This window comes from Chenopodium quinoa, unplaced genomic scaffold (assembly GCF_001683475.1).
Source record: "Chenopodium quinoa cultivar QQ74 unplaced genomic scaffold, ASM168347v1, whole genome shotgun sequence".
Lineage (NCBI taxonomy): Eukaryota > Viridiplantae > Streptophyta > Magnoliopsida > Caryophyllales > Amaranthaceae > Chenopodium > Chenopodium quinoa.
The window spans coordinates 669,070-810,273 of NW_018744100.1; the positions used below are offsets into that span (position 1 = coordinate 669,070).

At 36.0% G+C, this 141,204-nt stretch overlaps 15 protein-coding genes and 1 pseudogene across 19 annotated transcripts; 6 read left to right on the top strand and 10 right to left on the bottom strand.

Annotated features, from left to right (window-relative positions):
- Positions 1–2,899: 2,899 nt before the first annotated feature.
- Positions 2,900–4,403, top strand: LOC110692280 (RING-H2 finger protein ATL43-like). Its single transcript, XM_021869281.1, has one exon. The coding sequence runs from the start codon at positions 3,008–3,010 to the stop codon at positions 4,109–4,111; it is 1,104 nt and encodes a 367-aa protein (XP_021724973.1). The 5' UTR covers positions 2,900–3,007; the 3' UTR covers positions 4,112–4,403.
- Positions 4,404–6,477: 2,074 nt separating this feature from the next.
- On the top strand, positions 6,478–9,532 carry LOC110692282 (anaphase-promoting complex subunit 13-like). Its single transcript, XM_021869282.1, has 3 exons — positions 6,478–6,635; positions 6,737–6,790; positions 9,224–9,532. Exons 1-3 carry the CDS (start codon positions 6,557–6,559, stop codon positions 9,283–9,285), a joined length of 195 nt encoding a protein of 64 aa, XP_021724974.1. The 5' UTR covers positions 6,478–6,556; the 3' UTR covers positions 9,286–9,532.
- A 184-nt stretch (positions 9,533–9,716) lies between these two features.
- On the bottom strand, positions 9,717–15,730 carry LOC110692281 (annotated as a pseudogene).
- A 3,497-nt stretch (positions 15,731–19,227) lies between these two features.
- LOC110692284 (galacturonokinase-like) lies at positions 19,228–29,052 on the bottom strand. Of its 2 annotated transcripts, XM_021869284.1 has the most exons (15): positions 28,524–29,052; positions 28,355–28,414; positions 27,989–28,102; positions 27,644–27,715; positions 26,549–26,592; positions 26,124–26,277; positions 24,258–24,323; positions 23,532–23,611; positions 22,758–22,857; positions 21,746–21,912; positions 21,380–21,420; positions 21,254–21,282; positions 20,274–20,343; positions 20,072–20,161; positions 19,228–19,851 (listed from the first exon to the last, which is right to left on the bottom strand). In XM_021869284.1, the coding sequence occupies exons 3-15, from the start codon at positions 28,070–28,072 to the stop codon at positions 19,598–19,600; spliced, it is 1,251 nt and encodes a 416-aa protein (XP_021724976.1). In that variant the 5' UTR covers positions 28,073–28,102; positions 28,355–28,414; positions 28,524–29,052; the 3' UTR covers positions 19,228–19,597. The 2 variants fall into 2 exon arrangements, with proteins under 2 accessions (XP_021724976.1, XP_021724975.1); XM_021869283.1 differs by lacking the exon at positions 28,355–28,414.
- Positions 29,053–30,232: 1,180 nt separating this feature from the next.
- On the top strand, positions 30,233–34,545 carry LOC110692285. 2 transcript variants are annotated; one of them, XM_021869285.1, is made up of 5 exons: positions 30,233–30,357; positions 31,182–32,432; positions 32,805–33,019; positions 33,142–33,365; positions 33,674–34,545. In XM_021869285.1, exons 2-5 carry the CDS (start codon positions 31,295–31,297, stop codon positions 34,401–34,403), a joined length of 2,307 nt encoding a protein of 768 aa, XP_021724977.1. In that variant the 5' UTR covers positions 30,233–30,357; positions 31,182–31,294; the 3' UTR covers positions 34,404–34,545. The 2 variants fall into 2 exon arrangements, with proteins under 2 accessions (XP_021724977.1, XP_021724978.1); XM_021869286.1 differs by lacking the exon at positions 30,233–30,357 and having other exon boundaries at positions 30,978–32,432.
- A 744-nt stretch (positions 34,546–35,289) lies between these two features.
- Positions 35,290–42,029, bottom strand: LOC110692286 (mitochondrial outer membrane import complex protein METAXIN-like). Its single transcript, XM_021869287.1, has 6 exons — positions 41,451–42,029; positions 38,581–38,915; positions 38,223–38,299; positions 38,058–38,118; positions 36,826–37,009; positions 35,290–35,873 (listed from the first exon to the last, which is right to left on the bottom strand). Exons 1-6 carry the CDS (start codon positions 41,596–41,598, stop codon positions 35,689–35,691), a joined length of 990 nt encoding a protein of 329 aa, XP_021724979.1. The 5' UTR covers positions 41,599–42,029; the 3' UTR covers positions 35,290–35,688.
- A 3,502-nt stretch (positions 42,030–45,531) lies between these two features.
- LOC110692287 (pumilio homolog 6, chloroplastic-like) lies at positions 45,532–54,251 on the top strand. The gene is made up of 10 exons (XM_021869288.1): positions 45,532–45,696; positions 46,630–47,307; positions 47,870–49,212; positions 49,302–49,443; positions 49,546–49,653; positions 51,263–51,475; positions 51,561–51,671; positions 52,299–52,493; positions 52,913–53,081; positions 53,898–54,251. The coding sequence occupies exons 2-10, from the start codon at positions 46,687–46,689 to the stop codon at positions 53,918–53,920; spliced, it is 2,925 nt and encodes a 974-aa protein (XP_021724980.1). The 5' UTR covers positions 45,532–45,696; positions 46,630–46,686; the 3' UTR covers positions 53,921–54,251.
- A 699-nt stretch (positions 54,252–54,950) lies between these two features.
- Positions 54,951–60,700, bottom strand: LOC110692288 (probable 18S rRNA (guanine-N(7))-methyltransferase). Its single transcript, XM_021869289.1, has 9 exons — positions 60,540–60,700; positions 59,089–59,164; positions 58,482–58,565; positions 58,329–58,384; positions 57,402–57,458; positions 56,595–56,644; positions 56,208–56,360; positions 55,498–55,618; positions 54,951–55,383 (listed from the first exon to the last, which is right to left on the bottom strand). The coding sequence occupies exons 1-9, from the start codon at positions 60,636–60,638 to the stop codon at positions 55,219–55,221; spliced, it is 861 nt and encodes a 286-aa protein (XP_021724981.1). The 5' UTR covers positions 60,639–60,700; the 3' UTR covers positions 54,951–55,218.
- Positions 60,701–62,603: 1,903 nt separating this feature from the next.
- On the bottom strand, positions 62,604–64,775 carry LOC110692289 (phospholipase A2-alpha-like). Its single transcript, XM_021869290.1, has 4 exons — positions 64,478–64,775; positions 64,333–64,375; positions 64,022–64,147; positions 62,604–63,036 (listed from the first exon to the last, which is right to left on the bottom strand). The coding sequence occupies exons 1-4, from the start codon at positions 64,583–64,585 to the stop codon at positions 62,861–62,863; spliced, it is 453 nt and encodes a 150-aa protein (XP_021724982.1). The 5' UTR covers positions 64,586–64,775; the 3' UTR covers positions 62,604–62,860.
- Positions 64,776–68,070: 3,295 nt separating this feature from the next.
- LOC110692290 (phospholipase A2-alpha-like) lies at positions 68,071–81,902 on the bottom strand. Of its 2 annotated transcripts, XM_021869291.1 has the most exons (4): positions 81,591–81,895; positions 81,255–81,297; positions 68,794–68,919; positions 68,071–68,590 (listed from the first exon to the last, which is right to left on the bottom strand). In XM_021869291.1, exons 1-4 carry the CDS (start codon positions 81,741–81,743, stop codon positions 68,415–68,417), a joined length of 498 nt encoding a protein of 165 aa, XP_021724983.1. In that variant the 5' UTR covers positions 81,744–81,895; the 3' UTR covers positions 68,071–68,414. The 2 variants fall into 2 exon arrangements, with proteins under 2 accessions (XP_021724983.1, XP_021724984.1); XM_021869292.1 differs by lacking the exon at positions 68,794–68,919 and having other exon boundaries at positions 81,591–81,902.
- Positions 81,903–89,401: 7,499 nt separating this feature from the next.
- On the top strand, positions 89,402–99,373 carry LOC110692291 (isoamylase 1, chloroplastic-like). Its single transcript, XM_021869293.1, is given in 19 exon segments — positions 89,402–89,911; positions 91,015–91,197; positions 91,384–91,476; positions 91,741–91,893; positions 92,282–92,373; positions 92,889–92,919; positions 92,921–93,031; positions 93,109–93,216; positions 94,064–94,149; positions 94,485–94,556; positions 94,645–94,771; positions 95,880–95,966; positions 96,261–96,353; positions 96,635–96,793; positions 97,257–97,340; positions 97,891–97,971; positions 98,048–98,130; positions 98,216–98,333; positions 98,870–99,373. Coding segments are annotated over 19 exon segments (2,388 nt in total). The 5' UTR covers positions 89,402–89,554; the 3' UTR covers positions 99,140–99,373.
- Positions 99,374–99,486: 113 nt separating this feature from the next.
- On the bottom strand, positions 99,487–101,388 carry LOC110692293 (uncharacterized oxidoreductase At4g09670-like). The gene is made up of 2 exons (XM_021869294.1): positions 100,410–101,388; positions 99,487–100,285 (listed from the first exon to the last, which is right to left on the bottom strand). The coding sequence occupies exons 1-2, from the start codon at positions 100,890–100,892 to the stop codon at positions 99,665–99,667; spliced, it is 1,104 nt and encodes a 367-aa protein (XP_021724986.1). The 5' UTR covers positions 100,893–101,388; the 3' UTR covers positions 99,487–99,664.
- A 183-nt stretch (positions 101,389–101,571) lies between these two features.
- On the bottom strand, positions 101,572–105,412 carry LOC110692294 (uncharacterized oxidoreductase At4g09670-like). The gene is made up of 2 exons (XM_021869295.1): positions 104,188–105,412; positions 101,572–102,622 (listed from the first exon to the last, which is right to left on the bottom strand). Exon 2 carries the CDS (start codon positions 102,527–102,529, stop codon positions 101,786–101,788), a length of 744 nt encoding a protein of 247 aa, XP_021724987.1. The 5' UTR covers positions 102,530–102,622; positions 104,188–105,412; the 3' UTR covers positions 101,572–101,785.
- Positions 105,413–105,954: 542 nt separating this feature from the next.
- LOC110692295 lies at positions 105,955–108,838 on the top strand. The gene is made up of 3 exons (XM_021869296.1): positions 105,955–106,665; positions 107,285–107,534; positions 108,127–108,838. The coding sequence occupies exons 1-3, from the start codon at positions 106,558–106,560 to the stop codon at positions 108,489–108,491; spliced, it is 723 nt and encodes a 240-aa protein (XP_021724988.1). The 5' UTR covers positions 105,955–106,557; the 3' UTR covers positions 108,492–108,838.
- Positions 108,839–109,733: 895 nt separating this feature from the next.
- LOC110692296 (ethanolamine-phosphate cytidylyltransferase-like) lies at positions 109,734–115,892 on the bottom strand. Of its 2 annotated transcripts, none has more exons than XM_021869297.1 (10): positions 115,700–115,892; positions 114,303–114,713; positions 113,652–113,887; positions 113,137–113,312; positions 112,316–112,387; positions 111,717–111,784; positions 111,270–111,390; positions 110,542–110,607; positions 110,296–110,418; positions 109,734–110,197 (listed from the first exon to the last, which is right to left on the bottom strand). In XM_021869297.1, exons 2-10 carry the CDS (start codon positions 114,653–114,655, stop codon positions 110,126–110,128), a joined length of 1,287 nt encoding a protein of 428 aa, XP_021724989.1. In that variant the 5' UTR covers positions 114,656–114,713; positions 115,700–115,892; the 3' UTR covers positions 109,734–110,125. The 2 variants fall into 2 exon arrangements, with proteins under 2 accessions (XP_021724989.1, XP_021724990.1); XM_021869298.1 differs by lacking the exon at positions 115,700–115,892 and adding an exon at positions 115,493–115,658.
- Positions 115,893–123,577: 7,685 nt separating this feature from the next.
- On the bottom strand, positions 123,578–132,691 carry LOC110692297 (protein OSB2, chloroplastic-like). The gene is made up of 4 exons (XM_021869299.1): positions 132,308–132,691; positions 127,108–127,246; positions 125,105–125,244; positions 123,578–124,943 (listed from the first exon to the last, which is right to left on the bottom strand). Exons 1-3 carry the CDS (start codon positions 132,619–132,621, stop codon positions 125,134–125,136), a joined length of 564 nt encoding a protein of 187 aa, XP_021724991.1. The 5' UTR covers positions 132,622–132,691; the 3' UTR covers positions 123,578–124,943; positions 125,105–125,133.
- Between the last annotated feature and the right edge of the window lie 8,513 nt (positions 132,692–141,204).

Below are 141,204 nucleotides of genomic sequence, written 5' to 3' on the forward strand. Positions count from 1 at the left end.
TGCTCCACCTCATCCCCAGAGTTAGAATGAGTAGGAGTAATCTCAGGTTCAGGAGTACCCGGCACTGGAACATCAGCATCATCATCAATATATTGTACCCGAGGTAAATCAGCAATGGTAGACTGATGTACCTCAAGTACCCCATCTGTCTGTAATAAATTGTCTCCTTCCCTTCTCAAATCTGAAATCTCTGCATTTTTAATTGAATACATGGTGTTTTCATCGAAAGTAACATCCCTACTAAGAATGACCCGACCCTCCGAAGGTGAAAAAATTCTAAACCCCTTCACACCATCCCCGTACCCAACAAAACACCCCTTCTTGGCTCGTGGATCCAGCTTACCCTCAATAACATGATAATAAGCAACACAACCAAAAATCTTCAAATTCGAAAAATTAGGCAACTTACCACTCCAGATCTCAAACGGAATTTTGGAATCAATTCCAGAATGAGGACCCCTATTAATGACATAACAAGCTGTTAACACAGCTTCACTCCAGTACCTCCTCCCAAGCCCTGCATTAGAGAGCATGCATCGAACTCTCTCTAGCAGTGTCTGATTAACCCGTTCTGCTACACCGTTCTGCTGTGGTGTCTTCCTGACAGTATGATGCCGACCTATACCCTCATCTGCACAGAACTGATTAAACTCGTCTTTGCAAAACTCTAGCCCATTGTCCGTTCGTAGCTTCTTGATCTTCCTTCCTTGTCGATTTTCCACCAAAGCTTTCCATTGCTTGAAAACTTTGAAGGCCTCATCCTTTGACTTAAGCAACCTAAGCCATGTGTATCGGGACTTGTCATCAACAAATGACACAAAATAGTGGTAACCTCCCATACCTTCAACTCTAGATGGACCCCAGCAATCTGAATGGATGTAATCGAGCACTGCATCAGTAATGTGAGCACCCTTGCTGAACTTTGACCTGTGTTTCTTACCAAACACACAATGCTCACAAAATTCAAGGTTGGCAACCTTGACCCCGGATAGAAGACCCCTCTTGGACAATAGCTGCATCCCCTTCTCCCCCATATGACCAAGCCTCATGTGCCAAATCTTAGTCATCTCCTGGTGAGATACAGATGCGCAAACCGCAGAACTAGGCAGTGTAACACCCTCAAAAACATAGAGGGTGTTCCTTTTGATACCCTTAAGTACCAACTCAGAACCTCTGAAAATACACAACTCCCCATCTGAAAACACACCATTGTACCCCAAGTCATCCAGGGTACCCAATGAAATCAGATTCTTTCCTAAAGCAGGAACATGCCGTACATTAGTCAAAGTTAACCTCCGCCCATCAACAGTCCTCAACCTCATGGAACCAATACCTGTGACCTTACATGGAGCATTGTTACCGACTATAACCATACCCCCATTGCGAGGTTCATATGTATCAAACCAATCTCGACGTGGACACATATGGAACGAACACCCCGAATCTAGAACCCAGTTATCAGATAAATCATCAGACCTAGCAGAACTGACTAATGCTAAATCTTCCTCTGAATTATAGCTCTCATTCGGTTTCTCTTCAACTACAGCAGCCTGGGACTTGTTTTTCCTCACCGGACAATTATTCCTAAAGTGACCCGGTTCTTTACAGTAATAACATGTTTTAGTAGTAGTTTTACTAGATCCATCCTTGCCGTTTCCAGCACCCGACCCAGCATTGTTCCCCTTGTTAAACCCCTTATTCTTTTTAGACTTTCCGGACTTAACAAACAACCCACTACCATTATCCCCATTATCACTCGTAGCTTTCATTCTGAGTTCCCTAGTATGAAGTGCTGCCTTCACTTCTTCTAAGGTTATAGAATCCTTACCAACAACAAAAGACTCTACAAAATTCTCAAAGCTAGACGGTAGAGATACAAGTAAAATCAACGCAGCATCCTCATCATCAATTTTAACATCTAAATTACGTAAATCAAGCAAAATAGAGTTAAGTTTTTCTAGATGTTCCCGTAAGGAAGTACCTGACTGCATCCGGAGGCTAAACAACCGCTGTTTCAGTAATAATTTGTTGGTCAACGACTTAGTCATATACAATGACTCCAGCTTCAGCCACAATCCAGCCGCCGTTTCCTGATCAGCCACCTCCGTGATGATTTGATCATCAAGACTAAGTAATATGGTAGAGTGTGCCTTCTCTTCCATAACTTCTAACTGCGGGTCAGTCGGTCCATCTTCTGACTCCGAAGTAGTACTCTTTGGAGCCAACGGACGCCATATCTGCTGTTGTTTTAACAGAGCCTTCATCTTAATTTGCCATAGCCCGAAACTATTTTTCCCGGTAAACTTCTCAATTCTTATTGTTGAATCTCCTGCCATTGTTATCTTCAAGAAACTCTCCAAGGATTGAACCTGAGCTCTTGATACCAATTGTTGTGCGACAGCGGAAGCAAAGGTCGAAAACAAACAAGAAAACAATAAAGAAATTCAATGCAAACAATAAGAACAACACCAAGAATTTACGTGGTTCACTATCGATGTGATAGCTACGTCCACGGGCACCGAGATCGAATGATTTCACTATAAACTGGCAAAGATTACAAAGATGATTCTTGTATTTCTCAAGAACGGCTCTCACTCTCTCTCTCTTAACCCTTATACTAATATTAGGGAGGTTTTATATTAATCCCTAAAATAAAAGATACTTGGGCAAAAAGATAACATAAAAGATAACTTTAAATCGTAAAATCCGCGTCTCCGCATTTTTCCTTCTCCGCCCGGTCAGACCGGGCAAGGTCTGCCCGATCGGGCGCGAGAAGAAAACTCCATACGAATGCTTCAACGTATCCAACCCCCACCGCCCGGTCAGACCGGGCAATGTCCGCCCGATCGGGCGGACAAAGCTACGAAGTACGAGTCACCTAATACTTATCAACATACATCAACAATCCCTTCACCTCCATAACAAACCACTTTCACACTCTCTCTCCTCAATTTCTTCCACTTTCTCTCTCCTCTCCTTCAATGGCGTTCACACCTCCATAACCACCATGAAAACCCCTCTTCTCACTTTAATATTGCTATTAATACCACCCTTTTTCCCTCTCGTAAACTCCCGTCAAATCTCTCCGTCGCCGGAAAACCCACCTCTATCTCCATCTCCGGCGACGTTCTCCTCGTTTAAACCCAGTATCGCCGTCATCGTGGGCGTACTAACGACTTTATTCTCCATCACTTTCCTCCTCCTCATGTACGCCAAACACTGCAAACAGCGAGTCGACTCGTCGTCGGAACCCGGGTTTTATTACAACAATCGCGGTTTTCCGGTGACCGGAAGGAAGAATTCCGGTATTGACCCAGTGATAATCGAGAGTTTACCGGTTTTCCGGTTCGGTTCATTGCAAGGAGAAAAGGACGGGTTAGAATGCGCCGTTTGTTTAAACCGGTTTGAACCGGAAGAGATTCTCCGGCTATTACCAAAATGTAAGCATGCTTTTCACGTGGAGTGTGTTGACACGTGGCTCGACGCTCATTCCACGTGTCCTCTTTGCCGGTTTCGGGTTGACCCGGAAGATGTCCTCTTAGTGGACCGGGTCAACCCGGTTGAACCGGATGAGTTGGGTTTGCGTTTGCCCGAGTCAACTCATCGGGTTTCGGGTCGTCACTCGTCTGCTGGAGAAAAAGGGGGAGTTAGTGGTGGACCTAAAACGACATCGTCAAGAAGGTCGTTAGACGGGTCAATCACTGCCGTTGATCGGAGAAAAGACGGGATGTTATTAACCGTTGATAAAGACAGAAGAGTAGAACATAAAATAATAATAAATCCAAGTGGGGCCCATTACGAGAGATGGAGTGATGTACAGCCGTACGATCTGTTCTATCTACGGTCAGAGATGTTGATGAATGAGGGCCGTCGATCAAAGCGGGTGTATGGTAATTATCATGGGGTGAGGATGCAAGGGATAATTAATAATGGCAGAAGTGTAATTAATGAGAGAAGTGTGTCGGAAATCACGGGGTTAAGCAGGTTTTCGAGCAGAAATACAGGAAATGGTGGTAATGAGGAGAGAGAAAGAGAGAGACATAATGGGGCGATTGCCAGGTGGATGGCTTGGATTTCTCAATCTAGGCCAGCTGTACGGTCGGGAGCTTAACTTGTGTTCATAAATTTTAGGACCTTGGATAAATTTTATTTTATTTTATTTTATTTTTTTATTTTTCTCAAAATTTTGGAGGTAATAGATTTTTAGTTTGGGTCCCACGTATTAAATTATCTCTTTAACTGGTTTAGGGTGAAAAAAAAAAATATTCTGAGAGGAGAGTGTTAAATTTAGGTGGGAAATATAATTACTGTATTATGGATTTTTTTAAGAGGGAAATTTATTATGGAGTAGTTTGTACTGTAATAGAAAGGAAAGGAAAGGAAAGGAAAAATATTGGATAGAAGAGATTTTGATCAATTGTAATTCTTAAGAGGATATAATGAGACAAATTATTTATTATAAAAATTGGTTCAAGTAAAGTTTTTGAGGGTATAATTTTTAAATTTTTATAATTTGAATTGATTTTACACTTGTGATTTAGGCCCTGTTCACTTCACCTTACAAAAATAATATTTAGTAAAAGTAATTTTAGTTCAGTCAAAATAATTTCAGTTCAGCAAAAATAAGTTCAGTTCAGTAAAAATCAGTAACCTTAAAGAAGAAATATAACATAAAATCAGTAAAAATAATTTAAGTTCAGTAAAAATAATTTAAGTTCAGTAAAAATAATTTCAGTTCAGCAAAAATAAGGTGAAGTGAACTGAGCCTTAGTTGTGAATCTGGGAGAGTTGTAGGTGTTCTAATGAAAATGTTAAAATGAGATGAATGTGAATAATACTTTTAGCAATCACTCTAATTGAAGTTATAGTTCAGGTGATCTCAAACCAAAGTATTAGTAACAAATAATTAATTAAGGAATATAATTTGTATGTGTTGTTATTTGATACTCCGATATTGGTATAAATCTTTTTGCAATTTGTTGTGGAGTATAAATTTAGGTGGTTTACAGAGTATGGTAAAAATAAAAAGAATAAAAAAAAAACTACAAATAATGATGAATGAATCAATATAGCTTATAAAACCTCGACGCCTTCAATAATTTAAACAATCATATGGAAAAAATAAGGTTATCACATATTCGCATGTTATAGGTTTTTTTTTTTTTTTTTTTTTTTTTTTTTTTTTTGGGGTATAAGAATTGATGATTGTACAAATCAATCAAATTATTATTTATAACCATATACCACTAGATTTGATAAGTGAGCTAATTTAAGCCTTCATTATATCTATTTTGTCACTTCGATTATAAGACTACAATTTTCAATGCTTTAGTTACAAAGTGCAAAATCATTTCTCATTTTACACGACACATGACTATAAATAAAATTGAGTTGTACTTAACTTTGAGTTAGAAACTCAAAACCTTACATTGGCATAGACATGACTCGTTGGCCTTTTGCAATATCGTACAAAAGTGTCATTCAAAACCAAACATATCGTTTTGAATGTTAAAGAATCATTGCTTTATTCTTCGTATTTGGCTTTAGAAAATCAAGTCTCCAATTATGATCATCACAATTATAGGACAATACAAAAAAAATTAAATAATATTGAAACATGCAATTCAATTGTAGAAGTAGAGCTAATTACAGGATCAAGATAAATTTATGGGCTTTTTAGGTCAAAGGATCAAGTTGTTATGTCTTTTGGGTCGAAGGAAAAAAACCCAATATGTTTGATTTTTCGGACCATGTGTATCCGCCCAAAAATCGAATTGGTGCAAATGGTGCTAGGTCTAGGGTTTGTTTTTGTTTTGTTAGTACTTTTAATTAAATTAGAAGTCATTGCTAAATTAGTGATGGAGTGCATAATAACTATCATAGAACATGTATAAGTGATAATAAAATATTCACATGTTACTATCTTTTGTAAAGAGAAACAAACAACAATATGTTACTCCCTATTTTACACGGTTGCTAAATACAAATTGTTAGTAATCTCAATATACATCTACTGATAGATATATCGGAGTATATTAAGAGCTCACTATTGGACTATTACTACACACAAAGTAACTTTTTTTTTGGTTGGTAAGGAGAAGACCCTACTAGGTCGGAACCTCTCACAGATCCTCCTGCCTTGGGTTAACGGATTAGGCATTTTGAGAGTAGAGGGGGGGGGGGGGGAGGGAAGGGTAGGGAATCCCCACCCTAAAGTGCCTCTAGTGGGATTTGATCCCACAACCCCATGAGTTATGATATACAAACCTTACCATTAGATTAAGCTATAATTAGTCTACACACAAAGTACTCGGGTACATCATTCTCAACAGTCAACGCAAATCGAACCGGTGGACTAGTAGTCTACTACTCAGACTCAATACTCATAGTCTCATACTAAAAAAATAAGACCCGAATTAACCCGAATCAATTTAACCCAATAATTAAAGATCCGAACCTGAAATGCACCCAACCAGAAGTACTCCAAAAACTAACAAAAGATTTCCCGTTGTTATATTTTCCATCAACTGGAGCAAAGCAGAAAACAAAGTCAAAAATGGCGGAATTATTGAGCTTAGGCATTCTCATTGATATTGTTGATGAAGATTGGATGAGAGATACTCTTCCCGATGAAGGTAACTACCCCTGCTTCTCTTTCGACTATCTTTACTGATTTGTTTCTTCTTCTATCTTTCTAATCTTTCCCCAATTTTTTCTGGGCTGAATTTTGTTTCAGACATTGATTTACCACCAATTGCAGTTGCTCGAACTGAAGAAGCTGATGAACCCAGTTAGTTTCTCTTCTCTCTTCATCTTTTCGCAATTTGTTTGCGTAGTTATGAATTTGATTCATGATGATTTGATTTGATTACATCGTTAAATGTAGTTTGTTTGTACATTTGGGGTTCAAACTTTGAAAATCGTAATTCTGCAAAATTTTCTGGGTAGTTTTGTGTATTTTTATTTTCAAATACTTTTGAATTGTAATTGAATTTAGGGTTTTATTGGGGTTTTTCTTTGATTAGGTATCCGGCATGATTTTCATGTAATTTTTGTATCAATGGGTTTATGAAATATGATGGTTGATTTCTGTGCTCTTTAGTTTTGCTTTTGTAAGAACAATTTGAAATTTTGGACTGTATTGGAAATTTACTAATTTTTGGATTGAAGATTAGGAATTTGTATCTCACTTCTGGTGATACAATTCCTCGGTGGTTGTCTGCCCGTGTTTAATTTGAGAGCTTGGGGAGAATGAGGAACAATGTGGATACAGTACTTCTTTAGCTGTTGTCTTTTTCTAGGAGCATTACATCTATATGCAGGTTAAAATGTACTTCAAATTATCTAATCACTAGTATATCCTTAAGAAAGTTGATTGAAGCTCAACTAGTTATATTCAACTGGTTTGTTGATAGTTAAATGCTTGTTTAGAATGGACAAGATTAGACCACGATACTGGGAGAAAGCAGTTATATGCCTTGACATTTACGGGTAGAGTGCATGAAGGATAGTGCAAGGAAGATATAGCTACTTTGTTGATAGTTGTGTTCAGGGATTAGGGAAATCTATTAAGAGAGTGTCGCAAACTTGGTTGACAAGGATTAATATTGGAGTCTTTGGAGAATAATGGTTTCCCTCTATGTTCTGTGAGGTTGTGATATTGAAAGTTTGACAAGACATGATCAGATTGGCGGAGTTCTAAGGTTTCTACATACTTGAAGAGTGAGTTTAACAAACATGTTAAAGCTAATCATGCTCCTTAATCAAGATTAATGGCATTGATTAGTTTCTGAGTGCAAATATCTGATTTATATATAGAGTTCCACATGTGGCTGTGGCCTTTCCCCAGCAATATAGAGGTGAACCCAGTGCATGTGTTGTAAAATTAATGACAGTTGCATACCTTGATCTTTGTAAAGCCTTGCCAAAGAAAACCATGAATGACTGTTAAATCAGAGAATTTGTCTCCCATACACACTAAACTATCCTTTCACCTTTGGCAACAAGTTACAGAGGAGTGAGTTGCCTGCCAAGTGTCACCTTCTTCTTAGTTGAAGAGAAATATCACCACTAAAGATAAACAACTTGAGTAATGTGCTTCAATATAATGGGTATGGTCATGCTATTTAAACCAAACCAAGGCTTCTGATTTTCCTTTCATCTACTAATTACTAGGATAAAATTTCCATTTGTATCTAATATTTGCAAACCTTAAGTTATAGTTCAACTACATTTTTTAGTTTTTCTGCAATAAATGAACAGAATATCTGTGTCATTTAAAAGTAAATAAAAATCTTAGGCTATGCAAGGAAACATTACATATGGAAAATATTACTTTTAAGTGTCATTTGTCATCAAATAAATCATATTCTCTCTGAAGTTTGTATACTAATGTATTGATATGAGATTAGTTTCTCAGAAATAGGAAATTCCCTTCCCTCTAGTCACAGTGAACAACTGGTTAGTGCTTGGTCTCCATGTCAGATCATGTGTGCATTGCAAAGTATACGAATGACTTTATGGATCAAGTGAGTACTTAATCATCTCATGACCAATTGCAGCATGATGATGCTTGGTATTAGAGCTTAAATAACGTGCTTGTGGAAGGATCTTTGAAGAATATAAGCTTAATCTTATCCATCGTGTTCTGTAGTTCTTTACTAGAATTACCAGCAAGCACACGATATGTAGTACTCCGTAAGAAGATTTCACTTTGACCAAATTAGCTAATAACATTTTTTTTGTATAGATGTAAGCAGTAGGGATTATTACTGCTCTCTGAAGGGAATGACAGTCAGAATATTGATATCCCATGTTATGGTGATAGCAAAGGCTTGTAAATGTTGTTATGGAGTTCTAGGCTGAGTTTTATGCGTTTCTTAACTAAGAGTTCAGTCATTAGTGCTCAAATCTCACCATCACCAGGTCTGAGGAATGTGTTACATATTCCAAACAGAAATACTTATTTAACTTTTGAGGAATACATCGTCACTGGATGATTGGAGAAGAATGTAGCACCAACTCCCTATTTAGCTTAACTTTAAGATACAGAGTATAACTTAGATGTGCCTTCTTTTCTCCTCTTAATATACACTATTATGTCCAACAAGTCAGATTCCAGAAATGAGTTTCTTCTACCTCTATTTGATCATATTTTCTGTAAGAAACTCAAATCCCCCACTCACTAATGCTTTTTATTTATTTTTTGTGCATCGCTTTACAGATGAAGAAACTCCAGCAGCTGATGGAGATACTTGGCATGACCTTGCATTGGGTAGACAGTGATTGCAAATTACAGGCACTTATGACATGAGCATCGAAATCAGGATACCGTTTATTAAGAAGTTCATGCAGCAGGCAGTAGATTGATTATGTTAGTAGTACTGTTGTTTATAACCGTGGGAAGAGTCACAGGGCTCCCGAGTTTGTAAGTTAATCTACTACATACTCTATTGTCGTAAAGATTTCTTCTAACAAAATGTCCATTATCTTGCTTCTAAAAGAGAGGTGGTTAGTCGTTTTCCTTGTCACATTTTTTGGCTTTATTAGTTGTTTTTGCTCTGTACTCTTTATTCTGTTAGTTGATTGCATTACTCAGCTCACTATGATCATGTGCTGTTGAATTGAACCACCATAAAGCTGTATAACTTCAATGATTTAGGTTATTCATGAGGTTGGACCTACAATTCAAAGAATGGGTCTATTGTTCCCTACAAATTTTGGGATTTATTGAGTGTTTGGCTGTTTATAGCTCAAAATGAATCGGCTTAAAAAAAATAATTTGAAATATTGTTTTCCTTTGTTTGGATCCTTGCTAGAAAATTCGATAAAAAAGGAGTATGAAGGAGATTATATGGGGAGGGTAGGAGAATAGATAGATGAGAAGAGGAAAATGATTTTGTTGCTTCACACATCGAATAGAATAATGACGGATTTTTTTTTCTTCTAACATGCTTCCCTATGTATATATCATGAGAATTAATTTTTCTACTTTAGAAACTGATGATGGCTTCTTTTATGAAGTCGTAGTTATTAGTAATTTTTTTTTTTCTTTTTTTTGGTAAGAGAACGAGGAATGTTAAAATCAATACATCGAATAGAGTAAATGGCGGATTCCCCCCCCCCTAATTTGCTCCCTATGTATCATGAGAATTGATTTTTCTACTTCAGAAATTGATGATAGCTTCTTTTATGAAAGCGTAGTTATTATTAATGCAATTCTTTTATAGAGGACGAAGAATGTTGTTGAAATCAATTTGATAAGCGTGGAAATCATAACCCGTACGGTACTCCATGTTTTTTTTTTTGTGGTGTTCTTGCTAGGAGACTAGGAGTTAACACTTTATCAATCACAAATTGAGGACCCATTATAAAAGAAGTGAAAACTGTACAACTTAATTGATTGCTTCTATAGTACAACATGGTAGTGCCAAAATGCAACAGACTCTTACAACCCTCACATTCTCCCTTCAGTATCTCAATGCTTAAGACTAGGAAATCATGACACACCAGCTTTAGGCTGAATAAAAGGGGTGCTTGGACTTTTCGAGAATTTAGCATTCGCCTTCTCTGTGACTTTTATTTTGTGCACGCGCCTTTGCGCGCTAGGACTTCAGTTTATCTTACAGAAAACATTAGTAGGTTCATACTTATCATACACCAGGTTTCTTTATTTATGTATTTTTTTTTTTTTTGACGTATATTACAACAACAAAAAAAATTCGCAACTCCACCCGATATTGTACTCCAATACTCACATAGATTGATTCTAATACATTGTGGAGTATCTTTTTTATGAGTAAGTAGTAATATATCGGGAGGAATTAAGAATTGTTCGATAGGGTTAGAGAAGCTTCCATGCTTTGCCTCCTTTCAAGCTAAATTTCTTGAGTCTTCCAAAAAACATGACAATAATTAGAATCAATTTCCCTTCATCACTAAAACTCCCAGCAAATCCATACGTTTTGTTTACACAATTTGGATCAGCTTTCAATTGCTTACTACAGCTGTACCCTGTTGAGAATCCAACATTTCCATATGCACTGCCAATTATTGAAATAAAGAAACTTCATTTTTTACCTAGAATTTTATTTATCATAAGATAGTCTAAATGGTTTCAAAAAAATAAGATAGTCTAATTTGAAGTAATCAGAATTATCGAGAACAGATGTCAACTAGCATAGTAGTGTATAATTAGGTCAAAATAATCTCTAGAAAGTTATATCGGATTTAAAGGCTAACCAATTTTTAAGTGCTAATTTGAGAATATTTTCCTCTTGGATTTTACAAAGATTACAATAGTAGCATGTAGTATGAGGCCTTGTGAGGGCGCATGATGACCATGTAAAATCTTACAAAAATCAATTTTTGGGAGCATTAATTATTATCATCGCTATCCAGAATTAATAGTCACGCATATTATTTTTGTCTAATAAAAATATTTGTTAATTGTTCTAAAATAAAATCATTCGCAAATTTTCCAAAATAACGGAGTACTATAAAATGAATTGGAGAGTGTGAGAGTACGGGATGAAGCAATAATTCTAAGGGATTGAGACGATGTGTAGTTTTTATTTATTTTGGAGCAAAATTCCGTTACCTTCCTAAGATTGCTATACTTCGTGATAGAAGATGTTAAATTTGTGTTATATAGTCGAAATGATACGTTTTAATAAAAACGTACCTAATAACTTCAAATGTGATGTTAAAAACGTTGAAATTGAGGGGATCATCAATCATCTTTTGTTTCTCGGTAATACAAATGATGATGATGAATATGGCAAGGTAGCTGAGTTGAGAGAAAATGATGTTCTTCAAAATCTTTCTGTTCTTCTTTTCTTCTTTACATAGTATTTGCACAAAATTTCCTTCCTCATCTTTTATTGGCAGAAATGAAGTATAAGGGGGAAGATACCTGCATGGTATGTACATGCAAATGTTAATAAAAAAAACATAATACTAATAATAATCGATTCTAATTTATGGGTGAAAATGCGCATTAAATATTGTCGTCACTAATAAAAATAAACATAATCACCACAGTTTATACAAAGTCATTCGAAATAAAACTAGGTAGTACTGCACCAAGATATACACCGAAAAGATACAACTAGTTGTATAAGAATTTTTGCGATATGATAAAAAAATTGAGTATTATTATGTAGGACAATCATAATTTATTATCTTAATTGGAATGTTGGAAGAAATTTTAATTTTTGGTATACAATTAACTCAAAGAATAGGAATATCCGAATATGACTAGGGTAGATGTCCGCCATGATTTGTGATGAAATGTTGATCCTATGTTTAGGCTTTAAATAAGTCAGTCACAATTAAAATAATCAGCTGAAAGATTAGGAGGGGATCATGGATCATGTTCATGTCAGTTATTACTCCAAATTAGTTTTTAAAACAATTATCTAAGAAGCAATGCTATCTCGGTCATTTTCAGGGTTTAGAGTGAAAAAAAATGGGAATCCCTGAACATTTGAGACAAAATGAAAAAATTTATGAAAATTACATATTAATAAAATACACATTATTACAAATCTAACAAGATCCCACTTGATATATTTTTTCTTTATAGATTAATGTACACGTAAGGTTAAAGTTTAGTCAAATCAGATAATTAGATCAGATTAAATCAGACCACATCAAATCAAATTAGATAAGCAAAAATAAAATGAACTAAATAAGCCCTAATCTTCGCACAAGCTATACATGTCAGACTCTTAGAAGGAGGGTAGAGGGAGAATAAGGAATCGTCTACTCCCTAAGAACCACAACTAGCAGGGATCGAACCCATAATCTTAAGATTTTAAAGTAAAATCTTTATCGACTACATACACGGATACACCAAGTGCTTGATGGTTGTTTGTCTTAACTGGGATTAGACACTAATTGGCTTATAATCGGAGATTATTATATGATTTGGTTGACCATTACTTTTTAGAATAAAGAAGTGAAGACGTAACTTAGGCAGATAACATACGGTACAATGAGTCAACGACTATGTTTAGAGTACGATCGTTTATTACCTAGGACGAAGACAATCATTATTCACTAGAGAAAAAATTTGTGCTTAAATGATGTTTTATATTAAACATTGTTACATCATCTTATTAAATTAATCTTCCAAATCATGTCCCATCCGACTGATCCGAGATTGCTTCGTATGTATTATTGGATAATTTATCCCTTAATTAATCTATTGCACTTTCCTTCGTTAAAAAAAAAAAAAAAAAATAACAAAAATAAAGTCTTTCATTATAAAATATAAGGTAATATATATGTAAGCCTTTAGAAATACAAATAAGCATTTGATATGAAGTATCTTTTATATTTTGGTATAAATTTAAGAATGCATGGAAAAATCATACATTTTTAAAAGTATATACAACTAGTTTTTAGGCTCGGACGATGCCCCGAGTTACTGCATTATTCCGTGATTGAAATTCTTATTTATATTTAATTTTGGTAGAATGACATGTAATATGGTGATAGCTTAGTGGCTAACACTTTAGCTTACGGTTGTGGATTCAAAACTTGTACAATTCATATTTTTAAGCACGTGAAATGAAAACTTGATTAATTGAGGAGGGCGCCACGTGACATGTAGGCTTGTTTAGAAACGCCCTTTAATATATACTACCCACATGACATCTAGCACAATAAATATTCAATATCTTCGAAGGCCACTAAATATGTAACCTACCTCTTATTACTAGTTTTAATGTTGACTAAAAGTAATTTATTACTTAGTTTTCTATATTCCTTGACAAGGGACAAACAACTAGCCTTATGTCATGTTTTGGAATGAATTTTTGAAGTCCAATAATTATGGATGTAATGGGAGAAGTACATGCAATGGCTTGAACAGAGTAACTATATTACTACTTTGTTTAAGGTGCTACTCACTTAATAAGCTTTTTACCTCATATCCTTTAGATTTGGGGTTCGAATCTTGCCAACTGACAATATTGTTTGAGGTGAGAATTCCTTTAGTTTCTCCCTACTCTCAATGTTCCAACAAGTATTTGACCAATAAATAATGAACCAAAAAAACTAAGAATGTTGATCAAGATATGGTTATTCAAATAATACTCCTAGTGTATATATAGACTTAACGGGTTAGAGTGAGAAAAAGAGAAAGTTTGTTGCTAAGAAAGAAATTAAATAAAGAAAAATAATGTTTTTTTTAAAAAAAGAATACAACTAAACGAATGAACAATACAAAAGTAAAAAGGAACGAACAGATGTTCCTAGTTCCTAAATATTCAACTCACTTACGATAAACTCTTGAGATAAAATCTTCCTAATCATAGATAGTATTATACCATATCAATATCAACCCTAAGCTAAACAATAAACTAAACAAAATCCCACACAAAACCATTCACCTTAACGTACAACAATAATATACGTGCACATGCATCATAGAAAACAACATGTTGTCAATAATATACTTGGTATTGAATACTACGAACAATAATCAATAAAAAAAATATAAAGAATGTATAATAGGGAGGAAGAACACTAACATCATAACGACGAACAATACCAATATTGGTGGGGCAATTTTGGATAGATCAACAATGCTTTCACCGGTATGCCTTGAATTTATACACACGAATAATATTCCCACTAATTTTTGGTAAACATTAAGGCCATTTAATCCGTCAAAATTCCATTCCATAGCGCAAAATAATGTAAATTGCACGCATATAAACCCCAAAACTGTCACAACTAAAAGTTTACAGTGCCTGCTAGGAAGCAAGTGATGGAATCCGATATCTTTTGAATTTCTCATTAGATACCTGGCCTCGTCTTTTTTACCAATCTTGCTTAAAACCCATATCAGAAATCGAAGAAAAGATGGGAATAGTGTGTTTCCAAGGAGAATTTGAGGGATTAAGATCAATAAAAAGACCCGAATTTTGGCTAAAAACTTGCATGTTTTCGTTTGTAGGAATGAATCCACAACTCGCATAAGTTGAGACTATAGTAAAAATTGCAAAGGTGAATTTTTAAGGTCTTTTTTCTCAAGAACATTTTTGGCACTTGAAATAACATTAACGTAAATATATACCATAGAAATTCCTAGGACATGAACTAAGAGTAAATACGCCAAAACTATGAAACCTAGAACCCTAACTGACTTGGATTTTATGAGAAACTCTATTTCTGATTTTGTTTTCTCCATAGTTGAAGTTTCTTGAGATAATGATGGTTGTACAACGATTCCTAACTCAGAACTTTCGGGTGGGAGTGGAAGGCTAGCCACTGAATTGACTCTACTTCTTACATGAGAGGGTGTATATTTGAGCTTGGAGGCTGAAAAATGGAGACCGACCATGGAGGTAAATACTTCACCTCCTATGAACATTAAAATCGTAATAACAATTAGTTGTGAATTCGTAAATACCTCCATTTTCATGGTAGACATACTAGAAACTGTTATAGCTGACACTGAGGTGAAAAACAAATCTAGATTGTCTATCGTGTTATAGTTGGTTGTTTTGGAGGTAAGACTTTTTAAAATCAAGAACCCAAAACTTGATGCAATAATGAAGTAACTTACCTCAATCAAGAAATGGGTAACATGAGAAATAATAAAATCATAGATTCTCGAGGTTATCCAATATATGGATGTAACTAGATAGACAAAACCTAGATATAGAAAACTAAGAAAATGCTTATATTTTTCCACTAGAAAGGTAAATCTCAACATCTTTTAGATATTGATCTAGTAAGAGGATTTTGGTTTTGGAAGAAAATGTATGGTGGTTTTGGAAATCTTGGACATTTGCTGGCCTTTTTATAAAGGACAATTTCATAGGTACGAATATCTCATTATACAAGCATTATACCATTATTGTTATTATTTTTCTCGATCATGATGTATGAAGTCCTATCCTAGATTTGTATATAAATATTATATACTTTATCCGGTCTCCTAATATTTCAACATGTTGAGTTTTACACTTTCCAACACACAACTTTAACCATTAATAATTTCGGGATGCATAAATTATAAGAAATTGATATACATTAGACAATTAATAAGCCTTTTTTTTTCATTAAGTAACAAATTAAACTTAGCTTGCTTAGTGGAGATAGTGGATAACTCACTTTGTGACTCGGAGGACTCAACTTTGAGCTTCACATCTACATTTGCTTAGGAGTAGGGAGATTCCCTTAATTTCCACTTTACTCTCAATTGTTGACCAGTGTTACTAAATTTGTTTTCTCTTCAACCGACCAGACAAAAACCTTATTTATCAAAATAAAGAAAATTAAAAATTACCAGGATATTGACTCTTATAAGAACAACGTAACAATAATTAATCCTTTTTTTTACACAAATTAATTTAGTATTCCAAAAATGAAAATTATAAAATAGTCCCGAATTGGCTCTATGGGCAATGAGGTAATTTCGTAGATAATTTATTAAGTGGCTCCATAATGACAAGAGATCTCTGAATAAGCAACAAATATAGTTAAGATTATTATTTATGAGCATGGCGTAGAGGCAGTAGAGTATAGACTTGCACAACAATATCCAAGTTTCAATCAAAGAACTTTCGTAGGAAAATGGGCAGTTACTTTCACCCAAAAGAAAAAGGGAAATGGGCGGATATTTGGATATGAAAAAAAAAAAAGTTATTTACCCATTGCATAGATTATCCATTGATAATAAAATTATACGAAATATATGATACTTTCCTACCTTTTAAAAATTTGAGAAATTTTTTATAAATAGTGTTTGAACAATTATATTACTACCTTTTAAAAAATTGAAATATATCTTATTAATAGTGTTTGGACAATTATATCATGTGAAATGTTTATTAACTTATTTACCCTCATTAATGTTTAAAAATAGTGTGTGAACATTTATATCCCTTGATAATTATTTAATTATTGTTTTTAATCATATGTAATTAAAAATATTATTATTTAAATACGTGGTTTGAATTTTGTATATCCCTTGGTATAAAATGGAGGTTCTCAACAATTTCTCTCCTTGATGTTTTTTTTTTTTAGGCAACTCAATTTTACACTTCTCATATGGTTAAGATAATCCAGGTTACCATCTACGTAGGTCAATGCCTGAGAATAGAGGGAAGAAGTAAGTGAATCCCCCTACACCCAGTCAAATGTAATTGGTGGAGCTCAAATTTGGGTTCTCTAACAATTTGATAAGATTATATGGATTGAAATTCAAATTGAACATCTAGTTTTCATCATTTTATCAATAATTCCCTATTCCATCTCTTCTAGTATTTTATGGTTGATGATTATTATATTGCCCAAATGATAACCTAAAGATTTTTATATGTATATATGTTGCCTAATTTTTAGTGAATTAGCCAATGTTTTTTTTTTTCTATTTAATTTGTTAATTATTAGCCTAATTAAACAACCAAAAGGACAGAAAAAAATGTAAAAGATAAAAAGCGGCTAAATTAGTTCAAGGCAGGGCATATGCACATTCACATACCGTGTTCAATTCGTGTATGGAGGTGGATAGGAACATGGGATTTGAAGTCAAGCAATTATTAATTAATTTATTGTTCAATTATTTTCATTTTTATTGAATTTAGTATGGGATAATTTAACGTGGATAGGTTGATATATTTTGTCAAATATAATTTGTGGATTGATTGAGCAATCATAAATTTGATTTTAAGGCTAAGTTGAAGATTCTCCGGACATGCAAGTACAATTTTATTTTTTAGGTGGATTAGCATTTAGGGAAAAAATAAAAAAATAAAAAATAAAAAGAAAAGAGGGGTAGGGGTATTTTCGTAATAGTTATGTTAGTGTTTGAAAAATTATGACCGTATTTAGCGATTCACGTATTTTAGTGCTGGGTTGTTTTTTTTTTATATAAGAATGAGTCTCTATTAGTTTGTTTGTGGCTCTTTTGTTTGTAGGTTAATTATGATGTACTCCGTATCCGACTCACAAATTGAGGAATGTTTTTTTATTTATTTATTTAGTTATTTAGTTATTTTTTATTTTATTTATTTATTTATTTATTTATTTTATTTAATAATGGAAGAAGAAGAGATTGATGAAGTATTTGTCAAATTAATTGCCGAATATTGGTGATTTAGCCAATGAACTATTAGTTGTACGTGGTTGTTGTAGGTTACAATGTATTTGTTTGACAAATTAAGAAGAAATAATCATACTCAAACAATCAATTTCCCGTTAGAATTGTGATAAAGGAATTATGCAAAATAAATAAATAAATAAATAAATAAATAAATTATGTATTTATTTTTCTTAAAAATAAAAAACAGATCGATTTTGAGAACAAGCATCCAAACAAATGTTCACAAGATGTAGAAATATATAGATCTGGTAGCAAATCTTTCTAGACGTTCATAAATGAAATGAATATTTCTTTTCAAGGTATAATTAATATTGAAATAAATTTAATATACTTGTTCGGTTATTCCTTCCCAAATTAATTGTCCAATGGTTTATTGACAAGGGAAAATGACATTGAGGGAAAAAAAAAGTGATGATATATAAGCAGTCATACACATTAGTGTGCAAATTTTCTTACCTATTCTCTAATCCCACAGGATTTCACCTACTATGACAGAATTGACCCGTGACAATCATCCTTCTCCTCACACCTTACAAAAATAAAATACTACGTAAATCAAAACAACCCTCCCTAAGGCCTAACCTCCAGCCAAACATCTGTTCTCTTCACCTTATTTTTATTGAACCGAAATTATTTTTACTGAACTTAAAATATTATTGAATTTAAATTATGTTCACTAAACTGAAATTAATTTTACTGAACCGAAATTATTTTTGCTGAAGTGAAATTATTTTTAATGATTCTTTGTTATTTTTCTTATATAAAGCTATTGATTTTTACTGAATTAGAATTATTTTTACTTAACTGAAATTAATTTTGCTGATCTGAAATTATTTAACATAAAAATGTGCTACTTTCTCTGTTTCTTTTTATTTGCTACATTTCTATTGTTGTCAATTTTTTGTTAAATGATTACACTATTATCATAAACTATAAAACCATATCATGTGAGATATTGTTAAACTCGTATTAAAATGAATTTTCAAAATATCTTTTTTAATTTAATTTCAAATTAAACAAATTTGTGGTCATGTATTAGATATCATAAAAGTCAGAATATAACCAATAAAAAGAAATAGAGAGTATTTTATTAATCAGGGTACTGTAAGGTTTTTCCCAAGGAAAGGGAAGAAGATTGTGATTTGTTTTTTTTTACAAAAATGACATCATTCAGCTACATATGAATAGCATTTGGTCAAATAAACGATAGATATTATGTTATAAAAAGATATATTTTGTGAATATTGTGTAAATATGTTTTAAGATTTCCTAACATGATTAGGACTCATCTTTGTAACCCTATGTTGGCTATATATATGAATCAATGGAATAAACTCCAATTTGAGGAGTTTTACAAAATCTAATATGGTATCAGAGCTTAGGTTTTAGATCCAACCCTAGCTTCCGCCGATATGAAAAGAATGAAGCAAATTGACTCAACAAGACTGTAAAGAATGAAGTAGGATGATCAAGTTAAGGGGCAGCAATTACACGAGCACCATCCGCCGATTCACAAATCAATACTGCAGCTTCTTGGTCGATCTTACTGACTAATTCCGGTTGAAGCTTGTTGTACTCCCTTTTCACAAACGAAGCAGCTTCTGATGCGAGATCTGCATTGACTAAAGCAATGCAGCATCCTCGGAAACCAGCACCACTGAACCTGGCTCCATATACACCAGGAGCTCTCAGGAGGACTTCATAAAGGTCTATCAGAGGTTTGCACCCTGAGATTATGGGAGAATCATGACAAGAGTGAGTCAGATTTTACTTCAATGCATTATGACGGAATAAATTCAACAAATCATGATACGAGCAATCAAAATCTTAAGAAAGTTATATTTGGATTATAAACTAAAACACAGCAATTGATATGGGTAGGATAACAGCTTAGAAATTATCATCAATGACCTTGAAAGAGAGGGGAAATAATGATATGATGCATACCACATTCATAATTCTGTATTGAACTTCGACCAGAGGCGGTAATTAATTTTCCAAAATCATCCATCCTACCTGAAGCCCATGCTTCAATTCCTGAATCAAATCATGGTAAACACAGGCTAAATAAATTCTAATGCATGGAACAAAACTGGAAAGGAATGAAGCAGCTGTTGTAACATAAAGCAAGTTGAGATTGGAGGATTACCTTTCCTCACACGCATATTCTCTGAGAAATAATGCTCTGCTCTACGAGCAAGAAGAGGTTCTAGCTTGTCCTATAATCAATAAGAAAAAGATGATATAATAACATAAAATATTTTCTGTAATTCATGAAAGATTTGAAATTCTTTGTGGTAATCCAGAATGTCAAACACCTTAACTCAGTAAATGTTGCAGTGATATGAAAAGTTAGTAGGGAAAATAGATGACGAAGAAGGTTTTCATTTGCAGAGAGCATTGGTAATAAAAAGAAATAACAACTTGCAAGGGTTTACAGTTTACACTTCACAATTCCTATGGATATTTGTAAATGGAGCCTTGTTGAAGAAACTGCAAGCAGAGAGCCGAGTCAACAGCAGAACTTAGCAAGCTGTGACAGAGATTTTAGTGGAAAAATATGCTACCATTTCCTCAATCCAACTCACCAAAGGCATAGCTATCTTCCTTAATAGCTTCGCGCTGTTCCCACATCCTACTCTTCAGAGGATATTTATGCCAGTTATGCTATCCAATTTAGAAGCTGTCAATTAACTGTTACAAAGGTACTTCATTGTTCCCAAGAAATTTAGTTTCTTTAGGATACTCAAATCAGGCCATCATGATATTTCAGAATTTCCCTCTTATATGAAACCGTCCCTAGGGTACCAAATACATTGCCAATTATAAGTAAAGCAGAAACCAAAGAGAGATTGATCAGCCTATATGGCAAGGCCAAATGGAGGAAATATTTGCTTACTAATGGAGAAATACGACAACTATGAAAACATAAAATGACAACAATCGTGGCCACCATTTCCATCACTCAGTATTTTCAAAAGAAATGCTAAGCAGATATTACCTGTAGGCTGTATTAATAAAGTTCTTTTTTAATTAAAACTGGTCTTTTATGCCTTGTGCAAAGTACATGATATTTTACCGGGACTAGATAAACAGTATCATAGTAGATTGGTAGATAAGACTGACTACCTTGTGAGCTTCATAAACTTCCCGTTCAACTGTTCGAGCAAGAGAAACCAAGCATTAGAATTACTGATAAGGTCAAGAACAAAGGTAGTAGAATACTTTAAATCAGCAATATGAGCAGATCCTGACCATTGGATAGAACAGCCTCTACTTCATGCTTCCCAGCAGCACTGCAATGGTCAAACAAGTGAGGGTTACTAATGTATTTATGTATATACAGGCATAACTGACAGTAAGCTTTGTATGACAAAGTAAGCATCCAGTGACATTATAAACTCATCCACTCTCTTATTTTAATATTAACCTGTAAGTTTTTTTGTCCATCTAATGAAATATATGGGTCGATTAATTAACAAAATCTTCTCCAATAACTAACTAAAAAGCACAAAAAGACACTCTTATTAGAAGTACTCAAATAATAATGAAAAGGTGGTGACATGTAAAACAGTGAAGGGAAACAAAGAAGAATGACATCATAAAAGAATAAATCCTCACTCTAGGAGAATTCTTGCTGCCTCTTGACATTCAGCAACTCGGCGATTATACCCAACGCCACTAGTCAAAGCATGCTTCAAGCCAGAACATGCCAACAATATCTTGTATGATTTCTGCACTCCATCTATGTCATTCTCTTTCAAGTTTATGAGCTTGTATTCTTTGGTCTGTACAAATGAGTATTGAACCCAGGTAACAGTTTAGGAGAAAGATTGATGCATCGATAACAATCCAAAGAAGGATAAGAATCTTTCAGACTTCGGTGACAAAAGGAGGGCATGATAGTCTAGTTGCAACAATTTATCCAAAATCACCGTTTTCTTTCTTCTCCAGGTAAAAGTTATGTTCTAATCATGGGCTACAGCTCTATTTTTTTTTTTTTTGGGCATCTTCTTTATAGAATACAGCACAAATCTCTGTTCTTTTGGAGTTTTTCCAACACATCACCCGTTATCAATCATGTCACACACTTGTATTTCTATTGAAATTCCCTTGAATGAGTATTGCAGACCTCTACAAATTTCATACATGGAAAAACTGCACAAGGTACAACAGTGTTTCTTTGGCAACTTGACTAACAACATAATTGAGTGTGTGAATTTGAAAGGGAAAAAAAAAGGTATTTATATATTACTGCAGACCAAGTATACAGCAGAATATGACAATTACATGTAAATTATTTTAAAATTGGTGGCTATATGCTAAACTCACACCAGAGAAAAGAGCAAAGTTGTCAAAAAGGGAAAACCAGGGATTAAGCTTGTGCTCAAACTCAGCGTTTCAAGATCTTACAAAGCCTAAATGGATGCTCAAACCTATGACATGGGTATAGTAGTAAAGAACATCTCATTTTGGAACTTTTTCATATGATGGATGAGTCATTCGACATTTACTGACACAAGAATCAAAGTCTGAGTAACATAGGCTCCAAGCATGCAAATGAACTGCAGCTTATATGTTCTAACATTAGAGAGCAAGCAAATGATGAGAGTACTGAATAATATGAAAGTACCTTGCAGTCCATAAAGGTTAGACAACCCTGTCTTGAAAGTAAAATTGCAGATTGATCCAATATGCCATTGTTCAAGCCAAGATATTCATTTTCAATCAGCCTACAAGTGAAGAAATTTGATGTTCAAAGTTTGACATTAGGACAAAATGCATAACAATCCACGATATTTTTGTCAATGACTACACGGAATAATCACACACACACACACACACATCCTCCTATATAAGGTGCCAGAAAGATAACACCTCTCCCATAATGACTTAGGCTCTGTTTGGTTCATCTGATTTTGTCTGAAAGTATTTTATATGTATGAACCTATTTTATTTTATCTGAACTTATTTTATTTTGTCTGAACTTATTTTCTTTGCATTTTCAAAACTTATTTTGTCTGACTTACATTAACTGAACTTATTTTAAATGAAATTATCTGAACTAAGATAAAATATGTTAAAATAAGATGAAATAAACAAACCCTTAAGAAAGCGAATGATACAACACAAATTTGATAGATAGACCCTTGACTGCATATAGAGATTCTCTAGCTTGAGATGACCAATTTGACAATTAAATTGAGAGAAATAAGTAATAGAATCATATTTGTGACTATATCTGGTAAAAAGTTATTTTCTCATAACTTTTAATACTATAATCGAATTTGCAACTTATACAAAAAAACTACTCCGTATTAGTCATTGTCAACATCGACACTTTGAGACAATAAAAATCAATAATCTTGATCCTAATTACAGTAGCATTTTTAGTATGTGAGCTTACCGATCATACTCAATGTTTTCTGTTGGAGATACTGATATATTATTTGCATTTTCCAGAGCCAACAAGTAAGCAACACCAACCTGAATTCAGCAAGTTGTAATCAATCAATGTAGTAAACAGCCCAAAAGCTCATCTCATTCAAAAAAATTAAATCATTAAAACAAGTATCACTAATCAGTGACTGCTGTGCAGATCAAAGAAATGACATTTTACAGCTACTAGATAAGTGTCTGCATATACATGTCTGAGTATGCGTGAGTCAAAAGAATCCTTCAACAATGTCATTAAAACAACATTTTATCAATTTCCTTCCCACAAGATAATTTTTAGGGAACACTAACTGATGCCAATAACTCCTACAATAACCAAAAAGATCCTTGCTCAAAAGGTCTTAATTTTTCGAGTTTTTTATTATCTGTCTACAGCCAAATATCATCAGCCAAACAATTTTTTTCACAATTGTCAAAACAACAAGTTAACTGATATTATACCCATGGACATGGGAGAGAATTAACTGAAATGTCAAGGAATAACATAGACATTATGAGTTACTATGATTGAATCAGATATTTGCACAAGTTTCCGAACAATAGGTTGAATAAATTAATCCTCCTACATCTCTAGGGATACTACCAGCAACAGGAATTGATTACAGAGTAAAAATACCATAATCAACCATTTTGTCAATTAGTTTAGCACATAGAACTCAGTAAGCTTCAAACTTACCGCAGCAGAAGAGCTGAGGCCAGAGCTGTCAAGGCCCGAAGAACCGCTGATCAACCCAATAATACCCTGAAACATACACAAACAACCTGCACTAGTCAGTAAGAATTAGTTTCTTGAAAGTATTGTTGATTGACATATATGGATATATGTTGAAGCCTTAAGACATGGATGTGTATGTACATGACCAAAGTGGGAAGAAATGTATATAAAATAGTTTGATTGTGTAATACCCCAAAAGTCACATGGAACAAAAAGGTGCAAAAAATGGAATTCAGAATTCAGACACATAATAGTTAAGGTGAATCAATGGAGAACATAGCCTCTCCTTCCTATCTCTTGATAGTATAGCGTATAGATATTCATAGTCTACATAGTACCAGGAGTTGATGCTCCAACTCCAGATGGAAAAGAGTCAAATATATTGGTAAACAGAACTTGTTGGATTTATCACTTTCTTGCATATAGTAAAAAAGTTATTGTCATAAAATGCATGGTTTTGCCTTGGGCTGGTTTCTTTTATAAACATCCTTATAAAGTGCATATCCTTTGGAAATCCCGGATCCTCATTTTACACCTCATGACGGGAAGCACCTCAAGACCCAAACCAAGAAAGAAGACTTATTATGAGAGAGAAAGTAAATTACAGGAAATGGCTTAATGAAGATAGCTGCATACAGAACATGTCAACACGTCCAAAAAATGGCTATAAAATTAGAGCAAACACTTGCTAAAGTTAGCTGCTGGCTGCTTTTTTAGATCAACTTTAGAGAGATGGTCAAAATTTAAGATGATTATGGACATCAAGTGGTCTGAAAGACCAATTCACTTAAAGGTATGAAGTCAGCAATCAAGAAAGAACACCCTCAGGCCAGAGTTTAAAAAGCATGAGGCACATTGAGACCATCAGACATTCTAAAGCCAAGGTCCAGGGCAAGAGGCAAAGGGACACACCTTGGTGCAACAAAGCACTTTTAAAAAATAGATATAGAGACTTACAGTCACTTATTACGAAATAAGTTATATTTTTCATAGTAACGCATCATGTTACCAGATTATTTCTTAAAAAGTACTCCGTAAAAAAGAAAGCTGGTACTTGTGAATTGCATTATTATTAAGCATTATGAAGACACTAATTTCAATAGGCACATCTCTCATGCCAGGCATTCTTAGGCAATCATCTTCTGAACCTTGAGCCTCAGTGCCTTAAGGCCCCTCAGGTGCCATATTTCATACACTGCTCGGACCAGCATTGGTTGATAATTCCAGAAAAGGGAAATGTGACCTTTGTCTGGAACAAAGCTATGAAAATGAACTTTTAAGTTTGGTCTGAAGTTCAAGCATGAGGTGTAACTGAATTATAATCCACATACTCACAAAGTACATCATATGCCACGCCTCTAGCCCCCCCCCCCCCCCGGTCCAATATATTTGAGTGGTTTTGAACGGTCTATGCATAACTCAAAAATCTTTACCATGAAGAAAGGTAAGTATATATCCAAAGCTAATCAATCAGAAGCAAATCTTTGCCATTATACCAAGCATAGTGGAATGCAGAAAATGAAAATAGTCACCATGAACACATTAACATATTCTCCAAGTATATATCTATATTAACTCATAGTGAAAAACGGTTAATGAATAATGTTATGAACAAGGGCAAAGCCAGGAACGAAGGTTAAAAGAAATTAATATAACTAAATGAGTCGAAAAAACTTACATTAATAAGGGACAAAAAAAAGGAAATCTTAACTTCAAAACAAAAATAAGACAATGAAAATCTAAAAGGAGCACATGATAATTCAAATCAAAGACCTAAAACACATGAGACCTAAGCTTCATGCGGAGCGTTAGAGAAGCATCTCTAACCTGACTGAGAACATTCCCTTTACTATTTAATGCATAAACAGCCCCTTTTGCGTATCTTCCCCAACAACACTCTTCTTCCAATTTAGTTGAACCAATGGAATTGATACTTTCATTTGCCTTTGCAGCCTTTTTAGGATGGTGACTTTCATCAACTCTGCAAGAAAATTAGATCTTGGTGAATACTCAAGATTACAAGACAAGTTATGGGAATTAATGGGAAGCAAAGAAAGAAGATAGGGTTTCCAAGAATTAATATTATATGATAGAAGCAAGGGGAAATGGAAAATGAATTAATGGGAAGCAAAGAAAGAAGATAAGGTTTCCAAGAATTAATATTATATGATAGAAGCTAGGGGAAATAGAAATAACCATGCAGATGAACAAATACATGGGAATGGCATATGAATGCTTTCTGGGGTTCTTACCTGAACTTTACCTCTCCTCCAAACTGTGCAGAACGCAACACCATCTGCATGAAATGTATCCTCATCGATGAGACAGAGAGCAACATTGCTTATGTCTATACTACTAGATATCACATGTAGTATTGAAGACTAGCCCACAAACCAACACGAGTCTTCTTAACATCTTCATTCATGCACACCCGGGGAAAATTCACTGGAGGTCACCCATCTAATAACTATATAAGATTTTAGTTTATGGGAAAGATGCAGCTTCTTGCTATAAGCCTATAACTAATACCATTAACTTCTAAGCATTCTTTAACAAATAACAATCACATGGGTGTTATAAAGAGAGCAGAGAAATACAGAATTACAGGAAAAACAAGCAAAATTCTCATGCAACAGCAGAACCTAGAGTATAAAATAAACCACAAGGCCAAAGGTTGACAGGTACTTAATGTCTTCGAGGTCCAAAGTCTAATACACAATAGAATGAAGTAAGCAACAGAAGTCAAGGGTGAGAATAATTCTGGTAATTATAGGGCACACTAAAGGCACGCCAGATCCAGCGCATTTTTACTATGAATCCTCAAAAGTACAACATTTTAGCCTCCCCATATAACACACTAAAGGAGAAAAGTGCAAGGTGAACAAAAATAATTCTAAGCCTCTGCTTAACGTTGCAAAAACTCAAACACTCTAGGACTAGTACCATTAATGATGCTGCCATGATAGGGCATTTACCATTCTCCCTCAGACTTACACTGGAGTAGTGGGGGACCATAGATACATAAATCCTTTTTAGATTCCAACTGTTTCTGGATTCCACCAAAAGTTCCACTATTCTGAGCCCTTCCAATCACTCGTGACACTAAATTGCAAACTACCCAACTGCATTTCTTCAGCTCTTTTCTCTATCCTATTAGCACGTTTTACAAGCTCTTTTCTAATCAGATCAATTAAGATCTCTCGAATCTACTCTTCCTCTCCCCTCTGCCCACCGCCCCCACCCCCCCCCCCTCCCCAACCCAGTCAAACACAACAGAAGCTTAAATTTGTGAAAATGCAAGACACTCCAAATTCCCTCACTCAAAATTAAAGAAACGAGCAATATACCTCAAGGTTACCAGAAGGAACAAATGCAAGAACAACTCCCTTGTTTATTGTCATAGCCGAAACAGCTCCACCCTAATAACAATAGATCAGCAAAAATTCATTACATCAAAATAGCAGCAACCACTAACTAATAGTCAGTCATATCAAAGCAGCAAGAAACTACTTCAAATCATTTTGGGACTAAGGCTTTGTTGTTGTTGTATCAAAGCAACAAGAAATTAGTAATTAGATCAATGAGTTCTTCCAACATCATACACTCAAATATAGTAATATACAATAGTGTACTCTGATTAGTAAGAAGCATGTTAGCCATCATTACTAACAAAACGAAACCGAATTCATTACCTGATGATCAATGTGTGCTCCCAAAGGACAAATCCTGTATGGAGAGACAACCACCCTGACCTCCTCAGTAGTTCTTTTAGCCATCTCAGCTACTTCCTTCTTTAACTCATTCAACTACAGTAAAAACTTTTACGCTTCATTTACAGATTTACAATAATAGTATACACAATAAGAATTATAAATTATAAAAAAATATATATTTATATATTATATAATCATTTTCTTCAACTTATTCATCATTTTCTTCAGCTACATTGAACATTGAATGACATGACATGAAATGAAAATAAATGTAAAAACAAAAACCCAATTCCCAAAATGTTAATCTCAGTAATTGCATTATGAAAATTCTAAACAAACACTTACCACCCACTTGAAATCAGATCGTTATAGCTTGGAAAATGAGCAGACATAATTATCAAATTACTGGTTAATAAATGAAATTGTATGTTAAATTAGCAAGAAAAAAAACAATCCAGTTCTAACATTAATGGTAAGACATAATTTTGGAAATAATAAAACATGGGATTCTTACCTCTGCTTCGGAAGGCCATGAATATCCAACCATTTTCAGAATGCAAAAAGAATAAAATTATAATTGAAAAGAACGAAAAACCCAAAAAATTGTAATAATTTCAAACCAATTTCAATTCAGGAGGGTGTATATCAGTTTGGTGAAGCTAGGAAATCAGTTCAGAGGTCAATTTTTCAGTAATCTGTGATCCAACTACTAATTTTGGAGAGCCGTTTTTTTTTTTTAATTTTTTTTTTTTGGAGGGGAGTAATTAAATGGATTATCGAAAAGATTTTTTGTTTTCAGTTTATTGCTCCCTTAATCTTAATCCTAGTGTTATTATGAATAATAAAAATTTGATACGGAGTATTGTACATTTTATCAAGAAAAAAAAAATTAAAAGCAAATGTCCAAATGAATCTAATAAGAACATGTTTAATCACCAACAAAGTGTTGGCTCACTTGAAAAGGTTTTTACCTCATATCACAGAGGTTTGAGGTTCGAATCCTACCAAGTGAGGGTACTTGAGGCTAGAGATTCCCTTACCCTCCCTCCTTTCGCTATCATAATACCATGATATGTTTGTTCACAAAGCAGTGTGTTCAACAACTGCTGAAATATCGGTCATGCAACATCTCATTAAAATTTGAGATAATCGACGAAATCGACTCGTGCTCACCCTTGTAGGTGACTTTGCCCGATTAGATAGGGACAAAGCACAAATTAGTCAATTTTTGCCTTGTATTGTCACTTTTGACCATCTTGCTTTGCACTACACTAAGTATAGTCATTATATTAATCTTTCTCAATTCCTAGTATAATATAAACCACTATTATGAACCCATAAGCACGTTTATTAATCTATACATGTTTCAACAATCCTCCTATATTTATGTGTAATGCTTATGTCTTGTTTATAATATACAAACTCATGCATCATTGTAATATCGTTTTGAAAATGTACTATATCAATAAAATGTTTTAAGCTATTTTTAGTTCACCTTATTTTATCTTTTTTCTAATCTGATCTAGTTGATTGATTAACTAAACTTTTACCTTAAATGTATGCTAATATACAAAGAGAAAAATGTATCAATGAGGTCTTATTATATTTGTATTAATGTGTATTCTCCAAATATAAAATTTTAATAATTTTTTTCATCACAAAATTAAAGATATTAGTGATAAAAATTCGCAAATATAACAATAATGTAGGATCAGAATATAGTTTTCTAATCTGATTTGATATAAGTCCTTAGATAATGAATTAAGGTGAACTAAACATAGCCCGACTTAAGAGTTTTTATACTAACAGTTGTAAACCCCATTTTAAAGTACAGTACAAATTCTAGGCCAAAATCCTAGAGGTGATCAACATTGGCCCGACCCATTAGTCCGGCCCGAAAATAGGGTGGGTTTGGACAAGCCTAAAAACGTTTTTTTAGTTAAGAATCCGAACCCGGCCCGAAAAAACCCAAAAATCCCGCTTTGACCCAATAAACCCACTACTTTTTTACGAATTTGGACACAAGGTATCATGCTAAGATCCAGCCCGACCCGATTTTTTATCACCACTACAAAATCCGAATTGAATAAAAAGAAAAACTCCAGGACATAAAAATGCAACTCATGTCTTATTCTTCTTTATATCTTCATTTATTCCTCACTTTTCCTCCTTTATTATTGCCCCCCTAATTTTTTAATAATTTATTTTCTTTTCTTTAATTTTCACTTTTCCAGCTTTTGACCGTTGCTTTCCTTTTTCCTATCACAACGTCTCTCTCTTTCTCTCTCTACTCACACTTTCTCTCTCCTCTCTGTTTTGTGTTCACTTCACACTCTTCACCATTGCAGGTACTTCTTCTCTCTACTTAATTACACTTCATTTATCTGCTTTTTTTTTTCATAATTATAAATTAGTGTGAATCAATATTACAATTTGGGTGAATTTTATTTTTTTGTGAATTTGCTACATCAATTTTTAGCTTCTCTCGATCATAATTATTACAATATCTGAACTAGGTTTCTGCTGATTAATGTAATTCACATTTTTCTTGTGTTTAATTTATTTATTTTTAATTACTTTTTCTGTAATCTGAACTGGGTTTTCTCTGCACTTCAAACCCTGTACTGTATTTTTACTGTTTGTCAATTCTAGAAATCTGAATTGGGTTTTCTCTAATTATCTCATTTTATATAATTAATCTAATTTTCTTGAATTTTTCCAGTTAATTGTATCAATTGAGCTTGAATTTAATTTTCGTTTATCACAATTTTTTTTCAGTGGTTTATTTATTTGAGTAATTGAGCTTTTTTTTTTTTTCCCTTTTGTCCAGAATATATTCTGTACACATTGTCACATTCTAAGCATTTAGCAATTATCTGCCTCAAAAAGAGAATAAATAAAGCAAAAAAAAAAAAAAAAAAAAAAAAAAAGTGAAATTGTGATTTATGATACTTTCGAGTTTGAGTCTTTTGATAAATTCATGGTGAGAATGAATATACAGTTTTAGTTTTTCTAAATGACTTAAGAAGAAAGAAAAGCATCCAAAAATTTATGATTAATTTATACTATCTTTGTTAATTTTTCGGTTTTTGGAGCTTTGATTATGGAATTGCTTCTTAATAAGGTGTAATTCTGTTATTCTAAGCTTTTACTTTACTTGCTCATTCAACAGCCTAGAGAGCCTTATGAATTGGGGTAAAGGCATACAAGAATTGTGTTATTCTGGTACCAATTTGGAATCCAGGATCATTAGTCTCGTCGAAAAGAATAGTCGAAAAGGGAGGGATGGGATGTAATACATCGAAATTGGATGATGAAGAGGCTGTTCAAATATGTAAAGATAGGAAGAAGTTCATCAAGCAAGCTCTTGAGCATAGAACTAAGTTTGCCTCGGGTCATGTTGCATATATTCAGTCCTTAAAACGAGTTTCTAGTGCTCTTCGTGAGTATATAGAAGGCGATAAGCCTCGTGAGTTCTTGTTAGATTCGTTTATTACACCTCCAGGGAAGAAATTGACCCCAAAGTTCATCACCATTTCTCCAAAGTGTTTCTCAGCACCAACTATTCAAGCTGGGGAGAACTCAAATGTGAGGATCAACTACTATAGACCAAGTGGGACTGCATCAGTTTCGGTTGAGGAGAGACCTCAGTCTCCTGATACTTATCGCGTTCAATCCTATTCGCCAATGCACCAATATGGTGGGTTTGATGGTTTCTTTACAATGCAGTCTCCACAAAGGAATTCTTCTTACTATCCTCAATCAAACTCGCCGTATAATAGACCTGAGATACCTCCCTCCCCTCAAAATAATTCTCAGTGGGATTTCTTTTGGAACCCCTTTTCATCATTGGATTACTATGGTTATCCTGTGAGGAGTAGCCTTGAGCAATCGATAGTTGATGATGATATAGCAGGATTAAGGCAGGTTCGGGAAGAAGAAGGGATACCAGACTTAGAAGAGGTAACCGAACATGAGGATATCAATGAAGGAAGACATAGACGAGAAGAAATTCCTAAAGGACCGGCACATGTTGTAAGGGAGGAAGTAACTGTTGAAGATGTAGATGAGGATGAAGAAGAAGATGATGATGACCATGACGAAACAGAAAATGAAGATGAAAATCAACATGAAGCAAATGGATTACAGGAACAAACTAATGACAGCATAGAACAGTCACAGGTTCCGAATGCTGGACATGTCGAATTCAATCGTCATGAAACAAGGGCTACCGAAAGAGAAAAGAAGGAAGAAGAGGCACCAGGATTCACTGTTTATGTAAACAAAAGGCCAACAAGCATGGATGAAGTTATCAAAGATCTAGAGTCTCAGTTTGTGATTGTTTGTGGTGCGGCAAATGAAGTTTCTGCAATGTTAGAAGCTAATCGCGCTCATTGCCTACCAGCATCAAGTGAAGTAACAGGTACATGGTACAACTTTTATATTTTCTCCATCCTCACATATGTATTCTGAGTATAAGACTACATTAGATTAATTTATCACGCATTTGATGTTATTAACCAAATTCTATGTTATTAATCAAATTTGTATCTGAAAGTTTGACATAGATTGATTACAACTTCAAATTACTCTTTCATTTGTGTTAGAAGTGTGAAATATGTGATCCTTTGTTGTTGATTTCTTATCAACTGTGGTTTCGAACATAGATGAATTGTTGCAAGTTTGACTGCATGTAGTAGTGTTTACTCGTCGTTTATATAGCTTTTAGGTGAAAGCCAAATGCTATGTGAAATAGGATTGTATTCATCTAAAATGCTATGGTGTTTGTTTGCAGCTATAAAAATGTTGAATCCAGCAGCATTGTTCCGATCAGCCTCATCACGCTCCTCATCATCAAGATGTTTGGTCAACTTTTCAGAAGGTTCAAGAGATGAAGGATCTGAAAGCAGCAGTAATGTATCAGATGAATCATCCATGTTTTCTGGCAGCCATCATTCAACACTAGACAGATTATATGCATGGGAGAAGAGATTGTACGAGGAAGTCAGGGTATGCTTTCACTGTTTCACATGACTTTATACTATCATATGATGGCTTTCACTGTTTCACATGACTTTATACTATCATATGTCATTAACGATATATGTAACTCTTGCTATTCTTTCTGACAGTCTGGAGAACGAGTTCGATTGGCATACGAGAAGAAGTGTACACAATTGAAGAATCAAGCAGCGAAAGGAGATGAGCCTTCAACGCTGGAAAAAACTAGGATAGCTCTTCGAGATTTGCATACCCAAATAAAGGTTTCAATACACTCAATTGAAGCTATTTCAAAGAGGATTGAAACTCTACGGGATGAAGAATTGCAGCCTCAGCTTTTAGAATTGGTACAGGGGTATGTTACATCACTTAATTTTCATATTTTCTTTTGGGATTCTAAACCAAATATTTTGTCTGTCCGAACATATGTTTTGATTTAAAACTGAACAAGAAAAAAACATTATTGTTTACGGTGGCGTTCATATTGTACATGAACATTGAACAACCGAGTTGTGACCTTTTGAATTATAGAATACTGATAGTTTTTACTAATATTGTTTGGTTGGTGCTCAAGAATTATCCTGCACCTCTAAACTAGTCACAACAGACTATGCTTTTGACCATTTTAAGGGCTTGTTTTAATTTAAAAGTGATGCATTGCAGGTTAGCAAGAATGTGGAAAGTAATGGCAGAGTGTCACCAAATGCAAAAGCATACTTTGGATGAAGCCAAACTTCTGTTAGCCGGTACACCTTCAAAGCTTAACAGATCAAGACGACATAATCCTTCACTCTCTGCTATAGACCCTCAACGACTATCTCGTTGTGCCCACAATCTAGAGTCTGAGTTAAGGAACTGGAGAGCATGTTTTGCATCATGGATCTCTTCTCAGCGATCCTACATACATGCATTGTGTAGCTGGCTCTTAAGATGCATGAGGCGTGAGCCCAACACATCAGATTTACCTTTCTCCCCTCATCGCTCTGCTGGGGTACATCCAATCTTTGGAATATGCATCCAGTGGACAAGACTTCTCGATGCAATCGGTGAGACTGCAGTGCTTGATGGGCTGGATTTCTTTGCTGCAGGAATGGGATCAATCTATTCTCAAAGCCAAAGCCAGGCTCAAGCCCAAGCCCACAATAGTGGTGGGTCTCGGAGATTTGAGGACTCCGGTGGAAGCATGGAAGTGGTGGAAGTAGGGAAAGCCGAAGAAGTTATGACACCGGAGAAAATGGCAGAAGTTGCAGTAAGAGTCTTGTGTGCCGGAATGTCAGTTGCTATGAGCTCATTGGCAGAATTTGCTGTTAGTTCAGCTGAGGGATACGCTGAACTGGTAAAACAATGGGAAAATGTTAAGTGGCCACCTAATTCCAATTCTGAAGGAATGTAAACTCTTTTTTTTCTTCATTTCTTCTTTGTTTAGGTAGGTTTTCAATATAAATTGGATGTCAATGTAATTACTAAATTATTACAGCTTGGTCATGTAAAGATCAAAGCCGGGCTTCTATTGTATTACTAGTTAGTTAGGTTAAGATCATTAGGAAGAATGGCGAAATGTGGTAGCTCTCTTGCTGTCTGTTTTACTGTTGTGTCACAAGAGAGGCTCAAAGGACACTCCCAAAAATGGTGTTTGGATTTGGGAAAATTTTGGCATGATTAATATTTATTGTAGAAATTCTTTTCTAAAAGATGAAACTTAAAAACTTCTTATAATTACAATCTGGTAAAATATTCTTGAGGGGCTCCCTGGTATAAAAGGGTTATACATGACAAAGTTTAGCCATGATTAGTTCCGGAATTGAAAATATGTAAGCACTGAATTTTTTTTTTTAAAACAAAAAAAAAAAAAATTATGAAATGAACCTACAAGTATTGATTAAATTTTTATTCTATTTAAGTTATCAATAAGCCATACAAGTATATACTCGACCTGAATTGAACTATAAAATTATGTGTCACCCGATAAAGACCCCAATCCAAATCTATTCAACACCTTTAAAAAGGACTGTTGATAAAGTAGCTAACATCCAACATAAATCATTATGTAAGCTTCCCAGACAGCCAGACCTCACATGTTAGTTATGTTGGTAAATCAGATTTATTGAACCTTTGTAGTACTGATAGATACAGGAAGTTCTTAGACTATTTCACACAACTTTCCAAACACCTCTTTATCTTTCAGCTCATATCTGTAGTTGTATTTTACTGCTAAGTTAATACGAAGTATGAAATACTCGTACGATGCATAAACAGTAAACCACATTATGCAGCCAATCTGAAATGTAAATGTAAATTATTTTTATTTTTAGTTTGAGGGAAAGTTGTAGTTCATTCTATCAATTTATCAAATTTGATTCCTACCAAAAAAGGAAAAAAAATAAAAAATCAAAAATCAAAATTGATAACACAGGTCTGCTTAAACTCAGTGTACATATTTGTTCTGGACATGATTAGCCGAGTAGCCTACTTGTAACAAATGATTCAACTCTTTTCTTCCAAAAAAAAAAACATTATGGGAACAAATTCCTTCAACTGTGAACCAAAACTCCTGTCTTTTCCATGCAGAGATGGCTGACAAGGGTTGGGGGGTTATTACGTCGACATCTTACAAAAATGATGGCAAAGAACTGGTCGGATGGATTGTGAGTAACTGAGCCTCATAATCTACTCTGAGCTTAATTGAGATAATTTACACCTTCATCTCCGTCATATTCCACTTCACCAACATCAGAGCCACCGAGAAGTGACAAGAACACGAGGACCGATATTAGCTGAGCTCCTAGGAAGTATTTGGCCCTTCGTCTGAACTTCTTTTCTTCCTCTGACCTTTCCATTTTAGGTTTAGTTTTTGGCTTTGAACCTATACATTTTCCCTCAACAAGTCAATACAGATGATAACAAAGACATAAAAAAAAAAAAAGTGTGTCATTCAGAGAGAGATTAGATGAACTAAAAATTCTGAACGAGAAAAAGATGCAATAATCATCAAAAGGTTTACTGAGATGGAAGACATGGCGCTCAAACAAAAGAGAAAACTAACAACACAAAAATTATAACAATAGCATACCAAATTTCTGAACAAAAATGTCGCCTTATCTACATGGCTTTATAGCAAATCATTACTGCCTCAATATCCTAATATTATCATAAAGCCTTCCTCTTTCTATCTTCTTTTGTCTCCTCATTTTTGGGATCTTGACTTCTCAATTGCTCATTGTGTAGAAGTGAATAATAAAACCTCAAAACAGAACATAGAGTCCAGTGACATTAATAGTATAGATCTGCTGATCGCTTCATTCATAAATGGGGTATTTTACACATGGGTACCTGTGATAAGCCCAAGTGTGTGTTGATAGTCATAATTTCATTAACCTATGAAGCTAACTTTGACGATGTTAAAAACTAACATCTACAAATGATCCCTGACTGTTTTAGTGTATCAATTTATAATTTCAAACTTAAGTTTCCTGACACTGTAAGAACAAGTCTGTACCGAGCCTACAGCTCATTAATTAAATCCAATGGTTTGCCATTTTCAGGAAAATCAAGAAGCTATCACCTTTTCACAAACCTTCGTCTAAAATATGTTCTTCTGGATATCACATGCATACAGACTATGAAAGTGGAGAATAACAGATTTGTTGATCATTCCCTTGCTGTCTTGCCTCGACTCTCCAAGACAAGTTCAAATATCATGCAACCAATGAAAATGAACATGCTACAACTTAATGAATGTAGCAATACCCAAAGAGCAAGAAAATGTCATCCTATTCATTGAATCATGAGACATCACATGAGATATTGTATCTTACTCCAGTTAGAAAAGCCTCCTGGCTTTTTTGTTGAAGATGACGGCTGTCCTTCAGATGATGAAACTTTTGACCAAGCTGGAACCGCTGATTCTGGTGAAGAGTCAATGAACTCAGCACTGAGCTTTTCAGTATATTTCACAAGATTGCTGAAATTCAAAATCTTGCTCTTTAAAACCGATGTCTCCTACACATTTTAAATTAAAATTTAAAAAAAAAAAAAAAAAAAAAAAAAAAAAAAAAAAAACTTGGAAAATCTAACAAAAAGAAAACACAAAAGCAAGTACTGAAAGCTGAAAGAACTTAAAATAAACAGAAATACATCATGTAAATACATAAATCATAGGAACACTTAATGATCACTAATTCACTATATATAACATAACTAAAATTTCACTAAACTGACACATACTTAACTGTCAATTCTAAGTGATTTTTCATCTATCATTGTTCTTTTGAGCATATTGCCTCTAATTCTTCTTGATAACAGAGGTTGGCTACCAAATTATAACAAATAATCTACTATGTCTTACGACTATTAAGATTGCAAGGTAACGATGTGTACAGTCAATACAGAGTACTATCTACCTTAGGTGCTAACCATTTGGTCACAAATAAATGACACTTTCATTTATTGAGGTTTGACCTTACTCAAAATACTCCTTTGGCCAATCAAGAAGCTTAAAACTATCCAAAATTCTTCTTTGGAGTTTGGAAAATCAAGAAGCTCATTGAGGTCCACACTTTTCAGGACAATCAAGAAGCCAACACCTACTAGCCCACCTACATCTAGCTCAATAAATGAATCCAAGGGTCCCCACTTCATTTGATGGAACATGGCAAAAACCTACATTGGCACAATGTCATGGAAAACCCATATAGCAGAGAATCATTAACATCACTAGATTTCCTCTTCTTTTTTTTTTTTTTTTTTTTTTTTTTTTGGGATCCCTTTACTAGGCTAGCTTATGCCAAGAAGATAATTTAATAGATTGATATAAGATAAACTTGTGAATTTGCAAGGATATCAAACAGCTCCTCATAAGCATAAGCCAATTTAGGTTTTAAACAAATAACAAGATACAGATCAACTTGAAACCACGTATAAGTTAGTTTTTATATGCACAAAGCATTTTTTTTATTCAAATAAAATATTAATAATTACCAAGTTTGTTACATTTGGCATTTTAGATATGAATTCTCAATAGAACAACAGTACATGTCTGGTAACTTACAGGTAAAGCCTGAAGGGCAATCAGCGAGTGACCAAGGAATAAGGCATCCAAACTACTAGGCCTACAATAAAAAGGCAAAATCAATCCAGGCTGAATCAGTATTAACATTTATCTTGTGTTTTGCATACTAATAAAATAAACTAATGTCAACAATTGCAGACGAACCTGTCTCCATAGAGATAAGAATCCTCCCCCAACTGAGTTGAAAGAGCTCCATATGCTAAGCTCGCCCTCCTATAGATCTGTAGAAAAAAGAGGATTACAGATTAGAAAAACATGAGCTAAAGAAGCAGGATAAATTTTAAGCTTCATAGAAGGGGTAAAGGGAATATATAGACAGGCAAAGTTCACAACAGTGCTTGGTGATAGGAGGGAAAAATTATTCACTCAAACTCCAAAAAACGGCATCCGTTACCACAGAACTTGTAAACAAACAAGGAAAGAGATGCAATGACTGATCAAATCAGATCAAATACTTGTCCATTCACAAATCAGAATAACAAATATCAGAACAAAGTTTGACCTCAGTTTCTATTCTCTCGGCATTTTCATTGGTGATTCCAAGATGGCTCTTCACAGCATGAATTTGCTTGAAGTAGAGAATAGTTCCAATGGGCCATGCAAGATCAGAATAGTAGATCTTTTGTACAGACTTTTTGTCTGAAGCTATCCATAGCTCATATACAAGGGCATCCACAAGCCAGCTGCTAACCATCGCCTTCATTGATATCCATTCTGGGATAGTGTGATAATCAGAGTCCAAATCAACAATACCATCTTCTCTTAAGCGATTGATGACCCCGCCATTCTCATTGTTGTAGGCCACGTAAGAATCAGACTCAACATATGGAATTTGATCTAAAAATATAAGAACATAAGGCCATGTCATATAGATTATAATAACTCAGGCATTTCAGGAAGGTTTATAAAAAGCATAAACAATAGATTCTGTAGGTATAACTCATGCCTTATTATAATAACTCAGGCATTTCAGGAAGGTTTATAAAAAGCATAAACAATAGTTTCTGTAGGTATAACTCATGACTGATAATTGACAACTGTGATTATCTAGCACACTGTAAGGTCAGATGAACATGAAATGAAAAAATCCAACTAGGGTACTTAAATCACACCAATGGTGTAACAAGCTGAAACAACCTATAACATAAAAATAAATACACTTCTTTTGAAATTTTTCAATAAATATAATTTCGCAAGAGACATCCAAGTCAATTTTATCTAGTCAAAGTCTGCTAGGAGGTCAATTCATTATATACACCTATTAGGCACTAATTTCCCTACTGCTACTTTGCTTGTCAAAAAAAGGGGGAATAAGGCTACCACAATCCTATAATTAAGACTTTTTTCATATATCAATGTGTTGTTACCACTCCCTTCACCCAATAAAGTTTGTGTATCTTATTCTATTGGGTCAGACACTTACATGTTATCCCTCGTATCATGAACTTATCTTCACCGTTGTCTATCCTTCAAATTGTGGGATGACTTCCATATTTCCAAAATTAACCGATTGATTTTTTTTTTTTTAGTTGATTTTTTACGGTGTGCAAAGTAATATTTTGTTTTGCCAACCTATGCAAAGTTACTTAATAGATATAATATTTCTTTTTCAGCTTCCCCCTACTTTTCCCTAGAAAAGAAATACGAAGTATATTGTAAACCCTTCTTCTAAATGGTATACATACATGTTGGAGAAATGAAATCTTTGCGGGGATATAAGGAAACACCTCTCTAAGATCTTCGACTACTTTAAGGTAAGCCACATATTTCTTAAGGTCCACACACCCAGCCTCATTGGATACACAGTTACTGATATGTTGTCGTTACTATAGCTGGTATTTTTATTAGTCTTCATATAAAACACACCTAATCTTGTTATCTCTCTATTCTCACTAAAAATGTACATGCTTGGTAGCCTAGGTGAGCAAAATGCTAAAACTCCATCCCTGGACATCTTCACACTGAAAACAGATTATCCAACCTATGTTATTTAAGCTCCAAAAGGAGCATACTCATTATAAAAGCTATGAATTATATCTAAAGAATCATACTAAAGCCAATACTGCAAGGTTGGATGAGTTATGGAAGATATTATCAGTCTCTGATGTGTATTTCAGATGGGTTGAGATAGACAATGGGTGAGAGATTAGGTAAAGGGGAGCAGCTAGTTGGACGGAAAGATTATGCAAAAAATGATTCTACATAGCTTCAAATTATGCAGAGTATAAGTTCTGCAGTATGTAAATTTAAAATCTGGCCAACTCGTATTTAGAAGTAATACATCACCAACTTGATCCCATGTAATTGTAGTCCTTGTATTTCTGATCACTCTGAGGTAAAGCTCAAACAGGTTTTAGCTACTTTTTGCAAATTATACTAGCAATATGGACAGTAGTATTTACAAAATTCATTTGCATTATTATTCACATTTAAATTGGAATCAATGCCACTACCTACCACCTGATTAGAACTTTTTTCCTTGGTCGTGCCAAATGACATTCAAGTATCTCAATCTGGGGTGAATTTTGAACTGTTGGCGAAACACTGATGGCTAATTATTCGACCAAGTAGGCTCTTATCTTTACAACAAGGAAATTTTGTGACTACTCATTTCTGACTGAGTTTCAACTGATAATTTATAGGCCTAAATGCGCAAAGTCCATATTTGTTACTTAGATTATCCCTGATGTTGATCTTGACATCTAAGAATAGGTGTAAGAATGTTGAGTAAAATTTTTCAATAGACACCAGCTAAACCCGTTTCCTTTGTCGCAAAATCACAATGCATCAACATTAGCATTTTCACTGATACCCCGTAGTATACTTAGAAGTAAGATAAACTGTTGTTCCATTCACAAAATCTAGTCCATACTTGCAAGCAATCCAATGATTCTTCCTCTGAAGTACCAGTCATTAAATTTTTGGGCTATACGAACTACACAACTAATCCCACAAGATCCTCGGCTCAAATCAAGCACTACCTGAGCCAAAAATGCCTACCCAGAAATAATTCATGCCAAATAAGGGTATCTAAAATCACTAAGTCGCCCCCAAAAGATACAATTTATCTCAAATTCAGCTGCAATGAAATATAATTTCCAAACCAATAAACCCAATATAGCATTCTTCAGGAATCAAACCAAATTTCCAACACCAAAATCTACCAGACTTACATGACCCACAACACATTTCCCCAATATAAAGCAAAAGGCAATGCACAAACAAGAAATAGCAACCAAAAAAAAAAAAAAAAAAACATAATAACAATAACAACAAAAACCCCATTAACATTAAGTGAGAAATTAATCAAATTTCCAGCAAACTAACAAGAACCAAGACATAAAAATGGGAATTCATAGTTGAAAACAGTACCTGAATCAGGAAAAGTAGAATGGAAGCACAAATCAAAGGGAAGACGAGCAAATTTGAGATAAAAGTAAACAGGCAAGCAATCGGGGCAAGCAGTGGGAAGGCCAAAGCAAGGCTTAGTAGTCACAAGGGTCAATCTTGATTCTTCCATTAAAATGAGCTTGCTTCAAAAATAACAAGGAAGGGAGAATATGAGAATATTGGAATTTATTAGACGAAGTGGAAATTTGATTGATTTGGTCCGTCATGCAAGAAAGAGGCTTGGGTAAGGGTTTCTCACTTTCTCGGTGGTTTTTTTTTTTGTTATTTATTTATTTATTTTAGCGATTTTCCTAAATAATGCTAAAATGCAAACAATATCCTTATACGAGTACAAGTCAAATTGGTACGAGTATTTATCCGTATAAAACCGCTAACAATAACAATATTGGCGGTTCTATATATAGAACCGCTAGTGGTATTGGAGGTATGTGTAAAGAGCCACTAACACCATTAAAGGTTCCATATCCAATTAGCAATTCTAAGGGTCCATTCTGTTCACCTTATTTTCACTTATTTCAGCTGTAATAAGTTCAGATAAGTTCCGTTAAAAAAAAAAAAAAAAAAAAAACAGATAAGTTTAGTTTAGGAAAATTAAGTTCTAATAAGAGTTACTCAAGTACAAATTATAACTAAAATAAATTTTAACAAGTTCTAATAAGTTCAGATAAGTGAAAATTAGGTGAATTAAACCCATCCACTAGTTTTCACTTTTGCCAAATTATATAACCACTAATGGTATTACCAAATTGTTTAACACTATTCGAGGTTCTATGCACAGAACTTTTAATACAATAAGTGGTTCTATTTTTGTTTGAACTTCCAACAATGTTAGTGGTTTTATACTTGCAAATACCAAACCTTGAACTGATCCTGCGTGGACGGTATTGTGAAAAATACATCTCTACTTTATTTTTTGTTTTAAGGGGAGGAAGTATTTTTAAACCAATGTATATAAGAAATTAGTTTATGTTATTACATTATTAAGGAAAATCACTCTTCTTTTTCTTTTCTTTTTTTTTTTTTAAACCAGGAAAATCACTCTTTTTATTGTTGGTTAAGTCCATCCAAATAATTGATACAATGAGTAATGCATGTGCAAATAATCAACCAATTGTAGTAAATTGTGATTTTCCCTCAAGAAAACATCAATTGTAATTTTATTCAACATCCAATGATTCAACAACAATCGATTGATTAGGTGTTAATGCATTGAACAATTTTGGTAAGTTTAAAAAATTAATTATCGTGTTATAAAGAGTATGCAGGTGTTAATGAATTGATGTTAAGTTTACAACATCAATTGTCTAGGACATTGTTTGAGGCTCTGAGCAACTCAACAAGATTCATATGCATGTGGAATTGATGATACTCCCATTCGAAAATTGGTGAGTACCATTATTTTTTATTGCAAAATGCTCTGTTAGATTCTCCTTATTATAAATTTTCTAAATATCAACTTTTTATAATTTTCACTAATACATAACCAAAGAAATTCATGGTCAAAGATGTTCATTGAAAACCGCGCAAATGCTAAGTGAGTCGAACTTTCAGAAACGGAAGGAGTATTTCCAAACAAGAAAATTGTTTAAAATGAGTAATAATTTTTTGGTCATTTTGTTTTTTTGATGAATTTTTTTTGCTCATTTGACCATTAAATAACTTTTGATAACAAGATGAGCAAACTGTAGTACTCCCCTCGTTTCTTTTTTTTATCTTCCCATTTATTTCATGTGGTCAAACTTATAAAACTATGACCGTATTTTGTAATTACAATATCGTAAGAAAAAAAAAATCACCATGTGGGATATTGTTGGATTTGTTGCAATTTGTACTTTCATAATACTTCCTCTGTTTTTTTTTGTTTTTTTATTTTTTTATAAGCTAGAGTTGGATTTACACATTTGCCAAAACACAACTTTGACCGTTAATATCTTTAATTAGAGGTTAATAGAATTATGAAAAAATAATTTTAAAAAGTAGACATTATGACAAATCTAACAACATATTTTATGATAATATTTATATATTATATATTGGTAAAAAATTAAGTCAATGATGACCTATGACTAGTGGAAGTTTCCAACTCTAGGTTATAAGAAAAAAAAACGGAGGGAGTATCAAATTTTCAAAAGTTTTAGTAATAAGAAACTAGATGAGATATTAATGGTCAAAGTTTTCCTTAAAAAAAAATTAAATATCAATGGTCAAAGTTGTAACCAAAAGAGTGCACAAAACACGAATGGAAATATAATAAAAAAAAAAAAAAAGAAGAGAGAGATTACATGATTTTTTTTTTCCATTCATTCTAAAAATGAGGAAGAGGCGACGAGGCGTGATAGAATTTTGCTCAAATAAGTTTGTCTATTTGCACAAATAAGGGTTTATTTTATTTTATTTTATTTTTCCACATTTGTGTAAATGTATTGAGTTTTTGTTCAATTGTACCATGAACAAATTTATTTTGTTTATTTGTTAAATGAATAATTTTGACAACACAATAATTAAATTGGCTTTACAATGAGCGAGAAAACAAATTAGTTTGTGTACATGATTTATTTTCCATTTACAGATAAGTAACATCGATAAAACTCTGGTTAAACATATTTGTTTTCTACACAAATGAGTACATTTTGCTCATTTGCACAAAATGAACAAATTTGCCTTAATCCTTCTTCTTCTTCTCAAAGTAATTTATCTACTACTATACATCTTTAACTCAACAAGGTTTCTTAACTCAAATAATATAATAATTAAATCCAATCAAACTATATACTCTACATGGTCATTAAAAACTTACCAATTTTCCCAGCAATTGTTGAAGTTCACAAATTGAACTTTAATTTTCTACAATGGTACAAATTAAACTTTAATTATTCGTTTATGCATAATTGTGGGGGTACTTGTTCTGTCAACTAGGACTCTTACACTATTCATTCACGAGTACATTTTGCACTTATTTCATATTAACACATTTTTCTATTGGGAAATTAGGTTATTTTTATTTCATGAACACTAATGTATTACTACCTCTGACCCTATTTTTTTTGTCCCATTTGACTTTTCACGGTTTTCAAGACGTGTCTTAAAACATGTATAACTCCAATTCTATATGCATAAAAATCATAAAAACTTGATATTAATAATACAGAAAATGAGACAAATCTAACAAGACCCCACTCGATTATATTATCTTACAGATTAATGAGAATTTACGGTCAAAGTTTTAAAAGTTTGACTCAATTATTTACAATGGGGCAAAAAATAGGGAAGGAGGGAGTAGTTTTTATCCATAAAACACTAGTATGTTATTTTCTTAGAAATCATTGTTATTGTCTCCCAAACTCCTACTCATATTTTTTATGAACGCATATTATTTCTCTATAAGCTAGTTTGCTAAATTGTATGTACATCGGTACTTCGGTACTCTTGATGAGACCGTGAGAGTAAAATAAATTGTGCATTTTCTCTCAACATGAGTATTTTTTTTTATTTTTTTTATGAGTTTTGATGATATCAAAAGATAGCCAAAATGGTCTCCAAATCCAAGATTTGACCTATAGCCTCCTCGACCAAAACTCCCCAAAAACTATCCAATTATAGGTACAAAATAAAATAGGACATTTAGGCAATTGACCCTTTAGATTTTGGCACAAATCTAGTAACAACAATTGCCAAATAATACAAACAAAATAAAAAAAATTAAAAAAAAATATTAAAAAAACAGAGGAAAAGCAGAGGAGTGTGAGAGGAAGTGTGTAAAAGGTACAAGTGTACGTGTCAAATGGAAATATTAATGTGCACTATCCTTTCAACATTTGATGCCAATTTTCTACGTTAGTTGCCCTTTTACTTTGCCTTGTCTTTTTATGCCAACAACAGCAAAATTGTACCTAAATTTTTTAGATATATCCCTTCATATTTGGGTTCCTTTGTCTAGAATTAGCCCCTTTTTCCTTATATATGGGGGGACCCTTTATTTGTTTTAAGATAATATTATAAAATATTATTTTTATATAAATATATAAAGTTAATGAAGTTTAATTAATCCTATTTCAAAGACTTGGGTTTTGTCCAATTATTGATTATATTTTCTCTCTCACTCTTTCTCTCTCTTCAGTGGACTTATTCTCATTTCATCAAACTACAGAGGAAGAGGGGGTCTAGGGTTTTGCTCGAAACTTTGGAAATTTGTGATTTATTATACTTGGTGAGTTTTTTCTTATCATTTTGGCTTATATGGGTTATTTTTATTTTTTCATTATATTGGTTGAAAATTTGATTTTGTGTTTAGGGTTTTGCTTGGTTATTTTTTAATAATAATATGCTCTGCTTATGTTGACCTTTGTTTGGCAAAAAGAATTTGTCTTTTTTGTAATATTTGCTTGAAATTGGTTATTGGGTGACTGAAATTTAGTGGGTATTTAGTTGAACTCTGTTTTTCGATTTTTATGCTTGTTGAATGAACTTAGTGCTCTGTTTGGTTAGTTAGCAACCTGAAATTGTTGAAAAGTTTGAAACTTTAGCTTTAAGATTGTATTTTTTTCTAGCTTGAGGGGTGGAAATTGTACTAGTGTATCTGTTGATTCTGTTGTTTGTAGTTAAGATGCTCTAACTGTTTGTTTGAAATCGCGTATCGAAATGATTCTGGTGCTAGTGCCAAATATATGCATTTAGTCTCCACTAACATTTTTTTTTATTTGGTTTCAGTGGCCAAAGAGTTTAATCTTTAGTATATAATAAAACCCTAGTTTAAAAATCAAATCTTTCGAGTTTTCCTATTCAGGGATATTCCTAAATACGCGTCCCTACCTAAGTAGAGCATGTAGTATAAGATAAAGGTAGAGAGCAATTTCAACTTGATAGTGGCGATTTTTGTGGTTTGAGGAAGTAATGAATTATGTTCTTATGTTGGGGAAGTGAGTAGTTGTTTGGATACATAGTTAAATTTTGGACTTGTGAATGGAGGGACTATGGAAAAGCTCTTAATGAATATGTTTTAAGAAATGGGAGTAAAGCCAGAGGATTAGTTGAGCTTACTTATTACTTTTGGGGTACTCGGGCCCCATTTTAGGGCCAAAAAAATGATGCAAAGAAACTAGTTCATGCTCCGTCTTCATCGAACATGTTGTCTGTTTTGCAGGAAGATGAATTTATTCAATAATTGGTATTCTTGGAGAGTATAAATTATTTGGGTAGGATGGCAACTGAGAGTCCTATTAGAATGCTTGAGGCACGTGGAAAATGGTCCCCTCACAAGGGTGGTGCAAATTTTTCTTCAACTAAGATGGCTGTGGATGAGGAAGCACTGTATGTTAAGGGTCAAAAGTACCATGGTAGTAGGGGTTCTGTTCCCAATCGAAGTGGTAGTGCGCCCCCAAACATGGAAGGTTCTCTTGCAGCCATAGAAAGTCTCATGCAAAATTCAGGTCTTAGTGCTAATTTGGCAAGTCTAAGTTATGATGGAGAATTCAGAGGGTCGAAAGGGATGTTAGTTTCTTATTCATCTCCTGGTTCGAATTACCCTTCCAATGTCAGTTTGAATCCCCAGTTTTTTCACTCTCCCACCTCAGGTTTTGATCAACATCTGGGATCCAGTCACGTCAGCAATAAAGTGGGATTGACCCCTTTTAGAGGCAGCAGTGATAACTTCTTGCGTTTACATTGTGGCATCCTCCCAACGCACAAAGAGGAATCTGAGGATGATAAGTCACCACAGAAGTCTTCTGATGAAGTCAGGCCCAGGGACTCTGTTGCGTTATCAGGACAGGGATCATCCTTATCAGTTGGCGAGGCTGGAAATATTGCAGACCTCGTAAAGGTGTATTTCTCTGTTTCTGATTCTTCAGCATTCTCTATTTGAGATAGATTAAAATGACTTGTGGTCTTACCTTTAATTGAGGTCCTCCATCATGCAAGATTTTCTCATATCCTTAGCTTTTTAGGTGAAAGTAATTTGAATAGAACAATTTGAAATAGTCTATTTGTTGCATGAGTTGCATCTGTGATGTTTGTGTATTCAGTATTCTGTTCATCAGTACTGCTCCATTATCTGATTTATTCTATGGCACTTGAACTCTTCATTTCATCCTAAGTACTCATATTGGATCCTCGATGCTTTGATACGGCTACAGATACTTAACACTTCATTTTGGACCAAAAGTATAGAACCTGATTTAGCTTAGTTTAACTCCTGGACACATACTTGTATCTGACACAACTCTCATAAGTATTTGAGTCCGAGTAACATAGCCTGACTGTTTTGTATATAGATTCTCAGATTTTGAGACCACTTGCTTTTGCAAAAAATTCCTGTCGTATTGTCTTCATTTGTGTTTACATTTAAAACTAATCTTTTATCATGAATTATGTACATTTTTCAGGAGGAAATTACATGTATGTCGTCACCTGCAAATGGATCAGCAGGTGACGGAGCTGATCACATTAATGTTGATAAGGGCATTGCTGCAGATGATACGGTATCAGCAACCGCTGCATTGAGATCATTATCTTATGATTCTAGACAAGGCTCGTTGCCGTCCATTCAAAATGAAGATCCAAATAGTATAGGCGCACTTACAGAAAAAAAGACTTCAGTTAGTAATGATAGAGAAATAACTAGTTTGCAAACAGGGATTAAGACTTTGAGAATATCCAGCTCCCCCAACTTAGAGAACCATGGAGGTCGAGAGGAAAAGCAAAACAACTTCCAAACTAAGTTATTGCAACACCCGATGCACCCAGGTGGTAGCTTCCAGTTTCAAGATTCTATGCCTCAAATAGTTTCTCAAGGCACAAATAACCCATATGCTGTTCCAAACCAGTTTTTCCATGGTGGAAAGTTTTCCTCAACAGAAGTTCAGCCTGTACTTCACTCAGCTGGTTTCACTCCTCCACTTTATGCTACTGCTGCAGCTACATATATGCAATCAGCAAATCCATATTATGCTGGTGTCCAACCACCTGGAGTAATATATCCTTCACAGTATGGCATGGGTGGATATCCTTACAACGCAAGCGTTCTTCCTCCTATTATGGCTGGATACCCTTCACATAGTGCTGTCCCTTTAGCCTTCGATGGTGCTTCTGCTGGCTCTGATGCTAATACTCAAGTTTCTGGGTCATGGGGGAGCAGTTCACAAGGAGTCGATTTGCAGCATTTAAACAAGTTCTATGGACAACTTGGATTTCCACAGCCTTTTGCGGATCCGCATTTGCAATTTCACCAGTCATTCGGTGATTTATACAATGTTCCTGGTCAAGTTGATCCTTTGGGATTGAGAGCGGGTCTGGTTGGGAATCAAGTCAGTGCTTTTAATTCCCAGGTTGGGCCTGATTTTTCATCAATTTCACCTGATCATAGACCTCAATTCCGAGAATCTGGTGGGCAGGGTAATGTAAGTCAGAGAAGGGGGCAAATTATGGGTACAGATTATGCTGGAACCTTACCTAATATGGAATTCTTCATGCCTATTCCAAACTCATCTCTTACCAGTCCTGTTTTGCCGGGATCTCCAATTGGTGGTAGCAGTCTTCCTGGAGGAAGAAGTGATGTGAGCTCACCAAATTCTGGCAGAAGTGGGAGTTTCTATACTGGTTGGCAAGGTCAAAGAGGATTTGATAACTTCAATTATCAAAAGCCTTACTCTTTCCTTGAAGAGCTAAAATCTGGTAAAGGTAGAAGGTTTGAGCTATCTGATATTGTTGGTCATGTGGTTGAATTCAGGCAAGTTCATGCAGTGTGTCATCTTCGGTCCAGTTTTATTTTAAATCCTTATTTTGAAGTATAAAAGGGATTTTGTACTTGTTTTTCAGTGTTGATCAACATGGGAGCCGATTCATTCAGCAGAAACTAGAAAACTGTAGCAGTGAAGACAAGGCATCTGTATTTCAAGAAGTTCTCCCTCATGCTTCCAAATTGATGACTGATGTGTTTGGAAATTATGTTATTCAAAAGGTAGGAATTGCCGAACTATTGCAATTCCTCTTTGTAAGAAAGAAGTTTGCTTGATTGCATCAGTTATGCTTCATTTTATTGTTTACTTTCAATTTACTGCAGTTTTTTGAGTATGGAACCCCTGATCAGAGAAGGGATCTAGCCAAGGCACTAGGAGGTCAGATTTTGCCATTGAGCATGCAGATGTATGGCTGTCGTGTCATCCAGAAGGTATATATCGAATACTCTTACCACTGACCTGTGAATATTGATAAAATGATTTAACATTAAGATCTCTCTGCTCTAAGTCTATTTGTTTTTTGCTGTACATAAATATTGATTTCTTGTATTAGCATAACTTTCATGTGGGTGAATTGTGTATGTCAAAGTGACTTGATCATGGCAGACTTGTTGAGCAACTGGTTGGATGTCCTCTTTTCTTCCTTCAGACATCTTATACAGTGATTTGTGGATACCTATTATGTCTTAATAGTAATTGACCAAACCCATATAGATCTCTCTATAAGTTTGTACTCAGTGCCTCCGCTGGAGCAGCAAGTATTTTTTAGCAATTTCTTTTCTCCTTTATCGTGGTAGATCTTTTGGTTCAATAGTTGCTTGTGCTCTGGCAAAGGGTTATTTGAGGCTCTGCAATATTGTTATAGAAGACTCTTTTCTAAAAGATTCATCTCTGATACACATACCTTGTTTGTGATCCCATGGGCAGAAGGCTGGAAGGGGTTGGTGGATCTACTGTAATTTGATAGGCTTATTATCCTTATACATGATTGTGTTGAAGTTTCTCTATAATTTTGGTCAATTGTAAAGGGTATGCTAGATGGGCATGAAAAGGTAAACTGTGCAACAGTAGTGTACCTCTATAGTCAAAGGGAAAATCCTATTAGATCATTGGAATGTTTGGTTTTTTAGGAAGGATCATATATAAAAGATTGGCCTAGCAGAGACGTATATGCTGAGATGGATTTGTAGGAATAGAGTGTCATATGAAGATATTTTTCATATTAAGTAGAGGGTTGGACTTTGGAGTCGCAAATATTGAGGATAAGACAAGGAGAACTGATTTTGTTGGTTTCAGCATGTGAGACGACCAAAAGATGCACCAGTAAGAAAAAGGGAGGTTATGAGAATTTTAGAAGCAATGGGATGCCAAAGAATACTTGGATGGGGGGAGTCAAGCGCATGATGAATTAGTGAAATTAGGTTTACATGAGCATATAGCAGTATAGTTTTCACTAGAAGTAAATGGAGGAAGAAAATCTGTGTATGGAAAGATACGTTGTAAGGAGTGATCCCCCCCTCCCCTTACCTTTTGGGTCAAGTCAACAATTGCTTGTGATCTGACAAAGGATATTGAGGCTCTGTGATATGGAGGTGTTTTATGTACATCAATAAAATCGGAGGGATTACAATTTATGCTCTGTACGTAATCATGTGATAATTGTCCTTTACTTTTGTCATTCTTTATGCTGTAATTTTTAGAATGCTAAACTTTTGACTACCTGATGATTGTAGTGAACATTTTATAGTTTATGTTTAGATTTTTGTCAAACTTTCTCTTGGTGCTGTTGTGTTTTACTTTACTTTAGACTATACTTCTTATTTGTCGTGAGGTAGAATCACTCTGATAGTCTGAGTTGCCTCCTTGCATTTGTTTGGATAAACCTACCTATGGGGGGATTCTGTTTAATCACAAGGGTAAAGTAGCCCTAGGAGTTTACTAATGAGACAAGATTTAGAAAAGCCTGTTCGACAATTGCCGGTGGTACATGGTGTGATACAGAAATATGCTTAGGCTAATTATTGTTTTAAATGTTCCCAGGCACTTGATGTTATTGAGGTTGATCAGAAGATTGAACTTGTTCGTGAGCTGGATGGACACGTCATGAGATGTGTCCGTGATCAGAACGGAAACCATGTAATCCAAAAGTGTATTGAATGTGTTCCATCAGAAAGAATTAGTTTTATTATTTCTGCTTTCCGTGGTCAAGTTGCTAGCCTATCAATGCATCCTTATGGGTGTCGTGTTATACAGGTGATACATTGTTTCTGGGTAGTAGAGCCTATATAATATTCCTTATTTAATTTTGACATTGCTTATGTTGAATTTTTTCTGATAGAGAGTCCTGGAGCATTGTACAGATGAGTTGCAGAGTCAGTTTATTGTGGATGAGATATTGGAGTCTGTTTGCACTCTTGCTCAAGACCAGTATGGCAATTATGTTACCCAGGTTGGTTCTCCCTCTTCAACCCGCTAATCCCACTGCACCTCCATCCCAACATATCATATGAATCGTATTTTCATCACATTTTAGAGAGGAAAAGGCATCCTGAAATGATATTATTATGAGTAATGAGAATACAAAGAATTAATTTTACTTGACCTGTGGCAGTATATAGCTATGTATTTGATGATGAATAACAGGCATTACCTCCCCCGTTTATATTATAGAGTGAAACAGTACTATCGAGTGTCCTATGGTATAAAAATCTAAAGCAATTTAAATTCCTTAGTATAGTGTACAAGGAGCTGATTGATTGTCTCAGATCCTGGTTATCCATGCTTATGGAGAACTACTTATACAAACAATATTAAGCGAGTATTAACATTGTAGGGATTGAGTTGTCTACGATAAGCACACTGTATTGGCAGCAATGCAGCATGTATTTCTTTTATACAGACAGGTTATGCTTATATTGTGCTATTAATGCTTTCAGATTGCATGTTATTGTAATCAGTCTACTTCCTCTTCAGCTCTTCATTAATTTTGAATTTTCAAATTTATCTTTATCTGCTAGCATTTTGCTCGAGTTTAACTAAAACTTGTTACCCTTGCTTATGATTTGTCTTCTTGCAGCATGTGCTAGAGAGGGGAAAGACACAAGAGAGGAGCCAAATCGTTAAGAATCTATCTGGGCAAGTTATAAAAATGAGCCAGCATAAGTTTGCATCAAATGTTGTTGAGAAATGCTTGGAGTATGGTGACCCCGCTTCACGAGAACTCCTGATAGCTGAAGTCATCGGGCAAAATGAGGGAAATGATAACTTGTTGGTAAGCCTATTTAAAATTTTCAACTCGCTCCTTGCTTAATTTCTGCTCTTGCTGATAAGGCAAATTATATAATGGAATTATGATTCTAATTGAAGTCAATAATACTGGACTTGGTATATATAATCTACATCTTAAACAGTCATTTTTTTCTTTATGACTGAAAAGATGTTGTAGTTGACGTTCAAGGTTATGGCGAGCGGCCGAGCGCCCTAAAAAATATTAATGGAATTATAATAAGATGAATAGATTCTCTCTCGCAACCCAAAAAAAAAAAAAAAAAAAAAAAGTGAGTGAGAGAGATGAATATATGTCAGACGAATACTGTTTTCAATGAAAAGCCTTTGAATCTTAGATGGAAGGAAATTGAAGTATATATTCAGTGTTATTATAGAGTATAATGTGATTACTATGGGATACAGGTAATGATGAAGGACCAATATGCTAATTATGTGGTCCAAAAGATTCTTGAGAAGTGTACCGATAATCAACGTGATCTGCTACTTGGTCGTATAAGAGTGCATCTCAATGCTTTGAAGAAATACACTTATGGAAAGCATATTGTGGCTCGTTTTGAGCAGATGTTTGGAGGTTTGTTTCCTTTCCTTGTCAAAGATGTATAAGATCTTCTCGTCATTTGCTGTTCATTGCTGAATGCCAAATGCTTAGATACTTTTTCAGTCATTGTCAAAATATGCATATTTGTGCGAGACACTCCTAACATTGGAAAATTATATACTTACCTCCGTTTTTTCTTTTAGTTGACGCGTATTCCTTTATAGGAAGTTATTTTTAGTTGACACGTTCCTTTTTGGGTAAGTTTATACCTGGCATTTACTAGTGTACCCTACTTGCTTTATCACTCTCTCATTCTCCATCCTTTCCTTAATATGTGTGTCTAAATTGAACGCGTTAACTAAATAGAAACGGAGGAAGTAGAACATTTCACACAGATTTATTTTATGTTATCTGCCCTATCAGCCCCTATGTCCTAGTCATGTAGCTGGTAACTTTCTGTATAGTGTTCGCTGGTGTTGAGGTACACCTTTGAATTCCAACAATTTCCCAAAATCTACAGTAAGTCATCAATCCAAAAGTGTTACCACTCACCAATCCAAAGTAGCACGTGTTTTGAAGCCTTATATTGTTTCAATAATAATCCACGAAAGTTCATGTTATCTTTTCTTATTTGACTTTTCTGCTCCCTCCCTTTGGAAATAACAAGTAATATATGCTTGTAATGTGAGAATGGCCATTATCGAGCAGCTATTGTTTTATTCATATGATATCCTACATCATGGATGATTGGCATCTGTATAACCATGCATTGGGGTGCCGTGTGGGTTTTTACTCACTTGAATATCAATAAATTTAAATGTTTATATCGCTAATTTCCACAAGTTACAGAAATTCAAGCGCAAGGATCCTGAATGTTGACGGAACTGTGGAACTGACTAGGATTCAGCAGCTGCAGAACGAATTGTCTTCAGAATGTAGATAAAAGATGTTATTTCTTGCATTTGGAGGAGTTGGTGGTCTGACAGCTGATATTGTACTTCTATCATTCCCTCTGTTAGGGACTTAGATTCTACAGAGAACTTTAGGGTTGATGCTGTAAAGTTTAGTAAATTTGTGTATACAACAGAATTTGTGTAGTTACAGCCTTACAGGAGCTGGAAATTATCTGGGCGCGTCGTTACAGAAGATTTAATGTACTATTGGAAAGGACCATTTTCTTTGCTGTTTTGTTTTTGTTTTTCACCGTTATCTCAGTTGGTCACTTTTGGAAAGTTGCAGTTAAATCCCTGAATCTTTACACAATTGTATACCGGCTAAATTCTGAGAAGCCCGTGGAAAATAAGGGATGAATTATACTACTGTTACTATCCCTGAAGTAAAATCATTTGCTTCTAAAAGAATTAAAGATTGCCCTCAATTTATTTTTAGTTAACAACACTAGGTTAAAATCCCGTGCAATGCACGGTTGTTAAATATTTTTGCAATAATATTACAAAATACTACATAAAGTATATAAAAGATATTTAGAAATATTTATTTGGGTATATATGAAATATGATTGCTAAACTGAAAAGAAAATATCGTTAAGTATTTTACTTGAAGATTTTGCAAAGCGGGAAATTTTTTTACAAGATAATGACAAGTGTTATGGAAGGGTTTGCTTTTAGTATAGGTTAATACATTCCCCCCCCCCCCGATCTCTCTATTTTGTTTTCAACCACAAAAAAACAAAATTACGAGTACGACACAGAATGCGGCAGTCTTTAAGGGATAGGAGTAACAAAATTACAACTATCATTCACATAGTCCTCTAGATCCCATTGATCTTTCTACAATTTCCTATATTAATGTGTGAACTGTGAGATGCATAATACATGGACAAATAATCTTTTGATAGCCAGTTAGCTTATACGAGTAATATAAATCGACATAGGAAAAGAATGAACAAAGAGGGGAATAAGGGATTAGTCGCTCCCAAATTGTCTCTAGTGGCATTTTTCACAAAAACATGATACTGCACGGTGCACCTAATCTGTAGTCTCATTGAATAAAAAATCAGGGGAAGATGCGGGTATGCAATGAAAAGTAACAGTCCTTCATAACTGTTCTTTCTTCCACATTTCTTGAATACTAACAAATACGAAGTATAAAAATACATTAAAAATGCACTAGAAACCTCAATTTATGCTCAGACATGGAAAATAAAAGCTCAGAAACGAGACTTGCGTTTACGAGCAGTGTACTTTGTATCTGCAGGCACCGCGGCACCCTTTCTTCTCATCTGTTCTTTTTTCTGAATAACCCAATCCTTTCCTCCATTCGTCTTGTCCAGCTTCCTCTTTTTTCGAGGCCTATTCCTGTCCGAGACTGTAACCTGTATGTATAGAAACAGAAAACTAGCCGTGAGACATTGAATGAACAAAAACCACATTTGACAAGTGGTTGCAGATCATGAGAAGAGTGCAAAGATCTTGTTTTCCAAACTAACCGTATGATTTTCTTCATCATCAGAACAACTCATTCCATCTTCACCTTTAGCATTTGGAACAGCAGCACTTAAGGATGGTGGACCACAATTGAGAACAAGGTATTCTTTTCGACTTTTAGTACTGTCATAAGGCAATAGGTCTAATATTAGCTTAAAATCAATTTTTTAAACTTTGTAATATTTCAAAGTCAAACCTTATTGTTTATAAACACTGTAAAAAAAAAACTAAATGCTAAATGAGCAAAGCAATGTTTAATTTTTATTTTTTTTAGAAATTTACTTAACCCACAAGGAAACCTTAAGTCATATAGACTGAATCCTGAGAGCTTTGCTGGAAGTGAAGCCACCACAATGCCTCAACTATATAAAGACGAGGGTGATGATAGTTGGACCCATAACCTCATGGTTGGGAGGTGAGAGCTCTACTGTTAGGCTCCCACTGGATACTCAACAAGGGTTTATCATCTTGCCAGCACAAATATCAAAATAACATTTTAAAGTATGTAGAGTGATAGTACAATCAGCAATTGGTTCAGCATATGCATGGTCAGAGTAATTCAATTCTCTGTAACAGTGTTCATACATTTCCAGGATTTCCCATAAAAAGCTACTCGCCCAAGACAACAAACTGACAACGTTAACATAAGTTCAATATAAGATTATAAAGGTACTTAAGATCCATCAGCAGTACAAAAAAAGTCGTACTTTACCTATGGGGATAGTCAACCACTACACCACCACCAAATCCAGCACGCATTGCGTAATTAAAGATCAGCTCACGCTGAGCTATATTTTGGGGATACAACTGAAGAACTGCTCTAGCTCCTCTTGCTAGTGACCTATACAATGATCCAAAGAATGCCCTGCAACCCATAAATGTTTTGGTTACCAAATGTGCAACAACTTGGGGGGGGGGGGTATGGGGTAATGTACAATACAATATCAACCAGTAGGCATCAGTGAGTACAAAAGAGGCATGATTTATGATGAAATCTTCTTGTCTATTTCGACTTGGCCAGCCAACAGGTGGGCACACAGATATAAAAAACAAAAAACAGAAGTAATTAGAGATGAGTTAAGGATGATTTAACCCGTACTTCAGTCTCAAACGGGGCTCGTGAGAGGACTTGTCAGCATTGCATAACCACTGCTTGATCAAAACAAAATAGACAAAATGCTAAGCACTCAAGTGAGGACCTCAGATGACCAATATGAGTTAGACAAGTGAAAACAGAAATTATAATAAACTAAGCTTAAGTTCAATTAATACTTCTAATTTGACAAAAATAATTGTATCAGTCACTATTTCATGAAACATTAAATATTAGGTTATAGTCTTGCGAGAAGACGTTCCTAGTTTCCCCCTGAATTTTACTTTTATAAAATAATAATAAAAAAAATAAAAAAAAAAAAAAAAAAAAAAAACCCATTAAATATCAATTTGTACTTGATAAATATGAGCATCAAGGCCTTGTTCTATTTCACCTCAATTAATAGATTTTAGAAAAAAGTTATTCAGATAAGGGTCAAAACGATTAAATAAGAGTTGCCAAGTTCAATTCACAGCTAAAAATAAGTTAATAAGTCCAGTTATGGGCCAATACTTTCAGACGAGGATTTTTACAGGTAAAAAGCCAAACATGCAAATCAGTATACCCAATTTTAGGAGCATTTCTTTTTTGGTTATCAGAACATCAAAGGGGCAAGCTGTAATATGAATTATAAGAACATCATTCAAAGAAGATTCTCCAAATATGGGCAAAATAGACATGGGAGCATGAGCATTATTTGGGTTGGCCATGAATCAAATGAGAAGACCCTGATTCTCTAGTCAACGTTGTTTTAATTCCAAGCAGGAATTTTCATCAAACAAAAAAATTGAAAAAAAAAAAACAGGCATAAACCTGGACAGCTGAAATACTAATTGCACCATCAATAACTCCCGGGCGGAATCCTAGCCCCTGCAGTAAATTTATAGAAACAGGTCAGATAGAAAGCATATTTGATATAGGTGACATTTTTATCATTACAGCAAGTCGTGAGTTCAACAGAAGATCAGATTTTGGCAATCCAACATAGAAACAAATGTTTGCAAACTTTAAATATGCTTTTTTTTTTCAACTACCATCTGTATGACTAGTCAATTTGACAATTCAACCTACACTCCTACAGTTCCTAGAGCAAAAACCACTCATCACACCACAATTATGAACACCATTCCAATAATCCGCAAATATGACTAAACTTTTAATTAGCTTTCTAGAAAGTCATTTATGAAAGAACAGATTGCTACCATTGATCACCAAATCAAATGATACAAAAGACACCCATTATCCATTCACAAAGTCAAAACATATGAGAGTAAATTTTGTCAAAGAAATGTATGCCTAAGTTCCTAATACCCATGTTATCAGCAAATCATCAGGAAGCAGTTCTAAAATTCATTACACTTAAACCCACTAACCCACCAGGAGCTGAGAAGGATGGGCGGGGCCATTGTGGCAAGTTGATTTTATAAGTCTCATCACTTAAGTCTCTCTTTATCATCTTATACACTCATTTTATCAGATAATACATGTCATTTTATCAGATAATACAAGAACAAAAGTAAAAGCCCTCTAAGAAACTTCTTAGGCTACACTTACCTAATAACAATAAACTTCGGAAAATTTTCTCACATTAACACTCTTCTTTTCACCCAAACAACAAAACAGTTCAAGAAGATATTGTATTAAGCAACAACAGTCCATGATGTTGAATAACCAAGAAACCCCTTCTCCCTCTCTCTAGGAAGAAAATTGGTATTGCAATCAAGGATAGCACAAAGTTACCTGACCCATATCTGCATGAAGAAGATCACCATCAACCTCTCGCTCCACTGCTACATCTGGCATAAGCATAAAAGTAAGTCAAAGTTAAAAATGGTTGAAGCAGCAATTATACTGAAGATTAAATGAAAGCAATAAGAAAATCAATTGAGATACCCAGCATTGCCTCTGAAATATCTAAACCAATCCACTGATGCCCACTCTCGGACAGAGTTTCTCCACTCAGCCCTGATCCACAGCCTACATAGAGAAACAAGTAAATGAATAATTTTAACAATGCTACAGCTCTGAATCAAGCATGTATGCGTGACATACAACTGATACAAGACGAGAAACTTCATGGATCCAGTTTCCTTGAGATTAAAATCGCAGACAAGGAAAAATTAGTGTGAAAACCATTATATACATACATCCACACATTGCAGATTGAATGCTTCAGTTGAGTGTCATGAGGTTATAACATAGTATTTTAACTATACCATTCTAAATGCAACTATACAGTCTATTCGCATCTTATCAAGCTTGTTATAAATACAAAACACGGTATAAATGGTATTGCTCATCCTATATACTCAAATAACACTTAGTAATGAAGCAACATCTTTTGTAGATGTGAAGAAATCCAAGTGAACAAAGAAACAAAAATGACAATTTAAAGATTTAAGTGAAAAAATCATAATTCACGTATCCATGCTCATTTCATATTACAAAAAGGAAATTACTTCTCCAGAAATTAGATATAAGTTGCAGTAAAATATGATACCAATGTCAAGGAGCAATCTGGGGACTCCATCATCGGGCAAAGCGAGTAATTCTAATGCTCTTTCAGACAACTTTGCCTACAAGAGAGTGTCCAAAACAAAAGGTTATTAGTGAAACAGTGAATCTACATCAATAGTTAATCAAACATCAAATGATATTAAGCCTAAATAAAAACAAAGGTCTCAACTTTACATCTGACATTTTCTTGGTTCACCTCATTGCCGTGGCAACAATAAAAAGGTTCAGCTAAATTACCAAATAATCAGGTCCTCCTCATAAAAGAAAACGGTCTAAATTCTAGAAATCAGAAACAGGCAAGTCAACAATTAAATTTTCAATTAAAAGGTACAAGATGAAAACTGAAACTATAGCTCATCTTTACTTTTGCCTTTTTTGCTGATTGATGGAAGACAATGATAAATTGTTTTCATTCTATATACATGAACAGAGGTTCAGATTTATGAGTTAATTTTACATTTTAATCCACAAACTTTGAACATTTTAAAAAAAAAAAATTAGATGAAGATTCGATAATAATGGGCAGCTAGGATTGAAAATAAATTTTTTAAAAAAAATCACACAAAAATGGTTTTAATGATTCCATATATATCAACAGTTCAAAACCCATATTTAAATAATCCAAACCAACACTAAGCTAACAATATAACTATAGAGGTAAATTTTGCTAGCCTATAAAACTACTCCACTCCTAACTAATCACTCTTCTGGAACAAAAGCCTCAGTTGAGCTCTTAGGCGCTTGATTACACACCCCTTTCTTTAACATTTTTTTTTTTATAATTTTTTTTTTTTTTAATGTAAATGCAAAATATAACTATATAGGTGAAGTTTGCTAGCCTACTTCGGAGTAAATTACTACACTCCTCTAGAATTGCTTTTCCATAATATCACCTCACTTAAGCTAGTGGGAGCTCAATTTATAAACACCCAATTTTTACTTAAGGATTTGGGTTAAGTTTGCTTGCTTACTAAACTACTTCCCCTTCACTAGAACCCGTAGGAGTTTGATACTTTGATTTGCCAACACCCGGTTTTCCTTATTCAACATAAAGGATCATCACATAGCCAATTAAAGCTTATAACTTGCACAACCAAATACAAAGGATTCACAACAATCTGGCAACTCAAATAACCAACTAAAAAGTACAGTAATCAAATTACACACAGCATCTAGAATTAACATAAATTAAATCAAAATACAATCTTAATAAACACATAAATTCAACATTTTCACATCAGGGTAATTAATTGAATTACACTAATCAAAACTCAAAATCTTGCAAAAAGATCAAATGGGTATTCAAATAATGGGAAAGAATTACTGGGTACAATTCTAAAGTAAAATTCGAACCAGAAGTTAAGAATATAATTAAGAAGACATTGAGATTGAAAGAGGGGAGAAAAGGAAGGTGGAGGAGAGAGAAAAGGGGACCTGAATATCGATGATTCGAGAAGAAGAAGTGTATTTGCGAGCTTCTGATTGGTCGTAGAAAATCTCCGGCGGTGCTAATAGCTCAGGCCTCGCCGCCATGGTTGTGTAGGAGCTGAGGAGAGAGAATGTTGAATGCTGCTGCTGCTTTATGAATGAAAGAGGGGTTTTGGGTTTTAGCCTTCTTTTACCAAACGATGTCGTTTTACAACCCTTCTCAACCCCCACTTTTTTCACTAAGGCCTGATTCACTTTACCTTATTTTTGCTAAACTGAAATTATTTTTGCTGAATTTAAATTATTTTTATTGAATTGAAATTAATTTTACTGAACTGAAATTATAATTTACTTAATATTATTTTTGTAAGGTAAAGTGACCAGGGCCTAAAAGGAAAAGAAAGTCGGAACTCCTAAAGTTAGTAATGTATCGTGAAAGAAAAAAAAAAACTCCCATAAATCAGCTAAAGTATTATTACAAACATTAATTCCATATCTATAGTGTCAAAAGATAAATGGCATATATTAACGATCCAATCTAAGTAGTAACAATTTCAGTTCTAACATTTAGGGTTTTTATTACCGTTTGGTGCATAGTAAAGAGTATTTAAATTTAACACTGTCGTCATATTTCCATTATTATATATAGAAGAAACATCACTTGTTCCCTCTAGGTTTTCTCCTTGGGAGGGTTTTTTTTTTGTTCCCTCTAGGGTTTCTCCTTGGGAGGGTTTTCCTAGCCTCCATTGCTAGGTTTTTTTCAATTTTTTTGAAGGTTTTCCTTCTCTCTTCTCCCTTTTCTCTCCATCTCTACCATCTCTTTCCTCTTGGTCTCAATTGTGAATCTTTGTAGGGGCTTCCACTGGTGTTCTTACCGGTGGTAAGCCCCCGAAAACCTTTTAATTGCTTTTAATAAATACATCTCATCCTTGAGGTGATGATTTTTCACTTGAGTTTATTTTCTTTTTATGTTTGTATGGCAAAAATTGAAGATCTAGGGTTTCATAATCTCTACAAGAATACGGAGGGCCACATGAGTATTTTCACTCAAACGACTACGCATAAGTGGATTTCAAGCCGAATCAGCGCGAACTCACAGATTGTATTGCTTCAGATGAAGTTATTTATTAAGGCGATTGTTAATCAAATCTACGATGTATTTAGTTTTAAGGTGTGTACTTGCGTTGAAATTCTTGATTTCTTAGGAATTATATGTAAGTACCGTTTGGCTATATTTTATTAATAAAATCCCTTTTTCTTCCTATCAAAAAAAAAAAATTTAACACTAATATTTGGTGTATTTACCGCCTTAATATATAAATCACATGTTTCTCCTTATTTGATGCAAATTTGTACATCTAGTTATGGTGGATAACATTTGATGAGAGTATATGCCGTGATTTTTTTTTATATTTTTTTAATCTATTTTATCTTTAATTGAGCTAGTTTGAATTGAACTTTCAAGTTTTCAAGTGATGCCAATTTTGACCAAAAGCATGCATGCACTCTCATAAATTTTGGAAAGGCATTGTAACAAACTAGCCCTTTTTATTAATCAAGTTGATGGACACTTAACCATTTTTCAGGGTGGTTGAGTTTTTTTTTAAGGCCAGGTCATCTTCATGACTATTTCTTGTAGGTAACGCATACATTAGATTTTCAAAATCCGTATCTAGTTACATGCAAATCACTAGCTGGTGAATAGTCACCATCTATTGTTTGACTTCATATAACTCAATTATTCTAACTAGCTTATATTTGAAGTAATAATTCAATAACAATCAAAATATATAAATTCATATTGTTTCACATTATTATTTTTGCACATATCAATCATATGTCTTACTTTGATCATTTTTCTCAAACAACAAGAGCTACAACAACAGTAATAATAATAATTAATAATTAATAAAAATGATAATTAGGTGAAGTGTTATTGGATTTATTTGATGTCCCACAATATATATATATATATATATATATATATATTTTGGAAATATTAACTTCTTCCTATAATTTAAACTCAGATAATTAAACATACTCACAGCATTAATCGATTAAAATTGTACGTATACTTGCAATCATAAAAGTCAATATTAAACAACTTAAAAGCGGAGAGTAAAGCATATATATACCCCAATTCCCCAAATACAAGTTAAATTGCGGAAAAATATCATAAATTAGGAGTTCAATTCGTACCTAGCAACTGAATTAATCTTCACTTTATTATCAAAATGAAATGCAATTTGGTTCCCTTTTCAATTTCCCTACATAATTAATTAACCCAAATCCAAAAGAAAAAAAAATAAGGCTAAATAAGCTTTAATTTATGGCTTCTTAAGAACTCTGCCAGCAAGTAAAGCAGCTTCCATGACAATTTTAATGAGTTCGATAACATCGTTAGCATTGCATGTACTGCCTTTGAAAGTACGTCCTCCTGCTGCCTTAAATCTGTCCATGCAATCTATGAATTTTTTGCTGCATTCTTCACTTAGATAATCATCTGCATTTTCCATCATTTTCAATTCATCTATCAACATTTTTTTCATGAATATATTGAACTAACAAAAAAAATTTGATGTCAATATATTATGATATACTATATACTGTACGTTACACGACTGTGCGATGTGTCATATATGTAGTGCGTGTACATGACTTAAAATTTTGTTCTTCCCTTCTATTGATTCGAAGTAATCTATTTTCTAACACTAATTTAATTTTAATTACTGTCTTCCCTTCTATGGTAGAGGATAACATTAGCACCTAGAATTGAGTTGTTTGGTCTCCTTATTAATTTTTTTTTTATAAAAAACTAATTTAAAATTGCAACTTGATCATTATTGGAAGTAGCTAGTAGTTGCTTAAAACGTTTGATTATATCATGTTATCATGTACGTCAAACTTACCTTGTGTAGGCTAAACATTGACTTATACTCCTTGTAAAATGGTGAGGTCAAACTTAATTTGTTGCATGATTTGGGGTTTTACTAATCATTTTTTTTTTTTTTAAATAGAACTACTCAAATTAATTAACGGTGATTCACTCAAAAGCTAGCTAGCTAATTAGCATAACGGAGTGATTATAACTTTATAAGAATAAATAATATGGCCTGAATTCAGATTAATTAGTTTTTATAATTGTATTGATATGCATGAATAATTTTTGCAAGTACTGACAATGTAGATGTGAAAATACAACAACTAACTACTACCAAACTAAGCATATATTGTCAAAACTAATATACTCTGTAATTGTTTAATTATAAGATAAGGAGGCTTAAATGTTCAACGATCACCATACAACCGATTATACCTTGAAAGGTCTAACTAAGGTTAATATTTCGCCCATTCAACAGGTTTAAGTACATAGATAACAAAATAGTCCTAATTGTACCTTGTATAAGATACAACCGGTTATTCATGATGATTTTCGTTTATACTCGTAACTTCTTAAGAAAAAAAAATGAAAAACACAATTGACTTACTGCCTTTAGCTTGGACACAAATGTCATGGCTCATACAACAACCATCCAACCCATCACATGGCTTCTCTCCTGGACACCCACTGTATAGAAGTCCACAATATTTGCCATACCTCAAAAATGGAGGTACTGTATGTATAATTCAAATTGAATCATTAAATTCTCATCATACAAATTTAATGCTCACTTTAATTTGATACATACAAGGCGTAACGTAATTTAAACGGCGTTGTATCAACGTGACAATTAATTCTGAACAGAGGTAAATTTCTGATGTATAATTTAAAACGAAGTATGAAATTTTATTAATTTACCTGAACAAAATTCAGATTCACATTTCCTACTGCATTCTTTACTCTGCAGAAACAAAATTAACCAATAAACACATAATATTATTAGCATATAACTAATTTCTTTTATATATGAAAAAAACAGAATAATTAGATAGAGATTTATTACCAATTGGAGAGAGGATTGAACACCAATATTAAGAGCCTGGACTTGAAAATTAAGAGAAAAAAGGAAAAAATATGGGAGTGCTAAAAAAGCTAATTTCAAGGAAGCCATAAGTTATTCTTATTGTGTTAAAAAGTTTTTTGCAGAGGAAAGATTAAGGGAGAAAATAATGAAGGAGTTTAAGAAAAAAAAGCTCTAACATTGAACCAACTGAAAACAGCTTATTTTGAATGGCTCTGATTTATGAGTACTGTGTTAAGTCAGAAACAGAGAGTTTTGTCTTTGTGTTACTCGTGACATCTTTTTGGGAGTATGTACTAGAATAATAATGTTATTTGTATCATATATTATAATTATAATAGAGTATAATATACTAGAGTATAATATAATCTTTTATAGTTATATAATAATATGTTTATAATACTAGTTTAATTAGGAGTTTGTATTATATAAATTAGTGTTAGTTGTAGGGTCTTGATTGATTGATTAAGGGTAGCTTCTAAATTAATACATCTTTGATTGATTGATGGATGATTAAGGTATAATTCCAACAAAAATCCTTCTATATCTCTCTTTTTAAAGATTTCTTTTCAATGTTTATCACATTCATTTGCATGGACATTTAAACATTCTATGAGGTTATTATTATTTTATTTATTACTCAAACATGACTTGTTAGTATGTTAAGTAAAAGTGGATTAAGCCAAAATGGCTAGGTGGGTTGACTATGTTCAACAATTTTGGATACTTTGGGAATTTAAAGGAATTAAAGGTCAATTTGTGATGTGATCATCGTTGTCCTAAATAAGATTAAAAGTGAGTTATATGTATGATTATTATGTATGATCTACTTGAATGAGTCGGCTATTAATTAAACTTGTAATCACGTTAAGTGAAACATGGATGAGCAATAAAATTCTAGAAAGCGTGCACTTCTAGAGTATTGACAATTATGGGTTGGGGTACACGGTGGTAGCCCGTGGCTTTCCATGGCTTGTTTGATCAACATGTCCTCTTTTCTTTTGGTATTTACATTTTTATTTTATAATGAAAGTTAGATGGGATCCTAGACTAACTTTGTGAGAATGAAGTCACGCCCATTCTTGCATCGCGCTATATTTTTATTTTAAATGGTCATTTGGGACCAAAATGATTTGGTGGGTTGGACAACATCGTCTATTGCTTACTCCAATTAAATTAATTAAATTAAATATAAAGAGTCAAGTGGATTGGAATTGGATAGTGAGTATGTTTAATTGATTGACTTATTTTAGTGTGGAGTCTTGGTTAATGAATTTATGTTGAATGTTCTTTACTTTAATTAGTTGAACATGTTAGGTTTCGTGCATTGTAGCTTGTATGTACCCAATTTTGCTGATTGCGTGCTTTTGTGTGTTTTCTTTTGGTCATGGCCTTCGCTTTTCAATGACCCTGTGATGATCCAATTATTACACTTGTATTATTGGGGAGCAGTATTACACAGGTTAGCTTAATGATGTGAAGTTCGGGGATTTGACAATCGCACTGTCAAGGGATTGGTGTGATTGAGAGTATTCGTTCCTTGTGTTGAACTTATTTATGTTTTAATATTTCATTTATGATTTGGGTTTTGAATATTGATTTGGTTTTAAATAAGGGCCTTTATGGTTCCAGTTTGTGAGCTTTGACTTATTGGTTTTCTAAACTATGTTATTTTAAAGACTTAAGTTTGGTTTTTCCGCTGCGATAGTTTGATAAAGCCTTAATTAACGTTTTAACACATGGCGGTAACATGTCAATAGTTCTCCTCTATTTTATTTAAAGTAAGTGGTTTGGAAAAGGGAAAATTATTGGAGTGTTATAACCTACTCCAAAGAAGAAGACCCAACAATAAGAAGGTTAGAGAATGCAGGCAGAGGTGGAGCGCCATTATGCGCATTAACCTGCAAGGATTGAGACATATGCAAAGAATCAGAATTAGTATCATGAGAAAAAGCCCTGATTCGTATTGAATTCTGCATAAGGGTCCCTACCAAGCCCTATCCTAGCCCGTAATTCCGAACGATCTAGAAGCCCATCACCAATTTGTTCCAGTTCATCCAAGTAACCCAGATGAACAAAAATTCTTCTAGCCCAGGCCTCAATTAAGAATTGCAGAGGGAGGCCATAGACTTGAACCCAGATCCGTGTGGTTGAGAAGTGCATCTGCTGCGGAATGAAGGTAACATGATACCTTCTGAGGTTGATGATTCGCCCATAAAAAATAGCAGATTGTTGATGGATAATTCCTCCCAAATCAGTTGGGTCAAAGCACTCAAACAGGTAGAAAGACCCTGCTCTATGTACCCTTATATACCCACGAGTAATCCAGCGTGAATAATAATATGTTGAATGAAAGTGACAGAAGGGGGTTTTGGTCCAACAAAGACACCTATTGCACTTCCATTAAAATTAATATTTCCCGGTGCATTGAAAGCATTGAGATTTGGAGGTGGGTAATTAAAGCACCCGTTCTATGGGGCCGTCGAGCTTGTCCATTTGGTGGTTACTTTGTTAATGTTATAAGGGTTACTCGATTAGTGTTATAGGGGTTACTCGGTCAGTATGGCAGGGGTTATTCGATCAGTGTTATAGGGGTTACTTTACTCTTTTACAATATATAGGCCACATGGTGCCATACACAAAACGCAATAAATCAAAGGTTTTCCACTTTTTACATTGACACGCGTGAAAAAAAAAAGTTAACATCATTATGAAACAGGGGTAGTACTATGTTATTGTACATTGTATGTAGGTTTTTTTCATAAATTTATAAAGATTCACCGTCGTAGAGGCACTAGAAGTAACACCACCTACACCTAAAGATGGCATTGGTCGGGCTGACCCAGTATGAAAAAAGCACGGCACGACACGCAGGTCGTCTTTATTTAGAAGAAGCACGATAAGGCATGGAATGACATGACCTGGCACGACAAAGCACGCTAAAATTAATGAAATTTTGCTTAGGCACGCAAGCCCGACACGATGGCACGTGGGCCTGGCCGTGCACGGGCCAACCTTTTGAAAATTTCGTCCTGGTCTTGCACGACAAGAAATTCGTGGGCTGAGCCATGGATCGGGCCTAACTAAACGCAAAGCACGTGGACTCAACATGAAATACGACCCGACACGGTCCATAGCCATCTTTACCTGGCCTACGCCGGATACCAGAGGGTGATTTATTGGTGAGATCATTCCGACATAACGGTCGATGATGGATTAGTGCAGGCAACTTGGCAAGGGGAAGTAATAAGTATCGAACGATAATAGAACATATATGATAATTTACTTGGAATAATAATGCTCCTTATAGTATTTTAATAATCATTCGAAAGAACCCAAAATTTTATATATTTTTTTTCCACTTTTCTAATTTTTAATCGCAAGATGGAATATATTTTTTTCAATAAAATATGAGAAGAATATATACATTTGAATCAAATCTAACATGATCACATTAAGTATTATTATATAATACTAAATAGTAAAAAAAAATGTAATTTAAAGTTGATATACAAATATTATAAAAAATTAAAATACTGTCTTGTGAGTATATATTAAGAACCCAACTACCGCCATTACATTCAAAAAAAAAAGTATATATTAAGAAACAATAGGAATATATATAACACATAGTTTTTCATCTTCAACAAAACCAATAGCAGAAATTATCTTTATGCTATACCTAGCTTACTACACAACTACCATGATTAGTAGCTTAAACGTATGTCAAACTTTGTGACGAGTGTAAAAATGGGTAACTATGAGCTCTTTTTTATCATAACATCAAACCCAAATCTGTGTCAATAGTTATTGAAAAACATATAGAGCCGTAGAGACAATCTAAAGTTTAGTTCGTTGATTAAAGATTAATTTCCGATCCCTAAATAAAGTAGCTAGCTAGGCTAAAGATTAAGTTTAATTAAGGTCTGTCAAGAGCTTTCCCAGCAGCTAAAGCAGGTTCCATGACAACTTTGATGACTTTGATCACCTTCCTTGCATCACATTTGCTACCATTGAAACCACGCCCTCGTGATTTCGCAAATCTATCCATGCAGTTTATCAAATTTCTACTGCACTCTTGGCTTAGATAGTCATCTGCATTCATTATATATAGGTCACGATCTTAAGAAAAGACATGTCTAATTTAATAATTTATACGTGTATCATACCTTAGCTTATAGAAAAAGGATAATATTGTATAGTGAAAAAATAAATCATATAGGTAAGCAAATTAATGATACCCTAAAATAATTAAGTCAAAGCATTAAATTATGATAAAGTTGAAAAAATTGACTTACTATTTTTCCTTGAGATACAATTGTCATGTTCCATACAACAAGTATCAAGCCCATCACATGGCTTCTCTCCAGGACACCCACTGTACAGAAGTCCACAATATTTGCCATACCTCAATAAGGGAGGTGCTGTAGAATTTATGTTTAAATCATGGAGTGATATTATATGTTAGAAATCCATCTTTAAATTTTAATACTAGCAATTAGTAATACTAGTTGTTTGGGTCCAATTTAGTCCAATTGGGCCTAGGCATTAAATGATCCAATTAAAAGCCCAAGGTCAAGGTTCATCTCTCCAATTGTGCTAAAGTCAAAGATCAGTCCTCAAGGCAAGCCAATTGGGCTAAGGCCCAACTTCTCCATATATGCAAAGGTATAAAAGCCATCAATATTACATTTGTACATTCATTCAAGAAAAGCCTCAAGCAATTAATTCTCTTGCATAGTGTTCTCTTTCTACACACTGTACTGACTTTAGCATCGGAGGGGCCTTCCTCGGCAACACCCCCGAGGCTAGTTTACGTGTGTTTACTGTGCAGGAAACCTTCGGCCTAACATCACTTGGACCGAATCCAGTCTTCTCCACTTCATCGGACCTTCGACAAGGTCCCATTGTTTTCACCCGAAACAATTTGGCGCCGTCTGTGGGGAGGACTTTCAAAAATCGTTAAGCCAAATTTCTAACCAAGATCATCTTGCAATTATCTTAGTAGCAATGGCTAAGAACCGCAAGAGCAAAGGCCTCCGTCAAGGAGCAGGCGAAAAGCCTAAAACCCCTACACCATCACCCTCGCCGGACCGGAACTCTCCCAAGGGTACCAGCTCGGGGGGAGGATCATACAGGGAGGATTCCCTTTCTCCCGTAATTCATAACTCTCATCATAGGCTGAGTCACTCTCGGTCTAGCGGGGGTGAGTCCGATCATAGGACACATTCAGTGCCCCAAAGCCAACCATCGACTGTGCGCTCTCATTCCCATACTCGTCCGAGGACCCCTTTGACGGGGCCCAGCTTGGAGGAGGTGGCAAGAGCGCTGGCAGTGCTCATGGAGGCAATGAGGGCACAAAATATGCCACCACCTCGTGATCGAACTCCTCCGCATACCCGGCATCAACGGAGGAAGCTAGACCATGATGGTGGGAAGCTTCCTTCCTTCCGGGAACTGGAAGAGTGGGAAGAGGATACCTGGAAAACTGAAAAAGAGAGGAAAAAGAACCCTCAATTTTTCAAAGGATCCTCAACTTCCCGACCAGAAACGCATAAGAGCAGCAGCTCAGCTTCTCGGCCAGAATCTACTCACCGAGAACAACCTGAGACTGTTCGCCGAAGCGCCCTCGACCGACTCGGCGGCAAGGAACCGAGCGTGCACAGTCGCCTCTCGTTCCCTGCGGCCGAGGCCCAGACTTCCCAGCCAGGGACGAAAACCACTCCTACCTCTCTAAGAGGGCGGAGCGCGGTCCCTTCGGCCAGGAACAAGGGCAAGGTCGTTATGCTACCCGCCAGTTCGTCGTTCGAGAAATGGATACTGGAAGAGCACGTGCCCACGGTTAAAATACCGTCGCACATCACATATGACGGGACCTCGGATCCGAAGGACCACGTGGCCTCGTATGAGACTCATATGCATCTTTGCCCCAGATCCGAAGCGACTTGGTGCAAATATTTCCCAACCACTCTCAAGGGGGTCGCGCAAGCGTGGATCTCCAAGGGAGTAAAGCAAGGCTCCATAACAGGGTGGGATGATCTGTCCTCCAAATTTAGGAGCAAGTTTTCCACGGCAAACCGCCGAGAGAAGACTACTGCAGAACTCATGAGTCTGCAACAAGGGGAAACCGAAAGCCTCCGAGACTATCTGACTCGTTTCAGTAACGAGTCATCCAACGTCTCTCAGCTGGACCAGGGGCTAGCCGTTTTTGCAATGCAGAATGGCCTTCAGCCCGGGAAGTTCCTAGACTTCATGGTCATGCACACCCCGCAGACCTTGGAGGATGCTCTGAATGCCTCGGACAAGTTCATCCGAGCCGAAGAATGGAACAAAGCGAAAACCCAACCTCAATTAGGGGGAGGGAAACAAAAACAAATACCCTTGTCTGAAGGCCAAGGCCATAAGGCAAAGGGAAAGTCAAAGGCCTCGGAGCAATCTTTGGCTAGCGACCCAAAGAAGGAAAAATATGCCTCATACACAGGTAGATACGAGTCCTACACTCCGCTCTCTCTTCCACGCGCCAAAATTTACAGCGTGACGAAGGAGGAGCAGAGTTACCGAAAGCCGAGACCACTCCCAGAGTGGTATCAGCGAAAAAATAAAAATCAGTGGTGCGAGTTCCACGAATCTCCGGGACACAACACTGAGGAGTGTATCCAACTGAAGGACCAGATAGAGGACATGGTCCGGAAGGGATACTTGAAAAAATACATCGCGGATCACCGCGAGAAAAAAGAGTCCGAGAAGTCAACGAAGGACTCTCGGCAAGACCTCGACTTCCCCCGGAAGAACAATAAAAAGCCAGAGGGGAAATTCTCTCCGATCAATGTTATCTCGGGAGGAATATGCTCTCGGAGGGAGCACAAGCGACACCTTAGGGCTTTGACTCACCAGGTGAACAACGCTGACATTCAGTCTCCCCAATCACCGGTGCCGAACATGACGTTCACAGCCGCCGACTGCCGGGGGGTAACGTTCCCTCACGAGGATCCGTTGGTGATCATTGCCACGGTGGCCAACCACGACGTCAGTAAGGTCCTTGTTGACGGTGGCAGCGGAGCAAACATTCTGTTCCGAAAGGCCTACAATCAAATCAAGTTGAAGCCCAAGCACCTTACGCCGGTACCCTACCCGGTATCCGGGTTCAACGGGGCTTCAACTTATCCATATGGGAAGGTGACACTTCCTATCACCATCGGCTGCGATGAGGCAGCCAGGAACGTCATGATTGAATTTTTGGTCATTGACACTCCTTCAGTGTACAACGTGATTTTGGGGAGACCCATAATTCATGAGATCCAAGGGGTCGTCTCAACTTATCATAAGCTGATGATTTACGTCTCAGACGCTGGCTTCCCCGAAAGGATACAGGGCAACCAAAAGGACGCCCGAAGGTGCAACTACCTCAAGCCATCCAGTAGTCGCCCAGATGACGACAAGGATGAGGAGGAGAAAGAAAAAGAAAGAGAGCCAAGCACAAAAAAGCCGAAAGGCCTAAGTGCTTCGGCCCAAGGATCTGTACCTAGAGGTAAAGGGCCCGAAAGGGAAAAGGCTAGCTCTTCAGCTGAACAGCAAGACTCAGAGAGCCAGCCGAAGAACAAAAAGACTGGGACACCTGCTGACATAGGCAGCAGGCCAGATTCTGAAGAGTCCAGTCCATCAGCAATGGACATGGACCAACAGACTGAAACAGTTGAGTTGGCCGAAGGAGACGTTGAGAAATGTGTAACAATCGGGATGGACCTTGATCCGAACACCCGTTGTGAACTTATTCAGCTCCTTCGGGACAACAGAGATGTGTTTGCTTTCTCGGCAGCTGATATGCCCGGGATAAGTCCAGACCTCATCTCCCATAAGCTTAATGTTGACCCAACGTGTCGACCAATTAAGCAAAAGAAGCGGAATTACTCCGCTAATAAGAACCGAGACATCGCAGCCGAGGTAAAAAAATTGCTGGAGGCAGGCTTCATCGAGCCTTGCCAATATCCAGAACGGATGGCAAATGTGGTGATGGTTCAGAAGGCCAATGGTACCTGGAGGATGTGCGTTGACTTCACGGACCTAAATAAGGCTTGTCCGAAGGATTTCTATCCCTTGCCGAGGATCGATCAGCTAGTCGATTCGACAAGTGGCCATGCCTTGCTTAGTTTCATGGACGCATTCTCGGGGTATCATCAGATCTTCATGCACCCTAACGATCGAGCAAAGACGGCATTCGTCATGAACGCTGGGGTGTACAATTACAAAATGATGCCCTTCGGATTGAAAAATGCGGGGGCAACCTATCAAAGGCTGGTGGATCAAGTTTTTGCCGATCAAAAGGGCCGAAACATGGAAGTCTATGTCGACAATTCGATCGTCAAAAGCAAAAAATCTGAGGACCATGTTAAGGACCTGGCTGAAACTTTCGCCACCTTAAGAAAGCATCAAATGAAGCTGAATCCGAAGAAGTGTGTCTTCGGCGTGAAGTCAGGGAAATTCCTTGGGTTCATAGTCAGCAAGAGGGGGATTGATGCCAATCCCTCCAAAGTCAAAGCAGCGCTCGACCTTCCTGAGCCGAAAACAAAGCGGGATGTTCAACGGCTCACCGGAAGAATGGCAGCCCTCTCGAGGTTCATTTCCAGAGCTTTGGATAAGGGGTTACCTTTCTTCAAAGCCCTGAAACTCCCGAAAACAAAAGAGCTCGTTTGGGAGGAAGAGCAAAAAGACGCCTTTAAACAGCTTCGGGAGCATCTGCCTCAACTCCCAACGCTGGCTAGCCCAGCAGAAGGAGAAACTTTGTACCTGTATGTGGCCGTTAGCCCAGCCACCATCAGTGCAGTATTGCTGAAGGAAGAAAGCAAAAGTCAGCAACCGATCTACTTTGTCAGTCATACACTGACGGATGCCGAGACTCGCTACCCTCTACTCGAGAAAGTCGCTTTCGCGGTAGTAGTAGCTGCTCGGAAGCTGAGGCCCTATTTTGATTGCCATCATATAGTGGTCTTAACTGATCAGCCGTTGGAAAAAGTTCTCGGCAAGGTTGAAAAATCTGGTAGGCTAGCCAAGTGGGCTTTTGAGCTCACCGAATTCAGCATCAGCTACCGTCCGAGGGCTCCCATTAAGGCTCAAGCTCTAGCGGATTTCTTGGCCGAATGCTCATACCAAGAAGCGCTAGACAATGAAAAGAAAGTCTGGACCGTGTTTACGGATGGATCTTCCACCGAAAACGGTTCGGGGGCAGGAGTAGTGATAACTTCTACCGAAGGCAAATCCTTCGAGTATGCACTAAAATTTTCTTTTAAGGCCTCGAACAACGAAGCCGAATATGAGGCAGCAATCGCCGGCCTAGAATTGTGCATCTCCCTGGAAGCCGATCATGTCTGCCTGAAAACAGACTCTCAGCTAGTTGCATATCAGATTAGCGGCAGCTACGAGGCCAAAAAGCCCTCCATGATAGCTTATCTTGCCAAGACCAAATCAGTCATTGCAAAGCTGAAAACTTTTGAGGTTCAGCTGATCCCAAGGGGTCAGAATACTCAAGCCGATGCACTCTCCAAACTTTCCAGTTCAACTCTTACCGAGCTGAATAGATCTGTATATGTAGAAGTGCGTCGAGAGAGAAGTGTCGACGAAGCACCTGAAGTGTGCTGCGCTGACCCAGAGCCTAGTTGGATGGACCCCATCCTAGCTTTCAAACTTCGGGGAGAAACTCCCGAAGATAAAGCTTTGGCCTCCAAGATGAAGAGAACCAGCTCAAGGTTCATTGTCTTCAGGGGGGAACTTCTGAAAAAGTCCTTCTCAGCCCCATTGCTGAAATGCGTGGGACCAACAGATGCAGATTATATCCTACGGGAGATTCACCTCGGCATCTGTGGGAACCACATTGGGGGAAGGACCTTAGCCCACAAGGCATTGAGGGCTGGATATTACTGGCCCACCATGATCGCAGATGCTAAGGAGCTGGTCCGGAAATGCGAAAAATGTCAAAAATACGCTCCAGTTATCCACCAGCCAACAAGGGATCTTCAGCCGATCCTTAATCCACTCCCGTTTGCCCAATGGGGACTGGATATACTAGGACCATTTCCAGAGGCTGTGTACCAGAAAAAATGGCTGATAGTTGGTGTTGACTACTTCGGTAAATGGATCGAGGCCGAAGCAGCCTCGAACATTACAGAGCAAACTGTCAGAAAATTTATCTGGCAGAATATCATCACTCGTTTTGGCATCCTGAGAGTATTTGTCTTCGATCATGGGAGGCAATTTGATAACTTACCACTGAAGCGGTATACAGATCAGTTCGGCATCAAACTGACATATTCAGCGGTATGCCACCCGCAAAGTAACGGACAAGCCGAAGCTGCAAATAAACAGATCCTAAATGCCCTCAAAAAGAGGGTGGAAGATCAAAAGTCCAAGTGGCTGGAGGAGCTCCCTGGAACCCTTTGGTCCCTTCGGACAACTGAAAAAGAGGCAACGGGCTATTCACCTTTTGAACTGGTGTATGGTGCCGAAGCCGTTCTTCCAGTGGAAATTGGCTCTGAGAGCCTACGAGTGCACCACTTCTCGGCTGAGAATGAGCGACTGATGAGGGAATCTCTCGATTTCCTCGACGAAGTAAGAGACTCAGCCCGAGACAGAATGGCTGCTTATAAGCAGAGAATCAGCAAATTTTATAACCGAAGGGTCCATGCAAGGCCTCTTAAAATTGGAGACCTTGTCCTTCGGAATGCTGCTGCAGTTCAGAAAGGCCGAATCCATGGGAAACTCTCAGCTGCATGGGAAGGGCCTTATGAAATCTGTGATGAGCTTCAGCCAGGGAAATACCGACTTCGGCAGTTGGATGGAACTGAGTTGAAAAATCACTGGAACGCTGATGTACTGAAAAAATATCATGTGTAAACCCTTCGGGGCAGAACAATCTTTGTAAGTACATTTTGAACTAATGAAAGGCCTTGGAGCCGCCATTTATATAAATATTTGCAACTTTTTATCCTTTCAAAGTTTTCTTGGTTCTATATACTCTTTAAGGGTTTTTTATTCAGCCTCGTCTGAAACCTTCGCCTTCGGGTAACTGGGTTTCAGATTGCTGACAAAACTCGTCTTTTTAAAGAACACTGGTCTTTCAGCTGAAGTCAAACTTTAGTAAGACTTGTTCTCCAAAGACATGAGTCCATGGACAATTCTGGGATATTGCCTTAACTGAGTCTTGTATCCCAGAAAGCCATTATCTGAAACATTGCCTTCAGTTGGCCCTGTGTTTCGGATATCCATTTTTCAATGATAGACAGAAAATCAAGGATAACAGCCACTGTTGGAAATTGTTTATTCAGCCTCGTCTGAAACCTTCGCCTTCGGGTAACTGGGTTTCAGATTGCTGACAAACTCGTCTTTTTAAAGAACTCTAGTCTTTCAGCTGAAGTCAAGCTTCAGTAAGATTTGTTCTCCAAAGGCATGAGTCCATGGACAATTCTAGGATATTGCCTTAACTGAGCCTTGTATCCCAGAAAGCCATTATCCGAAGCATTGCCTTCAGTTGGCCCTGTGTTTCGAATACCCATTTTTAAGAAATAAAGAAATTGTTTATTCAGCTGAAGCCATACTTCAATTTCTGGGGGGGCAAGAAGCACTACCAGTGCAAGTTTATGTTCAGCAGAATTGAAGAAACAGTAAAGCATTCAAAAACAAAGCAGCTGAAGAAAAGAACATCAAATTAATAATTCATGCTCAGAAATTGAGCTACAAGTTCAAATAATTTAAAAAACTATATCGGCAGCCGCCCACAAGCGGAAAATAACAGCTGCCGAAATACGTACAGAAGCAAAAAAATAAACTGTTTTGTACGACAAGGCAAGCTGAAGCAAAAAACAAACAAGGCAAAAATTCAGAAAGCGGCAAGTCTAAAGTTGAGCGCATGATGAACCGCAAGATTCTGAAGACGACTGCCCGAGTTCCTATGCTTCAGCCCGAGGATCAGACTGGTCAGCATTGTTGGGCCCCATGGTGGTCTCAGCCCCAGCAGCAGAAAAAGCAGGCTTTGCACTCTGCCGAGCCTCCCTTTCCCTCTGTTCAGCCTCCAACTCCATTCTCTCAGCTTCTTCTTCGGCTTCCTCAGCCTTAAGGATTTCAGCTTCGACTGGAGTTGCATACTTCATATGAGGGTCCTCGGGATCCTGGACCCATTCAGCACATTTGGACCAGTCCAACTTCGGCTCAGCATGAAGGCAGACTCTTCGGCACACTCTGAACCCGTTTCTGAAACCCATTTCATATTCTTCCTGGGTATAGACACGGACTTTGAGTAGAGCCTCAGCATCAGCCAACTTCTTCTTTGTCTCCTCCAAGTCTTCCTTGGATTTCTTCAGCTCATCGGCGAGCTTGGAGGAGGAACCTTTCAGCTCATTCAGCTCCTGCTGAACTTGGGAAGCCTCTGTCTGAGCCTGGGCCACTTCTTCCTTTTTGGCCATCAGCTGATCCTCAGCTTCTTGGAGCTTAGCTCTCTGAGCTTCAGCAGCAGCAGCAGCCTCTGAGAGTTGGACATCCCTGGCTTGGAGCATCTCTTCAGCAGCCATTCTGCTGGCTTCAAGAGCTTCTAGCTGTTGCTGCACTTCAGCTTGTGCAACAGCTCCTTCCTGGATTCGGCTCTCAATGGTAGCCTTGAATTTGGAGATGTCCACTCCCATGTGCTCTTGGAGGAATTTTTCCCCTTCCATCAGTGGGGGAAAAACTTTTTTCTCCATAGCATCGCAGAAGGTTTTGAGGGCTTCAGCAGCTTTTTTCTCATATTCTTCACCCTTCTGCTGCTTCTCTTCAGCTGCTGCTTGCTTCAGCTTAGCAAGCTTTAACTCCTCTTCGGCTACCTTTTTGTCGTGCTCGGCAGCGTCTACCCTATCTTTGTAGGGTATCTATCAGCTCTACAGTGAGAGTCTGATTGTGCACGAACTGAAAACAGGAGCACAAGTTAAAATAAAAAATAATAATAATAATGATAATTAAAGAGCTGAATTTTAAAGGAGATAAAGGCAAGGAAAATCACCTGCATCATCAGCACTTAGTTAGATCTGGCTGGGTCAAGAACTGATCTGCTGGATTCGCCCATCCCAGCAGTGGCCTTCAGCGACCAGATTCTTTCCCTATCTACTTCGGACATGCCAGCAAAATCGCCGAAGTAGGCTGCAGCACCTTCTCGGTTCTGACCCCATATGAGGTCCCAGATGTGATCTGGGATTGGAATTCGGGGGGCCGAGAAACCCATTTCTCCAGATTGCAGAGTCTGGAAGGAAGGAAAGGATGACGATGGAGCTTCTTTAACTTTGGATGGCTCAGCATCCTCCTTCTTCTCAGAAGAGTCAATTATTATGACTTCTTCTTCTTCAGGGGTGAGGACGAAGGCCTCAACCTCTCTTGCAATGTCTGTCGTGAAACCCTCAGCACTAGGCATCACGGCATCCTCATTCTTGTGCTCAGCAACACTCTCTTGAACTTCTTCTTGGACCCCTCCCTTAGGTTCGGGAGTCTTCTGATCCACCTCCATCTCGGGAGGTGGCGGAGGGGTCTTTGGAGGTGATTGAGGTGGTGGCCGGGGAACCCTCGGCGATCCATTGCCTTCCTCGGGTTCCCTTATTTCGACGCCGATGGTCATCGGCCTCCGCTGAAAGTCATGGGGGCCGATGATGGCCATTCTTCGGCGCCTTTTCTGAAGCGGTTGCTCGTCCATGTCTGAGTCTGAGGACTCTTCTTGTATTTGGTCTTCGGGACGAACAGGGGCTTTCCCTTCTCTGTGTCTATTACTCTCTTCAGACTGTAAAAGACAGGGGGGGAGGAAGAATGTGAGTACAAAAAAAAAACAAACAAAAACAACAAAACAACAAACAGAAACAAACAAAATTAAGTCTGAAAGCTCACCGAGGTCTTCAGCAAAGCCTCGTCTTCTTCAGCTGCCCTAGCTGCAGCTTCTTCTTCAACAGCCCTGGAGGACCCTTCTCCTCCTTCACAAGCTTCAATAACCCGTGCAACCTCTTCGGCCGTACGGGCAGCTTCAGCTTCTTCGTCTAGCAGCTGAAACCAGGGATCTCTCTTCTTCCACCAAGGCTTCTGCCTCTGATATAGAGCAACAACCTCAATTTGGAAGTGGGAAGAGTCTAGATGAACTTCTCTATGCCTCGGTTCAGTGATAGAGGGGGCCCGATCAGTTACAACTCGTTCTCGGTTGACGCCAAGACGAGCGTAGTTAATGCCGACGTTGGTCTCGTCCCGCTCTGAAAAAGAAAAGGGGAAAGGTCAGTTCAGTTAGGTTGGCACAGCATAAAAAAGCGAAGTGAAAGAGGAGAAAAAGAGATAATTAAAAGGCCTTGGCCCCAGCCGAAGAAGCTTACCATCCTTAAACTTTCGGCTGAGGCCGACAGCTGCTAGCATGTTCTCTTGGAAAACATAATGCGTATCGGGGAGCCAAGTCTCCGGGATATGCTGCATTCGGCCGCTGCCCCCCCGGTTCGGCAGCTTGCCGAAGATATTCTGTTGATTAAGGTTCGGATCTGGGCCGTTATCTGCGGGGGGACCTAAACTTCCCATGTCGGGATCAGGCTTAGCAAGGTACCGGGGAGCGCTGAAGACGCAAGGGTGGCCCGGGTCCGTGGGTGCCTTAACCCAAATCCATTGACCTCTCCAGTCCTTGTCTGAAGAGTCGTTCGGCCACATGGTTAGGTACTGGGGCCGAGACTAAATCCGGTACCACCCAGAACCATGACTTCCGTGCCCACTTTGAATATTTGGCACTAGCCGATGAAGCTTTTTGAAGCAGTGCAGGTTCGGCACATACCTGAAGAACTTGCAGACCCATAAGTATGTCATCACCCTTCGGATGCTAATAGGAGTTAGCTGACATAGGGAAATATTGTAATGGATCAGCAAGTCTCGGACGAATACGTCCAAAGGGAACCTCAGCCCATACTGAAGTTGTCTTGTGTACACCCCCACATACCCCGGGGGTGGACGATGGATTCTATCGGATGCCACGGGCATTCAGCACCAATACCCATCAGCTTCAAGGATGTCGTAATGCAACTCAATTTGTTCGGCAAACCGATACTGTTCGGCATTCTCCACCCACCATGAGTAGGGGCGGTTCTTTATCATGGCCGAAGCTACTTCGGCATCCTCCCACTCTGAAAACCCGGGAAGGATATCCCAAAGGACAGCGGGAACTTCATCGTCCCGCCCAGAAGCGCTCGACCCCTCCGTTCTCTGAGGAGGAGCCGAGGAAATTGGAGTCGCCCTAATCCCTTCAGCAGGGTCAGACTCTGCTCTTTGTCCATTTCAGGTCCCAATCCTGTTCCTGGGATCGGGAATTGGCCTTGCTCTTCTTGGAGCACGGGCTCTACCCCTAACTCCTCTCGCCATTGATAATTTCGAAGAAAAAAGTCGAAAAAAGGGGAAGGAGTTCAAATTCGAAGAAAAATAAACTAAAATCAAAGGAATTTACCTTAATCTGAAGCGAAAGTTGCCGATTTACGAATTGGTAGTGGCGAGTCTCAGTTTCTAAGCTTAATGCTCGGGGAATTTGCGAAGTTTTGATGCGGGTTCTTGGGTTCTCTCGAGAATTCTGGGTTTGTGTTGGTGAATAAGTGAGGAGAGATGACGCGCCTCTAATTATATCTCCAGAAATGGGAATACGGGGAGTTCGCGTTTCAATTTCTCTTAAATACCCCACTAAGTAACCGTTAAACACACGACCTTGCGATTAAACTGCCCATTATCCGTCCAACTTCCACAATTATCCGCCTTAACTGTTGTTATCTCATTAATTACGGTTTAATTACGGTTTAAATTCAAATTTTTGGATTAATTAAATCATTCACTTCCCTCCTTTTCTGATTAAATCAAACCCGACCCGTCATCCTTCCAAATCGGGTCTGGGGGGCAAGTTGTTTGGGTCCAATTTAGTCCAATTGGGCCTAGGCATTAAATGATCCAATTAAAAGCCCAAGGTCAAGGTTCATCTCTCCAATTGTGCTAAAGTCAAAGATCAGTCCTCAAGGCAAGCCAATTGGGCTAAGGCCCAACTTCTCCATATATGCAAAGGTATAAAAGCCATCAATATTACATTTGTACATTCATTCAAGAAAAGCCTCAAGCAATTAATTCTCTTGCATAGTGTTCTCTTTCTACACACTGTACTGACTTTAGCATCGGAGGGGTCTTCCTCGACAACACCCCCGAGGCTAGTTTACGTGTGTTTACTGTGCAGGAAACCTTCGGCCCAACATCACTTGGACCGAATCCAGTCTTCTCCACTTCATCGGACCTTCGACAAGGTCCCATTGTTTTCACCCGAAACACTAGTCTTAGTTTTATAAATCTTTATTAGATCTATCACTAAAATAATTAAGTTTTATTCAGTAAAAATAATAGGTAAAAATCGGTAACTCCACGTCCAAACCACTTAAAAGAAACATGAAAAAAGGTAATCACAGTTACTAAAACATAATTTGCTGATAATGCTTAGATTATTTCAAACATACTCCCTTTCAAAACATAATTTGATTATGTTTAGGTTTGTTTAAATAATAAAGTTTTATTTGATTCAATTTGCTATATATTTGTTAGATTCAGATTATTTTTATACATACATGAATAAACTTTATTAAAAAAAATGAAATGGTAAAAAATTGATGGAAAGTATTTATATACGTAAAATTTTAATTATAAAATGAGTTTACAATATATGACTATTACTTCCAAACAAAAGATATAATCAAAACAAAATATCAGTACTTACCTTCACAAAATTCAGATTCACACTTTCTACTGCATTTTGTACTCTGCGATCAATGACAAATTATCCATTAAACACATATAGTAGGTCATAATTCATCATCATAACACTTTGCAATACAATTTCCTTATTAAGCCTCTAATTTTCTCAACACGCAACTTTTATGGATAATGATACACAATAGATAACTAGTACACACGTAGTCTTAACTTTTAAGGGTTCAAAACTACTGGCACAAGCTAACAACGAAAATTAACATTAATAACACTGATCGACAACCTAATAGTTAATTTTGTACATAACTATTGTGCAAAGAAGAGATCGAATATAGAGAATTACCACAAAAGGGAGATGAATGAGATGACTTGTATGATAAAAATGCTCAACACCAATATTAAGGGCATTCACTGAGATCCCATCAAAGTTGAGAGACAATAAAATGAGAAAATATGAGATTGATAAAAGATGAACTATTTTCAAGTAGAAAGCCATAATTTTAATTTATTTTCTTTGTGTTCAAAAGCTGAAAATTAAAAAAAAAAAAAAAAAAAGAAACTTGTTGAAGTTGAAGAAGCTTTTCTAAAAAAAGAAGAAGAAGCTTTAACTTTTATTTCATTCAACCAACTGAAAACAGCTAGCTTAATAAATTATTGTACTTGAGCATTATTAATAAAGATGAAAAGGACTATATTATTTGAATTTTGGTTTTTATTTATTTTTTGGAAACTGATGAAGGAGACAATACGTGTGTTCTCCATCAATAAGATTGCTGTGTTTAATAAGCACATGTAGATACCATGATGCGCCCGGTTAGGCGGTTAAGAAGGAACCATGTTAATGTTCTCTCTAAATTAATGAACCAATCCTTATCTTTGCATGAAAGCACCCAATAGTTGCCCACTTTAGCCTTAATATATATATCACGTATTAAACTGGCTGGTTTAGGGTGTATTTTATTCTCCTGATTTATATTGACTAGAAAAAATGGAAATAAATCCCACCTTTGCGTGGTCTAACAATAACAATTCCACCTTTTGATTATTACGAGACAATCCCACCTAGGTATGTCATCTTCTTTTAATGAACCTTGACTTGTTGGTGACCTATTTTTGTAGGTTATGTGCCACGTGTCAAATTTTAATAGGTTCATTTCATTTTTTATAATAATAAAAAAAGCAAAAAAAAAAAAAAAAAAAACCAGCCACCAACCCTCACCGTGAAACCCTAGCCCCTACCCCAGCCACCAGGGTTGTGTTTTTAGGGTGTTTAGGGGGAAGGGGGGTTTGGGGGCTGAGATGGGGATTTTTGGGGTAGTTACGGCATGATGGTTGTGGTGGTTATGGAGGTTTTCGACGTGGGTTATCGGCAGCTGAGTGGGGTTTTCCTGTGGTGGTTATAGACGTTTCGGGGTGGGATTTAGTTTAGGGGGTGATTTCGGTGGTGGTTATGGTGTTTTCGGGGTGAGATTTGGGTTAGGGGGTGATTTTGGAGTTGGCTATGGTGGTTTTGGGGGTGAGATTAGGGTCAGGGGGGTTCCAGCCGACCGTTTTCGGGGGTTTAGGGGGGCGGTCGATCGGTTTTTAGTGGGGCTAGGGTTAGGGTTAGGGTTTCACGGTGGTTGGGGTGGTTAGTAGGTGATGGATTTTTTTTTATTTTTTTTTTTGATTTTTTTCCTTGTTTTTGTTTTTGTTTTTAACCTTTTTTATTTTGACCAATTACTGAGCAACACGTGGCTTTAAAAAAAAACATTTTAACCTGTTTAATAGGTTGTAGGTAAAAAGGTTTGTTAAAAGAAGATACATGCAAAGGTGGAATTTCCTCGTAATAATAAAAAGGTGGGATTGTTATTGTCAGACCACGCAAATGTGGGATTATTTATTTCCATTTTTCTTATTGACTAAGTACAACGTCATTGGACATATTTGAATTGAGGTTGATTATTAGACCTTAAATCTTATTTTAGTTTTAAATTAGTTTAGGCCTCATGTAATCCACAGTAATGACTGATAAAATATGAGGAAAAAATTAAAATAAGTTTTCTCAATGGATTAAACTGGTTAGGTTTGAGACAATTTTAGGATGACTTCCCCAAAATTGGGTCCATTGTAGGATAATCAAAAGGTGGGATTGTTTATAACAAACATTTAAAATTGAGACCATTAAAATCCACTAAATTTATATTTTACCACCCCTATAAAAACATATTTTTTTTAATTAACCATCTTTTGTTTATTTTAAAATACAAACTATAAAAACGCAAAAAATATATTTCACCACCAACAATTTCCATTAAGGAAACCATGCTCAATTAAGGTTTTTGGGGTCATGTTGGTTATTTAGGGTTCACTTTGAGGTTAAAATTGACAACAACAACAACAATAAATAAATAAAATAAAAAGTTAAAAATGTCTCATTTTGCTTGCTAAGAAATAACTCGATTTGCGTTAGTCACCACTTTCTCATTTCCCCTTTCCTCTTAGAGTCCTTTCTAAGTTTAGGTTCACTGCATTCGAATTCATAAGCCAAATTTTTTGGATCCGTTATTGTGGATCACTTAATTTTAACAAGTTGATTAATAAGTCACATTGAACATTTTGTCAAATACTAAAACTTTACCCTCATTTTGTCAAATACCAAATTAAAGAAGTAGTAACAACAAAGCTAATTAAGCATAAAATTATAAAAATTTGATATTATCATAATATACATGATCGAGCAAAACAAAATCTCGGATGAAATTTTTTGATTTTTTATAAATCTATTAAGAGATTCCATTATCTCGTACGGAGTAAGAACCTATAGAGATACAATCATATATACTTGTATCAATTAGTAACAGAGGGAGTATATGCATCCTAAATATGTGGTACTTAAAGCCGTGGCATTAGATAATTCAGTCTAAATCATAAATTAAAGAGGCTCGGTTACTTTTAGCTTCCTAAATCCTAATCATTAAGCAAAAGTGAGTAATAAAAGCTCTACCTAGACTAGTTTTGCCCAAAATATCAAGAAAATATCTCTACTAGTTACCATCACGTAAATTTAATTAAGGTGTTAATAGCTCTTTAATTAAAAGCTCATGAAACAGGACAATGATATCACAGTCAATATAACAGTGACATCTTTACAAGTTTAAAGTAAAATTGTTATGGATTTTCTTCCAACATTGGCTCTATTATTAGATGAAAATTGTACGTCCAATATTAATTTGGACGACTATTATTGCCTTTATTGGTTAATTGGATCTTACATGCACATATATTTGAGTATATGACTACTTACCAAGACTATCAAGTCTCAATGTAATATTGTAATCCACTAATCTGCATAAATTAAGGGATAAAATGACATGTGTGATTAAGGAGTGTTAGCCTGGTAGGTGGGGAAAATGAGGGTATTTTGGTAAACAAAGCGAGCCTCGAGCCTGAACTATAGTTCGCCTAGGTTTTTTGGATGTCGTGTTGATGTCGTAGTTAGGGCTGTAGGTCCAAAACCGGACCGGACCTGGACCGGACCTGTTTGGACCGGGGATCTGAATTGGGTAATTATGAGGATCGGGGACCGGACCTGAATTAACAGGTCCGGTTCCGGGCCAGACCTGAATTAACAGGTCCGGTTCCGGGCCAGACCTGAAAAATCAGGTCCGGTCCGGGTTTGGACCTGAATGGACCTGTTTTGTGTCTTTTTCGTTTTTTTTTTTTTTTTAATACAAAACCTGTTGGACCTGCATATGGACCTGCATATGGACCTGTTTTGTGATTTTTAGACTTGTTGCATAATTTAATAATTACATACAAACCAAAATTATCAATTACAAAACTACATAAAGTCTATAAAGTCCCGATTCTCAAACACCAAAAATACAAATGAGTCCACCGAAAATACAAATAAGTCCACGAAAACTTAGTTTCAATTTTTCAGAGTTTGATTTTCTTCTTTTTTTTTTTTTTAATTACGATTTTCCCGGGTTTCAGGTCCGGACCTGAAAACCCCGGGTTTGGACCGGGTCCGGACCGGGACCGGGAACCTGGATTTTTAAGAACCGGGACCGGACCTGAATCAACAGGTCCGGGTCAGGTCCGGTCCGGTTCAGGTCGGTTCAGAACCGGTTTCAGGTCCGGGCCAATTTTTGTACACCCCTAGTCGTAGTGGTCTACTCGATAAAATTATAGGAATTGAAAATAAAATTTAGTAAAAATCGGTTTTGATGAATAAAGATAAGTTTCACTCATTAAAATTAGTTTAAATTCTTACACAGTTTATTTTACTAAACATCAAACAAAGTATATTTATAATTCAACTATATCTAAACAGAAAATTGAAGTACAAAGTATATTGAAAAGCAATTACAATGAAAGACAACGAAACAAATATAAAATTAATTGAGGGACGGTGTGAGACCTTGGTTTTATAGTAAGATCGAGGAAGAGGAAAATACTAAAATAATAGTGAGCACGTGTCATAAGAGAGAGAGTGGATTAAAATAAGAAGGATATGAATGTAATGAAGTAAGAATTCAAAACGGAGTAAATGGTATAAGAGAGAAAATCCGAAAAAAAAGGAAAAAAGGAATATGGGATGAAACTCAAAATTTGATAAATAAAAAACAATGTTGATAATACTATTTTACATCAAAAATAAAGGAATATAATTTATTACTTGGAAGAAATATGTCAATTATAAAGTATAAACTACATAATCATTAAAACGTTATAATAGTCATATTTCAAATGACAACTATAAAATTTTCAATTAACTTAAATTGTTTTTTATTCTAAATTTAATTAATATGTGAACCAAATGCTTACAAAGTTACAAATTAACCTTCAAAAGGGAGGTGGATTTAGCTCATAGCATACACTTCGTATTAAAATTAACACAAACTATTGGGTGCGGACTTAGCTCATAGCATACACTTAGTATTAAAATTAACACAAACTATTAGGTGTGGCATTCCACACCCAATAGTTCGTGCGGTGAGAAGGAACTGGAGTGACAACAGTAGAGGTGGAGTTCGCAATTGTCAGAAAAGTACGCCGGGATACTCCGTATCAATTGCAACGAAGGAGTAATCGTTGATCAAAGATCGAATCAACAAAAACTCATATTCAAGATTATCAGACCATACCTCACTTCGTTGCAAGATTATCAGAACAAAAATCAAAGATCGAATCCGATAATCTTGAAACACTACCCTCTGATTCAAGATCACAGGGGAGGTGCGATTCGCTGGTGCAGGTAGCAGGGAAGGTGCGATTCGCTTGTGCAGGTTGCAGGGAAGGTGCGATTCGCTGGTGCAAGTCGAGGGGAGGTGTGATTCGCTAGTGGAGTTCGCTGGTCGTTACGTTGATGGTGGCTAGTGGTGGTGTTGCGATTTTGGAGGTGGTGCTGTGATTTGTGTGGTTGCGTGGCTGGACTTGTTAGGGGTCGTGGGTTGGTGCTGTGAGTGAGGTTAGGGTGGTAACTAGTTGATGGTGGCGTGAGGTTAAGGTGGTGGCTGATTGGGTGGTGGCGTGAAGTTAGGATGGTGACTGGTTGGTTAGGGTCGTGGGTTAGGGTGAGTGAGGCTAGGGTGTGGGTTTTTGCCTTGTTGGGTGGTGGCGTGAGAGAGGAAGAGGGGGAAAGAGGAGAGGATTGATGTATGATATCAGTCAGCATTAGGGACATATCAGACATTAATAAAAACGTATTAGTCAACACAAGGAACATATCAGCCAACAAATGGAACATATCAGCCAACAAAAGATGCATATCAGCCAATAGAAGGAACACATCAGCCAACAAATGAAGCATATCAGCCAACAAAAGGATAAAATCAGCAAACAAAAGCAACAGGTAAGCTAACAAAATAAACAAATCAGTCAACAAAATGAAACATATAAGCCAACAATTAAAATATACATATCAGCAAACAAAATAAAGATATCAGCCAACTAAAGAAACAAATCAGCCAACTGATGTCTGATAGCAACCAATAAAAGGAACATATCAAAAAAAATTTAAAAAAGACATATCAGCCAACAAAAAGAATATTAGCCAACACAAAAACCATATCAACCAACACATGAAACATATCAGCGAACAAGCGAAATATATCAGCCAAGCCTGCCGCACGCAAATTTTCGTGCGGAAGTCCGCACCCAATATCCTCTCTAAAAATAAAAGAACTATATTAATTCTTGAATTGAACCAATTCAAATTAATCATCAACTTATCCAATACCTCTCACCTCAATACTCTCATACTCTCATTCCATCATTAATTGCTCCATTTGTATTTATTTAAGTGTTCCCACTTTGACCGAGCACGTACGTCAATCTTCAATTATCAATAAGTATAAATTACTCTGAATAAAAGTAAATATTCGAAAACTATACATCTAGATGACTCCAACATATGCTCAAATGATTAAATTTTTCCTTACTCGTATAAATCTAGATACATTGGTCAAAGTTGATAGTGTGAATAACGCAAAAAGGTTAGTAGACATTTAAATATAAATGGACAAACACCCATATATTTAATACTTTGTACAAAGTATAAATAGTGTTTTTTTAAGGTAAGAAAAATAAACATTAAGAAACCCTCCTCACAAAGGAAATTTCTAATGTATTAGAAAAAAAATAGTAGCATTAAACAAATTAGAGTTATTAGAATTTTACAAGCATCAATTCCATACGATTAAAATAATGTTACATTAGATATTCAATCTGCTGCGTGATTTAGCGGTACATGTGTTAGATACTTCAATTGCGAAACCGAGAAAGGAGAGAACGATGTATAAATAGTTAGAGATGTCAATTCGGGTAAACGGGTCGGGTTAGTGTGGGTCAGGTCAACTTGGGTTGGGTCAATTCGGGTTAATGTCGTAACCTATGCTGGTCAGGTTCGGGTTGGGTCATGCTTGAGTCGGGTCATACATCTAATCGGGTTTGGGTCAGGTTTAGGTCGGGTCAATAACAGGTCGGGTTACATTCGGGTCGGGTGGATAATAGTTCGGGTTTAATTCGGGTTTTAACGGGTTAAAACGAGTTAGGGTCATTTTCGGGTTCGAGTCGGGTTCGGTTCAAATCACTAATTTGCGAGTTATAATCAGGTCGGGTCATTTCCAAGTCGGGTCATTTTCAGGTTCGAGTCTCAAATATTGGGTTAATTTGGGTCTCGGGTTGATTTCAGCTCGAGTCATATCGGGTTCGGGTACTTTTTCAAGTCGGTTTGTTAACATGTATTGACGTTCACAAAGCCAATAAATTTCAAGGCATTAACCTAAGTTATTATTTGCTCTAATTATTATTTAGCTAATAAAAATGATTCGATTCTGATTCTTGGGTATCTCTTCCAAATCAAGCAAGGTCAAAATGATTAGAAAAAAATTAAGGAAATTAGTCAAGCAAATTGAGGGAGAGCAAATAATGTTCTAAGTTATTATTAGAATTAGACCCAAAAAGACTACATCTATGGCTATAATTGATTTTAGAATGATAATAGGCAAGCTTATGCGGTTATGCCAATATAATCTGGTTCTTAATGAAAGATTGAGGGAAAATTTTCCTTGCTTATCATTAAGAGAATAACCTCATATATCCAATGTACATGCCTTCGTCAATCATCATAGACTAAACTCTATCTAACTATATGCATATAATTATCAAGCTAATTATCTCCTTTGACTATATAACAACATATACGACAATATACTAGGGAACTATAACCTATAATTGAACTTTGGGTCATGCTTGAGTTGGGTCACGTCGCGTCATACATCTTATCGGGTTTGAGTCGAGTTTAGGTCAGGTCAATAACAGGTCGGGTTACATTCGGGTCGGTAAATAATAGATCGGGTTTAATTCGAGTTTTAACGGGTTAAAACGAATTAGGGTAATTCTTGGGTTCGAGCCGGGTTCGGTTTAGATCAATAATTTACGGGTTATATTCAAGTCGGGTCATCTCCAGGTTGGTTCGGGTCTCAAATACTTGAGTTAACTCAGGTCTAAGGTTAGTTTTAGATCGAGTTATATCGGATTTGGGTTACCATTTTTTCGGATTCAAACAAGTCGGTTAATAATCAGATTCGAGTAAATTTTTCGAGTCGGATCAGCTTTTAACCGCTCTATAAATAATGTAGGTACGTGACAATTATTTTCGAAAGGCTCTAACATTGCACATATAGGGAACCGAACAAAATTCCACCAACTCAAAATTTTCATTTTCAACAAAAAATCTCTCCACACACTCCAAGATCATACTCCTACAATACTCTGCACTCTAATGTCTTCTTCCTCACTCTTTGAACTTGCGCTCTAATGGAGCTTGCTTACCGCACTCCATTTTCTCTCTCCTCCCCTCCCAAATTCTTCAATCCTCAGAAGCTTCGTTCCTTGAATCTCACTCGCATTTCCCCTCAATTCCCCTCAATTTCATCTGGGTTTCTTCCAAATTCAAGAACTGGGCGATTAATGGTGAATGCAAGTGAAACTAGCGCAGAAATTGAGAATGTAGTTGCCGAAAACACTCATGAAACGACGCGTTTTGAAATCTCTGACGGACTTCCGACGCCGTTTGGGGCAAACGTTCGTGATGGGGGTGTTAATTTTGCTATATTTTCTGGGCATTCTGTTTCTGCTACTCTTTGTTTGATCACTCTTTCTGACTTGCAACAGGTATAATTTTCTGGGTTGTTCAAATTATTTTCTGGGTTCTCTTTATTTTTCTTGAATTGTTGATTTTGGTGTTTCTTTTTATGATTTTTGGTTGTTTAATTTAGCGCCATTCTTATGGATATTATTTGATTGAATTGCTGCAAATGGGTGTTTCTATGTTCTTTCTTGGATGAAATTTGTATGAATTAAAAGGTAAATTAGTCTAATCATGCCAGAAATTAGATTAATCATTTGAGGAAGTGTGAAAAATTGGCATGGAATCTTGTATTTGGGTGTTGGCAGTTCTTTCAGGTTCTTGATTGGTTTTTCTAAAGATTCCAGTGTTTCGAAATCAATCCACATTGTTGAGATTATCGTTCATTTGAATGGGAAATTTTGAGGGAATGAGTAAAGTGGCACTAGCATGTTGAAGAATAAAAGTAGATGGGTCATCCTAAATTGGGAAGAGTAATTTTCCCCTTTATAGCTTTGTCATATCTTGAACCTGTTCGCGGTCTGTCAACCGTGGAAAGCAATATTGACGTCCCTAATCTTTTATTGTCTTAAGTAGTAAAAGAAAGAATTGAGGCATTCATTTTTGACTTATGTAGCCTCATTGAGTTTTCTTTTCAATAAATTGATTAATCGACTAATCATCTCTTCATGATCCTGCGAACTGTGATCTAAGCCGCAGTTTGATCAAGCTGGAGAGAGAAACATTTGGCTCATTTTATTGAGTAGAGCTGGAATAGTGTCCAATCTTTCCACCTTTGAGATTACCTTGTTCATAGTCCGGTGGACTATTATTCTATTTCATCTGTTTCTATACTTGGAATATTCTATCATATACCGCACCAAAGTGAAATATTAAGGAATTGAGATGTTATAGTATTAGAATATCATAGATATTCGTGATGTGATGCAAAACATGTGAACCTGTGAAACCTGTGACTTGTCTCAGCGTAGTTTTGTCTTTTGTTAGTCTATATTTGCGTATTTGTGCTCACTGGAAAGTGCAATGTTGGATGCTGATTTAATTCTCTATTGGTCATTGGTTTAGAACTATTCTTTTTTAGCACATTCTGACATTCTGTATCTGATCATTGCTGTTTTTTGTGATGCAGAATAAAATAACTGAGCAAATCTCACTTGATCCACTAGTTAACAGGACTGGAGGTGTATGGCATGTGTTTTTGAAGGGAAACTTTGATGATATGCTATATGGTTACAAATTCGATGGCCCATACTTACCAGAAGAAGGACACTACTATGATTCTTCTCGCATAATATTGGACCCTTATGCAAAAGTTAGTGACTATAGAGTACATCATTATGGTAGTCTTTTGATGCATGAAATTGTATTTTGTCAGGATGGCCTACTATTTCCTCTCATCAGGAAAAGCGCTGTGGACTATTTATCTGATGATAGTATATTAATATTTTCCTTCAGCTTTCTTACAATATCTACTAACTTTCTCCATTTTTTCGTCTAGGCTGTTATCAGCAGGGGGGTCTATGGTGAGCTTGCACCTGACCGTAATTGTTGGCCTCAAATGGCTGGCATGATTCCATCTCAGAATGACGAGGTAGCAGCTTTTCTGACATATTTGTAATTGATGTTTGATTTGTGTTGACATCGTTTCTCATTTCAAATTTTGCACTAAAATGTAGTAGATTAATGCGAGCTTGATATCTTGCAGCCATTTTGATACCATTTTTATTGGACATAAAAGTCCTTTCTCATCCTTGGTTTACCCTTGAGCATGCAGAAAACTACTGAATGCACTTTTGTTTTTGGTTATTCTCTTTGGATGTTCATAAATTTTGACTTGTGCTTTCTATAAATTCAGTTTGATTGGGAAGGAGATCTACCACTTAAGCACCAACAGAGAGAGCTTATAATATATGAAATGCATGTCCGTGGTTTTACAATGCACGAATCAAGCAGGACCAACTTCCCGGGCACTTATCTTGGCATGATAGAAAAACTTGACCACTTAAAGGTATTCCTTTGAATATTAGTTAGTTATCAAAGCTTGATTCTATAATGTCTTTTCAAGATTTGTGCATCGCGTGAAGCAGCTTTAGAGTTCTATGCAGCTTCTTAATGGTCTTTTCCTTTGCCTCTTTCCACTCTGTGCATCTTTGATATAGTAATTGAGTTTAAGGATCATATTGTACCTTCGTACTAGATGTTTCATTGAAAGCCACTGTTTAGCATGACATCTTGATTGTGAGGTCAATATGAATAAAGCACTTTGGTTCCTACTTAATCTTTCTGTTTCTTCTGTAATATCTTCAATATTGTAGAAATGGGCCAATAGTTGGAGCACCAGCCTTTTTGTGAGGTTGCAGGCTTGCTAAGTTGTATCATGCTGCTGTTTTGTGCAGGAACTTGGGATTAATTGCTTAGAGTTAATGCCATGTCATGAGTTCAATGAGCTAGAGTATTACAGCTACAATCCTGCTATGGGTGATTACAAGTATAAATCCTCTTCGCTCTCATAGAAAATACTTTCTCTAACAAAATGAGCAATGATGGTTTCATGGATGATATGATAATATGATATTGAATTGCCTATTATTCACTGCAATTTAATTGTGGCTACCTGATTTTCACAAAAATCCTCAAGTCTTCTTATTCTTGTTTAGGTGTAACTGACTGATTCATGCATGCTCAGTTTTTAAATTTAAATACTGAGGTTTTGATACTTGTGTTATACATGCATCTAGAACTGGGAATATTTATTTTAGTTCAGTCATTTACCTGCTATATGCTTGCTTTCCCCTGCTGATTTTATTTCCACTTTTTGCTAGTTATTTCCTTGAAGTCTAATTGTCCTATATACCTTATATATTCCTCTTCATGGAAGTTCTTCATCTGTTTGTGTTAAATTTAAATTACCACGCAGATCTTTTTTAAGGGTAAATAAGATTACATTATTAGGACTTAGGACTGGTGCTATTTTGGATTGACAAAATTCAATGATATATACAGGATGAACTTTTGGGGTTATTCTACTATCAATTTTTTTTTCACCCATGATAAGATATGCATCTTCTGGAATACGCAATTGTGGCCGTGATGCCATAGATGAGTTCAAACTTCTTGTTAGAGAAGCGCATAAAAGGGATATTGAGGTGCAATCTCTAGCTGAGAATCTTGTTTGTTTTTGTTAGATTTTTGGCCAGGGTACTTATTCTTTCTACTTTGACAGGTTATCATGGATGTAGTCTTTAATCACACAGCCGAAGGAAATCAGAAAGGTCCAATTTTGTCTTTCAGAGGCATTGACAACTGTGTTTTTTATATGCTTGCACCCAAGGTATGTCTCTGCGTCAGTTACTTAATTTTGGTACAAAACTAGATGTTAACTTAATTGTACGATGAAGGGAGTATTTTCTTAGGGAAATCAAGATGATTATTTTTTAGTGTGTCCATAGAAAGGAATAAGTATATTTATGTGCCTTTCCATGCAAGTGTGCATTTTATAATTATTTTGTGTACTTGGAAAGACGTGCTGTTTTACTGTTATATCCAACAATGGCAATACTTGTATTATCCATGTACACTCTGAAGTGCAAGATCTGATGAAAGTGAGACTATGTAATATTCTTCTCATATTTGAGCATAATATTTGGTGATCATACTCTACCGGTTGATGTTTAAAACTTGATTGCATAAAGCATGATGTGGACTGATCTTGTGTGCAATTTTGTCATGTAATAATTCATGATACAATGTAGAAAAGTAGAAAACAATTGGTTTGTGAGGAAGTGCTAGTCATATTTTCCTTCCGAACTTGTTTCCTACATGAAGTTACATTAGAACATATTTGACATTCTACAGCATGTGAGGATGCTCAATATTTGGATCAGTTTCATAAATGTAATATCCACACTCGTGAATAGTCCTTTATATCTATATGTGTTTGGCAGGGAGACCTTTTTCCTGTCACATGCTCCTACCTTTTTCCCTTGATTTCAGTATATCTTACCATATACTTACTGTATTTCACAATACACGCACCATTATTATGTTTGCCAATTGCCAGTAAAACAACTTTGACCTGTAAAAGCAGTGGAAAGTATTTCTGGGGTCTTCGTCTCATCTAAAGATTTCTGCTGTATGTAGCTGTCATGCTCTAAAAATTTTCATTGTATAAATTGCAGGGGGACTTTTACAACTATTCAGGTTGTGGAAATACTTTCAATTGCAATCATCCTGTTGTACGTCAGTTCATTGTGGACTGCTTAAGGTTATATTTCAAGAACTTGCTCTTATTAATCTTTATTGGATGCGAATTCTTTGCTAGGAAGGACATGAAAGAGAGAATACTTAATATATTGGCGATAATTTAAGGCTTCTTTGTGTAATAGGTGAAATTATCCTTACAATATCCTTATGTTATTGCTCCTTTGATGATTGTTATTGTATCAGAGATGAATGACTTATGGGTGAAGCAACATTTTGCTCTCCTTTAGTTTAACCTAAAGCAACTGAAAGCTTTGTGTACCTTAGGCATCTACGGCCTTCATGTTTCCCTTTTCAACCTTTGATTTGTAACTATAAAATGCTCTTTTGATGCTACAGATACTGGGTCACAGAAATGCATGTGGATGGCTTTCGCTTTGATTTGGCTTCTATATTGACTAGGGGCAGCAGGTTGCTTTTTTCTGACACTGACATTCATGTAATTCTAAAAGTTTCATCTGAATTCCTTTCTCACTTCTGGTTGTTTTTTCTGTTCAAGTCTCTGGGATACTGCTAATGTTTATGGGAATAAAACAGAAGGTGATTTGCTTACAACTGGCACACCATTGAGCAGTCCCCCACTGCTTGATATGATCAGTAATGATCCTGTGCTATGCAGAGTAAAGGTGAATACTGTCTTTTATCTTTTTTTCATTTTTATTTTCTTGGGCCTATTGTCACACTATCAGTAACATGAAATCCTTTCATTTAGTGCTTTTTTGGGTGCATAAGGATTTGGGGTTTCTTTATTTTTATTTTTTATCCACCTGCAACTAGCACACGATTTACTCTATTGGGAAGTAAAATCTCAGGCCTTTCTCTATTGGAATTTTTTTTTATTTCCACAGTGAAGGAAATCCTCTGCCCTGCTTGTTAAATTATCAAAAAACTCTTGGTTATCTCTCCATTTGAAAATTCTATTTATTTCCAACAACTATGGATGTAAGTATTATAACAATATTCCGTTTTCCCACACATCAAAATTTATGTCAATGACCGCCATGATGCACTACTCTGACCCTAGCTGCTGCTGTGTCTTGCTTTGCATGGCCAGACTATGCAACTCACTTACGAATATTCTTTCTTCAACTAACCCACTCTGTATTTGACCTGGGCTTTCTGGGAACCATTAACTAGGTAGGGCTTGATCCAACTAACATATGCATGGTATGTGAGTAGCACAGATGTGCTTAAACAGGTGAATTTAAGGCATCTAAACATGCTATAACAGGACTATGCTTTCACTAAACAAGCTTCATGTGCTATGTCAAATTTATCTGAACTTGAATGTCAATGTCTGATCATTTTAAAGCAAACTTTACCTGCTACCAGGTAAAATATTATGATGATGTAGAATGCTGATTAATATTTGTTTAGTATTTCATGTTGATGAGCAAATGTAGGATTATCTACTCAATCTTTATCATAAGTGTTTCACCAGCCTGGCTGGATATCCTGAATGCACTGAAGTGGTGAACATTTATGCGTTATGCGACAAAATGATGCAGGGATGAGAAAAATGTAATTGTATAGTAATTATATGAGTCAACTGTAATGGACAAGAAAAAGATAGATTTGAACTTTGAATTATCATATCCTTGGAAAACTCCAGTCATTGTAAAGTACACATTGATTCTATATACGCGGGAGTAGTGTTTGCTAATTGCTATTGGTTTTGTAACTGCTAGAGGTGTTTATATGAGGGATTACCTTCTTGACGGTGTCTTGTTTCAGCTCATTGCAGAAGCATGGGACTGCGGAGGGCTTTACCAAGTTGGTGGTTTTCCTCATTGGGGCATTTGGTCAGAATGGAATGGAAAGGTTAGTTTTTTTGTCATAATTCTACTAGATTTTTTCTGTAAACGATGATTGGGTACTAGTTTATTTATTCTTCTTTCCCCTCTCACTTGTTTAAGCTTGTGAACCTAGTTTGTGGACGGCTTTGACTCCTATTATTTTCAGAGTTTCACTACTAATAAACTTTTAAATATCACAACTTTAATAGGATATGAAATCCCTGTAATCCAGAGTGGGGGGCAACTGGTCCAAACATAATGGTGACACAGGTTTCGGGTGTAGTCAAATTCTAATTAAATGAACTTACATTTGATTCAGTATCGTGACATGGTGCGGCTCTTTATCAAAGGAACAGATGGATTTTCTGGTGCTTTTGCTGAATGCCTTTGTGGAAGCCCGAATCTGTACAAGGTAAGGTATTCCTTGTCCTTTAAATATTAGGTGAACATCAAATACTATATCTGATCTGTCTTATCACACCCCTGTCTTCTGCCTATTCTAATATTTTCCATGTCAACTCCCTTTGTCAATAATAATTTACTCTTCTGTAACTTTGTTTTGGTATGTTTTGAAATCTGAACTCTAGATTGCTCATACTTCGCAGCTAATTTGCTATGTTTTTTAGTATATCTATGTGATATGCTACTTTAGAAGATGATTGTCGTGTTAATTGCCTTTCGCTTGCTTTTCAGGAGGGAGGAAGGAGACCATGGCATAGTATCAACTTTGTCTGTGCACATGATGGTTTTACCTTGGCTGACTTAGTGACATACAGTGATAAACATAATTTGGCAAATGGGGAAAACAATATGGACGGGGAGAATCACAATAACAGCTGGAACTGTGGGCAGGTATGCTATTATGTGCACTTTTAACATACTATACATTTTCGTGTGCTATGAACACATTCAAGTTATATATTTAATTCTGATAGATGGTGAAAAAGTTTTTATAAATATTCAGCTTTGGGATGCTTACTGTGTAGCCACTGTGTCAGTTTGATCACACTTGATAGTTGATAATTTGATATAGTATCCACTCATGCCCCAATGGTGGGATCCATATTTAGTTTTTCTAGTTGTTTCATTGTCTTGTAGAAATATAATGGGGAAAGTTGCATTGATTGACAATTTGACATTGAATTAGAACAGAAAAGGAAAGTCTTCAAGGGGCTGGTAGAGGTTCATATAAATCAATAGGGCATCAATACTAATTGTTGGTCAGTATATGGAGGCATTAACTTTGTTGGATACACATTTCTCCTTTTGGTTCCCATATATAACCCCTCTTGTTTTACGCCATGCTGTTTTTCAGGAGGGTGAATTTGCCAGTATGACTGTGAAGAAATTGAGGAGGCGACAGATGCGGAATTTTTTCCTTTGCCTCATGGTTTCCCAGGTATGTTTGAATAATTGACTATTAAATTTCTCTCTATCGTGATAAAAACTTGACGAATGACTTCAATTACCATATCTATTTTATTTCATAGTTGACTTCCTTGCTAGCTATACATAGGTAGTGGTGGGTTCTTTAGGGCTTGCTTAACATTGTAAAACCACGGAGTAAAGTATGGACAAGAGTGGTATATACTGTGATAATATATTCAGATTTGAGTTAGTAGCTCCTGTTTCTTCAGCATGAGTGAAATTTGCTCTCTTAACTCTGATGCAATTAAATACGGAGTAATTGAAGATCGCTCCTCTATTTAATTAAATTCATAAATGGAGGTAAATGTAATGTGTAGGTGGAAATGATGAATTAACACTTAATCACTGATATTGTTTTTGATGCTTTTGTTAAGAGGAACTGTATATTTGACTGAGCTTCTTGGGGCTTTACCATACGTATTCGTATTTTGTGTGATATACATGTAATTATTGGAGCTTCTCAGTATTGATGCCTCTATATTCCACATGAATCCTTTTTCAATTTTCCTTTGTATTGGCAGGGTGTTCCTATGATGTACATGGGTGATGAATATGGCCACACAAAAGGAGGAAATAACAACTCATACTGCCATGATAACTATGTAATAGCTGCTCCCTTTTGAATCTAACACGAAGCACACTTGTGGACTCATTTGACTAATATTTTCTAAGATGCAGATCAACTATTTTCGGTGGGATAAGAAGGAGGAGGCTACTAATGATTTCTTCAGATTCTGCCGTCTGATGACCAAATTTCGAAGGTGAGTTGGTATCACAACTTATTGTGAATGCTAACTTTCTCCCATCAGCCACTAATAGATTCTTTTTGCATGCTTACTCAATAAGTGAATGCGAGTCACTTGGTTTGAATGAATTTCCAACATCTGAAAGACTGCAATGGCATGGCCACATCCCTGAGCATCCAGATTGGTCCGAGACAAGTCGTTTTGTGGCATTTACTTTGGTGAGTTTAATTTCTCAGTGCCTTTTTCTTTCAGTATTTGTTAAAAAAGGTTATGTTTTTGTACTCCATCAAAATTCAAATATTTATTTCGATAGATAAATCACAGATCAGCTGAATGCTTGGCTAAAGAATAACTTAAAAGTACAGTTTTAGGCTCTCAAAGCTTGTGTGTGAATATATGAAACACTTAAATAGGCATGAGCTTGTTTGTTGTTGCCATATTAATAAAAATCCACGCAAATATTCTATTTGATTTGATGCATGCTCTCAGTCCAAATGAACCCTAAAGGGCCTTGGCACACTGTCATTATTGAACCAATCGACATATCCTAAATCTTCAGAATATCGTCGTCTCTTGGCAGACAGCAAAATGTTTAGAATGCTGTTTCACTCCTAATAGCCCAACTAAGGAACCATTTGTTATTTGATACGTTACCCTCCATTTAGAAATAGTTGTCACATGCTAGTTATAGACTTATTGTCATTATGCTTGATACATATTCCTCTCTTAAGTAATTTATTATTGGTGGGTGCAGAAAGACTTGGTAAAGGGAGAAATATATGTTGCTTTCAACACCAGTCATAAACCAGTCACCGTGACTTTGCCTGATCGCCCTGGTTACCGATGGGAGCCACTGGTAGACACCAGCAAGCCAACACCATTTGACTTTCTGTCTGATAATGTGTCGGAAAGAGAGATAGCAGTTCAGCAGTTTGAGCATTTCCTTGAAGGCAATTTGTACCCAATGCTGAGTTATTCTTCCATCATTCTGTTGCTGAAGCCTGATGTTGATACAAGTTCATAGGTCACACACCCTATTACCAATTTACCATACATAATATGTACATTTTAGTTTACAGCATGTATAATTAGGTTAGAGCAGTAAATAATGCGATGGATACGAGAGGAGATGATAGATGGATATTTGTTAATGTAGATTTGCTGTGGTTCTAGGCTTAGAAATGATATCTCATGTACAGATATTCAGACCTTATCTCTTTCAATAATAGATCAATAAAAGCTTGATTACGATTTTCCCGAGTTACTTTGAATTATCCTCTTCTGTTTGCAGTTCTCTCCTTTGTATCTTAGATCATCATTTGGCACAAAGCAATTTAGGCAGGCCTTTTTCAGGTGAAAAGTACTTGTTGAATACTCTGTATTACTGAATGTTGGATTTTGTTGACATTTTTTTTTATAAGATGAGATGATGACACTATCTTGTGAAAGAGATATTATGTTGTCCTTCAAAAAAAATAAAAAATAAAGACATCATGTTGTTCATGTCCACTTGACTGAGCAGTTTGCAAAAGGTGCAACTACAGTTTGCCTACAGATACACAGGTTTGTAACCACGATCAACAGATTCCCTGACTGCATCTAAAACCATCTGAGTTTTTCTGCTAATCTCAGGCCACGTTTTATCAGGGCACTTCTCACAACTCTTGATTCCCTTTATAAGACGAGCAAATTCCTGGACCATGTGAGCTTCTTGAGGAAGCTGAGACTCCACAACGACTTCCTCTGGTTCGACATTCCATCCAATCTGAAGATTCACACACTTTGCTCCGGATGTGAGAAGAAAAGAGGCTGCTTTTTCTTGATAAGGGATCGCTAGATCATTTACGTGAACAGACTCTATCGAACCACACACGGTCAAGTCCATGGACACATGAGAAAGAAATGAGCAATAAAATGTTGCACTTGTCTTGGGTTCTTCCTCCCAGTGAAAGGAGGCAGTACAAGCCAATATGATGCCCTTTGAATTAAGGGTAACTTCAGGTAAAGCCGTTACAAAGTTTGGTAGTTTATAATTAACTGCCCATAAGATCAGTCCAATGCAATACCAGCCTAAGTCACCAAGTGCTCCAAGTGCATCACATTCTGGATCTACCCTTATGTTGCTGTTTAGAAAATCCGAGCCTGCTCGGAAAGACGATGTACAACTTATCTGAAAGATTCAGGGGAGCAAAATTAAGACATCCTTGTGGCAAAAAATCAAGTACGAAAATTTGACAATTTAGGATCGTCACTACACATGACATACAACAATGGTGGTGCTCATATAATATTACCTTACGAATATGTCCGAAATTAGCCGAATTAGAGATAATCTGCTTCATTTTAGCTGTCCTAGGGTGATGATACCACATAGATCCATCCATAAATTGCACCCCATTAACTTGACAAGCTTCTAATATTTGGTCAAGCTGAGCTAAGTTTAAGGCAGTAGGCTTTTCAAGTAACAAATGCTTCTTCTTAGAAGCAGCCAAAACAGCCCATTCAACGTGCAAACTTGTGGGCAAAGGCATATAAATTGCATCCACCTCTTGATCATCTAGCAACTCAATGTAGCTTCCATATGTCTTGATCAACTTCGCTTGCTCGTCTAATAGCTCATTTTGTGTTGCGAATGCCTCGGCTTTTTCGAGTGAACGGCTAGCAATAGCGTGGAGGGTGGAGTTTGGGGCTAGCTTGATGGCTCTACTTATTTTTCTAGCTATCCTTGCACATCCCATAATGCCAAAACGTACTAGTGTTGTTTGCTTTTCTTCCATTTTTCAATTGGTTTGGTATGTTTTGGAGTTGTTTGTGTGTGTGTGTTTTTTTTCCTTTTAATGATGTGAAATGGTGATATAGTGTATGGTTATGGGTGAGGATAAGAAAACGTTGTTTAGCTAGTATCCAAACAATTTTGATGGTGCTAGGAGCACCTAGTTCATTTCTTAGGAAGAGGGGTGTAACATCCACTTATTTAGTTATATAATTACTTATATAGAGTGTCGGGCATTGGTATGAGTGATAGACTGATAGGGTAGGTCTTATTCCAACCTTTGGCCCGTTTTAGGCCTACTTGATCGCATGTTAAACCTGTAGATTAGCACGTTAAGCTCTGTCCATGGGCCTAAAGCTCGGTACAACACAACCTTAACCTTACATTTTGTACTTATATTTTTCCTTTTCATAAATATTCTACTACGTACCATTTTAATTATTCATTTTTTCCTTTAGTCATTAGTGTATACCCATTTTCCTTTTTTATGTTTCTATGCTACGATGTATATTTTAATCCCAGCGTGTATTCTGTTTTGTACATATAATAAAATTATTATTGATAAACTGATAGCTAATGAATGTTTTTTTGGTTTATTTGATAAACTAGCATAGCATATAACACAAAATTAGTAATGTATTTATTTATTTTATTTTAAAAAGAATCCCACGGGCTAACCCTTGGACCAGCCCTTGTGACTCATGGGCTTGGGCCTTAATTTTCAAATTTGAGCCGGCCCAACCCTCTTTTATTACATTATTTAAGGATAATAAAACTTGATTAAGCAGTTGGCCTACTTAGCTGGTGCATTTGTAACTACAGATACACACAGGTTTGTAACCAAGATCAACAGATTTCCTAACTGCATCTACAACCGTCTGAGTTTTCCTGCTAATCTCAGCCCACGTTATTATCACAACTCTTGATTCCCTTTACAAGGCGACCAAATTCTTGTACCATGAGAGCTTCTTGCGGAACCTGAGTCTCCACGACGACTTCCTCTGAAACATTCGATCCAATCTGGAGAACAACAAAGGAGGCTGTTTTTTCTTGCCAAGGGATCGTTAGATCAGACTCTGTCGAATAAATTACCGTATGAATATGTCCGAAATTGGCCGAATTAGAGATGATCTGCTTCATTTTAGCTGTCCTAGGGTGATGATGCCACATAGTTCCATCCATAAATTGCACCCCATTAACTTGACAAGCTTCTAATATTTGGTCGAGTTGAGCTAAGTTCAAGGCAGTAGGTTTTTCAAGTAACAAATGCTTCTTCTTAGAAGCAGCCAAAACAGCCCATTCAACGTGCAAACTCGTAGGCAAAGGCATATAAATTGCATCCACTTCATCATCATCTAGCAACTCAATGTAGCTTCCATATGTCTTGATCAACTTCCCTTGATCGTCTAATAGCTCGTTTTGTGTTGCGAATGCCTCGGCTTTTTCGAGTGAACGGCTAGCAATGGCGTCAAGGGTGGAGTTTGGGGCTAGCTTCATGGCTCTACTCATTTTTTTAACTATTGTTGCACATCCCATTATACCAAAACGTACTAGTGTTGTTTGATTTTCTTCCATTTTTGGATTGGTTTGGTATGTTTTAGAGTTGTTTGATTTTCTTCCAATACTCATCGCTTCTCCCATATCCAGCAGCACACTAGCTAGCAACACCGCCACCAATGGCGGCAACGTCCTCTCAACAATCTCAAAACAAACTTCCTGTGCTACATGATGGATCTGCAGAAAGAAGAGGAGAGATTGCTCATTTTGCTCATAATTTTACTCATTTGTTCATTTTTTTTTTCTTCAAAAATTTTTTGGATGTCACTTATATATTTTTTTTTTATAGAATTAAATAATAGGATTTTTTTTTTTTTACTTTTACCACCAAAAAAAAAATCAAAAAACTGTTTTTTACCACCAAAACTTCTAAAATTTTTATTTTACCACAAAAAATTTATAAAAATTGTTTTTTACCACCTACCGTTAAATCTAACGGCTTAAAAAAAATTCTACGATTTTCGTGCGCAAAGTATGTTCTTCATAGGTTTAGGGGGGCATTTTGGGTCTATGGGCCCAATTTGTGGTCAGAATTGACAAAAAATAATCGGAAATGCCTCGTTTTGCGTGTTTCATGCAAATCAAGGTATTTTTAAACACGCAAAATGAGACTTTTTCGATCATTTTTTGTCAATTTTTGACCTCAAATTGGATCCCAAGGTCCAAAATGACCCCAAAACCCCTAAAAACCATGTGTTTGGCATGGAAATCGAAGAATTTAAAAAATTCCGTTAAGTTTTTGACGACTAGTGGTAAAAAATAATTTTTTATTTTTTATTTGGTGGTAAAATAAAAGTTTTAGAATTTTCGATTTTTTTTTTTTTTTTGTTAGTAAAAGTCAAAAAATCCTAAATAATAACACAAATCATTAAAAAATTTCATCTCTCATTGCAACTATATTTCTCTTTTATTTTCATTTGGATCAATTTGGTCTTTTTTCTTTTTAACAGTTTATAAATTGCTCATTTACTTATATTTATGTCTCAATTTATCTAAGCTTTGTTATTATGTTTAATTCGGCAAAATCATGATGTTTAATTCAAAAGGTTTAGTGACAATGTTGCTCATTTGCTTTTTAATGACTCAATTTGTTTTGTTCATAATTCATTGAATGGGCAGTAAATGTTTGCTTTTATAATAAATGAGCAATAATTCTTTCCTCATTTAATAAATGGACAATAATTTTTCTTCTCATTTGTTGATTGGATGGCTTAAATATAGTTGTTTAAAGCAATTATGCAATTCTATGGTTTAGCTCACGGACCTTATAGGAAAAAAATAAATTCAAATTATATTAGAAAAAATAAGTTATGAATACACTATATACATCGATTTATGTGTGATTTTTGTCATTTTAATTTTGTAATAAATTTTTTTATGAAAATTACATATTAATAATTACGAGTCTAACAAGACCACATTTGATATACATTTGTGTGAATCTAACGTACATATATGTCAAAGTTTGGTCAAATCAGATAATCAAATCAGATAAGATAAAAAGAAATAATAAGTTCAGATCAGATTATATCAGAAAAAGTTCAGATTAGATTAGATCTGAAAAAGTTCTGATATGATAATAAGTAAAAATAAGTTCAGATCAGATCAAATAAGCAAAACTACAGTGAATTAAACAGCTAAGTGCCTAGCTCAAATTTTCTCATGTCATATGCGGTTTCATTTGTTTTGAACAAAAAAAAAAAAAAAAAAAAAAAAAAAAAAAAAAAAAAAACTAAATTTACCTAGATGACGCCTATGATCCATTGTTATCACCTTCACCAAAGTCGGTTTTTTTTTTAATCAAAAACCATAAAAAAATGAAGAGAGGAAAAGGTGGGAAGAAAGAAAGGGGGAAAGAGAGAAAGAATGTATAAGATAGGAAGAGAGAGAAAGATAGCAGAAATCAGACAAAATTCTTCAAGAAGCTTTGAGAAGCGTGTTTTGTTAAAATGGTTGACTAATAATTAGAAAAATAGAAACGTGTGATATGAAACTCCTCTCAACTATGCTAAAAGACACAAATGACCCTGGGTGTATGCTGCACCCAGATCTATATAAATAATTTTAGAGTGTAGTGTTCATTTATATAGAATGCAGTGTAGCCCACTGTTATTAGGGATAGGGATAGAAAGGATAAGATAATTGGATAAGGATAACTGGATAAATCCCGCCCTCTTATCATATCCTTATTCCACTCTTTTATCCTTCGAATCCTTATGTAAAGATGGCTTTGAGCTGGGCCCGTTCACTGTCTAGCTCAGTCTAGGCCCATGACAATCCCAACTAACTCGGCCTGCTACGGGATGGGCCTAAGCCTAAGCCTTGTTTTTTGTGGTTTTTTTTGGAACAAGCCCAACCCTCATCCCATGTTAGGCTCGTGGGCTAGCACATCAAGCTCAGTCCATGAGCCCAAAGCCTAGTAAAGCACAACCTTACCCTTGCTTTTTGTCTTTTATATTTTTTTCTTTTCGTAAACATTCTACTATTTTCAATTACACAATTTCCCTTTGGTTACTAGTGTATACTGTGATAATTATTTATGTTTCTAGGTAATGAAGTTTTTATTTTGTATTCTGTTTTGTACTTGTAAATTTTTTGGTGACAACTAATATGAATGGTTATTGGGTCTGATAAATTAGCGTAGTAGACAACACGAAATTAGGAATTTTTTATTTTTTTACTTAATTTTTAATTTTTTTTTTTATTTTTTAATTTGGCAACCCTTTGGATTGGCCCTTGAACCAGCCCAACCTTCGAGACCCATGGGAGTGGGTTGTGCTTGGGCTTACTTTTCAATATTTGAGTCTGACTCAACCTAGTCTATTGATGATTGATCGGGCCGTGAGCTGAACCTATGCAACCCTAAAGCCCATGGTTTGGACTATGATCCGGCCCAGCCTAGCCTAAAGCCATCTCTATCCCTATCCTTCTTGTCGGGTCAAACGTCTCGTTAAGGTATAAACTAGTTGAGTTATAGCTTTAAATGACTCAAAATAATTTAAAGATTTTTTTGAGCTACAAAAAGATATATAAGAATATTACTTTCTTAATTCCAAATTAGATGACACATTTTGACTTATGACATTATTAATTAACTTTCCTTTGACTAACATTTTTTATGAATAGGTATAAAAAAAACATAGCCATGTGAGATCTTGTCAGATTCATTTTAATGTGTACTCAATTAAAATTCAATTTTTAGTATTTTTTACAATAACATAATTAAAGATATTTTTGATTGTTTTTTTTACATTGATAAACGTGATAAAAGAAATTTGTAATCTAATTTGGAATGAAGGAAGTATAACCTAGTAGATTAAACAATCCAACTTTGTCAAAAAGTTAAGCAATCTAATGTGTAGTGAAACAATGATTGTTAATAATAATAATCAATCATTAGATTAACTACCAACTTTTCTCTATCTCTTTTTTTTTTTTTTTTTTTTTTTTAATTAATAGTGAAACATGTGACCCATTATAATGCAACGTAGTTCCGCCTATGCACACATTTATTAAACAAAATACATATCATGTTTTTCTTATTCTTCTTCTTCACTAAACACTCACTCTATTAAATCCTGTTGAACTTAGGCAATTTATCCTCCCAATATTTCAGCTTCCCTCTTCTAATAAATAGGATTTGCTAAATTGCCACAATATCACTAGTGGTGTACATCTTCCATTTGTACACCAAATGTACATGTGCCTTTTTTCTCATCATGGTATCGTGCGCACAATCTACGGTGTACTACTGTTCCGAGCTAGTAACACACCTCATTTCCTCACCTTACCACATAACAAATTTGGGGAAAAAAAAAAAAAACATTGTGATTGTTTTGAGGGAAAAAAAAAAAAAAAATGCAATTTGAGAATTTCCCGGTATTTTCAAGTCTGGAAAAATCTAGACTTCAACCGAAACCTCTTTTTCTTTCTACATTATTTAATAAACTTAATTTACTTTCTCAAAACTCCCATTTTCCACTTACTTCTACTATTCTTCATTTTTCTCTCCAATTTTATTCATCATATTTAATTATTCAATTCCTCCAACAATTTAGGGTTTTTGATTCCACTGATTTTTCTTCTCTTTCGTGAAATTTGACGATCAATTAATGGAGGATTACAATGGATTTAAGCTCAAGAGGAAGGATTTGGAGGAAGTTAATGATGATTTCTCCGATTTTTCTCTCTCTTCTCCTGCTCGAAAAATCCGTCGTTTGGTAAATTTCTCTCTCTTCTTTGAGTAAATTGAAGTGAATTTGTTGTTACTTTGATTTTTCTCTCTCCTAGGGCTCTGATTTTAGCTTGATTTTGCATCTATGATTCTGGAAACTTGGACAATTGCTGGTTTTTTAGGTTCGAAGCTTCTAATTGATCATAATTATTTGGTTAATTGTGCATTTTATGATATTTATGCTTAAGCTGAATATCAGAAATGTTGATTTGCTCTAATTTTGTTCTTCTCTTACAGTAGCAGGCAGTTCAATTCCCTAATTTAGCTTGTTGAATTGTTGTTCAGTTATTTTTTGCATGAATTGTATGAGAAATCATGAAATTGCGTGGACTTTATGGTGTTTGGTCTTGGAAATTAGTCATTTAGATGTCTAATTCACTGTTTGATCAGAAATAGGTTATGAATTAAGTAGGTAGTTACTAAATTAAGTTTCAAAATTCGAGACGTAATTAGGATAATTTAACGAATTAAGTCAAGGTTTGATGATTGTGGTTAAGAAGATGGTGTTTAGTTGATTTATTATGTCATTTACTGACTCAGAATGAAGTATTTATTCATTGGTTAATACAAAGTAGTTCCTAATGTTGGAATTTGGGATTGATTAGGATGCTGATTTGCCGCCGATAATTGAAGATGAGGAACTAGATTTTCAGCCGGTTTACGAGCAATCGGTGCCTCAGAACAACATCTCTAGTGGTTTGGGAGATCAAGTGAATCCACTGGACATTGAGGAGCTGCCATCTATTCCTGAGAATGAAGAGAAAGCTATTGTTCTATTCAAACCTATGAAGGATCATAGTGTTTTCTCTCAAAGGAATTTTTCTGTTGATCCGAATTTGGTATCCTTTTTCAAAAGTGAGATTCATACTCAGTTTTGAGTATCCGAATTTGTTATCTATACTCAGTTTCTGTTGTTTGTGTTCAACATTTAGCAATCTTATATATTTTTATCATATGTTGACCTTGAAGTGTTGATCACTTCTACAATGCTGATGCTGGCTCTTGTTTTTTTTTTTTTTTTTTTTTTTGGCACTTTGCTTAGTTTGTTCTGATAATAAAGTTGTCAGGACAGGATTAGAAAACCTTGCTTAGAGCGGGATTCATACTTGGGGATGGTTGCTTCTGTTCTTGTTTTTATATAAATAAACTAATAATTTGATCAATTGAGAGACTGATATACTTCGACATGGTCAACATCAATGGTTTAATGTGTTTGTGATAGTGAAGTATCGCTTAGATAAAGTTTTGATAGGATGCCTCCTAACTGGTGCAGTTTTAAGTTCGTGCTATAATTTAGATTAGTGGCTTGACAGGGTTCACTCTAAGTGACCAAAGGTCTTATACAATGCGTCCTTGATGCTTGATTTTTCAGCATCGTGAGAATGCTAGCTGTTAGTTTGCTGGATATTTAAACAATGTTGAGTTGTTTACTTGAATCTTTTTACAGATCAAACTTTTTGGAACAGCCTAAAGTCTGGCAGATCTAATGATGAGGATGAAGCCAATGAAAATGACCTTAAGGAGAATGGATGCAGGGCGGTCATCCCTTGGGTGCCATCTCAGACTGTCAACCCAGTATCACAAACTCTTGCTTCTGAAACAGAGGTGTCAGAATCAATGGATGCTGAAGAGATGGAAACAGCAATGATGGAAGTTGAAGATCAAGATGCTGCAAACGTTGGAATAGCAAGTGAGTACAGTAACCTTCCTAATTTTAACGAAAGCTTGCAACATCAATGGCTGCAGCAGCAACATTGCATGGTTCCTCAACCTCCTCAGAATACCTCAACTCCAATTGTGTGGTACAGGTGAATAAGTGACAGATACCGCCAATAATCAATGTACGTAGTAGGTCGAAAATGTAGGTTGAATTTTGAGATGAAAGAAGATTTGACCTGAGCAGTTATGGTCGTTGAAGGGAACTTTCACTGCTACAAGTGTTCCCTAGTGATGGGAACTGTTTTTGATGTAGAAGCAGAATTTTTTATGATCTGTTGTTTCTATCTAGTGGTGAGGAGATCTTGGAGGGTGAGCGGGGTTGTTTAGGTTGCTATACGAGCGTGATTTTGCAGCGCAGTTGTATGTTCATGTCCTGATCGAGCGATTGTAATTTTTAATGGATTCCTTCAGGTTTTATACGAAGTAAATGATTTGGCTCACATCCATAATATTGTCGTAATCGCTTGCTCCCTTAGTATCTTGGTTCATAGATGTGTTTGCTAAGGTCCTAAAACCTTTACCATTTAATATCATGCTTCTTTGTCAATGAATTTGTGCATAAATATCTACACATCCATTTGCAACAAATAATAACCGAGTTGTAAATGGTAAAGTATATGTTACAGTGCTATGCTAGAAAACTAGCAAATCGTGTATAAAAAATATCGTAGAAAACTAAAGATCGTGTATAAAAAAATATCAATAAAAGGTGCAAAACCTGTCATTAATTATAAGATTGAGGACAAGGAAAGATGATTTGGTGTGTTCCCTAATGGCTCACGCCATCAAAATAAGTTGAAGTAATTTCTCTAAGTTAATTTGAATTTTGAATCAACAAATTTTGAGTGCAACACAAAGTTTTTAAGCAAGGAAATCAGGGTGGGTATAATTTTGTGAGAGCTGCCATCACATAAGAGGGACTAGGCAAGTAGGCATGAAAAAGCAAAGTGTATCTGTTCAGCATAAACACAGTAGATTATGGTTCAGCTGTATTCGAATGAGTCGATAAATTTTAACAAAAATGCTAAAGCTTATCAACTTCAGCATATTACTCCATCCAACAAAAGAGAGTTAAAAGAATGAATCTTCATGGTAGAGGATTTAATACAAATACACAACTAAATAGGGCCGAAAGGGTGTAAAACCCTCCACGAAACAAAGGGAATAATAATAATAATAATAATAATAATAATAATAATAATAATAATAATAATAATAATAATAATAATAATAATAATAATAATAATAATAATAATAATAATAATAATAATAATAATAATAATAATAATAATAAATAAATAAATAAAAAAAATTAAAAAAAAAAAAAAAAAAAAAAAAAAAAAACTAAAAGATATTTCCCTAAACTCAGTAGGATGTGGAGAGAAAAAAAAATACACAACAAAACTTCCTCCTTGCAGAGTGAACTTTCACGATTATAATATAAATATAAATATGAGCTGCATATTCTGCTAATTGATAATTGAGGATGTACTGCATTACCACTGACGACTTAGCAATGAGAAAGGGGCGGAGAGAGGATGACCAGGATGTTAGGCAACTCAAGGCAGCCTAGGTTCAATCAATGACTTGGCTTGCTATCTTCTTTCTCGAGCTATTAGCATTGAGCCTATCCACGAGTATCTATCTGCAAACTATACATGCATTTCTAAGCCTGTTCTGGGGAGGCTTGCATCGATGGAGATATGTTTAACGACATTTGGGGATTCTCAGTCTCCCGACACATATGTCTTCTCTTCATAGTATTTCTTCTCACTTTGCACCTTCTTAAGGTTTCGTTTCTGCACAGATAGAGGGATGATTTGAACCTCCGATAAAGAAAAATGGCAGAGTTTTGATTATCAAAGGAGATTTATTAATTTATGATGTATGAATATACCTTGTAGATTTCATGATTGGTGATAATTCTTTGGGCCACAGAAGACGTAGTTATGTTTTGGGGGCTTTCAATCACCCTGAAAATACCCATACTCTTGGGCACTACATAGGGATCAGCATCTCCCTGAAATACACAGGATTGAAATAGTTCAGGCTCAGGTTCATGTTTAGTTCAGGCTCAGGTTCATGTTTTTCTTTCAAATGAAGCTTTTGATTAATTATGAGCAGTGCGTCAAGTAGAGCTTACATTGATTAGAGGATTAGCCTCCGATATTGTTCCATGCACTACCAAACAAATGTTGAAGGTTGTTACCTGCTTCCCATTGCACCGAAAAGATTTGGTGTTAGCATGATGTCACAAAAATAAAATTGGATCAACAAATCTAAGAAATAGTAAGAATATTACTAAACTAAACAGGTTGCTTCAATGAAGTCATTCAGTTAAATGTAAGGATAATGATAATGATTTTATTTGATGTCAGTCACATTCTAATATTGATTCCATTTACTTGTTGCCAACATAGATAACACAACAGGGGTATCAATAATCCCATCAAACAACTGTGTAGGAAACTGTGTTTACTCAACTGTTACAAGCTTCTTACTTTATCTACTGCTAAAGAAGCATAGGAGTTTACCGTGATCATGAGCACTTCATGATTAGCCAGGTAATTACAATTATGTGTAAAAAAACAGAACACTTTCTAACTTCTGTATTACTCCAGAATTTCTTGGAATTACTAACTGGGCATTTACAACTTCACATTAATGTTAGCTTGTACCTATAGAGCAAACTTGCAATTTCCTTGAGATCTTAGCGACTATGAATTAGTGATTTCTAATTACAAAAATTACAGATAAAGAGTAGGGCAGTTGAGCAATTCAACAAAATGGAGCAAAATTTCCAATTATTGAGATCGAACTAAAATCTTCTCAAAAGTTGAAATAATTAAACTGAAATGAAAGAGAACAAACCATGTCTGCAGTGACCTCCCACGGTGAACCCATGATGATTTCATCAACATAACGACAACCCAATACACTGAGACTGCGCTCATGTAAATTCATCAATGGATATCCTGGCCCTCGAATTTCACTGCAAGGAACAAGACCCAATTATTTTCTGAAGATCAGCCAAGAGAAATGAAGAATTAAAAATTCAACATTTTGATGATCCTAAATCCTTATGTTTTCTCGCTGTAAAAGACAGGACTTTCTTTATAAATAGCATAAAGTAACACTACTGCAAAACATCATTAAGAAACAATGTAGTCAAAAGTATCAGTAACTGTTACACAAAAATAAAGAGGTTTAGATTCTAGCAGTCCTATGGTATCTGACATCAGGTTGCCAGGTAGATGAAACCAAAGAATATCTTAATCCAATTACATTAAAGAATGGATAGGATAAGAAACAAGATACCTGACAGTTTGGTCAGTGTAAATTCCAACAAGTAAGAAATCTCCAAGCTGTCGAGCAGCTCTAAGTATCTGTATGTATAAGAAGAAACACTAAGCGCTTGCAATCATAAGACACTACTGAGAAAGTCCAGCAGTGAAAGCATGAAAAGACAAAAGTAAAAGAGTTTTCATGAAGATGAATCATTCAAATAACAAAAGATTAAACAACAGTAGAACATGCAGCTGTCTCCCAATTAATGATCAAAGCAATACCCATAAAATTGACCAATTCTCTGCAAACTCGAACTTAATAAAATCTATGAAATCACCGTTTATTCTGCCTTTTAACTTATTGAATTGTTTCATGTCCAATGTTTGCAGAGAATACTTGGTAATTTAAGGGGCCCTTAATCAAGCATCCAAACTAATTTCTCAAGACAGCTACTTTGTTAAGTCTTTGAGCATCATATAATCATATATCCAACACAAATAATGAAAGCAGTAAAACAAAGCGTTATTTTCACATTTTAATTATATAAGCATGGAAAAATAAGTAAATTCAGTATTCTTCGAAGTATAATGAACATCAGAAATTGCAGAATAAGGGTCTCTATGATTCACCTCGACATGTCCAGCATGGAAAAGATCAAATGCTCCATCAATATACACAACACGAGCATTTGGTCCAGGCCCCTGCAATCATAATTCAGATGAGAATGCAATGTTATAATTAAGACCAAGTGTTTTCATTTTTTTTTTAAAGAGGTCAAGGATTGGAAAAGGCAGTAAGAAATTGATGCAAGGACTGAGGAGGAAGTTGAAAAAATCATTCCCAAAACTCTAATCACTAAAAATGATGCCTGAAGAACAGATCAAATTATTTGGCAATTTGTACATACTAGCTCACTACAGTTAAGAAAGGGTATAGATAGATATTATTGTATACATGGGGGTTCAGAAAGGTCAACAAGAACATATTATTAATAAAGGATACGGGCAGCATTATATTAATATATAGCTTGCATAAAATCACGAAGACATTTTCTCACTATTCTTAATCAAGGTAGCTCAATACATTTTCTGGTAGAACGCTCCTCTAGCCCGCTAGATATTTCTATTGGTATATGCTTGTAGATTTCAGCAGTAAAGATCATAATGCACCAGAAGAGTACCCATAACTTAGAAGGTAGGCAAAACTAAAGCCATTAAGAGTTACCCCTATACTTCTTCACTTTTGTACTATTCAAAGCGTAGGTTTTAGCCAAATTCTTCATCATGCAAGGTCCTTAAATTGGTAAGCCTTTCCAGTTTCCACTTATATATTCTTTTACCAATTTCTTCAGGATTTTGTAACGAAAGTAAAATGTAGTAAATCCTATCTGATTCAAAAAGGGATATAAATGGGAATAAAAAAAAATCACCACTATGATAACTTTGAATACCTTCCCATTTGAGAACTGCACAATGCGCCTGGAGGTGGGAAGAAAATGAGATAAATGACCAACTGTAGGCTGCTTTATCTTAGTGACTTGCTTAACGCCACAAGATTCCTCATGTAAAGTCAGATCATCACTATCTTTGTGAGCACTTTGATCACGACCAGTTAGAAGTATCCTTCCTACATATACGTGAAACATCATGCATTAAAATCAACTACAATTCAAAGGCATCAGGTCTCTCTTTCTCTCTCACAGCAAGCAGATCAATTCCATCCAGCCACCTTGGTCTATTATTGTTCACAATGGATAGTTTGGAGCACATCAGATACGTCAATAGAGATGCACATGAGTAGAAGCTATCCACTCCGTACAACCTATTGTAGGAATCATAAAGAAACAAGATAAACCAACCCCTATGTGCAGTAATCAATATCAACTGCCGACAGCTAGACTCTCTCTTTTTAGCCGAAAATTACACTTCTATTTTGCCATATCGAGGGAAATAAAAGAAATAATACCTACAATGTCTGTGCTTGAAACTCCTTCTGTACGTTTAATTTGTTTGTAGCGGCCAGCTTTCTTTGCCAATGCATAAGCATCAGTGCCATCAGGAAGTAAGCAAGGATCATCACCATGTATGATATAGTCAATTTTGTACTCTTTAAAGAGAGTTTTCATAAACTGCTCTGTAATTTCATAGGGAGCATTAGGAATGACTTCGTCGACCCATTTTAACCCACCAACAAGTGCCAACCTGAAAGTTGACTTGATTTAGAGCACTGAAGCAGCAGCAATGCGTAACATTAAAGACCCAAAAACATGCAATTTTACTAAAGTCTTCTGTCACGTCTTTTGATTCCTTACAAATCAGGTAACAGTTTGCAGGAAAATGGATTTATAAGAAGCCACTAAATCCCGACATTGAATGTGTAGACTTATAAGTAAGAAATGAAAGTGAGAGATTCCATGACACAAACTTTATATGGTAAATATTATTCACGGAGAGATGATCAATATCTCTTAATTTACGACAATTGGTTCCAAACACATAACTTCTTTCTTATAAATAAAATCAATGATCACAAGTTCACGACTATGATATACCAATATCGGCCATTAGCAATCAACAAATGACATATAATCATTAACAACGATTTTATGTTGATTACCTTTCTTCCATAGACAACACTGGAGGCCCTTTGTTAGCCATAATTTCTTCATCGCTAACAACTCCTACAACTAATTCATCTCCTAGAGCCTTCGCTTGCCTCAGTGCATTTGCATGACCATAATGCATCAAATCAAAGCATCCATCCATGTATACTCTGACACGTTTCTTCTCATGTGCACGCTTTTTCAAAATACCAAAACCAGGACACATATACGGCAGATAATGTACTCCGATCCCGCCAAAGTAGCTTGTCGATAGACCGAGTAGAGCTGCTGTGATCATTATTCCTCCAAATACATGCGGGTAGTAGCAAACTCCATCCCAAATCCAACTATGATTTTCGTATTCCATTTTAAAAATACCCAGATGCCCCCAGGACCCTGGGTCTACTAGATGGTAATGAACAAAACTGCAACAACAAAATTCAGATTTTTTTTTTTGTCAGAATACTAGAACCTGAAAATAAAACTTATATGCTTATATATCATGAAATTTCAGAATCAGCTAGCAATTTAATGTTATTGCTTTACAAGTAATTGAAATTTGAAACATATAGTTACAAAAGGAAATATCAACAAGTCGATATACTATTATATCTAAAGAGAATTAAGACTCGAAACATGTCGAAATTATAATAGCAATCAGCATTACATATTCTTTCAAAACTGTTGGTGCAATTTCCATATAAGCAGAATGGTTAATATTTCAGAGATTCATAAATTTAAAGTTATATGCCATAACTAATACTCCATAAATGTAAAATGTGCAAGGTGACTGAACATTGATTTAGCAGTGAATCAGAATCAACAAGTAGTAAAATTTTCTGCATCAATTCAGTTGAAGAATTCACAAAAGACAGTTGCAATTTGAATGATTCATCACATTACAACATAACCCGAAATCGAATTAAGAGAAAAAAAAAATCCTCAAATTAACATAATTTCCACTGAAATTAAGGGCTCAGCTGCCAAATTTTGATGACAAAACCTAAAATTCAAACTAAAATCAGCTAAAAATGTCCAGAAAATCCAAATTTCAAAAACAAATCAGAAAATTCTACTCCTAAAATTCATCAATAAACAAAATTAAATCTTCACATTCTCAATCCAACAAAATTCACCATGCAAAAATCTAAGATCAATAATTCAACAAAAAAAAATTACAATACACAAACAAATCAACAAGTACCTGGACAAGATCAGATCGAAAACACCCAACAATAAAAACACAAATCTTACAAAAATACAACAACCCCAAAAAAATTTACGATCTGGGTATTATGGAATCACACTAAAAATATAAAGATTGAGCCTTTTTTTTCCAGTAAAAACAAAAAAAATAAACAAAATGGCAAAAAAGGGGGAAACTTTAATGAAAATCGAACAAATTCTTTACCTCTTTCCCTTTTCCCGCTTTTCCGAAAATATTTCTGACCACTTTAAAGTTGTGCGCCTAGAAATTAAGCAAAAGAAATCCTCTTCAAAAAGGTTGATTTTTGATTGATAGTTTTGATACCGTGAGATTTGGAAGAAATGAATAAATGGGAAGCCAATAAATAAATATATACGTCTTCTTCAACTTGGTCAATTAAAAACAAATAACAGTCTAATACTTGCAATATGCAAATACTATAGAATGATATACTACCTTCAATTACTTTTATATGCAATTTTGGAGTATTATTTAAGAGATATAAAATATTCTAAAATTACGTATAAAAGTAATCGGAGGTAGTAATATAATATATGGTTTTATAATAAAAATATAAAAGTATATAATATATGGTTCAATTTCCTGATGTATTAGCAAAGTGGAAGTTGTAAATGAGAAAATTGTTAAGAGTAATTCTGTTGTATGAAAACGAAAAGTATTGAGGTGCCGGTGAGATTCTGCAGATGAAATAATCTTTTTTAGTTGATAGATTGGACCACGCTGGATGCATCAACAGAACTTGAGTATGGAATGCTCAAGACTTTTTTTTTTTTATCTTCTCAAAAGTCAAAAATAGGCTTTGTGGTGATGACGGGTTGTAGCTAACTTATGCATTGTTTGGCAAATGACTGTTGGTTGTTTAATTTGATTTGTTTGACTGATTGTTTGTAGTGGCTGTTTGGCCATTTGTTGTTTGTAAATATATTTGGTAAAATCAGTTGTTATTTGTTGGTTGTAACTATGCAAAACGATCTTAAAGGACATTGTTATGTGTTCTAATTCATTTTTTATACGTATTATTAATTACTAACTACTAGTTATTAAGTACTAATTATTAATTACATATTAATAATTACTAATTGTTAATTACTAATTATTAATTATTAAGTACTAAAAATTACTAATTACTAATTATTTAATTACTAATTATTAATTAAGGATAAAGAAGTAATTTATTTTTAACGGAAAAGTTGGCTTTTCAGCTAGCTAAAATGCCATTTACCAAACATGTATTTTGGCTGTTTGACCAAAAGAAAAAGCCAAAAGCGATGGGATTTGTTAAACATTGCCCGCAAATTACCATATAAAGCCCACAAATATGACTTGATGTGACAATTATGCCCATTTTCTAAAATTGAACAAATCTCGATTTAAAAAATGTGGAGCCGTACTGGCTCGCCGGTGGAGACCGGAGGGCAAGCCGAAGATGTGGGGGACGCCGGAGGTACGTCGTCGTCGACGGAAAACGAGGTAAGTCACCGTTAAAATTCACGGTTTACCGTAGGAGTGGCTCCGGCGCCTAGGATGGACGCCCTCACCGTAGCATGGACGTCCAAGCCAGACGCCAGAACCACCACACCGGCGTCCAGCCCAGATGCCCAGACCACCAGACTAGCGTCCTGGCCAAGCGCCACTCCACTGGCTGAGGCGGCCCTGCCAGGCGCATGTCCAGTGGCTGTGGCGGCCCTGGCAAACGCCACCTATATTTATTTATTTTTTTCTTCTTTTTTGATTTTGTTGTTGTTTTTAATTTTTTTTTTTTTAAATCGAAAATGATTTTTTTAAAAAATTCAAAAATGGGTTTTTTTAAAATTAATTTTGAAAATTCGAAATAGGTTTTTTTAAAATTAAGTTTGAAAATTCGAAATGGTATTTTTTTTAAATTTAGTTTGAAAATTCGAATTGGGTTTTTTTTTAAATTAAGTTTGATTGTTGAGAAAGGTTTTTTTTTTAAAATTTAGTTTGACAATTCGAAATTGTATTAAAAAAAATTGGAAATGGTTTTTTTTTTTTTTTTTTAATTTATTTCAAATTGAAAATTCAAAACGGTGTTTTTTTTTTAAATTATGTTTAATAATTTAATGTGTTTATGTATGTAGTGAGTAAATTTGTGTTAATGTATACCAAAATATTTAATTGTTTATGTGACTTTTATAAATGATTGTGTTTAAAATTTGTATGTGTATGTGTATGAATAATATTATACATAATTATGTTTTTTTTTGTGTTAATTCTGTGTAAATATAGAAATTAAATGTATTATCCGTTAAATGTATTTATTATAATATATAATTGATGCAGGATTATGGTGGAGACGGAAATGATTACAGTGGGATATTTGGACATGATGGTCCATTCGAAGAAGCTCAACAAGCGATTGATTGGGCAAAACAGGTTGCAATTGCAGCTGGATTTTGCTTGGTAGTAGTAACTCATAAATCTCAACGGGATGGTAGAATGGATCGCATTTTGAGATGTGACCGTTATCGCAAAAGAGAAGAAAGAGATTTTCGTACAGCCACTCGGGTTGATACAAAGCGGAAAGGTTGTGGGTGTGAGTTCAGAGTAAAGGTCCGACAACTACGGAGTCGTGACGGTTGGGAAGTGATTGGTTACTCTAAATGGGGGTATCACAACCATGAGATGATAGTATATGAAGAGGGTCATCGACAGCTGAGCGACTTAAGTCCTGCTGCGAAACTAGTTGTGAAAGAAATGAGTGATGCTCAAGTCAAGCCTGCTAAAATATTAGCATCTGTGTTAGAGAAATTTCCAAAAGACCATCCAAACCGAAGACACATCTACAACGTCAGACAGCAACTCAGGTTTGAACGGTCAGAGGGAAGGAACCCTATACAGCAGCTGCTACACCAGGCACAATCACGTGGTTACATGTTTGGTTTGATTCTGATGAAGATACAACGGAGGTGACTCATCTTTTCCTTGTGCATCCTGATTGTGCTGATATGATCAAGTCTTGGCCATTTGTGATTTTGATCGACTCAACGTACAAGACAAACAAGTAAAAGTTTCCACTGGTTGAGATCATGGGTATGACTCCAACGAACCAGAACTTTCTGATTGGTCATGCAATCATCAAGGATGAGACGGCTCCAAGTTATTATTGGGTCTTGGAGAAGCTGAGAAACTACATCGGGCCTAATGTTCATCCAACAGCCATCGTCAGCGACTGTGAGGGAGGTCTCTTTGCCCCCATAGCAGAGCTGTTTCCAGAATCGAAGCACTTATTGTGCACATGGCACATCAACAACTGCGTGAAAGTGAAAGCCTACAACCTTTTCAACAAGAATTTGGAAATGGAAGAGAGATTGGTGAATGGTAAGTGGCGAAAGATCCTACAGGCTACCACAGAGGAAGCGTACGAGCGAGAATTGGCTAACTTCAGGGATTCGTACCAGTGGTGTCCGGCACTGGTGGACTATGTGATGCAGCAATGGGTCCCTCACAGGGAAAAGTTTGTCAAATATTGGACAAACCAGGTACTTCATTTCGGGAACACTACAATATGTAGAGTTGAGAGCGCTCATAGAGCTACCAAGGACTGGATTGATTCATTGACCGCTGCTTTGGATACACTGTTCGATGGAAATTCAGAAGAACGGCATCAGGAACTCTCTAGAGGACTCCAAACGACGACATGGTACGATGTATAGCCATTTCATATTTAAGATTCTCCATGGTCGTGTGTCGCACTACTGCTTGGGGTTGATTCTCACTGAGCTGAACAGGATGAGGGACTTGGCTGACGAAGTGTATGCTCGGTGCGGGTGTGCTATTTCAGTAACTCATGGATTACCTTGCGCATGCACCATTAACCGTGTTATTACAGAAGAAAGGGCGTCGTTACATGTTGATCAGGTTCATTCATTCTGGCGAACGCTCAATATTGGTGAGCATGCAGATACTCAAACGGTCGACCGTGAACAGGAGGAGTTGGAGCAGTTTCGTTCGATGTACGACCGAGTGTCCTCCAGCCATCCTTCTATTATTCGTGACGCTACTCATGTACTTCATGACATGTTCCACACGTCTACCTTAGATTTTGAGGAACCCGAAGGAGTTGACCGTCCTCGAGGTCGGCAACGGCGGAACAGGAGTGCGTTTGAGTATATCCGTGGTCTTGGTCGTGCTCGTGCTCGTGGTCGGACATCGTCATCTAGTCGTAGTCAATCTTCATCATCCGTGAATATGCCCCTGAGAACTGGTACGTTTTGGTTTTTTACATTGCACATTGTTTATAAGGTTACTCTGCCTTCTTAACTGTGTTTAATTATATGGTGAATAGGAAGAAACGATGTTGATCAGTTTCCGTACAAGGACAGGATACCTGCGATCATCATGCCGTACTTGGAAGGGTGGAATGATGTAGTCGGAGATGGTAACTGCGGATTCCGGGTCGTGGATGATGTTTTTCAAATGGGCGAAGACAACTACGGTTTGGTGCGTCAGTTGATGTACAGCGAAATTGCCTCTAATCGAAATGTTTATCGTCATGTGTACCAGGATGACTTGGATGACGCTTTGCGGCGTATCCGGTAGGGAGGTGGACCTTGCGGTCAAAATCATTATTTTGACGCGCCCCTAGATCTGTTTGCCGTTGCAAACATTTACAAGTGCGCAGTCATGCATTTCGGGCTGGGATTGCATAGTCAAGCTTATTATCCTTGTACCACGGTTCTCCCTTGGCGTTCGCGTGAGACTGTCACCACACCGGTCAGAGAGGTAGCTATTGCGTTTCTTGGGTCGTCATACAGACATTTCATCCGACTAGACATGTCATCCGATTTTCCAGTGCCACCGATTATACCTCGGTGGTACACCATTCGCACAGCGAGCGTAGAGGGTTGGGATACGCTATATCATGACCGGATCCACGAATGGAACACCCTAGCTGCATTTTAGTTTTTCATGTTTACATTCTTCCTATGTAACCTTATTTGTACGTTGCTCTTTTAATGAGAACATTAATTTTTTATATTGTATTGCTTACTGCATTCTATATGTTGCATGGGTAAGTTGCACGGATCCACGAACGGTTATGTCAAAATTTAAAAACAGCAATGATAATATGTCTAAGTTGAAAGCTAAAAGAACAATCTAAAATGTTACAAACTTGGACAAATCCAAGCTGGCGAAGACAACGCTGGGGCATGTACGCCTTAACGATCTCACGATACTGAATGAGTCCCGTGTACAGGGTCCTGGGTACCCTAACACTAGGGTTCGGGCCGAAAGGCATCCAGTTCACCTGCACATAGTTTTAAAATTTAATAACATGAATATAATATGTGCATATAATAAAATGTAGAAACAATTTATAAACGTTACCTCTACGGGGGACAGCCTGTCCAGCAATAATCGTATCGATCGGTGGCAGTCAACAGACTTCTTCTTCGAGCGCGGACTCCACGCACAAGCACGCGACATCCCCTCATCAATAGGAACCGGGTCACGATGTGGTCGCAATGCAGGAAAGTACTCGTATATCCAGGTCTGCAATAAAGTCAGACACCTAGTGATACCTGCCGCGTCAGCCCGACTCGCAAATCCTAGTTGGCGATACAAATACGCCAACGTAGCCGATCCCCAAGAAAACTGGCCTACACTGTCGGGGTCACACGCCTCTACTACGTCGCGTGGCCTGAGCTTGTTTCCGCCGCTCTTATCTGGAAACAAGGTACATCCGAGGAGTAGAAAAACATAAGCAGCCAGCTGTGCGTCGTGCGTCCTACGTGCACTGGGGTACAAACACCACTGCAACACGGATGCGATCTTCACACCGCCGTGTTCCCAAACACCAAGCGCCTCAGTGTACAGTGCAGCCCTGTCCACCGCCAACAACTCCGCCAGCAAATCTGCCTGATCCGCATCAGCCACAGCACAAAGTCGTTTACCCTCAACACGAATCCCCATAATGGCCTCGACGTCATGTAACATGATCGTCATCTCACCGAACGGAAGGTGGAAAGAGTTTGTATCTGGCTGCCATCGCTCAACGAAAGCCGTGATCAGCGTACTGTCAATCTTATCGTGCATGGTGGCAGGAACGTGATTCACCCCAGTGCCCTCCAGTCGCTTGAACATCTCGCTCTCCGCCGGCTAAGCCTCAGCCCATGTACGCAAAAAGCTACAAGTCTTTTCCCGGGTATGACATTTCAACAACCCCGTAACTGAAGGCCTCTCCTGGTCCTCCCAAATACGGGCAACTATGTGTCCTAGAAAGCTAAGAATCACACTCCCGTCAACAGGCCCACCGGGCACCTCACTCCTAACAACCCAAGAATCATTAACGACCCTCGACCGTTTCCTGCTTGCCCCAGATACAGTGGACGCAAATGATGTGCCAGATCTACTAACAAACCTACCACCCCTACCCTTACGCACCTCCACCATATGTGTCTCGTACATGTCATCAACCCTCTGACTGAATGGACCGTAATCATCATACGGTCCACTCCCATCGTCCATATCCTCATCCTCATATGCGCCCTCCTCCTGGTCACCCTCCTCAGCATCATCATCGTCATCGTCATCCTCATCCCGACGGTGGATCCGTTCTCTACAAGCCGAGGCCGAAATACCACGAGATCTAACATGTCTATGCCCCGACCTCTCCACTGAATAGCTTCTACTAAGAAGCTCTACATTCTTCCCCGCACCATGACGACCCAGTGAATTCTACAAAAAATTTAAAAATATATAAACATACAAAAGTTTTTTAGAAAAAATAAATAACTACCTACAGATACAAAATACCAACACTTCCAACATATCGTCATGTTTATAAACATTAAATTAATAAAGATTATAAAAAATCAAAGACATAATAACTAAATAGGACACAAAACAAAAATTTCAAATTATTTCAACTAATTAAACATAGAAAAATATTATACGGCATACACAAATACACACATAATACCCTAATATATTACAAAATTTATGATTTCCAAAAAAAAATAAAAATTATTTCAAATAATTAAACATAAAAAATAAAAAACAAATATATTACACATACACAAATACACATATAATACCCTAATGTATTACACATTTTAAATAAAAAAAAAACAATTACACATTAACACAAACAATTTCCACATACTACATCAATTAAGGCATAAAAAATGTTTAAACATCAAACATAAAAAAAAATAAAACATAAACACAAAAAAAAAAATCTAATTTTATAAAAATAAAATATACACGATTTATAAAAAAAAACACATAAAGTTTATAAATATTTTAAAAAATAAAACACATTAACAGAAAAAATTAGACATAAAACTAAATTATTTTAAATAAAACTAAATTTCTGATTTTGCAAAATAAAAAAACAAAAACAAAAAAAAAGCAGAAAAAAAAAAACATAAACAAAACCAAAAAAACATAAACAAAAAAACAAAAAAAAAAAAAAAGGGACGGGCGCCTGGCCAGGACGCCCACCCACTGGCGGTGGCGCCAGCTCCGGCAGCCGTAGCCAGTGGGCAGGCGCCTGAACTAGACGCCCACCCATTGGCACAGGCGCCAGATCTGGACGCCACAGCCAATGGGCTGGCTTCTGGTTTGGACGCCTGGTCCGGTGGCTGGGCTTCCAAGCCAGACGCCACGCCACCGGCTTTGGCTGCCGGACCTGCCGCCCCACCACGCGCCACCGTCGCCTTTTTTTTTTTTTTAAAAAAAAAATTTATTAAATAATTACCTTGCCACCAGGTCGCCGTCTTTCCTCCGCCGTCGCCGCCGCCACCTCTTTCCCTTGCCGCCTCGACATTGTCGTAATTAATTTTTTTAAGAGAGGTAGATTTTCTGATTTTTTTTAGAGAGAAGTAGAGAGTTTTTTTTTTTAAAAGGAAAAGGGCAATAAAGTCACACCAAGTCATATTTGTGGGCTTTATATGATAATTTGCGGGCGATATTTAGCGATTCACAAAGCGATTACCAAACAAGACCTTAATTGGTAAAAGTCTTGATCTTTCGGGGATGTTGGGATGGTATTTGATGTGGAGTATGTGTCACCAAATCTCATCTCTTTTATGATACTTTTTTTTTTTTTTTTTATTTTTTTTTTCAGTTAGGCACTATTATATTCACTTTAGTGCATTTTATCCATCCAATTCACTTAATTACTTAATTAAGCTTAGCAAAATGTGTCTGAACTATTACTTCGAATTTCGGTTGCTAAATGAATCTGAGTAGCCCTTATTAAGCTTATTTGTGATGAACTTATCTCCAACTAATACCGTACAAAACATATTAACCAATCTTAAGCTTCAACCATCAATTTAAACTTTTGGTTTAAATAATCCTTTAATACCTATTATAGACTTATTTGACCTTAACAACCTCTACTAAAAGTAGTAACTCTATATGAGACAAATTTAAAAGGACAAGTTAAAAAAACAATCGGAACAAAACATTAAAGAACGAAGAGAGTACAAATTTACAATATGAGCTGGCAAAGTTCATAAATAAAATACTTTATAAAATATCTAGTCCGTAACGTACAAGGATTCTATGGTAAGATGGTAAGCAGTTACGCAGCAGGAGACAGCGTGATGTAATTGTGGGAAATATCTTGGCTTGCATGGACGTTACCTGATCAGAAGCTTGACGACTGAAGTCGACGTTGTCTCAACCCAACTACCCTTTCCACGTCATTCAATACTTGTTTATCAATCACACATTTTTTGTGAATATCATTCACTTTAACACTGAATTTTTTATTCTTTTTTACATTTTTTTGAAATGATTTTCAAAATGATAATCTCCAATCCAACCATATGGTCCGGGTACAGGTTCAGGTTATGATTCTCAATTTCCCTCGCCTCAATTTAAGGTGCTTTAGCGCGATTTATTCTAGTCAGGGTTGGAAACCCCTCCTCCCAACCTTGACGAGAACTTTCTCCAGCCAGTATATTACAAAAATAAAAATCAAACAAGTGTTAAGTAATGATTAAGCTATCCTCGAGATAAACCATACATATCATGATATCAAGTTCAAGAATTGAAAACCATGTTGTATACACGTACTGTATTATCCAATCCGACACCAAAAGTTTACACCAGTTTAGTATGTACACATTGAAGGAGATGTACCTTTCTGTTTTGTAATTCAAAGCCCTGCCGAGTGCCGACTTCCCAAAGTAGCAATCATATTTTCACATCACTTTCATATCAACTATAATGGATAATGATCATTAATTAGACAGCATTACTTGTCCTGGATATTCTGTGATTAGTAAGGCAAGAGTTTTCTGTTCACAGATATTCTCATCGGTCCCCCGTATTCTCAGGACAATTGTCTAGTGTTTGATCGATTCAGTGAAGGAAGCTATACTTATCCACTGCCTGTTACGAAGTATGTATTTACTTGTATGAATAAGGATTTCAGTGGCTGTTGAAATACCTGCAAGAAAAAACAAAAAACAAAAACAAAAAAAAAAATCAAAAATCAAAACTAATGAACTTCAAGCCAAACAGAGGTTTACTTCAACTCTAGTTGTTAATCGAATTTCTGTAAACAATAAGCCATATGTAGATGTAGTTAAGAGTTAAGATAGGATTTACCAATATAATTAGGCATGCACAGTTCATAATTATGATCTGGGGTGAGGTTTCATCTTTTTTCCTCTTCTTTGATTGAAGAGGAGATGTTTCATCACTTCAGGATGGAATTGACGAACAAAATTAACATTGTGAACCATAACCTGCCACATTTGAATCAACATAGGGCAAAAGAAAAATTAATTACTCATGAAAATTGAAAAATGACAAATTATCACAAAAAGGTATTTTGGAAATATAACCTGACGAACACAGATACAAACCCTTCCCTCCCCCTCAAAATTAGATTGAGTGGTAGAACAAGGAAGAAAAGGGTATTAATTTAAAATGATTATAGTGAATCCTTTAGTCTTAAATATATATGAGGGGTTGGACCAATGTGATAAATAATACTTGGATACAGGGACAAAATATATAACTAATGAAGTCAAACTACACAGCCTAATGCCCTAAGCTAAAAGCTCTTATTCTTTGTTGCTGAACAAGTTCATTTGCATGCACCAATTGATGACAAAAACTAAAGCTAACTCCTCTGCTTATCGGTACCTCGTTCTTAAAGGGAGACCATCATCTACAAACTTGACTCTAAAAAAGGCATGGGCTTTCACACCTCAAACCTTATCCTTACGCCTCATACACCCACCTGCCCACCCACACCCAACACCTAACCCCTGAACCCTAGTCCCTGGACTCCCTGGCGCAACAGAAATCAGAGAGAGAGAGGAAAATGAAAAGGCAGGAAAAGATACTCCCTCCTTCCCATAGAGTGATGAGATAACTTTAAAGCTTGTCATCTTCCCACAATAGAGCAAATTAGATTATGAAAAATGAAGTTCTCTATCCAGCTATTGGAGTCGTGCATACTAAGATATACTCCCTTTGTTCTAATATATAGGTCATTTTAACAATTTTTACATGTGTTTGGAACCTAGTTAAAGTTGCATTGGCATTGTAAAGCGACATTTAATATCTGAATATGTATATTATTATGTAACCTATAAATCTATAATACAATATTAATATAATAAAGTGACATTTAATACAGCATTAATAATGTAGAATGATTTACAATTTTTTTTTATCTAAGGCATTAGTTAAAACAAATGTAATTTGAATTAGAGTTAGTATATGAATTAGTTATGAGCAATTCCTGGACTAGGAAGGAACTAGTATACTTGCATTATACTTCGCATATATTGTTGTAATCCCATAGATTAGCTCCTAGACTGTTGGCTAGGTGAAAAGCTGATAGCTCAGGATGGTCAACTGACCCATATACATAGTTGAGAAGCATATTGTTGGAAAAAAGGCATAGCATGTATTAATACCATGGTGAATATTTCTATTCACAAGTACCTGAATGATGGAGCTGGGAAAGCTTAACCTGAAACACTAAATTTGTTCATTTGGTTAGTTTAATAACGCTCTAGTGACCCTCATTGATTCTCATTGCGGCATTGCCACATTGATTATATTGGTCCATAGTATTGCGGTGTCTATATAAAACAGCATCACTGCCTTACAGGTTTTCTAACAATAAGACCTGGTTTCAGGATTATGAATTTGTAATGGCAGTGTACTAAACATGTAAGCAACTTAAGATATTAGTTAATCACTTTACAACTTTACATGTTAGCACTTGATATGTCAAATACATATAGTCTAGACTTTTGAGTCACAACAGAAAAAACAAAACAAAAAGTACAAAGTAATTTTTTTTTGGTTTCCTAGACCAGGACTTAAGTTTTGCATTTAACTAAATCATCTCATGATCTTTCAGACCAATGACCTGCCATCAGAGCAGAAAGGGTCCACAAGGAACATGTTGCAATTCTCATCAGATGCTAAATGCAAGTCTGAACCTCATTAGTTACATTACATGCTTCCCACATAAAATTTAGTATGTTATGGCAAAGCCTACGATCAACACCAGTTAGTTCAATTATAGCATTTGATTTGACCAAGAAAGAAATAATGTAGTTAAAAAGAGAGAAGCACAACATTACCTGGACTTTTGATTGGTAATCTGTCAAATTGATTGGCATATGATCTGAACTCAAGTGTCCGGCAATGTGTACATTATCATTTTCTTTCAGACGGGTAGCAGCAGTGATGGCCAAGTCACCTTCAAATATTATAGGAATCCTAGTTAAAGAGATATAAGGAATAAAAAATTAGCCCAAAGTGCACTTACATTACAATTATATATATCTGACAGGCACCCATTCACTTCATAATACACACAATAGCATAAACCTAGGAAGCACAGGAACTACTAGGAACTGAAGTTTCCCCAATTTTAAAACCCATTTCATGCTAATGAAACCTAGGAATGGCTTGAACTCAAGGGTTTCCTGTTTCCAAAACATTTTTTTTTTCGATAACCCGAGTAGTTTCCATGCTACATAGGCATAAACTGTACTATACATGCATATCATGTACTCGTACTATGTTCTCACACCAATACCCTTGAATATTAGAAAATGAAGTGTGCAACTCTCTCTCTCTCTCTCTCTCTTTGTGAATTGTAATAATGTATCACAAAGAAAGCCTAAGTGTTAGGATCCAACCTCTTTCATCATGTATTTTGCTTTCTTATGTCTTTACTTAGTTTATGTTAGACTTTCAATGTATTCGTGTAAGTAGTTTAGGCGCTAGAGGAGATTATTGTATTACCGTCATTTCAGTGTTCACTAGTATTTCTCCATGTAAACAATATAAAGCTCTATATGGAGCGATGGTTGAATGAATGAAAAAGCACCTATTCGGGTTGCCTTGTTTTAAGACTTGTGTGTTGATTTAAGCCTTTATAAATATTGTGGTTGCCTTGTTTTAAAGCTCCCCACCAAACCAAGAGACCCTCAAAGACGCCTACATCCTTGTCGGTTCCGCTTGTGCCCGCTTCGAAGTATCGGCCGTCACAAGCCCCAACCCTCCACTCGTTACTAACGATTGCCTCATTGAGATACCTTTGGTCCGTGTTGCTGTGTGCCCACGAACCTCTCTCACTCTAGGCTTGCGTTCTTGTTTCTAAAAGATAAGAGCGCGCCGCACGATCCGGTGTCAAACCACTCGGACCGTGACAGTTGGTATCACAGCAGGAGGCCTCGAACCAGGAACAAGTTCAATCTCGTGATCCACAGCCCTCCTAGGAGGAAGCACCTTTGGGAGCTCCTTAGGGAGGAGGTCCTCAAATTCTGTGAGAAACTTATCTAAAGCTGCGGGGATTTCATAAGGGGCTTCATCTTCTTTCACTGATAGGGTAGCAAGGAATGTGGGTTCGTTCCTTTTCAACCCCTTTTTTAGTTGCATTGCCGAAAGGAGGGGGCCTTTAGACCTTTTTCTCATCTTGCAAGTCTTGAGGAGGCAAGGCTGTTGTCCAGCTACTAATACTGACCCCAGGTGGGGCATCGGGACAGCTTTACTTGCACGTAGGAAGTCCATACCGAGTACAAGGTTAAAGTCATCCATGGTGGCTACAGTGAAATCCAGGTTTCCGCTCCAGTCCCCCAGCTTTGTTGGGATGTTCCTTGCAACCCCATGAACTGGCTTGGCGGCTGAGCTAACAGCTTTCATACTACTCCCTTCTTGAATCGGCTTCAGCCCCAATCTTCGAGCTTCTTCTTGGGATATGAAGTTATGGGTGGCCCCGGTGTCAATCATCGCATTGCCCCTCCTCCCATTCACCAACACTTCTACATACATCAACTCAGTGTTTTTAGACCTCTCCTCGGGCTCTTCCTTTCCCATGGCGTACAACATGTGCACCGCGCCCAGCCTTGAGGGCTCTTCCTCATCGGGCTCTACCTTGCATGCTTCTTCGGTCTGTTTTGACTCCATCGTCATCGCCGATAGCTTCTTTTGGAGACTATCGATTTCTCCCTTATGACGACATTCGAACCACTTGTGAGGGCCCCGACAGAGGATGCATGTTGGGGGTCTGTTCCCCGTTGAGAAGGTTGATGTGCTTCCCTTACTTGATGAAGAGGAAGCTCCACTCCTTCTAGAGTCGTCCCCCACAGTCTTGTTGTACCTACTCCCAACACCGTTTGAGCTAACTTGGGAGGCGGGGTGTTGGCTTCTAGGAGTGCTTGTTGCTTGTCCATTGTTCCCCTTCTTCTGATTAGGGCCCTTATCGGGTGAGTAATCCATTAACTTCTCAGCTGCTGCTATAGCACCAGCTAGAGTGTATCTTTTGGCGCCAAATCTCACGTTGCGCCCAATCCTTCAAACCTCGCACAAAGTTGAACAACCGATCCTTCTCTGACATATCTTGGATCTCTAACATGCACGCACAAATATTCCTTCACATATTTTCGAATGGAAGTCTTGTGGTGTAGGGTGGTTAACTTTGTGCGAGCCACGAACTCGGTGTTATCCGGGCAGAACTGGTTCTTGATCACCTTCTTGAGATCCTCCCAACTATCAAGCGTGATTCGTTTTGCTTGAATGTCGGCATATTTGGTGCGCCACCACAACTTCGCGTCCTCCACTAAATACATGGTGGCAGTATCCACCTTGAAGGGATCCTCTATTTGACGGGAAGATAGGCTCGATGGGAAGAATCCTTAGCTGAGTTCGATGTAGAGTTTGCATACAGAACAGGGGCTAGCAACAGGGTAGCAGATGCGCTGAGCAGGCGAGCAGACCTGGCACCCCTACAAAGATTAGCCCCTTTAACTTCAAGCAACGTCGCTACCTCTGTGCGTGATCAAGTCAAAGCTTACTTAGGAGATGATCCGATGACAGGAACCATCAAGAAACTGATTGAAGAAGAGAAAACTAGGCGTTTCTGGATGGAAGACGGACTCGTCTACACAAAAGGAAATAAACTCTTCATCCCTAGAGCAGGTGGTTTGAGAAAGATGCTCTTGAGGGAATGCCACGACACGCTATGGGCAGGTCATCCGGGTTGGCAAAGGACACTCAGCTTACTGAGCACAGGATACTATTGGCCGGGGATGAAAGAGGACGTGATGAACTACACAAGAACTTGTCCGGTGGGCTCCTTGAACCGTTACCAATCCCTACTCGCCCTTGGGAGAGTGTATCCATGAACTTCATCAGTGGCCTCCCAAAGGTGGACCAGCTCTCCGCAGTAATGGTGGTTGTAGATAGATTCTCAAAATATGCTACCTTCGTTCCAATGCAAAAGGCATGTGGTGCTGAAGAAACTGCCTCATTATTTTTCAAGCACGTTGTGAAGTATTAAGGACTCCCCAAGAGTATAGTGAGCGACAGAGACACGAGATTCACAAGCATATTCTGGTCAGAGTTGTTTCGGATGATGGGGTCAGAACTCAATATGTCATCAAGTCATCATCCACAATCAGATGGGCAGACGGAGAGATTCAATGGGTTACTTGAAGAATATTTGCGCCACTTCGTCAGTGCCAATCAGAAGGATTGGGTGAGACTCCTCGATGTAGCTCAACTTTGTTTCAACGCCCAAAAGAGCTCCTCATCAAACAAGAGCCCTTTTGAGCTGACCATGGGCCAACAACCTCTCTTGCCTCACACAGTAGCAGACACCGAGGCCGGACGAAGTACTCAAGCTCGAGAATTCAAAAGGGAGGGGGAGCAAAACACAGAGATTGCTCGGGCCTACTTGGAGCGAGCAGCTAGGAGAATGAAGAAGTGGGCTGATCAAAACAGAAGATCGTTGGAGTTTGACGTTGGGGATATGGTGATGGTGAAAGTGTTACCCGAACAACTGAAGTTCTTGAGAGGAAGAGATCGAAGATTGATCAGAAAATATGAAGGCCCCATCCGCATCATAAAACGGATAGGGAAGAATGCGTACAAGGACGAACCTCCAGCATGGATGAAGATACACCCAGTCTTTCACGTCAGCCGTCTCAAGCCCTACCACCCAGATCAAGAAGACTCAAGCCGCAACATCAGCAACCGAGCTAGCATCAGGAGCAGACAGCGCAGCACCTCTTCAGCACAGACCTAAGGATCAAGAACTTTAGTCTCCTTAGTCATATTTTGTAAGTCGACGAGGACGTCGACAACTTAAGTGGGGGAGGATGTTAGGATCCAACCTCTTTCATCATGTATTTTGCTTTCTTATGTCTTTACTTAGTTTATGTTAGACTTTCAATGTATTCGTGTAAGTAGTTTAGGCGCTAGAGGAGATTATTGTGTTACTGCCATTTCAGTGTTCACTAGTATTTCTCCATGTAAACAATATAAAGCTCTATATACAGCGATGGTTGAATGAATGAAAAAGCTCCTATTTGGGTTGCCTTGCTTTAAGACTTGTGTGTTGATTTAAGCCTTTATAGATATTGTGCTTGCCTTGTTTTAAAGCTCCCCACCAAACCAAGAGACCCTCAAAGACGCCTACATCCTTGTCGGTTCCGCTTGTGCCCGCTTCGAAGTATCGACCGTCACAAGCCCCGACCCTGCACTCGTTACTAACGATTGCCTCATTGAGATACCTTTGGTACACGAACCTCTCTCACTCTAGGCTTGCTTCTTGTTTCTAAAAGATAAGAGCGCGCCGCACGATCCGGTGTCAAACCACTCGGACCGTGACACTAAGCATTTGAGGTTTAACTGTAAATTAAACTGATACAAGCAGCAAAAACCCACAAAACCACTTAAAATTGAGACTGCAATATCAACTAGTCTAACTCTCCAATCTTCAAAGAGCATCATACTATCAAATGTCCTTTCAAAGTAGCTTGTCTTATTCAACACCACACTTTGCAACGACACCCCTTGATTTGATCCTGTCTAATGAGCTTTGATTACTCATAATCTGTGCTTCAGACTTTAAGTATAATAACAAACTGATATTGGTTTTTTGTTGAATAAAACAATTACAAAACTTGATAGTGTCTCAAATACAATACCTACTTCAAGGAGTTTAGTAAGAAACTAGGAAGTAAGAACAGATTAATTAGTCAGGTCACCATTCTGTTCTACAACAACCCCAAAACACTCACAAATCTATAGTGTATAATGTCATAGTATTAGTCCAAATTTCCTAAAACATCAGAAAACCTAAGAGCACTACAAAATCAAACAGTTTCTTCAACAAAACCAACTAGTTCAATCAAATACCAAAATCACAATGAAACCCAAATCAAACATCAACCCAATTCAATTAAACACCATAAAAATCAAACCCACAAAATCAAAAACACAAAAAAGAAAGAAAATTAAACATGGGTTCTGAAAATTGATGAAATATACCAGAGAGAATTGGAAGTAAACAAAGGTTGCCGTAGGTGAGAAATAACAGTAACAGCCCATGATTTTCCATCAACAGAAGTGCAGAATTTAACAGGTATAGTTACAGTACCAACAAAATTGACTCTATTTACAACCTTTGGTTGGAATGGAATTTCACTTGGTCTTGCCAAGTTCTTCTCCCTGCTATCATCAATTGAGTTTTTGGTTGAGTATGAGGAGGAGAGAGAAAATGGGTGTTGACGAATTGGGGGGATTGAGGGGAAGAAGATGGTTGATTTGGAGGTTTTAGTGAGGGTTTTGTGTAACAAGTTCATGGTGTTTGTTTTCTCAAGTTACAGAATATCAGTTCTCATTAAGCAGTTTTTACTTTTGGGGGGTTTCGTAAATTTTCATTAGGCTCTAAGATAGTGGGTCGTGCTTAGAGGTGTTAAAACCACACTCGTTATCTGATTTGTTTCGAAATCGATGCGAAAAATGTTCAATTATGATTTTGACTTACGTGGACATAATAATTTAGCATGAATTAATTTTTAAAAATTTACTCGACCGATCCGACCTCATCAAACCTGATCCGAACACCCGAATTGATACCTCTAGTCGTGCTCGTGCTGCCTTGCCATGGCCTTTTTGTGTAGGCGGATTGAGCTTGCAACACGATGCGTTCATTAAAAAGAATTTGGTCATGAGTCCGTACATAATTTGAGTGTATTTAAAGTTGAAAGGCTTTTTCAAATTGGATTGAGTCGGGTCGGGTTAGAGCATTAGAGTACAGGTACAAGATTGATCTATACCAAATAAAATTATGTAGCCTAACGCCCACAACAAGGGCTTATCCCATTCACCGATTTCACCCTATTAAAACAATTTTAACTTATGAAATTATGCGCTGACTCGATGGTGTTTGATCACTTTATGAATTCTTCTTGTACAATATATTTCCTCAATATTTTGAACCAGTAGTTACAACTTACAAAGTTACAAGCCAGTAAAATAATTTAAATTTCTTAAATAATCAAATTTTAACTAAATTCCATATGTGTATCCCTCTTTGTCCCACATTTGCAAAAGCACTCAATGACTCATTGTCTCCATATAATTTAATTCATTTCAACCTTTAAGAAGCAATTGGGCCTAAAGTGTAATGGTAAATGCATTTTATTGAACTAATCCAACACGCCCCCATAAATTAGGATCCATTTGTTGCTCCAATTCAGTCTCTTGGAGTCCTGGATCACGATGGATTTGTGTCTAGAACTAGATGTCCATGGATCGAGTGTGGGACCCTTATCTAACAATTTTAGATCTAGATCCGACTCATGAATCCGATCATTTGTTTTTTTATTTCTTGGTTAAAATTATTAGCTTTAAAACTTTGATTATATACTCTTGAAATTTTGAAAATATGTTATATGCTCATAGCTTTTTGAAAGTTGAGGTAGATATCTTTGTTACTTCTTACTCGTATGATTTTTTGTTTGCCATGCTTTAAATTTGGTAATTTATATATGCTTCATTTTTCATTAACTAGTTCTACTCTTGCGTTAATTATGTTATTCATATTGCGAATAAAATCATACTAGTACAAAGAGAGGAAAACTATATGTATCTAACAAGGTAGTAACTCATTAAAGTGTCACTTGAATCATCAATCATTATGCTTTATTGCCATTAATATGCATGTATCACCTTCAACAAGCACCGCTAATTCCCTTACTAATTTCAACTTCAAATCATTTTCTTTTCATGTATAATAATGGAAGCATAGTTAGGACACCAACATACTTATCATAGGGTCATAGGGTCACTAGCTAATATGCAGCGAAAAAGCCGATTGAAATAGTCTTCTTATCAAGCATATGGTAATGTTTATTACAACTTCCACCTTATCTAGCTAGCCTATAAGCATAGTTGAAGTTGTGACGTTGTTTATGTTAAGAGACCAACCCACCCAAAAGCTTAAACTGATGGTTGAGACTCATGAATATATTTTATACTCTATCAATTTACTTAATTTATTTAAATACTTTTCGCATATGACTAGCGGGAATCTATTATATATACTTCATTGAACTTATTGTAAAATTAACTTGTCAATCCTTGTATAAATTCATACATAGTATATACACAAGATATAATTGAATATACTTTAACTGGTTAACTCTTATTAGAACTTGTATTGACCACCATCAAAACATTTCGTGGTAAACTAAACTAGGAACACATAGTCATATATAGTAACATCGGTCTAGGGTGTAATAGTAATATACAAGTACGGAAACACATCAGCACCTGTTAAAAGAGTTTTTCCACCAATTAGGGCCTAACCTGTCTGAAATCCGAATTAGTCTAACTTTAATAGACTTTGGATTACCTGTATGCTTGGATTTAAAAAAAAAAAAAATGTAGCACTTTATAAAAGCAATAATCAAGTGTCAATAATTTGTAAAAAGCAAAACTATATTAAGCCAAATGACCTTTGGTGAGCGCAATGCAATTACTGTTTGGTTCACCACTTTCTTTTTAAGGTGATTAGGACCTTTTAGTTTTGGGTGCAATCCAATATATTTGCACTTCACTTTTTATTTTTATTTATTTATTGAATTTTTCAACTAAAAATCAAATTGCCATCAATTTATATACTTTTGGTTTCACAGGATCTCAATTTGTTTTGTCTCAACCTTCATGATGTTATATCATTACTGGAATATTCTAGTATATTCTGTTAAGATCAATAATTGGAAAGAACTTGGCTATTGAGTATTTAATTAGTGGGATCTTCTTTTGTCTTTTAGCTTTTGATAAATAAATTTATGCATAAGTCTATAGTGCATCAAGTTAAAGTTATCTTAAAATGATTAACGGTTAACCTAATACTCCATATATTATAAAAGTTTCTTATATTTTAGATAAAATATAATTGTTCTCTTTACAAGATATTTACCCCACATCACTCTATATATTTGCTATTATTTTCTAAGCATTGTGTACTAGCTTGAGATTTGATCATGTATTAGAGTATTATACGTTTAGGAAGTACTCTTGGTGCATGTAGTTTTGAAATGTATATCTAAACCTAATCAAAAAAAATATAAACATTAGTATTGGCATGAAATTTTGATTAGTAACCCACCAAATATAGTTTTAAATGGTAGATAGATACTTTTAAATATTCGCTAGAATAGTTTAACCAAATAATTTCAAGGTGTTTTGAGGTACCCATTTCATAAATTGACCACTACTTGACTTAAGTAGACCCCTCTTTTTTCATGTTTGATTAAATCAAATGTTGTACACATAGAGTGCTAGGCTTTAGTCAAGAAGAACCATTATTGCACCAATAGGTATGAAGTTAATGATTTCTTTCTCGTTTTTTCAGCATCTATCTTATTGTCTTAAGTGGTAAATTTGTTTATATTCACTTGACTTGTTTGCAACAATATCAATCATATACTCATAAGCTAGCTTTTGTAATGGAGCAATCTAGTTACAAATGTAAAATGTTGCAATTATGCTTACCACTTGCAAGTTTAATTTCAACCAACGATAGTGATTATGCAAAATTGATGTCCAAGGATTCTAAGGATCGGATGATGGTGATAACAATGCAAATTTTAAATAAACCTAATAAAAAAATTGACTATAGATACAATGATACCATTTTCTAAAAATACCTCACTCACTAATTCATAGCCTATTAAAATCTAACACATTTGGATTAAAGCAAAAAAAAAAAAAAAAAACGACAACAAACTCTTTCTTTTGTTGAAAACAAATTGTCTCACCATTTGTTTTAACATTTTTATGACTTGAATCGAATACCTCTCTAATTAACTTGGAACAAGTCTCTTACCAGTTGATCAGAGGACTAAGGTCGATATTTTTGAGGTATCCCAGTGAACATCGGCCAACAATTAAGAATGATGATCCCATTGTTAGTTGTGTGACACATGAAGGTTCACCTAAGAGCAATAATTGGATGATGGAGACGTATATATGCACAATGCATCCAATGAACATTAAACATGAAACCAAAGAACAAAGACTAAAACAAAATATATAAAAAAACATAAACTCCAGTGAACATAACAATGATAACATCATCTTATATATATAGTTATAGCTCTTATGATTATCGAGGTTTATGTTCATTGGAGCAAGTCTTCATGTTCTTTGGTTTTCGGCTTGATGTTTAACAGATGCACAATTTGCGCACCTAAGAGAACAACATATGCAATTTCTTACACCTAAGCTCAAAAGTAACTCTAAGAATGAACTTGTCTTACATTGAATTACTAAAAGGTTATACACTCCTAAATAGTAGAAGTAACTATTACACCTTACCTTAATAAATTATTATGAGATAATCTCCATCAATTCGGATATGAGACGGCCCTATGCATGCATTCAACCTTATGTGCACGAATGTACAATAAGTGACAACATTATGAGCTAACTTAGTACAACATTCAAGTAGTATGATGAAAACATTCAAGTAGGCTTTGTTAGACAAGCAAAGATGAAGAGCTTATGGCTGATGTGGATTCAATTTGCTACCACTTTTAGCTTTGCCAAATCTTTTTTTACCCAAAGTGAAAAGATTTCCTAAAATGCAAAGTTTTCATTATTAGGGATTTATTATATGGTCCAAAGGTCATATTAATCAACATAAACTTATCTTTACGTATCATCTGATGATAATTACCTTTCCAAATAACAGAATAGAGTTGTTGCATTGATTTCATAACTAGTGAAGACCTAAAGAATAAATCAATTTTATCCAACTCATTGAAAGCAATAGATAATATTTAATGTGTAGCTGCAATTTTGCACTTTTTGTATAAAATTAGTTGACAAAAATGAAAATTTTCAGAAACTTGATCTAATCTCATGGCGGAAATTAGAACATACACCTGGTTACAGTTACTCCGACATGTAATCAGGTAATGTTGATACACAGAGTATGTTCTTGCAGTAAAAGCAAATGCTTATTACAAAAGCGCATAACATTATTTATAGATAATAAATAACAAGTAACTTTACACGGATTATGTTCTTGCAATAAAATTAAATGCTTATTACATAAGGAGCATAACATGATTTTAAAAGCACGTAGTATTTCTTACATAAATACACATTATTACATAGTAAAAGCAGACAATAACATAGTCTATGTATGTGTTGTCCCAATTTTATTTGTGTATTGCATAAATTTATGGATGTTCGTTGTTACTTTCTTATCTCCTTGATATATAAGAAGAATTTAATCGAATCAACTCCAGATATAATGCATGTATGTGCTTTTAGTTATCTTCCACGCTAGAGCAAGTATCACGAAACAAATCGTATCACTAAAGTGGAAGTACATATTCAACTATATCCTAGTAAAAAAAAAAACAAAATAAGACGCAAGGGCACAAATAATTTGAAGCACTCTGAAAATCCAAAATAAATTGATATTTACATAGTGCAATTCCTACTAAGGAATCAACTAGAGTAATTACATTGTTGAAATTTGATTCTATAACGGTCCAAATTGTAATGATAGCTTGTTACTTTGTATAGTACATACCAAATTTTTCTTCCGTTTATTTTTAGTTGACACGTTTCTTTAGTTACGTTTGTCAATGTACAAATTTAACCATTAATATCTTTAATTATCGATTACCAAAAATTATAAAAAGTTGATATTTTGAAAATATATATACATCGTGATGAATCTAACAAGACCTCACATGAATATATTTTTCATTACGTATAAATTACAAAAACACGGTTAAAAAGAAAGTGTGTGAATAGTGCTAAAGTCAAAACGTGTCAACTAAAAAAAAACTGTGGCAGTAATTAAAAACTACACGCTTATTTTTTTTATTTTTTTTTTGGGTACCTTGTACATTTTGTTAGATGGGCATGATTGAGTGGGGTGGGAAAAAGAAAGTTCATGGATTCATTTCAATAACCAATAAAATATAATTCTTGAGTGGTATAGCCACCAATTACATTATGGAAGATAGGCATGTCAAATAAATTGAGATTGATCTTGCATGGCATGACTTCTTGGATTTAAATGGCCACAAGATTTCTAGACATGAGGGGCCTCATTTTTTTTCTTGTTTCCCTTTACCTAATGGATTTCTCGAGCATAGAGGTTAAAATCGTGATCCAATTTAATTAAATTGTCGAATCTAGATTTTCTAGTCAGTTATGGTCTAATATAATTTGTATGTTTGGTTTGAATTGATAATTTATAATTTTGTATGAACTAGTCTAGTTTGTTGTTTTGAATTGTTATGATCCGACAGTCTAACTTAATCATATATGATTAATTATAACACGAATATATAATACTGTGTAAAAAAAAAAATTCAAACAAATAATATTATGTAATAAATAAGAATAAGGTGAATATATTAAATAAACCCTATGGAACACTTGATTAATTTTATTGATATGAACTTGTCTTATCTTCTCACAAATTATCTTATCGATTTAAACCTCACTAAACTTAACTTTACTTATTTAAATAAACTTATTAACACTTATATTTCAGTTATAAATTGAACTAGGGTGATTTATATCATAACTTATCTAAACTTATTTTTTAACTAATCTTATTTTGAACTTATCAACCTAACTTAATGAGTAATGATTAGATGAACAGGTAAAAATTAAACCTACAAACAAAAATAAGATGAATAAAACATAACCTAATTATTTCGAATTCTAGGCTATAGAACCGGGTAGATTTAACAAAACTTTTACCGGGTCGGAGATTTTCGCATTACTCACTCGCTACTACGGAGTGGGTCCTTTACCTTATCTAAACATACAATAAGCTTTGTATGCCTTTTGCTATGCTTTAATCTAGGGTAAAGTAGTGTAGACTTAAATTGGCAATTCAAAGTATAACATTACACGTACGTAACGAAGCCTCCATCACCACAAACTTTTGCTTTTGTGAAGTGATAATCATGCACCGGAACAAGCTTTAAAAATGTTCAACACGAAATTGTTACTATACTATTTTAAGGGTTTATTAATAAGTTAAGCAATTAACAACCAAACAGAAATGTTACTAAATTAATCTAAAGTTAGTGACTTTCTTAGTTGAAAAATAAATGTTTTAAAATGACTAGTGAGATCATTAAAATCCATTTAGATGGAAAAAAAACGAGGGAAAAAAAGAGAGATAAGGAAAGAAATTTAGTGTAGTGAAAGGTAACATGAAAGATCCTTAAATAAATTAGATTAATTAATTATTTGTAACTTTTTTTGATAGTGTGCTTGGACGCATGGTCTTTTAGGTGATGGCTAAAGTGTACTATGATAAAATGATCATGTCATAAAGATAACCATATAATTTTGTTGTTGTATGTAGTGCCACTACTGTACTACTAGTTTTGGTGTTACATTATTTCTTATTGAGTTTATCTTAACTAAACATTTTCCTTATAACATTATATTTGATGGAATTGTGAAAGGGCAACATTATAAGTACGTCCTTTGTGTATATAATATGTGATTTATTCTTTGTAAAGCATCCAAGAATAAATCGAGTACTTTTTGTGATATCATTATATATTAACTAAGCGTTCTAACTTCTAAGGATCGAAGTGCAACTGATCACATTTGATAGAATTGGTAGGAGGGTAATTAGTTTGCGAGTTCGTTAAACTACTATTGTCATATAGTTTTAAGATAATTTCCCTTAATTAACTTGTATATTTATTCATGAGCGACCTCTCACCCGATATATAGCAGACTTTCCAACAAGTATATATAGAAAATAAGGATGTATAACTTAGGAACCCAATGTGTGTAATGTACTTGCATTGTATCTGATAATATGTGTGGCTCATAAACCCTGTCTCACGTTAGCTGTTACGTAGCAATACCTTATGATACGCTATTCCGCGCCATGCACGGTCTAGCCGTGGCGAAAAGACCCTAATGCGAGGCCTCATGCAGTCATGCTAGTGGTATATGTAGTTTTCTTAGCATATACTTGTATATGATTTATATTATTTCCATGGTCACGACGGTGCTTTGGAGTACAGAAATATTATTATGTTATTATGTAACCTATAATAAAGATTTCAGAGTTTGAAACAAAACACATTTTTTTGATATAATTCGTATAAGATTATTAACGATTTATTAGCTATTTAGATATACCGTACCATTCATATTGATGTCTCTAGCTTTTTCCCTATTTTGTCACACATTGAATCGATTTACTTATGTCAAATGAAGGGAATAAAGCTAAGTTTGACAGCAAAGAGCTCAAATTATTCAGAAGATGTAGACGGAAGTATTGGAGCAGTCTTCTAACAATGGTGTTTTCGGTGTTGGGTGTTTTGTCCCACATTGGAAGGAGGCCGGAATGTTTATGAGTTGAGCAATCACAAGTTTAATCTCGTCTCAATTCGTTAACACTACACCCTATGGTTACACCTTTGTCTTCCTAAGAATTTGTTTCATCTGCAAACATATCGATCCTCTTTTACCATATGTTAACTAACAAATATCTACCAACACACCACACATATTCCCATTCAATTTAGAATAGTGAAATACTCTCTTTTTATCATTTATCTTCGTTTAGGACTAATAGTGCAATAGTAGTATCAATTATTAACGAACTAATCAGTAATGTCGTAAATTAATAAGGGTGATTAAAGAATTAGAAAAGTCCATGGGAAAGGGAAATGGTGATAACATCAACATCATAATCAAAGTAAAAAGAACCAATACTAAAGTGCATGGGTATAGTTTATGCAATTTTAATGACTTTTTGAATCTCAATTCTTACCTAACGAAATAATATGAGATTAACAAGCTAAGGTATCATGGAATACAACGTATAATCGGATAGCAATCCATAATTAGTTAAAGAAGGT

Excerpts from the sequence above, each read along its gene's own strand:
- LOC110692280 (XM_021869281.1), top strand. The coding sequence starts at position 3,008 with ATGAAAACCCCTCTTCTCACTTTAATATTGCTATTAATACCACCCTTT.
- LOC110692282 (XM_021869282.1), top strand. The coding sequence starts at position 6,557 with ATGGCGGAATTATTGAGCTTAGGCATTCTCATTGATATTGTTGATGAA. Across the intron at positions 6,636-6,736 it reads AGATACTCTTCCCGATGAAG|ACATTGATTTACCACCAATT; the intron begins GTAACTACCCCT and ends ATTTTGTTTCAG. Across the intron at positions 6,791-9,223 it reads TGAAGAAGCTGATGAACCCA|ATGAAGAAACTCCAGCAGCT; the intron begins GTTAGTTTCTCT and ends ATCGCTTTACAG.
- LOC110692284 (XM_021869283.1), bottom strand. The coding sequence starts at position 28,556 with ATGGTTGGATATTCATGGCCTTCCGAAGCAGAG. Across the intron at positions 26,593-27,643 it reads TTCCTTCTGGTAACCTTGAG|ATGGTGTTGCGTTCTGCACA; the intron begins GTATATTGCTCG and ends CATTTCATGCAG. Across the intron at positions 23,612-24,257 it reads GCCTCAGCTCTTCTGCTGCG|GTTGGTGTTGCTTACTTGTT; the intron begins GTAAGTTTGAAG and ends TGCTGAATTCAG.
- LOC110692285 (XM_021869285.1), top strand. The coding sequence starts at position 31,295 with ATGGGATGTAATACATCGAAATTGGATGATGAAGAGGCTGTTCAAATA. Across the intron at positions 32,433-32,804 it reads AGCATCAAGTGAAGTAACAG|CTATAAAAATGTTGAATCCA; the intron begins GTACATGGTACA and ends GTTTGTTTGCAG. Across the intron at positions 33,020-33,141 it reads GATTGTACGAGGAAGTCAGG|TCTGGAGAACGAGTTCGATT; the intron begins GTATGCTTTCAC and ends TCTTTCTGACAG.
- LOC110692286 (XM_021869287.1), bottom strand. The coding sequence starts at position 41,598 with ATGGAAGAATCAAGATTGACCCTTGTGACTACTAAGCCTTGCTTTGGC. Across the intron at positions 38,119-38,222 it reads TCTTATCTCTATGGAGACAG|GCCTAGTAGTTTGGATGCCT; the intron begins GTTCGTCTGCAA and ends TTTTTATTGTAG. Across the intron at positions 37,010-38,057 it reads TTGCCCTTCAGGCTTTACCT|GAGACATCGGTTTTAAAGAG; the intron begins GTAAGTTACCAG and ends TAAAATGTGTAG.
- LOC110692287 (XM_021869288.1), top strand. The coding sequence starts at position 46,687 with ATGGCAACTGAGAGTCCTATTAGAATGCTTGAGGCACGTGGAAAATGG. Across the intron at positions 49,444-49,545 it reads GAAATTATGTTATTCAAAAG|TTTTTTGAGTATGGAACCCC; the intron begins GTAGGAATTGCC and ends AATTTACTGCAG. Across the intron at positions 53,082-53,897 it reads TTTTGAGCAGATGTTTGGAG|AAATTCAAGCGCAAGGATCC; the intron begins GTTTGTTTCCTT and ends CACAAGTTACAG.
- LOC110692288 (XM_021869289.1), bottom strand. The coding sequence starts at position 60,638 with ATGGCGGCGAGGCCTGAGCTATTAGCACCGCCGGAGATTTTCTACGAC. Across the intron at positions 58,566-59,088 it reads CAGATTGCTCCTTGACATTG|GCTGTGGATCAGGGCTGAGT; the intron begins GTATCATATTTT and ends TTCTCTATGTAG. Across the intron at positions 55,619-56,207 it reads GTGGTTGACTATCCCCATAG|TACTAAAAGTCGAAAAGAAT; the intron begins GTAAAGTACGAC and ends GCCTTATGACAG.
- LOC110692289 (XM_021869290.1), bottom strand. The coding sequence starts at position 64,585 with ATGGCTTCCTTGAAATTAGCTTTTTTAGCACTCCCATATTTTTTCCTT. Across the intron at positions 64,376-64,477 it reads TTCAATCCTCTCTCCAATTG|AGTAAAGAATGCAGTAGGAA; the intron begins GTAATAAATCTC and ends TTGTTTCTGCAG. Across the intron at positions 64,148-64,332 it reads TGAATCTGAATTTTGTTCAG|TACCTCCATTTTTGAGGTAT; the intron begins GTAAATTAATAA and ends TTATACATACAG.
- LOC110692290 (XM_021869291.1), bottom strand. The coding sequence starts at position 81,743 with ATGGCTTTCTACTTGAAAATAGTTCATCTTTTATCAATCTCATATTTT. Across the intron at positions 68,920-81,254 it reads TGAATCTGAATTTTGTGAAG|CACCTCCCTTATTGAGGTAT; the intron begins GTAAGTACTGAT and ends TAAATTCTACAG. Across the intron at positions 68,591-68,793 it reads TTGTATCTCAAGGAAAAATA|ATGACTATCTAAGCCAAGAG; the intron begins GTAAGTCAATTT and ends TAATGAATGCAG.
- LOC110692293 (XM_021869294.1), bottom strand. The coding sequence starts at position 100,892 with ATGGAAGAAAAGCAAACAACACTAGTACGTTTTGGCATTATGGGATGT. Across the intron at positions 100,286-100,409 it reads ATTTCGGACATATTCGTAAG|ATAAGTTGTACATCGTCTTT; the intron begins GTAATATTATAT and ends TGAATCTTTCAG.
- LOC110692294 (XM_021869295.1), bottom strand. The coding sequence starts at position 102,529 with ATGGGAGAAGCGATGAGTATTGGAAGAAAATCAAACAACTCTAAAACA.
- LOC110692295 (XM_021869296.1), top strand. The coding sequence starts at position 106,558 with ATGGAGGATTACAATGGATTTAAGCTCAAGAGGAAGGATTTGGAGGAA. Across the intron at positions 106,666-107,284 it reads CTCGAAAAATCCGTCGTTTG|GATGCTGATTTGCCGCCGAT; the intron begins GTAAATTTCTCT and ends GGGATTGATTAG. Across the intron at positions 107,535-108,126 it reads TTTGGTATCCTTTTTCAAAA|ATCAAACTTTTTGGAACAGC; the intron begins GTGAGATTCATA and ends ATCTTTTTACAG.
- LOC110692296 (XM_021869297.1), bottom strand. The coding sequence starts at position 114,655 with ATGGAATACGAAAATCATAGTTGGATTTGGGATGGAGTTTGCTACTAC. Across the intron at positions 112,388-113,136 it reads TGCAGTTCTCAAATGGGAAG|GGGCCTGGACCAAATGCTCG; the intron begins GTATTCAAAGTT and ends TTATGATTGCAG. Across the intron at positions 111,785-112,315 it reads TCCATGCTGGACATGTCGAG|ATACTTAGAGCTGCTCGACA; the intron begins GTGAATCATAGA and ends TTATACATACAG.
- LOC110692297 (XM_021869299.1), bottom strand. The coding sequence starts at position 132,621 with ATGAACTTGTTACACAAAACCCTCACTAAAACCTCCAAATCAACCATC. Across the intron at positions 127,247-132,307 it reads TTTACTTCCAATTCTCTCTG|GATTCCTATAATATTTGAAG; the intron begins GTATATTTCATC and ends CTCTTTAACTAG. Across the intron at positions 125,245-127,107 it reads ATTACCAATCAAAAGTCCAG|GTTATGGTTCACAATGTTAA; the intron begins GTAATGTTGTGC and ends CAAATGTGGCAG.